Source organism: Staurois parvus, unplaced genomic scaffold, assembly GCF_062004578.1.
Source record: "Staurois parvus isolate SC_StPar_1 unplaced genomic scaffold, SC_StPar_1.0 ptg001437l, whole genome shotgun sequence".
NCBI lineage: Eukaryota > Metazoa > Chordata > Amphibia > Anura > Ranidae > Staurois > Staurois parvus.
Window position 1 is genome coordinate 628022 of NW_028319233.1, and position 131501 is coordinate 759522.

Sequence of the window (131501 nt, forward strand, 5' to 3'; positions counted from 1 at the left end):
ACTTAACAGCTACATCACTGGGCGGCTGTTGTTTCTGTGCTCACTGTACGCTCCCCAGCACAGAGACCGAGCTGTCAAAGCTGTCATGATCATTAGCCCGCTAAAGCAGCTCCTGATCATGTGACCACTGTGACAGCCAATCACAGTGGTCACATAATCAGCCAATCCACAGTGGCTAAATAGTTAACAATTCCACCTGATAGTACTCGGGTTGTTGGTTCGAATCCCAACCATGGCACCACCTGCCTGAAGTTGGCATGTTCTCCCTGTGCCTGTGTGGGTTTCCTCCAGGTACTCCGGTTTCCTCCCAAACTCCAAAGACATGCTGGTAGGTTAATTGGCTCCTTTCTAAATTGTCCCTAGCAGGGGTTGACTAACCATTTGGAAACTCGGGCACTGCCCGAGGGCCCGTGGTCAGTAGGGGGCCCCATGAGATGCCCCTGGTACCTTTTTCATAGGCTTTTTTGAGTTTGGGCAAGGACACAGGGGCCCCATGATCCCCTATTGCCCGGGGGCCACATGAGTTGTCAGTCCGCCCCTGGTCCCTAGTATGTATGTGTATGAATGTGAGTTAGGGACCTTAGATTGTACGTTCCTTGAGGGTTAGGGACTGATGTGAATGTACAATATATATGTAAAGTGCTGTATAAATTGACGGCGCTATATAAGTACCAGAAATAAATAAATAAATCCATCCCCCTGAACTATTTAAAGTAAGGGTCGCCAAACTGTGGCCTGAGGGTCAGATGTGGCCCTTTGCTAGCCTTTATCTGGCCCTTGGAGCACTATTGCTCCCAATGATATGATGCACTATTCCTCCCACTGACACCAACAATGGGGCATATTTCTTCCACTAAGACCAATGAGGATGTACTATACCTCCTACTGATACCAATGATGGGGCATCACTCTTCACCCTACCGGCCACCAACCCTGACGCCCTCTGTATTCTCACTGATGCTAGGCCCGGGACATTTTCTACCCCAGCTGGCCACAATCCGGCCCCCCTAAAGTCTGAAGGATAGTACACTGGCCCATTGTTTGTACAGTTTGGAGACCCCTGATTTAAAGGGAAGGGGTGAAAGAACTTGTAATGAGAAAACCACGGAGTCGCTGATGAAAATGCTACTTGCCTGGCTGTCTCTGGCTCCTGGCTACTCAGTGGACTGACTCAGGGCAAGAATGGAGATTGGGAAGGTCAGGATGTATTTAGAAAACTTAACCTTTTCACCTTTTTTTTTACATTTTAGGCACACATGTGTAAAAAAAAAATCATTTTAGGATTGAAGATTACTTAAAACCCCTAAACGTGATATATTAAAGCAGAGACCCTAGAGAATAAAATAGTGGTAGTTTGACATTTTTAAAGTGAGTGTGAAATTTTTTTTTTTCAACAACAAACATGTCATACTTACCTGCTCTATGCCATTACATAGAGCAGGTAAGTATGACATGTTTGTTATAAAAAAAAAAAAAGTTAAAAATCTGCCTTCACACTCACTTTAAAAATTTAAACGTTTTGCACAGAGCAGCCCCGATCCTCTCCTTCTGGGGTTCCCTGCCGGTGCTCCTGGCCCCTTCCTCCTGCCAAGTGCAAGCAGCTTGCTTTGGGGGCACCCGAGCAGGCTCGCTCCCAAGCTACTGCTCTGTGTGTCCATTCACACACAGATGCCTCGCTCTTTCTCTATTGGCTGTGATTGACAGTAGCTGGAGCCAATGGCTCCCGCTGTTGTCTCAGCCAATGAGGAGGGAGAGACCCAGGAGAGCTGAGGCTCTCATGCACATCGCTGGATCAGAGGGGGCTCAGGTAAGTATAAGGGGGATTGAGGGGGGAGCTGCACACAGGTTTTTTACATTCATGCATAGAATGCATGAAGGTGAAAAAAAACCTTGAGCCTTTACAACCACTTTAACCCCTTCACCCCAACGCCTCCCGGCCCTTTAAGGCGTTTCTGACAACGGGAGGAGGGGCTGGGTTTAGGGTCACATGACCGCCGTGATTGGCTGTCACGGCAGTCACATGAAGGGAAAGGTCACGATCACAAGGAGAGATCGGGACCTTTTCATGGCATGACGACACATGTGCTGGGAGCATGCAGGGCGCGCAATCTCAGCACGTGTAGTACATAAATAGTACGCACATATGCGGTTGCTCGGCATCAAGGCCCAGCCGCTGAGAGGCCACATATTTGCGTACGCTCGGCGTGAAGAGGTTAAGGTCACGCTATTTGAGCTCAATGGTTCATCAAGCACAAAATTTCAGAAACAAAATATACTAAAGGTAATTTTAGGGCGCACAGACACAATATAGTACTCCATTTTTTTGTAACATATAAAAGTTGAGGTTGCACTGAATAAATAAACGCCAAACATGTCAAACAAGAAAATTGCGTGCCCCCGTGACACAGCAACAAACCTCAGTACCCTCATTTTCCATAGGCAACACTTTAAAAGCCCCCTACGGGTCATTCATTTAGAGATGACTGTCAATAATGGGCCTAGAATTATTGATCCCACTCCGGCATGCACAGCAAAATGTCATTTGTGAAATTCTTGCATAGATGCCCCTGGCGTGTGTGCTTACATTTATATGTGGGGGTGGCTCAAATTTTCGGGGGAGGTGGTTTAAGTGCTTGGGTGTAACTTTAATTTTTGACGTGATTTTTTTTTTTCAATGACAGGTTCTAGTTAATGAGACATCAGGGGTCTATTAGACCCCTGATGTCTCACCTGCCCTCCAGGGAAGCTAATCGAGTGCAGATCGCGCTCCATTATCTTCTCACCCGGCCAGAGAAAGTGGCACCAGAAGCCGGAATTGGCATTTTATATGCCACTTCCAGATTCTTAGTGGGAAGGAAAGATCATTACTACCGCTTAGATTGTAAGCTCCCAGGATCAGGGCCCTCCTAACCCTCTTGTATTGAACTGTATTGTTGCTGTATTGTCTCCCTTTATATTGTAAAGCGCTGAGCAAACTGTTGGCGCTATTTAAATCCCGTACAAGCAGCACCCACTGTGCCAGTTCCAGGTCTACCTATAAGATGGGATGAGGGTGGCTGCAAAGCCATCAGATCGCTTCCATCTGACAGTCATACACTAGTAGATTCAAACATTCATACAAAAAATTCTCAAATTGTTCTATGACTGGATAAATGTCATTCAAGAGTACTTCAAAATTTTGTTTGCTTCTTAACATTTGATTTGGACTTTTCCAAACAAAAACCACCTTCACTGTTAAAAATGTGTTCGTTGGAGAGAAATTTTCCATCCTGCCCCTTCGGATTTTCTCATGGCCATGGCCATTTTGACCCCCACTAACGACTATAAAAACCAAGCGTTCTTAAAATGAAAATGTTCAAATTGCATTCTACTAGTTTATGGCCAGCTTCATTCTGCAGCATTTTTTAGGGTCATTGGCTTACGCCGGCTGTACACTAGTGTCCTCCTCCTTCAAATTTTCTTGTCACTGCAATGGAAATCAAAATGTCAGTTCTGGAACCTGAGCTGTGAGTGGGTGGTTCCTGCATATTAAAAGACGAGGTCTGGGTGCGACCAACTCATAAAGTGGATGTGATATACAGTTCCTGCATATTTAGAGGTGGGGGTATAGGTGGGACAACATATAAAGTGGGTGTTATGGTAATCCCTACATATTTAGAGGTGGAGTATAGGCTGTACCAGGGGCGGACTGACCATTTGGAAACTTGGGCACTGCCCGAGGGCCCAGCATCAGTAGGGGGCCCCATGAGATGCCCCTGGTACCTTTTTCATAGGCTTTTTTGGGCAAGATCACAGGGGCCCCATGATCCCCTATTGCCCGGGGGCCCCATGAGTTGTTAGTCTGCCCCTGTGCTGGACATCACATAAAGTGGATGTGATGGGCAGTTCCTACATATTTAGAGGTGAGGTATAGTTGGGACAACATATAAAGTGGGTGTTATAGGTAATCCCTACATATTTAGAGGTGGGGTATAGGCTGGACAACACATAGAGTGGATGTGATGGGTAGTTCCTACATATTTAGAGGTGGGGTATAGGCCAGACCGGGCAACACAAAGTCAGTGTGATAGGTAGACCCTATACATTTAGAGGTACAGTATAGGGGTGGGGACAACACAAAAAGAAGGTTTGATGGGTTGTCTCCACATATTTAGAGGTGGGGTATAGGCAGGACAACAAATAAAGTGGATGTGATGGGCAATTTCTACATATTTAGATGTGGGATATAGGTGGGACAACATATAAAGTGGATGTTATGGGTAATCCCTACATATTTAGAGGTGGGGTATAGGCTGGACAACACATAAAGTCGGTGTGATAGGTAGCCCCTACAAATTTAGAGGTGGGGTATGGGGAGAACCAACACATAAAATGGATTTGATGGGCAGTTCCTGCATATTTAGAGATGGGGTATGGCAGGATCATTACATAAAGTGGATGTGATGGATGGTCCTCACATATTTAGAGGTGAGATATAGGTGGGACAACATGTAAAGTGGGTGTTATGGGCAATTCCTACATATTTAGATGTGGGGTATAGGCGGGACAACACATAAAGTTGGTATGATAGGTTGCCCCTACAAATTTAGAGGTGCGGTAAAGGCGGGACAACACATAAAATAGGTGTCATGGGCAGTCCCCACATAGTAAGAAGTGGGGTATGGGCATTACCAACACATAAAATGGATTTGATGGGCAGTTCCTACATATTTAGAGGTGGGGCATGGCAGGACCATCACATAAAATGGAAGTGATGGGTGGTCCTCACATATTTAGAAGTGGGGTATGGCAGGACCGTTACATAAAGTGGATGAGATGGGTGGTCCTCACATATTTAGAGGCGGGGTATAGGCTGGACAACACATAAAGTGGATGTGATTGGCGGTTCCTACATATTTAAAGGTGGCGTATGGGTAGGACCAATACATGCATTGGAAATGATAGAGGCAGGACCTGGGAGGTACCAACCTTTAAAGTGGGCATAACTTAAGATATGCCAATGCTGAAAATGGGCAGGAAAAATGCGGACTGCGGATCTAATTACCAGTGACCCAGGATACAAGACCATAATATCGGTAAGTATGAGATGGCATTTGCTAAAATAAGGCTGATTGCGTATTTAATAATCATGTCATCATTTCCAAGCCCTGAATTTCCCAAAATAGAAAAAATACCGGTTGAATTTCTAGGATGGTTCTCCATTGGGAAGCAGATCTGGTGATTGTCTCATCAGATTGTGTTTCTGTTATTAATTCCTGCGGCTGTTTCCTCTTCCCATGTGTGCACATCCTCTACATACAACCCCTCACACTTGTCTTTCATTCCCCTGTACTCCTGTGTTATCTATGTCCTTCTTCCATCACTTCCTTCTTATCTGCTCAGCGTGTGTCTCCCATCCTCAGAAGAGCTGAAGACGAACACCGACAAGTCCTATCTGGGGGGAAAATGAAAAACCAATCCCAATACAACTCTTCAATAAATCAAAATTTCTAGTAAAAATACATTTAAAATAATTTTAGTTCACATAAAAACAATCAAATCTCAAAGAGGTGTTTTTAATTAAAAAATTTGCATAGTAATTCATAGTAAGTATATGTATGTTCGTTCTGTGCGAAAAGGGCAAAAAAAAACAAATGTTATTAGGCAATTTCTTGTGTTGGGCGAATGCTTTTCATTGATTTAAAAAAATGGAAAATACCACATTTGGCCACTAGATGGAACTAAGGATCATTTCCTATGATACTTGACACCATCTAGTGGCCAAATGCAGTATTCTTTCATTGAAAGCTGAAGTAGCGTGAAAAAAGGCTCTTGGCCATCTGCACAGTACAAATAAGTTGGCGCTAATGCTGTGTGCCCCACGTCTGGATCAGGGGCGGACTGACCATTTGGAAACTCGGGCACTTCCGAGGGCCCAGGGTCAGTAGGGGGCCCCATGAGATGCCCCTGGTACCTTTTTCATAGGCTTTTTTGAGTTTGGGCAAGGACACAGGGGCCCCATGATCCCCTATTGCCTGGGGGCCCCATGAGTTGTCAGTCCGCCCCTGGTCTGGATGCGTTTCTTACATATTCTACTTTTAGGCCTTGGCTGCAAAAACATTTGGTTGAGCTGCAGTTTTAGGCTCTGTTCACATCGTCAGAGCGTGCGTCATTCCGAGTTTCTACGCATTTCTGCACATTGTGCATTCTGCAGCCTACGCACTGCTCTACGCATGAGAAGCACTCAAAAAGAGTCCCTGAACCCTGAGAGAACTTGCAGCACACCAAAACGTATGGTACGCCTCAGGGGCGGACTGACAACTCATGGGGCCCCCGGGTAATAGGGGGATCATGGGGCCCCTGTGTCCTTGCCTAATCTCAAACCACACCCAAAAAAGCCTATGAAAGGTACCAGGGGCATCTCATGGGGCCCCCTTCTGACCCCGGGCCCTCGGGCAGTGCCCGACTTCCCAAATGGTCAGTCCGTCCCTGGTACGCCGTGACGTATCACACAAGTGTGGCTCCGGATGGACATTTGGAGAAATGGCTCTACAGTCATGGCCACAATCTTGTCCCCCCCGGCATTCCTGTCAGATAACGCACCACTTCGCCCAGAAAATTGTTGCAATTACAAATGTTTCGGCATTCTCATGTGTATTTCTTTGGTTTCTATTGGTATGACACAAAAAAATGGAGAAACAAAAAGCCAAACCTGACACATTCCACGCAAAACCTCAAAAATGGACTGGACAAAATTATTGACACCCTCAATGTAACATTTGGTAGCACACCCCTATGAAAACATCACTGAAGTCAATGGCTTCCTGGAACCATCAGTTTCTTCCACCTCTCTACTGGAATTTTGGATCGCTCTTCTTTCACCAACTGCTCCAGGTCCCTCAGATTAGAAGGGTTCCTTTTCCCAACTGCTGTTCTGAGATCTCTCCACAGGAGTTCTATGGGATTGAGATCTGGACTCATTTCTGGCCAGTTCAGTCCTCTCCAGTGCTTTGTCTGAAACCATTTCTGGGGGGCTTTTTGACGTGTGCTTTGGGTCATTGTCCTGCTGGAAGACGCTTAATCTCTGATGGAGACTCAATTTTCTGACACTGGGCCCTCCATTGCATCCCAGAATTCTTTGGTAGTCTTCAGATTTCATAATGCCATGTACAGTTGTGGCCAAAATTATTCAACCCCCACTGAAATTGAGTGTTTTGGCCAGTTTGACATTGCTTTTGATCATTCAGTCATCTTGCTTACATTTACATTAAAGAGGCACTTGTAGGTCAGACAAATATAACATAACAGTTATAATGAAATAACCACAAATGTCTTTTCTGTGCTCACAGCATTATCAGTTTTATTCAACCCCCAAGTGACATTCAATCTTAGTACTTAGTACAGCATCCTTTTACAGTTATAACAGCTTTTAAACGTGAAGCATAGCTTGACACAAGTGTCTTGCAGCGATCTACGGGTATCTTCGCCCATTCTTCATGGGCAAAGGCCTCCAGTTCAGTCACATTCTTAGGCTTGCGCACTGCAACTGCTTTCTTTAAGTCCCACCAGAGGTTCTCAATCGGATTTAAGTCTGGTGACTGCGATGGCCACTCCAAAATGTTCCAGCCTTTCCTCTGCAACCATGCTCTAGTGGACTTGGAGGTATGCTTGGGATCATTGTCCTGTTGAAAGGTCCAACGTCTCCCAAGCCTCAGGTGTGTGACGGACTGCATCACGTTTCCATCCAATATCTCCTGGTACTGAAGAGAATTCATGGTACCTTGCACACGCTGAAGCTTCCCTGTACCTGCAGAAGCAAAACAGCCCCAAAGCATGATTGACCCTCCACCATGCTTCACAGTAGGCAAGGTGTTCTTTTCATCATAGGCCTTGTTCTTCCTCCTCCAAACATAGCGTTGATCCATGGGCCCAAACAGTTCTAATTTTGTTTCATCAGTCCACAGAACACTATCCCACAACTTTTGTGGTTTGTCCACATGGCTTTTGGCATACTGCAGTCGACTCTTCTTATTCTTTGGAGACAGCAAGGGGGTACGCCTGGGAGTTCTGGCACGGAGGCCTTCATTACGCAGTGTGCGTCTTATTGTCTGGGCTGAAACTTCTGTACCCACATCTGACAAATCTTTTCTCAGTTCCTCAGCAGTCACACGGGGACTTCTCTCCACTCTACGCTTCAGGTAGCGCACAGCAGTCGAAGTCAGCATCTTCTTTCTGCCACGACCAGGTAGCGTTTCAACAGTGCCCTTTGCCTTGAATTTGCGAATGATGCTTCCTAAGGTGTCTCTTGGTATGTTTAACATCTTTGCAATCTTCTTATAGCCATTGCCCTTCCTGTGAAGAGAAATCACCTCTTCTCTTGTCTTCCTGGACCATTCTCTTGCCTTCACCATGTTTGTAACCACACCAGTAAATGTCTAGAAGGAGCTGAGTATCACAGTCATTTTAAAGCTGCCTAATTGGTGCTTATTATGCTTGATTGCTGCTCGGTGACATCCACAGGTGTTTTCAATACCTGATGGAAAGCACCTGTATGAACCTCTGTTCTTCAGAGTGGTAGTCTTTAAGGGGTTGAATAATTGTGGCAATGAAGAAACCACATAAGAACCATTTACTACTGTATTACATAAACAATTGATGTCATTTTAGTTGCATTTGGGTAGTTACAACGTCCTTGTAGGATTTGATTCTGAATACAATTCCAAATGTACACTATAGTCCCTAAACCCCTTTACAGCATTGGGGGTTGAATAATTTTGGACACAACTGTACATGGCCAAGACATCCAGTGCCTAAAGCAGCAAAGCAACCCCAAAATATCAGTGACCCCCCACCATGTGTGACTGTAGGGACTGGATTCTTTTCTTTAAAGGTCTCATTTCTTTTTCTGAAAACAGTAGAATGATGGGCTTTACCAAAAAAAATGGAATTTTGGCTTCCTCAGGTAAGTTTTGGCAAACTCCAATCAGGCTTTGTAATGCTTGGGTGTTAGCAGTGGGGTCCTCCTGGGTCTCCTCCCATATTTCTGTGTCAGCAGTGGGGTCCTCCTGAGTCTCCTACCATATTTCTGTGTTAGCAGTGGGGTCCTCCTGGGTCTCCTCCCATATTTCTGTGTCAGCAGTGGGCTCCTCCTGAGTCTCCTACCATATTTCTGTGTCAGCGGTGGGGTCCTCCTGGGTCTCCTCCCATATTTCTCTGTCAGCAGTGGGGTCCTCCTGGGTCTCCTACCGTATTTCTGTGTCAGCAGTGGGGTCCTCCTGGGTCTCCTACCATATTTCTGTGTCAGCGGTGGGGTCCTCCTGGGTCTCCTACCATATTTCTGTCAGCAGTGGGGTCCTCCTGGGTCTCCTACCATGTTTCTGTGTCAGCAGTGGGGTCCTCCTGGGTCTCCTCCCCATATTTTTGTGTCAGCAGTGGGGTCCTCCTGGATCTCCTACCATATTTCTGTGTGAGCAGTGGGGTCCTCCTGGGTCTCCTACCATATTTCTGTCAGCAGTGGGGTCCTCCTGGGTCTCCTACCATGTTTCTGTGTCAGCAGTGGGGTCCTCCTGGGTCTCCTCCCCATATTTTTGTGTCAGCAGTGGGGTCCTCCTGGGTCTCCTACCATGGCGTCCCTTTTCATTCAGATGGCGACGTATAGTGCAAGCGGACACAGTTGTACCCGGTGTCTGAAGATCAGCTTGAATTTGTCTGGAAGTTGATAGAGGTTCTTTAGCCACCATTCAAACAATCCTTCGTTGCAATCTTTGATCAATTTTTCTCTTTTGCCCACGTCCAGGGAGATTAGCTACAGTGCCATGGACTGTAATCATCTTGACAATGTTATGCACAGTGGACACAGGAACATTAAGATCTCTGGAGATGGACCTCTAACCTTGAGATTGTCCATGCTTTTCCACACTTTTTGTCCTCAAATCTTCAGACAATTCTTGGCTGCTCTTTCTCTTCTCCATGCTCCATGTGACACACAGAGACACGCAACGGAATGGTTGAGTCAATTTTTCACCATTTTAACTGGTTGCCAGAGTGTGACTTTTATATTGTCAGCACCTGGTCATTGATACAGGCGAGTTTAATTCCAGGAGCACCAAAAACTTGGAATGCAATTATTTCTTAATTTTGAGAAGGTGCCAATAATTTTGGCCAGTCCAATTTTGGGGGTTTTCGTGGAATGTGTCAGATTTGGCTTTTTGTTTCTCCACTTTTTTTTCATACCAATACAAACAAAAGAAAGAAACATGAGAATGCCGAAACATTTGTAATTTTCTGAAGAAGCTCTGGATGGACAGTTGGATAAATGGCTCTATATTTAGGATGTATCCGGTCTATAAACCAGAGGCTCTGGATGGACAGTTGGATAAATGGCTCTATATTTAGGAGGTATCCGGTCTATAAACCAGAGGCTCTGGATGGACGGTTGGATAAATGGCTCTATATTTGGGATGTATCCAGTCTATAAACCAGAGGCTTTGGATGGACAGTTGGCTAAATGGCTCTATATTTAGGAGGTATCCGGTCTATAAACCAGAGGCTCTGGATAGACAGTTGGATAAATGGCTCTATATTTAGGAGGTATCCGGTCTATAATCCTGAGACTCTGGATGGACAGTTGGATAAATGGCTCCATATTTAGGATGTATCCGGTCTATAAACCAGAGGCTCTGAATGGACAGTTGGATAAATGGCTCCATATTTAGGATGTATCCGGTCTATAAACCAGAAGCTCTGGATGGACAGTTGGATAAATGGCTCTATATTTAGGATGTATCCGGTCTATAAACCAGAGGCTCTGGATAGACAGTTGGATAAATGGCTCTATATTTAGGATGTATCCGGTCTATAAACCAGAGGTTCTGGATGGACAGTTGGATAAATGGCTCTATATTTAGGAGGTATCCGGTCTATAAACCAGAAGCTCTGGATGGACAGTTGGATAAATGGCTCCATATTTAGGATGTATCCGGTCTATAAACCAGAGGCTCTGGATAGACAGTTGGATAAATGGCTCTATATTTAGGATGTATCCGGTCTATAAACCAGAGGCTCTGGATAGACAGTTGGATAAATGGCTCCATATTTAGGATGTATCCGGTCTATAAACCAGAAGCTCTGGATGGACAGTTGGATAAATGGCTCTATATTTAGGATGTATCCGGTCTATAAACCAGAGGCTCTGGATAGACAGTTGGATAAATGGCTCCATATTTAGGATGTATCCGGTCTATAAACCAGAGGCTCTGAATGGACAGTTGGATAAATGGCTCTATATTTAGGATGTATCCGGTCTATAAACCAGAGGTTCTGGATGGACAGTTGGATAAATGGCTCTATATTTAGGATGTGTCCCTCAATCCCCTCATGTTTTGCATTGTATTGGTATTGTTCTGTCCCCCTTTGTAATGTACAGCGCTGTCCCCCTTTGTATATTTAGGATGTATCCGGTCTATAATTCAGCCTAGGGGTGTAAAGGAATGAGTTCCATGGCTCCGCCCACAATCCTAAAACAAGTAAAAACTCTTTATTTGTTGCCTTTGTTATGGACGTGAGATACGAAGACTCCTCCCTCTATAGGACGGCTCCTCTATGTCTTGTATGGTGTGCCTTTCCATGGACCTCCTTCGTTCTCCTGTTGCTGGATCTGTAATAAGAGGGGTCTATACCCCCCAGATCCCCCCATGAATTATAGAGCCTGCTCAGGTCCCCCCCCTCCTCTCGTTTCCTCTCCAGGTGCGCCCGCCCGCTATCGTTTTGCCGTTACGGCGTGCGTCCAGCTAGTACGATTCCAGGGACTCACATTACATGTTCCTTGGCTGGGGATCCGCACAGAGAATAATTACATAATCTGCCAAACATCTTCCCTGAAATGACTTGCAGATGAGGAGGTTTTCCTCTTCTAAACATAGCTGGGGGGGCGTTCTAGTAAATTGGGGGTACGTTGTGTGGAGGGCGTCATCACGCGACAACAACGTGGAAACATAGAGGACCTTGCAGCTTAAAGGAACACTCCATCCTTTCCTTTCGTTGTACCGGCTCCTCTACTGTATTGAAACTTGCTTACTCTGATTTCACCGCACACTGCGAGCTCCTCACCATGTGCATCAGAAGCCGCAGCAAGTCAGAGGGAGCTCCGCCTCCTGGCTGGAGGACATCCAGACCGACTGTCCTTGGCCGGCCCCTTTCGTTCATTGGGTTTCAGTTCTGTCAATCATTGAGGCTCAGAGTTACATATGGGCGTTTCCTAGGGTGGTCTGCATGCAAATACTTCCAGATTAGGACAGCCCACTTCCCCGCCCATCAAGGCATTTTGAAATTCACCTAAACTCCACCCAATGCTTGCATCAGGGCTGAGGGCTCTTGAGTACTGAGGCAGGATGCTGTGATGTTTTCAGGAAACTATGTACTGCACCCTGCCCACCAGCCATGATCTGTCTGCATTGCATAGAGAAGCACAGAAGCCCAGTGGTAACATCACTGTGTCTACAATAAGGTAAAGAAAATGGAAAGGCTTTATTAAAAAATATTTAAAAAAAAATCTCAGTCTGCTCCTCATTCACAGATCATGTGACCGAATTCCTCATCTGCCTTCCTGCTGTGATTATTAAATTTAAAGTGTTACTAAACCCACAACAGTACAATCGGTCTGTAGATGCAGGAAAGCATGCTTGTTATACTCACTGTGGAACCTAAGGGGTTAATCCTCCGCATTGTGTAAAATGGTTGTTTGATCCTGTCTTCTCTGATCCTCCCCTTCTTCCAGTGTCCCCCTCTTATCTCCTGATAAGACATATGGTGTGGAGTCACTCTGCACATGCCGTTTGCTGTGTATTGCTAGAGAGGTTTTCTCTTGGGAGAGTGCATGTGATTAGCACAGGGCCAATCAGCACTGTCCAGACAGAGGTCAGGGGTCCTGCATCCATCTAGAGCAGAATGAAAGCTCCTCCTACAAGCATTAACATGTGCTCTGCTGGACACTGATAGAAGTCACAAGACTGCTATATACTGCTGATGAGAAAAGGTATTTAGCAGTTTATATTTACTAAAGTAATTGCATTTCCATGTTCTGTGTATTGTGGGAGAGCGGATATAGTGAATGCAGGGTCCGGGGAGAGTGGATATAGTGAATGCAGGGTCCGGGGAGAGCGGATATAGTGAATGCAGGGTCCGGGGAGAGTGGATATAGTGAATGCAGGGTCCGGGGAGAGCGGATATAGTGAATGCGGGGTCCGGGGAGAGCGAATATAGTGAATGCGGGGTCCGGGGAGAGCGAATATAGTGAATGCAGGGTGCGGGGAGACCGGATATAGTGAATGCAGGGTCCGGGGAGAGCGGATATAGTGAACGCGGGGTCGGGGGAGAGCAGATATAGTGAACGCGGGGTCGGGGGAGAGCAGATATAGTGAATGTAGGGTCCGGGGAGAGCAGATATAGTGAATGCGGGGTCCGGGGAGAGCAGATATAGTGAATGCAGGGTCCATGGATAGTGAATATAGTGAATGCAGGGTCCGGGGAGAGCGGATATAGTGAATGCAGGGTCCGGGGAGAGCGGATATAGTGAATGCAGGGTCCAGGGAGACCAGATATATTGAAAGCAGGGTCCGGGGAGACCAGATATAGTGAATGCAGGGTCCGGGGAGAACGAATATAGTGAATGCGGGGTCCGGGGAGAGTGGATATAGTGAATGCGGGGTCCGGGGAGAGCGGATATAGTGAATGCGGGGTCTGGGGAGACCGGATATAGTGAAAGCGGGGTCCGGGGAGAGCGGATATAGTGAATGCGGGGTCTGGGGAGACCAGATATAGTGAATGCGGGGTCCGGGGAGAGTGGATATAGTGAATGCAGGGTCCGGGGAGACCGGATATAGTGAATGCAGGGTCCGGGGAGAGCGGATATAGTGAATGCAGGGTCTGGGGAGAGCGGATAGAGTGAATGCGGGGTCCGGGGAGAGCGGATATAGTGAATGTGGGGTCCAGAGTTTAGTAACACTTTAAGTTGAAGTTTAAAAAAAAAATCCCTGCAGTAGTCACATCACTTGCCTGTAATGAAGGCTATCTCACATTATGCAGGCAGCTGGATCCTGAGGATATCTTCATTGAAGGGATGCCCCGTCCTCTTCCTGTCTGTGAATGTACGGCACTGCAGTGGTCCACATCTTTGGATCTTCAGGCAGTACAGCAGCACAGTTGGTCTGATGGGGACACCCCCCCCCCCCCCTTTCTCCCTGCCTGAAGACCCGAAGCTGTAACCCATTTTAGCACCAAACATTTAGAGCCAGGAAGAGGACAGGGCATCCCTGCAGTGAAGATTTCTTCAGGATCCAACTGCCAGCACAACATGGGATATCCTTCAACACAGGTAAGTGATGTGACCTAAGCTATAGGATTTACTTTAGTTACATTTCCTCTTTAAAGTTACTTTTTAATGATAGGAATTCAGGAATGATGGTCACATGATCTGTGAGTGAGGAGCGGAACGAGGAGCCCCAATTTAACATGTTTTATTCTTTGTATGGAGAAGAGGAGGAGAAGAGGAGGAGAAGAGGAGGGCTCCTCGCCGGGCATAGACTCCACAGGCTGTGCGCAGTGTACAGAGCGCTAATAACAACCTACACAGGCCAAAAATAATAATGTCTGCAGGAGAGGAGATCCAGCCATCGCCCAACCCTGCCGGCATGATAAATATAACCTGAAATCTGCTCCATACAAAACACAAATCCTGAACGTATGGACTCTGCACAGTCCCACTTCTCCTGTCCTGGATGCCGGGTGTCATTCTCGGTATCTGTCCTTATTCTGTATGGATGGACTCTGCACAGTTCCACTTCTCCTGTCCTGGATGCCGGGTGTCGTTCTCGGTATCTGTCCTTATTCTGTATGGATGGACTCTGCACAGTCCCACTTCTCCTGTCCTGGATGCCGGGTGTCATTCTCGGTATCTGTTCTTATTCTGTATGGATAGACTCTGCACAGTCCCACTTCTCCTGTCCTGGATGCCGGGTGTCATTCTCGGTATCTGTCCTTGTTCTGTATGGATAGACTCTGCACAGTCCCACTTCTCCCGTCCTGGATGCCGGGTGTCATTCTCAGTATCTGTCCTTATTCTGTATGTATGGACTCTGCACAGTCCCACTTCTCCTGTCCTGGATGCCCGGGTGTAATTCTCGGTATCTGTCCTTATTCTGTGTGGATGGACTCTGCACAGTTCCACTTCTCCCGTTCTGGATGCCGGGTGTCATTCTCGGTATCTGTCCTTGTTCTGTATGGATAGACTCTGCACAGTCCCACTTCTCCCGTCCTGGATGCCGGGTGTCATTCTCAGTATCTGTCCTTATTCTGTATGTATGGACTCTGCACAGTCCCACTTCTCCCGTCCTGGATGCCGGGTGTCATTCTCAGTATCTGTCCTTATTCTGTATGGATGGACTCTGCACAGTCCCACTTCTCCCGTCCTGGATGCCGGGTGTCATTCTCGGTATCTGTCCTTATTCTGTATGGATGGACTCTGCACAGTCCCACTTCTCCCGTCCTGGATGCCGGGTGTCATTCTCGGTATCTGTCCTTATTCTGTATGGATGGACTCTGCACAGTCCCACTTCTCCCGTCCTGGATGCCGGGTGTCATTCTCGGTATCTGTTCTTATTCTGTATGGATAGACTCTGCACAGTCCCACTTCTCCTGTCCTGGATGCCGGGTGTAATTCTCGGTATCTGTCCTTATTCTGTGTGGATGGACTCTGCACAGTCCCACTTCTCCTGTCCTGGATGCCGGGTGTCATTCTCGGTATCTGTCCTTATTCTGTATGGATGGACTCTGCACAGTCCCACTTCTCCTGTCCTGGATGCCGGGTGTCATTCTCGGTATCTGTCCTTATTCTGTATGGATGGACTCTGCACAGTCCCACTTCTCCTGTCCTGGATGCCGGGTGTCATTCTCGGTATCTGTTCTTATTCTGTATGGATAGACTCTGCACAGTCCCACTTCTCCTGTCCTGGATGCCGGGTGTCATTCTCGGTATCTGTCCTTGTTCTGTATGGATAGACTCTGCACAGTCCCACTTCTCCTGTCCTGGATGCCCGGGTGTAATTCTCGGTATCTGTCCTTATTCTGTGTGGATGGACTCTGCACAGTCCCACTTCTCCTGTCCTGGATTCCGGGTGTCATTCTCGGTATCTCTTACTCCAGCTACCAGGGGGGATCTTGCACACAGGCCTGGCAGAGCCCAGAACCGGGAGCTGGATCTTCTATTATTAATAGTGTCCCCGGCACGGCTTCCACAATATTTATGCTCCCTCCCTGGAAGCTGACCCCTCCTGGACCACATCCAAGCGGAGTGTGAAGTGCGGTCCCTGGAGGCCGGATCACAGAGGCTGCCAGAGCTCAGCATTCCTCCTCTGATCTGATCATTTTACAGAGTTCCAGGGAAGGAGAGCGTTCCATGCAGCGGATTCCACCACTTCCAGGGACATTTCCTGCTATACACCTCTGTATGAGCTGCAGACAATAGCGGGTATTGTATGGCAGTGGTAGTGACCCTGTTAAATATAGAGGGGCCAACGTGTGGCCCCTAATATTTCCAAAGGACCACACAATAGAATTGCTACATGAATTACAGATAGCAGCTACAGAGAGAATTTTGCATGTCAGCATTTAAATCACAATTGTACAGAAACTCAGGGTCAGTTTCTGCTGCATTAGGGTGGGACTGACAGCCTCTGCAGAGCCCAATGATCACCTCCTGTGCGAAGCCCAACGATCGCCTCCTGTGCGGAGCCCAACGATCGCCTCCTCTGCGGAGCCCAACGATCGCCTCCTCTGCGGAGCCCAACGATCGCCTCCTGTGCGGAGCCCAATGATCGCCTCCTGTGCAAAACCCTATAACAACCTCCTGTGCAGAGCCCAACGATCACCTCCTGTGCAGAGCCCAACGATCACCTCCTCTGCGGAGCTCAACGATCACCTCCTGTGCGGAGCCCAACGATCACCTCTTGTGCGGAGCCCTACGATCACCTCCTGTGCGGAGCCCAAAGATCACCTCTTGTGCGGAGCCCAAAGATCACCTCCTGTGCGGAGCCCAACGATCACCTCCTGTGCGGAGCCCAACGATCACCTCCTGTGCGGAGCCCAACGATCACCTCCTGTGCGGAGCCCAACAATCACCTCCTGTGCGGAGCCCAACAATCACCTCCTGTGCAAAACCCTATAACAACCTCCTGTGCAGAGCCCAACGATCACCTCCTGTGCAGAGACCAACGATCACCTCCTGTGCGGAGCCCAATGATCACCTCCTGTGCGGAGCCCAATGATCACCTCCTGTGCGGAGCCCAACAATCACCTCCTGTGCAAAACCCTATAACAACCTCCTGTGCAGAGCCCAACGATCACCTCCTCTGTGGAGCCCAACGATCACCTCCTGTGCGGAGCCCAACGATCACCTCCTCTGTGGAGCCCAACGATCACCTCCTGTGCGGAGCCCAACAATCACCTTCTCTGCGGAGCCCAACGATCATCTCCTGTGCCGAGCCCAACGATCACCTCCTCTGCGGAGCCCAAAGATCACCTCTTGTGCAGAGCCCTACGATCACCTCCTTTGCGGAGCCCAACGATCACCTCCTGTGCGAAGCCCTATGATCACCTCTTGTGCGGAGCCCAACGATCACCTCCTGTGCTGAGCTTTATGATCACCTCCTGTGCGGAGCCCTATGATCACCTCTTGTGCGGAGCCCAACAATCACCTCCTGTGCAAAACCCTATAACAACCTCCTGTGCAGAGCCCAACGATCACCTCCTCTGCAAAGCCCAACAATCACCTCCTGTGTCCCTCCCTTTCTCTTTTTGTCCCCCATTCTCTCTCACTTTCCTTTTTCCCCTATATTTTCTCTCTCCAACTAACTCCCTCTCTCTCTCATTTGGCTCCTTTCCACTCTCCATATCCCTCATTTTTTCGCTCTCTTCCTCATTCTTTCTCATCTCCTTTCTCTTTTTCCTTATTCTCTCTTTGTCTTTTTTCTTTATTCATTCCCTCTCTCCTCTCCCTCTCTTTCCTCACTTTCTCTTTCCCTCTTTCTTTTCCCCTTTCTCTCTTTTCCTCATTATCACTCTCTCTTTTCCTTATTCTACCTCACTCTTTTTCCTCTTTTCCTCTCTTCTCCTCATTCTATCTCTCCCTCTCCCTTCCTCTCTCTTCCTCTTCCTTTTCTCCTCTCCCATTCTCTCTCCTCTTCTCATTCTTTCTCTTCCTCTTCCTTTTCTCCTCTCCCATTCTCTCTCCTCTTCTCATTCTTTCTCTTCCTCTCTCTTCCTCTTCCTTTTCTCCTCTCCCATTCTCTCTCCTCTTCTCATTCTTTCTCTTCCTCTCTCTTCCTCTTCCTTTTCTCCTCTCCCATTCTCTCTCCTCTTCTCATTCTTTCTCTTCCTCTTCCTTTTCTCCTCTTTTATTCTCTCTTCTTCTCATTCTATCTATTCCTCTTTCTTTTCTCCTCTTCCATTCTCACTCTCTCTTCTCATTCTATCTATTCCTCTTTCTTTTCTCCTCTTTTATTCTCTCTTCTTCTCATTCTATCTATTCCTCTTTCTTTTCTCCTCTTTTATTCTCTCTTCTTCTCATTCTATCTATTCCTCTTTCTTTTCTCCTCTTTTATTCTCTCTCTCCTTCTCTTCTCTCCTTCATTCTGTCTCTTGCTCTCTATTCCTCTTTCTTTTCTCATTTCCATTCTCCCTTTTCCTCATTCTCTCTTTTCTCTGATCAAAGTACAGGAAGGAAGTACAGTGTGAATTACAGTTTGGTTGGATCATATTTTTGAAATGCCATTTCCATCCTCTATGGAGAGAGTTGTCCCGGCTCAGATCCGGTCTCAGAGGCGGCTGGGCCGTGTTATTCTTAGTAAATCAGGAAGGTTTCCTCTTTGTTATTCTGTGCAGTCAGCGGGGTCTGGCAGTAATCAGAGTCCCCCTCCCAGTATGAAGGTGATCTGGTCATATTGGTTTAGGGACATCACCAATGTGTGGCATTTCTCCGTGGCGGCCAACGTGACCGACCATTTCTGACGGATGGATTTAATGACTGGTGCTGAATGAAGTCCAAGATTTAATCTACACAGGACCCCATAACGTGCCCCTGGAAGAGGCAGACCATCTAAAACCACAAAAACAATTTATATTGCGCATACCAGTTTTTAGAAGTGGTGCCTTCATTGTTGTTTTTTTTTATTTTTATCCTCTTTTTTTTCACCTGCTAATACCTTTCTTCCTGTCCTGGGGTGACAACGCTCATTCACTGTACTGTATCTATGGAGCAGCCATGGTTGTCACCCAAGATGGACTTCAAACATTTCTGTCTTTGGACATCTCCAATACATGGGTGGTAGTGGAGATTAGTGATTTACAGAAGTAAAAAAAAAAATTAAAGTCCTTCCCTAATTTCAGTGGCGTCCCGAGGCAGGTGCGGGGTGTGGGGCCCGCACTGGGTGACACTGACCGCGCGGGGTGACACCGGACCCGCTCCACGAAAAGGTAAGTTGTAAAGCAAGCCGACAATCCCTGCAGGATGGATCCGATCCATCCTGCGGGGATCGTCAGCTTTCTTTCCAACTTACTTTTTCGTGGAGCGGGTCCGGTATCACCCCGTATAGGTTGCATGCCGACGATCCCCGCAGGATGGATGGGATCTGCAGATTGGGAAGCATAATTGGGGACTCCGATCCATTATGCTCCCCAATCCGCAGATCCGAACCATCCTGCAAAGATCGTCAGCATGCAACCTACACGGGGTGACACTGGACCTGCTCCACGAAAAGGTAAGTCGGAAAGAAAGCCAACGATCCCCGCAGGATGGATTGGATCTGCGGATTGAGCATAATGGACCGGAGTCCGATCCATTATGCTCAATCCGCAGATACAATCCATTCTGTGGGGATCCTTGGAAGGGGTGTCACCAAGTGTTACCGCACCGGGTGACATCAACCCCGCAGGGTGGATCTGATCCATCCTGCAGGGATTGGCAGCTTTCTTTACAACTTACCTTCTCGTGGAGCGGGTCCGGTGTCACCCCGTATAGGTTGCATGCCGACGATCCCCGCAGGATGGATGGGATCTGCGGATTGGGGAGCATAATTGGGGACTCCGATCCATTATGCTCCCCAATCCGCAGATCCGAACCATCCTGCGGAGATCGTCAGCATGCAACCTATACGGGGTGACACCGGACCCGCTCCACAAAAAGGTAAGTCTGAAAGAAAGCTGACAATCCCCGCAGGATGGATCGGATCTGCGGATTGAGCATAATGGATCAGAGTCCGATCCAGTCCGATCGTCGGAGGGGGTGTCATCAGGTGTTACCGCACCGGATGACACCAACCCTAGGGACGCCTCTGCCTAATTTTAAAAGTCCCTGCCTCCCTATACATGTACATAGGAACGCCAATGCTTGTGTCAGGTGATCACACATACAAAAATGGTGATTGCGCCACACACATTGGGTATTGTCCTGCACAATGGACTGAGAGCAGCAATTCTAGAGCCGTCATTCATGAAGAACTCTTAATTAACGAGCTGTAAAGACTTTTAAAGCATCGCCTATGGGCAATCTTGGGTACCGTAATTCGCTGTGTCCCTCTTTTCCACTCTGTAAAGTTGGGAGCTACACAAGTCTGTGCCTGTATGGCTACTGTGGGGATATTGAAGTACAAAGCCCTTTGAAGGCTGAGGACCTGGGATGAGCCAAATGTACCTGGGATTGGTTTAAGGCGGGTTCAGCAGGCTCCGGAGGGGAAACCCATTGAGGTCAGTGGGAGCCAAATATTATAGTAGTTCCTCTGTAGCCAACAGTAAGCAGGCAGGTTCAAGGGCCACTGTCCCACAACACTGCCTGGTTGGTTATGGGGGTCCTAAAGGATGCACCCAGATATTGCCCCCCCCCCCTATGTGAATGAGTAACCCTACTCAAAAAAAAAAAGTGAAGTGTAAATACATTTTTTGACAAGCCTTTTTTATTTTAAAAAAGTCCCATGATGAAAATTCATCAATAATCACATTGTTCAGCGATGCAGGTCAGCAATGACATCTCCCAGTCCCTGACGCTGTAGACCAAGGAGAAGGGTCTCCCAGTCCCTGACGCTGCAAACCAAAGAGAAGGGTCTCCCAGTCCCTGACGCTGTAGACCAAAGAGAAGGGTCTCCCAGTCCCTGACGCTGTAAACCAAGGAGAAGGGTCTCCCAGGCCATGTCATTGGACAGTATGGTCATATTTACCAGTGACCTTCAAACTATTCCTGTCCCTTTGTTTACATGGGAACACTACTATACATGATGTTCGACTCCTACCAGACAAGAAAAAGTCCAGCATTTGGTCAAACCAAACCTGGAGCTCATCCCTAGTAAGTACTGACAGGACTGGTCTTGATTTCTAGTAAGTAGTGATGGGACTGGTATTCATCCCTGGGAAGTAGTGATGGGACTGGTATTCATCCCTAGTAAGGACTGACAGGGACTAGTTTTCATCCCTAATAAGTACTGATTGGTCTGCTCTTCATCCTTAGTAAGTACTGATGAGACTAGTAATCACCCCTAGTAAGTACTGATGGGACTGGTCTTCATTCCTAGTAAGTACTGATTGGTCTGCTCTTCATCCCTAGTAAGTACTGACAGAACTTGTTGTCATCCCTAGTAAGTACTGACGGGACTGGTCTTAATTCCTAGTAAGTAATGATGGGACTGGTCGTCGTCCCTAGTAAGTACTGAAAGGACTGGTCTTAATTCCTAGTAAGTAATGATGGGACTGGTCTTCATCCCCAGTAAGTACTAATGGGACTGGTCTTCTTCCCTAGTAAGTACTGATGGGACTGGTCTTCATCCCCAGTAAGTACTAATGGGACTGGTCTTCTTCTCTAGTAAGTACTGATGGAATTGGACTTCATCCCCAGTAAGTTCTGACAGGACTGGTTGTCATCCTTAGTAACTACTGACGGGACTGGTCTTCATCCCTAGTAAGTACTGATGGGACTGTTCTTCATCCCTAGTAAGTACTGATGGGACTGCTCTTCATCCCTAGTAACTACTGACGGGACTGGTCTTCATCCCTAGTAAGTACTGATGGGACTGTTCTTCATCCCTAGTAAGTACTGATGGGACTGTTCTTCATCCCTAGGAAGTACTGACGGGACTGCTCTTCATCCCTAGTAAGTACTGATGGGACAGCTCTTCATCCCTAGTAAGTACTGACGGGACTGGTCATCATCCCTAATAAATACTGATGGGACTGGTCTTCATTCCTAGTAAGTACTGATGGGACTGGTCTTCATCCCCAGTAAGTACTAATGGGACTGGTCTTCATCCCCAGTAAGTACTAATGGGACTGGTCTTCTTCCCTAGTAAGTAGTGATGGAATTGGACTTCATCCCCAGTAAGTACTGACGGGACTGTTCGTCATCCCTAGTAAGTATTGACGGGACTGGTCATCATCCCCAATAAATACTGATGGGACTGGTCTTCATTCCTAGTAAGTACTGACAAGACTGGTCTTCATCCCTAGTAAGTACTGACGGGACTGGTCTTCATCCCTAGTAAGTACTGACGGGACTGGTCTTCAACCCTAGTAAGTACTGACAAGACTGGTCTTCATCCCTAGTAAGTACTGACGGGACTGGTCTTCATCCCTAGTAAGTACTGACGGGAATGGTCTTCATCCCTAGTAAGTACTGACGGGACTGGTCTTCATCCCTAGTAAGTACTGACGGGACTGGTCTTCATCCCTAGTAAGTACTGACGGGACTGGTCTTCATCCCTAGTAAATACTGACGGGACTGGTCTTCCTCCCTAATAAATACTGACGGGACTGGTCTTCATTCCTAGTAAGTACTGATGGGACTGGTCTTCATCCCCAGTAAGTACTAATGGGACTGGTCTTCATCCCCAGTAAGTACTAATGGGACTGGTCTTCTTCCCTAGTAAGTACTGATGGAATTGGACTTCATCCCCAGTAAGTACTGATGGGACTGTTCGTCATCCCTAGTAAGTATTGACGGGACTGGTCATCATCCCTAATAAATACTGATGGGACTGGTCTTCATTCCTAGTAAGTACTGACAAGACTGGTCTTCATCCCTAGTAAGTACTGACGGGACTGGTCTTCATCCCTAGTAAGTACTGACGGGACTGGTCTTCATCCCTAGTAAGTACTGACAAGACTGGTCTTCATCCCTAGTAAGTACTGACGGGACTGGTCTTCATCCCTAGTAAGTACTGACGGGAATGGCCTTCATCCCTAGTAAGTACTGACGGGACTGGTCTTCATCCCTAGTAAGTACTGACGGGACTGGTCTTCATCCCTAGTAAATACTGACGGGACTGGTCGTCCTCCCTAATAAATACTGACGGGACTGGTCTTCATTCCTAGTAAGTAATGATGGGACTGGTCTCATTCCCTAGTAAGTACTGATGGGACTGGTCGTCATCCCTAGTAAGTACTGAGGGGACTGGTCTTCATCCCCAGTAAGTACTAATGGGACTGATCTTCTTCCCTAGTAAGTACTGACGGGACTGGTCGTCATCCCTAGTAAGTATTGATTGGTCTGCTCTTCATTCCTAGTAAGTACTGACGGGACTGGTCTTCATCCCTAGTAAGTACTGACGGGACTGGTCTTCATTCCTAGTAAGTACTGACAGGACTGGTCTTCTACTGACAGGACTGGTCTTCTACTGACAGGACTGGTCTTCTACTGATGCTGTTGGTCTAGGTACTCTGTAGGATCTAGTTGGTGATTACATGATTACAATGGGTACATTTGTGTAACTATGGCCGGCCCTTTGATGAGGTCAGGTGCAGTACCAAACATTCCTAAGTATGGGGCCCTTAAAGTGTTCACCTTCCACCGGAAGCTAGTTCAAATTCCTGACCACCTCTAGACTGCTGACTGTTCCTTGCCTCTAGGGAGGTCATTAAGGGCCCGGCCTATAAACAAACCATGAGGATAATAAGTGAAGGACGGCTGCTGACAGAGCAGACCTGGCTGGAAATACTCCATACCCAAGGATTTTTTATGGCTACCGGTATTTAAAGGGGATCTGTCATGAAGGCGAAGAGGCTGCCATTACCCAACCCATTTTAGAAGAATGGTGGATCCATGGATGTCCCCGAGTCACCGACCCAGAAGATGTGTAGACATAATGACACTCATTGACCGTCTGTTGCTCCAAGGTTCTGAAGCCAGATCCAGCAATGTGTCCGCCATTTCCCTCCAGATCGACACCCGCCCATCAAGGCACTGTGATATCCCAAGAGCCCGCCCACTGTTTGCATCAGGACTAAGGACTCTTGCTAGGAATACTAAGGCAGGGTGTTCTGATGTTTTAGGGAAGCTACAGTATCTGCCAGCACTCCTCACTCTATGAGTCTCTGAATAGGCGATCATCTCATGTGGCCCAACGGGAGCGAGACATGGGATTTGAGATCGATGTGGTGGACTGGAGCAAGGCCTGGTCTTCTGTCCGTAAATGTTCGTTTAACTCTGCCTCCTTGGAGGCGGCGAACAAAGTGTTGCTGCGGTGGTATTGGGTTCCCGCTCACATAGCTCATGCTAACCCTACCACTACTGACCGCTGTTTGTGTGGGTGTGGCCATCGTGAGGATTTTCTTCATACCTGGTGGACATGTCCATGGCTGGTAGGCTTCTGGTCCTGCGTGTTTGGTCTGCTATATTCCCTGTTCCACCTGACCAGGGGCGGACTGACCATTTGGAAACTCGGGCACTGCCCGAGGGCCCGGGGTCAGTAGGGGGCCCCAATGAGATGCCCCTGGTACCTTTTTCATAGGCTTTTTTGAGTTTGGCAAGGACACAGGGGCCCCATGATCCCCTATTGCCCGGGGACCCCATGAATTGTCAGTCCGCCCCTGCACCTGACCATCCAAAAACAGGCTACATTTGTCTGGTTGCATCGACCCCTTCTAGGCCTAGTCGCCCGTCAACAAAAATTGGCATCCTACCTGTTCATAGCAGTCGAGGACGATTGCCCAGGCATGCAAGAACCCTACAGTCCAGTGAAGGACCGTTTGACGCTTCTGATGCTTAATGAACACATGTCTAGTATTCCTAATGACTCCCACGCCACATTTTTGTAAATTTGGGAACCGTGGTGGATGTATGCCTTCCCTGCCCACATGGAAGAAAAATATATTTTAATTATATTTTAAAAATATTCTTGCCAAATATATGTCAATATATTCAATATATTTTCAAAATATACTTCAATAAATATATATTTATATAATGTACGTTGAAATGCGTTTTTATTACAAAATATATGAAAAATATTTTTCAAAATACATTTCAAATATACTGTATGTCTTTAAAAATACAAATCTACATTTTTTGGAATGCGTTTACAAATATATGTAAAAATATATGTTAAAATTACTTTTTTACATGTTAAAAAAAAATCTGAAGAATATATTAAAAAAAAATATTTAAAAATATTCTTGACATATATTTGAAATGTTGACATGTATTGAATACGGCCAAAATTGTAGTATTTCAAATCTATGTCAATATATTTGGGAAGAATAATTTTAAATATATTTTTTTTAATATATTCTTCAGATTTTTTTTTTTAACACGTAAAAAAGTAATTTTAACGTATATTTTTAAATATATTTGTAAACGCATTCCAAAAAATGTAGATTTGTATTTTTAAAGACATACAGTATATTTGAAATGTATTTTGAAAATTATTTTTCATATATTTTGTAATAAAAACGCATTTCAACATACATTATATATATATATATTTATTGAAGTATATTTTGAAAATATATTGAATACGGACAAAATTGTAGCATTTCAAATATTTGTCAATATATTTGGGAAGAATATTTTTAAAATATATTTTTCTTTCATGTGGCCTGATGGCTACGATTAAGGATTATTGCCGAAACGCGTAGGACATTTTATTGTACAACTTACTCGCTTTTGTAAAGATGAATATTCGGGAAGACGAGTAGCCGGCTCTTCAAATAATTATTTTCAGTTTGTTATGCGATGCTTTGCTAGTTTTATTTGCTGGTCTACCTCTGACAACTACGTGGTCTTCCCCGACATATTTATATATTTAGTGTTTCATGTGATTTGGATGGTCCTCCTCCTTTATTTTCTATGTATGTTTGTTCCACTTGATGGCACCAGTCATAGCCTCTGGAATGTGAGAGGAAACCAGAGTACCTGGAGGAAACCCACACAGGCACAGGGAGAACATGCAAACTCCAGGCAGGTGGTGTAGTGGTTGGAATTCGAACCAACAACCCTAGTACTGCCAGGCGGAAATGCTAACCATTTAGCCACTGTGCTGCCCTACCCTATGTGATGAAAAATAATGTTTTATTAGCAAAAAAAATACACCTACAATCAAGCACTTAAAACTGACACAAATAAAAACAATTTGTCTCGTATTTATTTGCTGTGGGCGAACAAAGGCAAAATCGAATGTTAATAGGCTATTTTCTCTCCAGGTTGAATGTTAATCATTCATATAAAATAGGGTGGTTTAGGAAAATACTGCATTATGGCCACTAGAAGGAGCTAGTAAACTGGTATTTATTTCCTAAAGAGCAACTTCATTCCCCGTTTTGTAGTGTCTCTGCCCCTTACTGGTGCCACCATTATGGCACATGCTCATATATTCCAATGCATTCAGGTCCTGGTGGAGCCCATCTGGCACATCTGGAGATTTCCCATTATATGAACGAAGATGGCAGAGTTTGGGTCACAATTGAGACTTGTGGCTGATGGCTATTACAGAAATCCCAAAGTCCCATTTCAGTTCTGCACATGTGAGAATCTGGGGGGGGGCTCAATCTTGACCCAAAGTCCCGAGGCAGTTCTGCACATGTGCAGAATTGGGGGGGGGGCCTCAATCATGACCCAAAGTCCCTTGGCAGTTCTGCACATGTGAGAATCTGGGGGGGGGGGGCTCAATCATGACCTAAAGTCCGTTGCAGTTCTGCACATGTGCGGAGTCTGGGGGGGGGGGCTCAATCATGACCCAAAGTCCCGTGGCAGTTCTGCACATGTGATAATCTGGGGGTGGGGGCTCAATCATGACCCAAAGTCCGTGGCTGTTCTGCACATGTGCAGAATCTGGGCGGGGCTCAATAGTGACCCAAAGTCCCGTGGCAGTTCTGCACATGTGCGGAGTCTGGGGGGGGGCTCAATTGTGACCCAAAGTCCCGTGGCAGTTCTGAACATGTGAGAATCTGGGGGGGGGGGGGTTCAATCATGACCCAAAGTTCTGTGGCAGTTCTGCACATGTGCAGAATCTGGGGGGGTTTAAACATGTGCAGAATGTGGTGGCGGTGGTGGTGGGGGCACAAAGGTAATTCAAGTGCAAAAAGTCCTGTTGAAAAAAAAATAAATCCAATTGTGAGAGGGGGGCGGGGGGAGGCAAGAGGCAGGGTAAAACCTAATGTCCACTTTAAGATGGTGAGCTCCCCCTAATGGCCATAGTGCGGTACTTTCCTGATTCACTCTGTTCTTTTCAATGAATACCATTTCACCTGCAGAGGAAGTACCCATGTGACATTCAATTCAGACCATGTGATCCTTGTCCCAGTGTTGCCCCCCCTGGTATTGTCCTGAATGAGGAGATAGGTGGTGAGTGATCGCTGTGCCCGCTAGCACTGGGGACATTTGATTTTGCCCGCTCGCTCTATGTGGTCACATGGTGGGGGGATCCCGGGTTGGGGGGATCCCCTCTAATGAGCGTTGAATGTACATTTCTTCAAACAATCGGCTTTCCCTTTCCTTCCAGGATGGAGTGACATCGGGGGGGCGGTACTCATAGGGAGTCATTCCCGGACTCACGGCAATCGCAGGGCGCTGACCTCACCCAATCACATCCAGAGATGGGATCTGTCCTACTCCGTCCCCAATTCACAAGAGCTGCCAGATTTAACCCCCCCCCCCGTCCTGGACACAGCGGTGCGGGAGGGCAGTGGGCTCATCAGTGCAGGACATGAATACACACTATGCGGTCAGGAAGTGTTCGTCCTCGCCCAGGGACGGAATTGTTGGGAACGTTCGACCTTTGTGATGTTTCCTCCCCGGATATCCATCGTCCGGCCTCATTCCTCATTCTTCTGCCGCTTGTTCCCAACCTGGAGCACAATCCTCCCGCTTCCTCTCTAGGTGGAGACCGCAGACCGGCCTGGACATCAGCGCAATGGAATGTGACAGCCTGTCACCCAATCACTGCGCTCCAATCGCTGCGCCCCAATCACTGCGCCCATACACTGCACCCCAATCACTGCGCCCCAATCACTGCGCCCCGATCACTGAGCCTCAATCACTGCGCTCCGATCACTGCGCCCCGATCACTGAGCCTCAATCACTGCGCTCCAATCACTGAGCCCCAATCACTGCGCCCCGATCACTGAGCCTCGATCACTGAGCCCATACACTGCGCCCATACACTGCGCCCCAATCACTCAGCCCCAATCACTGAGCCTCAATCACTGAGCCCCAATCACTGCGCCCCAATCATTGCACTCCAATCACTGTGCCCCAATCACTGCATTCCAATCACTGCACCCCAATCACTGCGCCCATACACTGCACCCCAATCACTGCGCTCCAATCACTGCGCCCATACACTGCACCCCAATCACTGCACCCCAATCACTGCGCCCCGATCACTGAGCCTCAATCACTGCGCTCCGATCACTGCGCCCCGATCACTGAGCCTCAATCACTGCGCTCCAATCACTGAGCCCCAATCACTGCGCCCCGATCACTGAGCCTCGATCACTGAGCCCATACACTGCGCCCATACACTGCGCCCCAATCACTCAGCCCCAATCACTGAGCCTCAATCACTGAGCCCCAATCACTGCGCCCCAATCATTGCACTCCAATCACTGTGCCCCAATCACTGCATTCCAATCACTGCACCCCAATCACTGCGCCCATACACTGCACCCCAATCACTGCGCTCCAATCACTGCGCCCCGATCACTGAGCCTCAATCACTGCGCTCCAATCACTGAGCCCCAATCACTGCGCCCCGATCACTGAGCCTCGATCACTGAGCCCATACACTGCGCCCATACACTGCGCCCCAATCACTGAGCCTCAATCACTGCGCTCCGATCACTGCGCCCCGATCACTGAGCCTCAATCACTGCGCTCCAATCACTGCGCCCCAATCACTGAGCCTCGATCACTGAGCCCATACACTGCGCCCATACACTGCGCCCCAATCACTGAGCCTCAATCACTGCGCTCCGATCACTGCGCCCCGATCACTGAGCCTCGATCACTGAGCCCAATCACTGCACCCCAATCACTGCGCCCCGATCACTGAGCCTCGATCACTGAGCCCATACACTGCGCCCATACACTGCGCCCCAATCACTCAGCCCCAATCACTAAGCCTCAATCACTCAGCCCCAATCACTGAGCCTCAATCACTGCGCTCCGATCACTGCGCCCCGATCACTGAGCCTCAATCACTGCGCTCCAATCACTGAGCCCCAATCACTGCACCCCGATCACTGAGCCTCGATCACTGAGCCCATACACTGCGCTCATACACTGCGCCCCAATCACTCAGCCCCAATCACTAAGCCTCAATCACTCAGCCCCAATCACTGAGCCTCAATCACTGAGCCCCAATCACTGCGCCCCAATCATTGCACTCCAATCACTGTGCCCCAATCACTGCACCCCAATCACTGCACCCATACACTGCACCCCAATCACTGCGCTCCAATCACTGCGCTAATACATTGTGATCAGTACTGCCTGGACCTGAAGAAGGGGACATTCCCCGAACACTTGTCCTCAAAATTGTATGTTAGTGCAAATAAAAAAAGTATCCCGGACAGGACTCAATTGTTTCTGTCACAAGTGCACTAATACAGCTACAATCACCTCAAGCAATTACATACAATACCATTAATAAAACATAAATGAATAAATGTATTATTATTATTATCACCAGACTGACCACCCCCCCCCCCCCCCGACCAGGCGCAGAGCGGTGGGGGTCACTTTATTCCCCACCCAGTAGGAGAGCCCAGCCCTCCTTTAACCCTCGCCTACCGGGCACTCATACCCCCTTCCTGTCCAGGCCAATTTTCTGCTTTCAGTGCTGTCACACTTTGAATGACAATTGCGCGGTCGTGCAACACTGTACCCATATGACATTTCACACACATAGAGCTTTCTTTTGGTGGTATTTACTCTCCGCTGGGTGTTTTATTTTTTGTGCTTTAAAGAAAAAAAGAGCAAAAAAATTGAAAAAACAAAAGTTTCTTTGTTTCTATTATACAATTTTGCAAACGGGTAATTTTTCTCCTTCACTGATGTGCGTTGATGAGGCTGCACTGATAGACGGCACTGATGGGCACTGATGAGGTGGCATGGATAGGCAGCACTGATGGGCACTGATGAGGTGGCACTGATGAGGTGGCACAGATGGGCAGCACTGATGAGCACTGATAGGCGGCACTGATTATTATTATTATACAGGATTTATATGGCGCCAACAATTTGTTCAGCTTTACAATATAACGGGAAACAATACAGCAACTATACAGTTCAATACAAGAGGGATAGGAGGGCCCTGATCCTGGGAGCTTACAATACTGATGGGCACAGATGAGGTGGCACAGATAGGCAGCACTAATGGGCACTGACAGGTGGCACTGATAGGTGGCACTGATGATGCTACCAGGGGCGGACTGACCATTTGGAAACTTGGGCACTGGTCAGTAGGGGGCCCCATGAGATGCCCCAGTACCTTTTTCATAGGCTTTTTTGAGTTTGGGCAAGGACACAGGGGCCCCATGATCCCCTATTGCCCGGGGGCCCCAAGAGTTGTCAGTCCACCCCTGGATTCTGCACTGATATGCAGCAATGATGGGCACTGATAGGCAGCACTGATGGGCACTGATGAGGTGGCATGGATTGGCAGAACTGATGGGCACTGATGAGGTGGGGCGGATAGGCAGCACTGATAGGCAACACTGATGGGCGGCACTGATGAGGTGGCACAGATAGGCAGCACTGATGGGCACTGACAGGCGGCACTGATATGCAGTAATGATGGACACTGACTGGTGGCATTGCTGGGCACTGATAAGCATACTTTCGTGGCACTGCTTGGCACAGGTGGGCGGCACTGGTGGGTGGTGCTGCTGGGCACTGATAGGCGGCACTGATGGGCACTGATGAGGTGGCACTGATAGGCGACACTGATGAGGTGGAACAGATAGGCAGCACTGATGGGCACTGATAGGTGGCACTGATGGGCACTGATGAGGTGGCATGGATAGGCAGCACTGATGGGCACTGATGAGGTGGTGCAGATAGGCAGTACTGATGGGCACTTATAGGCGACACTGATGGGCAGCACAGATGGGCACTGATGAGGTGGCACAGATAGGCAGCACTGCTGAGCACTGAGAGGCGGCACTGATAGGTGGCACTGATGAGGCTGCACTGATATGCAGCAATGATGGGCACTGACAGGCGGCACTGATAGGTGGCACTGATGCTGCTGCACTGATATGCAGCAATGATGAGCACTGACTGGTGGCACTGCTGGGCAGCACTGATGGGGAGCACTGCTGGGCACTGATAAGCATACTTTGGTGGCACTGCTTGGCACAGGTGGGTGGCGCTGCTGGGCAATGATGATCAGTGCCGATCTGTTCTCTGCCAATTGTCGGTTATCGGCAGTACTTTGCTCACTGTGACAGTGTGAGGAAAGTGCAGCCGATAACCGACAACTGCATTTCCCGGTGGTCAGTGTGTCATTGGATATGGCTGATCACGTGGTAAAAGGCCGCTGTGATTGGCCTTTTACCACATCACGTGATCAGCTTTGTCCACAGGACACAGCGATCACAGAGATCGCTGGGTGCACGCCGCTGGGGGCGTGTGGGAGGGCGCGTTCTATGAGGACATCAGAGGACACCCTCCCAGGACTGGACAACCGTACTGTATCTGTCATTCAATTATAGCGCGGTTGCCAAGTGGTTAAAGTTGAACTCCGGGCATGAAAAGTTTAACTATATCCCTCAATAGGGCAGCACAGTGGCTCAGTGGTTAGCACTTCCGCCTGGCAGTACTCGGGTCGCTGGTTTGAATACCAACCACGGCACCACCTGCCTGGAGTTTGCATGGTCTCCCTGTGCCTGTGTGGCTTTCCTCCGGGTACTCCGGTTTCCTTCCACACTCCAAAGACATGCTGGTAGGTGAATTGGCTCCTGTCTAAATTGTCCCTAGTATGTGTATGTATGAATGTGAGTTAGGGACCTTAGATTGTAAGCTCCTCGGGGGCGGGGACTGATGTGAATGTACAATATAAATGTAAAGCGCTATAGAAGAACCTGAAATAAATAAAAATAAAAAATATCCATAAAGGATAGAAATCCACTTTGTGTGCGCTACATCCCTCTGCAAAGCTAAATATTACCCTATCCACTTGCCCACCGCCCCATAGCAGATGTAGTGCTCCAGGGCTGCTTCATGGGCAAAAATATACCGGACTCTGGGTAGTGCGCACACACACGCACGCGCTGCTGTTGGCTCTTGAGGATGTCAATCACCAGGTTCCAGACGGCGATTTTCAGACGGGACTCAGTGATCACCGTGCAAAGCTGACAGGGGAGAGACCTGCGTGTGAACAACACTGGTCTCTCTCCTGTCGCAAGGACATGCCGCTTTGTATCTCTCCGCACTGTAGAAAGATAGAAAGAAGCAGGTCTGCTTAGTAAACCAGCACACAATAAAGTCACTCCCTGTACACAGTTAACCCTTTGATCGCCCCACGTTAACCCCTTCCTGCCCAGTGCCATTAGTACAGTGTCAGTGCTTTTTATTAGCACTGATCACTGTATTGGTGTCACTGGGGATGTCAGTGACACCAAGTCAGTTCCCCCCCCCCCCCGAGTGTCAGAAGGCCCGCTGCAGTCCCGCTATAAGTCGATGATCGCCGCCATTACTAGTATAAAAAAAATTACAAATTACAGTATCTACACCGCCATTTGTAAACGCTATAACTTTCACGTAAACCAATTAATTTACACGTATTGGGATTTTTTTTTTTTAGCAAAGACACGGAGCAGAATACATTTTTACCAAAATTTATGACAAAATTAGATTTTTTTTAAGTTTTTTAATTGGACATGTTTAATAGCAGAAAATAAAAAAAATATATATATTTTAAATTTTTTTTTGTTTATAGCGCAAAAAATAAAAAACTCAGAAGCGATCAAATGCCACAGAAAGAAAGCTCTACTTGTGGGGAAAAATTACATCAATGTCATTTGGGTGCAGCGGCGCATTATTATTATTATTATTATTATTATTATTATACAGTATTTATAAAGCGCCAATAGTTCGCTCAGCGCTGTACATTACAGAGGGGGACAGAACATGTGACAGAACAATACAATGCAAAACATGAGGGGATCGAGGGCCCTGCTCCTTGGAGCTTACAATCTAGGAGGGAGGGGGTGGTGGCACAGGAGGAGATAGGTGTGGGGGATGGGGTGGTAGGAAGAGTGGAGGAGGTCGGTCAAGTTAGCAGGGGGTGGGGTAGGCTTCCCTGAAGAGATGGGTTTTCAGGGTGTGCCTAAAGGAGAGGAGAGTAGGTGATCATCTGATGGGTTGGGGCAGGGAGTTCCAGAGGATGGGTGACACCCTGGAGAAGTCCTGGAGGCGGGCATGGGAGGAGGAGACCAGGGAACTAGAGAGAAGGAGGTCTTGTGAGGAGCGGAGTGTGCGTGTTGGGTGGTACTTGGATATTAGGTCGGTGATGTAGTTCGGGGCAGTATGGTGGACGGCTTTGTACGTCAGTGTTAGGATTTTGAATTTGATCCGTTGCGCAATAGCCATCTACTAGTTTCTCCTGCTCTGGTCCCCCAGCTCTGCTGATCCTTTGCCACTCAGTCCTAACTCTCCGGTCCCCACTCACCTTCTGCCATAGCGGTACTATGTTGCACATCATGTGTGCTGTCTGCTAGTTACTCTGCTCCAGTTCAGAACCCGCCCACCTCTCTGCTGCTCCATGCTGCACACCAGATATAATGTCTGCATCAGACACTTCCAGAATATATACACATTAATTGGAAGTGACTGCTGATGACATCTTTACGTTTTGCTTGCTGCTTTCCCAGTCCATCCTGGGATATCTCATACATCCTATAAAGCAGCTAAAGCTGAGTAAAAGCCTCTCAAAAGCTGCAGGTGCTATTAGCGAGTGTTGTCAGACTTCTACGAAGGCGTTGGAGATGCTAATGCAGGCCATAGATGGGTCGAAAATCGACCGATTTTCGGATCGTTAGTGGGCTATTTGTTCGGCCGTTTTTCGGGATTTTGGCCGTTTTTTTTTTTTGGTAAAGTTGGAAAAAAATCGGCCGATTTTGCCGATCGGCCGATTTTAGCGGCATTAATGGGCTAATCGGCCGATTTTTTACCGATAAAAAATCTGCGCATGAGCAGTGACCTGCAAGAGGAAGACAAAAAGAAGAAAAAGAAGAAGAGGAAGAGGATGAAGAAGAGGATGAAGAAGAAGAAGAGGAAGAAGAAGAGGATGAAGAAGAAGAGGATGAGGAAGAAGAAGAAGATGAGGATGAAGAAGAAGAGGATGAGGAAGAAGAAGAAGAGGATGAGGAAGAAGAAGAAGAAGAGGATGAGGATGAGGAGGAGGAGGAAGAAGAGGATGAGGATGAGGAGGAAGAAGAAGAGGATGAGGATGAGGATGAAGAAGAAGAAGAAGAAGAAGAAGAGGATGATGATGATGAAGAAGAGGATGAATAATAAGAAGAAGAGGATGAGGATGATGATGATGAAGAAGAGGATGAAGAAGAAGAAGAGGATGAGGATGAAGAAGAAGAAGAAGAAGAAGAAGAGGATGAGGACGAAGAAGAAGAAGATGATGAGGATGAAGAAGAAGAAGAAGAAGAAGAAGAAGAAGAAGAAGAAGAAGAGGATGAATAATAATAAGAAGAAGAGGATGAGGATGAAGAAGAAGAGGATGAGGATGAAGAAGAAGAAGAAGAAGAGGATGAGGAAGAAGAAGAAGAAGAAGAAGAAGAAGAAGAAGAAGAGGATGAGGAAGAAGAAGAAGAAGAGGATGAGGAAGAAGAAGAAGAAGAGGATGAGGATGAAGAAGAAGAGGATGAGGATGATGATGAAGAAGATGAGGATGAGGATGAAGAAGAAGAGGATGAAGAAGAAGAAGAAGAAGAGGATGAAGAAGGAGAAGAAGAAGAAGAGGATGAAGAAGAGGAATAGGATGAAGAAGAAGAAGAAGAAGAAGAAGAGGATGAGGATGATGAAGAAGAAGAGGATGAGGATGAAGAAGAAGAAGAGGATGAGGATGAAGAAGAAGAAGAAGAGGATGAGGAAGAAGAAGAAGAAGAAGAAGAAGAAGAAGAAGAAGAAGAAGAAGAAGAGGATGAAGAAGAAGAAGAAGAGGATGAAGAAGAAGAAGAAGAGGATGAGGATGAGGATGAAGAAGAAGAAGAGGATGAAAAAGAAGAAGAAGAAGAAGAAGAAGATGAGGAAGAAGAAGAAGAAGAAGAAGAAGAGGATTAGGATGAAGAAGAAGAAGAGGATGAGGATGATGATGAAGAAGAAGATGAGGATGAGGATGAAGAAGAAGAGGATGAAGAAGAAGAGGATGAGGATGAAGAAGAAGAAGAAGAAGAAGAAGAAGAGGATGAGGATGAAAAAGAAGAAGAAGTAGGATGAAAATAAGAGGAATTCCAGTCCAGCAAAAAGTGTCTCTGCAGAGAGCTCCGCTATTTCTTTGACAGTTCTCTGACAGTTCCTTGACATTTACAGCGTTGCAACATTGTATCTATTTGTTTCCGAATAAAAACATCTGTATCCTAAATGGAAACAAATAGATACAATGTTGCAACTGCTATAAATGTCAAGGAACTGTCAGAAATAGCGGAGCTCTCTGCAGGGACACTTTTTGCCGGCTGTAGACGGGATGAAAATCGGCCGATTTTTTTTACCATTGGTGGTAACGTCGGCCCCTTGAACGACCGATTGTTCGTTTTTTTAAAAGAAAAATCGGCCGATTTTCGACCCATCTATGGCCTGCATAAGACACTAAGAAAGCAACATGGGGTATAATTTTTGAAGTTAAGAAAGCAAAATGCAACATGTGAACAGGACTATTTATTTAGTGACGGGTGCTTTGATTGGCATTCAGAGTTCTTTAAAAAAGCATGTCAAATAGTTGCTTAAACACAACCAAATCCTACTGGGGTTTCCAGTTTATTGTTCACATTATTGGCCGATATATTATTATGTAACTGCACATTCCATGACGTTGATTGTTTTACTACAACTCATCATATTGGTGAGTTATATTTCCTGTATTTCTATATATTTTTTCTACCGATTTTCAATAAAAAAATTGAAATATAAAAAAACACGTCAAATGTCACATTTTGAAGCAAGTGTAAACTAGCCCTAAAACATAAAGGAACTGTTAAAAAAAAACAGAATATGGATGGAAAGCCAACACATTGAGCTCACTCTAAAGAAGTACTTATTGCTTGGACACAGTGACTGCACTCAGAGCCAAGTGTCTGCCGTAGCAATTGTCAGTTAAAGTAATGCAGCGCCGTATTGCAAAAAAACAGCCCGGTCGTGAAGGGGGGTAAATCTTCTGGAGGGCAATGGGTTAAATATATAGAGTGGTGACATCATCAGTGTGTTGTACAGTATATAGCCTATGCAGACTGCAGAGTGGTGGGAGGGGCCCAGCAGGCTCCACCCACTACAGAAAACTACAGGAAGGGGTGTGTGTCAGTGATAGGCTGCAGTATATCCGCCAACCTGAAGGTGGCGCTGTGACATTTCTTACAGGTGGAGACAAGACCAGTCACCCTGCACAAGGAGAGAGAAGAACTGTGGGAGGGTCCCAATAGGCTCCACCCACTACAGAAAACTACATATCCGCCAACCTGAAGGTGGCACTGTGACATTTCATACAGGAGGAGACAAGACCAGTCACCTTGCACAAGGAGAGAGAAGAGCTGTGGGTGGGTCCCAATAGGCTTCACCCACTATAGAAAACTACAGGGTCCCAATAGGCTCCACCCACTACAGAAAACTACAGGGTCCCAATAGGCTCCACCCACTACAGAAAACTACAGGGTCCCAATAGGCTCCACCCACTAGAGAAAACTACAGGGGCGGGGGGCGTGTATGCAAGTAATAGGCTGCAGTATATCCGCCAACCTGAAGGTGGCACTGTGACATTTCATACAGGAGGAGACAAGACCAGTCACCTTGCACAAGGAGAGAGAAGAGCTGTGGGTGGGTCCCAATAGGCTTCACCCACTATAGAAAACTACAGGGTCCCAATAGGCTCCACCCACTACAGAAAACTACAGGGTCCCAATAGGCTCCACCCACTACAGAAAACTACAGGGTCCCAATAGGCTCCACCCACTACAGAAAACTACAGGGTCCCAATAGGCTCCACCCACTAGAGAAAACTACAGGGGCGGGGGGCGTGTATGCAAGTAATAGGCTGCAGTATATCCGCCAACCTGAAGGTGGCACTGTGACATTTCATACAGGAGGAGACAAGACCAGTCACCTTGCACAAGGAGAGAGAAGAGCTGTGGGTGGGTCCCAATAGGCTTCACCCACTATAGAAAACTACAGGGTCCCAATAGGCTCCACCCACTACAGAAAACTTCAGGGTCCCAATAAGCTCCACCCACTACAGAAAATTACAGGGTCCCAATAGGCTCCACCCACTAGAGAAAACTACAGGGGCGGGGGGCGTGTATGCAAGTAATAGGCTGCAGTATATCCGCCAACCTGAAGGTGGCACTGTGACATTTCTTACAGGCGGAGACATAAGCAGTCACCCTGCACAAGGAGAGAGAAGAGCTGTGGGAGGGTCCCAATAGGCTCCACCCACTACAGAAAACTACAGGGGCGAGGGGCGTGTAGGCAAGTGATGGGCTGCAGTATATCCACTGACCTGAAGGTGGCACTGTGACATTTTCTACAGGCGGAGACAAGACCAGTCACCCTGCACAAGGAGAGAGAAGAGCTGTGGGAGGGGCCCAACAGGCTCCACCCACTACAGGCTGCCTGCAGAAAACTACAGAATGGGCGGCGACAGGACCAGTCACCCTGCACAAGTAGAGAGAGCAGCAGTGAGCGGTCTTTATCACAGGAAGTCTCACACTAGATGACGGCACAGATCTGGAAGAAATACACACAGCTCACCGAGATTCCAGGAAGAATACACGACGAAGAGATTCAGACAATATTAACTTGTCCCGGAGTTCATCTTTAACTTCCTATCCCCAAGACAGAACAGGAAGTGAGGTCTTTCCAAAGTCAGGAGAAATCCCTTCAGTAGTCACCTGTACAGGTGTCCCTATTGGACGATTTCCCCTCTATTCCTCTTCTGGGGACAATTTCTAGGTATTTACAAAAAAAAAAGAAAAGCATTTTGCCCAGTGAAACTGCATGTACATTCGTTTTGTCTGAATAAAAAACTGGTAAAAAAGAATGTTATTGGCCTATTTCTTCGAATGTTTTACATTGACTGAATTAAAAGAGAAAATACCGCATTTGTCCATTAGATGGTGCTATGTATCATCATTTCCTATGATGATTAGTGCCATCTAATGGTCGAATCTGGTATTTTCAGTTTTAAATCAATGAAAAACATTCATCCAGCACATGAAATACAACCTAATAACTATGTGTATATATATCTCGGGGTAAATACAACACGTCTTGGCTACGGCAGGAATTCGGAATATTCGGGAGAGGAGGCGCAATGTGGTTATGTGAAGATCTCAGCTGTGATTTTCCTGCTGTGGGTGTCAGGGGGTCGGCGGGTGTCAGGGGGTCACCCTGTGCAGCTAATTACATTCACATTATATTAACTGTCAGCAAAGCCCCAGCAGACTCCTACAAGGCGAGGTCACCCCCCCCATGACCACAAAATTGGTGCGATTTACTAACACATGGGGGCCGGGTTGTTATTCCAAAGATAATTACAAGAACAAAGTAATCCAGAGATCAGCAAAAACAGATCGAATGTCAGAGCCCAGAATTAGGAGCGCTAAAAAACAAAGTCCGCTGATTACATCATGGCCCCCCCCCCTCTCTCCCCCATAATAAATTGCTGCATGCACATCCCCCCCCCCTTGCGTTACCCATTGAACCCTTTTGCTGCTGCAGCTGTCTTTTCCTTTTTTGCACATCAGTTAAAAATGCACATTTTAGGCTTGAAGATTGCTTGAACCCCCCCATAAAAATCAGAGACCCCGCAGAATAACACGGTGGTAGCTGCCATGTTTTTTTATGTAACAAAATATTGATCAAATTTATATTTTTTGGTAAAAAATACACTCAAATGAACTTTAATGCAGACATAAAATAATACCGGATTGTTAAAAAATAAAAGATTGGATCGTGTCGACTAGATAGACACCAAACATGCTGAGCCTTACAAATGCTCACACCCGTGAAACGGCAGCAAACTTCGGCACCAAAAAATGTCCGTAGGGGGCGCTCTAAAGGCCTTTACAAGTCATCAGTTTACAGTAAGGCCCCTTTCACACGGCTGTTCCGGATGTCTGTATTCCATCTGTTTACGAATGAAACCCGGATCCCCATGTATCTCTACGGATTAGCGGATGTAAACGGATGGTCCTCTGTTTACATCCGTTAATGTCCGCATCCGTTAACAATTTTTTTTTTTTGAATGGAAGAAAACCCTATTTTTCTTCCATTAAACAAAAACTGGAACGGAGAACAAATGTATGGAAATGGACGAAAAACGTATGGAAATGGACGAAAAATGGATGGAAACGGACAAAAATGGATGTAATCGGACAAGAAATGTATAGAAATGGACAAAAATGGATGTAAATTTACAAAAAAAGGATGTAAACAGATGAAAAACAGATGTAAATGAACGAACTATGGATAAAAATGGACAAAACAGATGGAAACGTTCGATGGATCCGCGGTTGTAGGCGTTTGATCAATCCGCGGTTGTAGGCATTCGATGGATACGCGTTTGTAGGCGTTCGATGGATCTGCGGTTGTAGGCGTTCGATGGATCTGCGGTTGTAGGCGTTCGATGGATCCGAGGTTGTAGGCGTTCGATGGATCCGCGGTTGTAGGCGTTCGATGGATCTGCGGTTGTAGGCGTTCGATGGATCCGCGGTTGTAGGTGTTCCATGGATCTGAGGTTGTAGGCGTTCGATGGATCCGCGGTTGTAGGCGTTCGATGGATCTGCGGTTGTAGGCGTTCGATGGATCTGCGGTTGTAGGCGTTCGATGGATCTGCGGTTGTAGGCGTTCGATGGATCCGAGGTTGTAGGCGTTCGATGGATCCGCGGTTGTAGGCGTTCGATGGATCTGTGGTTGTAGGCGTTCGATGGATCTGCGGTTGTAGGCGTTCGATGGATCTGCGGTTGTAGGCGTTCGATGGATCTGCGGTTGTAGGCGTTCGATGGATCTGTGGTTGTAGGTGTTCCATGGATCTGCGGTTGTAGGCGTTCAATGGATCTGAGGTTGTAGGTGTTCGATGGATCCGCGGTTGTAGGTGTTCCATGGATCTGAGGTTGTAGGCGTTCGATGGATCCGCGGTTGTAGGCGTTCGATGGATCTGCGGTTGTAGGCGTTCGATGGATCTGCGGTTGTAGGCGTTTGATGGATCTGTGGTTGTAGGTGTTCCATGGATCTGCGGTTGTAGGCGTTCAATGGATCTGCGGTTGTAGGTGTTCGATGGATCCGCGGTTGTAGGTGTTCCATGGATCTGAGGTTGTAGGCGTTCGATGGATCCGCGGTTGTAGGTGTTCGATGGATCCGCGTTTGTAGGCGTTCGATGGATCTGCGGTTGTAGGCGTTCGATGGATCTGCGGTTGTAGGCGTTCGATGGATCTGAGGTTGTAGGCGTTCGATGGATCCGCGGTTGTAGGCGTTCGATGGATCTGCGGTTGTAGGCGTTCGATGGATCTGCGGTTGTAGGTGTTCCATGGATCTGCGGTTGTAGGCGTTCAATGGATCTGAGGTTGTAGGTGTTCGATGGATCCGCGGTTGTAGGGGTTCCATGGATCTGAGGTTGTAGGCGTTCGATGGATCCGCGGTTGTAGGTGTTCGATGGATCTGCGGTTGTAGTCGTTCGATAGATCTGCGGTTGTAGGCGTTCGATGGATCCGCGGTTGTAGGCGTTCGATGGATCCGCGGTTGTAGGCGTTCGATGGATCAGCGGTTGTAGGTGTTCGATGGATCTGCGGTTGTAGGCGTTCGATGGATCCGCGGTTGTAGGCGTTCGATGGATCCGCGGTTGTAGGTGTTCCATGGATCTGAGGTTATACAACCTGAATTCCAGACATTTCATGAATCCTTTTTTATTTATGATACAGAAGAGTCCGGACATCTCCTCTGGGAGGAACACGGAGGAACACGCGTGTTATCAGGTCGGTATGTCAGGAATCTCCACTATGAATCCTTCTGCTGCATCCCTCTTGGTATTTTATTGCCGTCTTTTAACCCCGAATTATTATTTAAAGTTAAACGATCGATCGCGCTTTTGGGTTTATTTGTTGCTTGTATCTTTATTTGAACCGCTTCCCGTCCTCCCCATAACAGATATACTGCTACAGAGCGGCACGGGCGCTAGATCACGTATATAGACCCGCGCCGCCATTCGCGGCCTTGGCTGTCAATCACCGGGTCCCGGCCTGTGATTACTCGCCAGCACCCAGTGATCGCCGACCGGGGAGTATGTAAACAATACAGATCTCTCCCCTGTCAGATCCTGAACACTGCTTTGTATGGCTCTGCATAGCAGTGTGCGCACAGTGAAACACAGAGCACACAGTAAACCCTTTGATCGCCCCAGATGTTAACTCCTTCCTGCCCAGTGCCTTTAGTACAGTGTCAGTGCTTTTTATTAGGACTGATCACTGTATAGATGTCACTGGGGATGTCAGTGACACCGAGTCAGTTCCCACTGCATGCTCACAGTAAAAGACTCCCAGCACACAGTTAACCCTTTGATCTCCCCAGACGTTAACCCCTTTCTGCCCAGTGCCATTAGTACAGTGTCAGTGTTTTTTATTAGCACCGATCAGTGTATTGGTGTCACTGGGGATGTCAGTGACACCAAGTCAGTTCCCCCCACAGTGTCAGAATGTCTCGCTATAAGTTGCTGATCGCCGCCATTAATAGTAAAAAAAAAAAAAAAAAATCCCAGTATCTTTCCCGCCATTTGTAGACTCTGTAACTTTCACGTAAACCAATTAATTTACATGTATTGGGATTTTTTTAGCAAAGACACGGAGCAGAGTACATGTTGGCCTGAAATTTATGACGAAATTTGATTTTTTCCTTTTTTTTTTTACTGGACTTGTTTAATAGCAAAAAAGTCCAAAATATTGTTTTTTTTCTCAAAATTGTCAGTCTTTTTTGTTTATAGCACAAAAAATAAAAACCGCACAGGCGATCAAATACCACCGAAAGAAAGCTCCATTTGTGGGAAAAAAAGGGCGCACATTTCATTCTGGTGCAGCGTTGCATGACCGCGCAATTGTCTGTTAAAGTAATGCAGCGCCGTATCGCTAAAAATGGCCTGGTCAGGAAGGGGGGGGGGGGGGGGGAATCCTCTGGGGGGTGAGGGGATTTTAAAGTACATGTTAAAATATATGTAGGCCAATATATTGTAAATACATGTTGCATGCAGGGGCGGACTGACCATTCGAGCACTCGGGCACCTGTGCAAGGTCCCGATCATGTGATCACTGATTGGCCAATCAGTGATCACATGCAGAGTAGTAAGCAAGATGTCACTTCTGACATCATTGCTTACTATGTGTGAAATCTGTGAATGATCACAGAGGTCACATGGTACAGGGCTAATTCACAACCTTGTACCATGTGACCAGGGGCAGACTGACCATTTGAGCACTTGGGCACTGCCCGAGGGCCTGGGGTCAGTAGGGGGCCCCATGAAATGCCCCTGGTACTTTTTTCATAGGCTTTTTTGAGTGTGGGCAAGGACACAGGGGCCCCATGATCCCCTATTGCCCGGGGGCCCCATAAGTTGTCAGTCCGCCCCTGGTTGCATGTATAATTTTTTTTATATATATATATTGAAAATATATTTCTCTTCCATATGGGTATATATATATACAGTTGTGCTCAAGAGTTTCCCTCCCCTGGCAGAAATGGTGAAATGATGGCATTGATATTGAAAATATGACTGATCTGCCCCAAAATGCTCTTTTATTGAAGGATGATGATCATATGAAGACATTTATTATCACAGAGTTGTTTGGCTCCTTTTTAAATCATAATGATCACAGAAATCACCCAAATGGCCATGATCAAGTCTCCGTCCCTGGATCAGAAGTCTCCGCCCCCGGATCAGAAGTCTCCGCCCCCTGGATCAGAAGTCTCCGCCCCCTGGAATGTTCGGCCTTGGTACAGACACACAAGGTGACACACACGGGTTACAATGCCAATTAGAGGTTCATGTCCCACATCTGTGGCTTTTTAAATTGCAATTAGTGTCAGTATATAAATAGTCAATGAGTTTGTTAGCTCTTACCTGGAAGCACTGACTAGGCTAGATACTGAGCCATGGGGAGCAGAAAAGAACTGTCAAAAGTCCTGCGTAACAAGGTAATGGAACTTTATAAAGATGGAAAAGGACATAAAAAGATGTCCAAAGCCTTGAATATGCCAATCAATACTGTTACATCACCTATTAAGAAGTGGAAAGTTCAGGGGTCTCTTGATACCAAGCCAAGGTCAGGTAGACCAAGAAAGATTGCAGCCATAACTGACAGAAGAATTGTCCGGGATTCAAAGAAAACCCCCCACAGGTGACCTCAAACGAAATCCAGGCTGCCCTGGAAAAAGATGGTGTGGTTGTCTTTAAGGAGTACAATACGGTGATACTTGAACAAAAATGATCTGTTTGGTGGAGGTGCCAGAAAGAAGTTTTTACTGCACCAATGCCACAAAAAAGCCCGGTTACAAAATGCCTGACAACACCTTGACATGCCTAACCGGGCCTTCTTGTGTCATTGATAAGGAGCCAAACAATGATGTGATAATAAATTATTATTATTATACAGGATTTATATAGCGCCAACAGTTTGCTCAGCGCTGTACATTATAATGGGGGACAGTACATGAGACAATACAGTAACAATACAATACACGAGGGGTTCGAGGGCCCTGCTCCTTGGAGCTTACAATCTAGGAGGGAGGGGATAGAGGTACAGGAGGAAGTGGCTGTGGGGGATGGAGTGGTAGGAGGAGTGGAGGAGATCGGCTGTTAGGAGAGGGTGGGGTAGGCTTCCCTGAAGAGATGGGTTTTCAGGGTGCTCCTGAAGGTGAGGAGGGTAGGTGACAGTCTGATGGATTGGGGTAGTGAGTTCCAGAGGATGGGGGAAGTCCTGGAGAAGTCCTGCAGTCGGGCGTGGGAGGAGGAGACCAGGGAGCTAGAGAGTAGGAGGTCTTGTGAGGAGCGAAGAGTACTGGTTGGGTGGTATTTGGGTATCAGGTCGGTGAGGTAGTTTGGGGCAGTATTATGAATGGCTTTGTATGTCAGTGTTAGTAGTTTGAATTTTATGTGTTGGGCAATCAGGAGCCACTGGAGGGAATGACAGAGGGGGGTGGAGCCAGTGGAGGGAATGACAGAGGGGGGTGGAGCCAGTGGAGGGAATGACAGAGGGGGGTGGCAGAAGCGGAGCGGTTGGTGAGGTGGATGAGTCTGGCCGCTGAGTTCAGGATAGACTGAAGCGGGGATAGTTTGTGATGAGGTAGGCCGGTGAGGAGGGAGTTGCAGTAGTCCAGTCGTGAGATAATAAGGGAGTGAACGAGTTGTTTAGTAGTATCTGGGGTTAGAAATGAACATATTTTGGAGATGTTGCGGAGGTGGAGTCTGCATGAGTTTGCCAACGATTGGACATGGGGTTGGAAGGACAGGTTGGAGTCTAGAGTGACACCTAGGACTTTGGCTTGTGGGGTGGGACTGATGGTGGCGTTGTTGGTCGTGATGGAGAGGAGGGGGGGCGCGGGCTGGGGGGAAAATCAGGAGCTCGGTTTTGGAAAGGTTCAATCTGAGGAAGTGGAGTGACATCCAGTCTGATATGTTGTTCAGCAGGTGGGTGATTCGGGCGGAGACTGAAGGGGTGAGGTGGGGGGTGGAGAGGTAAATTCGTGTGTCATCAGCGTAGAGGTGATAGTTGAAGCCGTGGGATTGTATGAGTTTGCTGAGGGAGGAGGTGTAGATGGAGAAGAGAAAGGGTCCGAGGACAGAGCCTTGAGGGACCCCAACAGAGAGGGGGAGGGAGGGGGAGGTGGTAGTGATATAGGTAACGCTGAAGGAGTGCTGGGATAGATAGGAGGAGAACCAGGAGAGGGCAGAGTCTCTGATGCCGAGGGAGTGTAGTTTAGTAAGGAGGAGGGGGTGGTCGACTGTGTCGAAGGCCACGGAGAGGTCGAGGAGTAGGAGGACTGAATAGTGGCCATTAGCTTTGGTGGTTAGCAGGTCGTTAGTGATTTTGAGGAGGGCGGTTTCGGTGGAGTGTAGGGGACGGAAGCCGGACTGTAGGGGATCGAGGAGGTTATTGTCAGTGAGGTGGGAGCTTAGGGGATTGTAGACTAAGTGCTCAAGGAGTTTGGATGTGAATGGCAGCAGGGAGATGGGTCTGAGGTTGTTCAGGTCGGTGGGATTCAGGGACAGTTTTTTGAGTATGGGGGTGATGTGTGCGTGCTTTAGAGGGGAGGAGAATGCGCCAGTAGAGAGGGAGAGATTGAAGATGTGGGTGAGGGAGCGTAGGATGGAGGAGGAGGAGGGTGCCCGGAGGAGTTGTGTAGGTCGCACAATTTCAAAGTCGAATGTCATTCCAACTTGAGGTGCAACTTGCAAGACACAGATATCTACGCAAGTCGCACCTGAAGTCGTGAATGCGCTACTTTCAAAATCGGTGCAACTCTGACCAAGTTGGAATCGCACCGATATGACCGTTTTAAATGTGGAAAATAGGGTGCGACTTCCAATGAAGTCGCACAATTTCAAAGTTGGATGTCATTCTGACTTGAGGTGGGACTTGCAAAATTGTGAGCTTACAAGACATGGATGTCTACCCAAGTCACACCTCTGACCAAGTCGGAATCGCACCGATATGACCGCTTTAATTGCAGAAAATAGAGTGCAACATGCCAAGCGATTTGAAACACGCATGGCAAATCGCATGGATAGTCACACCCGGTATGACCGGGCTCTTACACCCCGGTCACACCAATCCAACTTTGAAATCGTGCGACTTCCAGTGAAGTCGCACGATTTCAAAGTCGGATGTCATTCTGACTTGAGGTGAGACTTGCAAGACATCTGCAGCTTACAAGACATCTACCCAAGTCGCACCCGAAGCAGTGCATGCGCTACTTTAGAAATCGGTGCGGCTCCGACTAAGTTGGAGTCGCACTGATATGACCTCTCTAATTACGGACAGTACGTTGCGACTTGCCATGCAATTTGCAAACTCACATGGCATGGCAAATCGCCTGGCAAGTCGCACGCGGTGAGACCAGGCACTTCATGTAATTGATGTTTTGTGACCTTCTTATACCTTTTTGGTTGATTTATGTTTTTTTCATTAGTTCTGGACACCCGCCCTCTAGTGGTGGAAAAATAATAGCATTCCCTGATAATTGATACTGCACTGACATCTAGTGGTGGCTTTGCAGTGCGACATTATGTAGTCCACATTTTTGTATTTCCACTTTTTTTATTATTTTTTTTTCTTTTTTCTTATTTTTCTTATTATAATTTTTTTTTCTTTATTATTATTATTATTATACAGGATTTATATAGTGCCAACAGTTTGCGCAGCACTTTACAAAATGAAGGTAGACATGACAGTTACAATACAATTGGGTACAGGAGGACATAGAGGGCCCTGATCCTGGGAGCTTACAATCTAGGAGGAAGGGTTGAGTGATACAAAAGGTAATAGCTGTGGGGGGGGGGGGATGAGCTGATGGAGGAAATAATTGGCAGTTTACTAGTTAGAAGCAGGATAGGCTTCTTTAAAGAGAAAGGTTTTCAGGGATCGTCTAAAGGTGGATAGGTTAGGAGACAGCAGACAGATTGGGGTAGGGAGTTCCATAGGATGGGAGAAGCTCGAGAGAAGTCCTGGAGGTGAGCATGGGAGGAGGTGACACGGGAACTAGAGAGCAGAAGGTCTTGGGAGGATTGAAGAGAGCAGTTTGGTTGATATTTTGAGACCAGGTTGGTGATGTAGCCGGGGCAGAGTTGTGGATGGCTTTGTAAGTTAGTATTTTGAATTATATTCATTGGGTGAGTAGCGGCCAGTGGAGGGATTGGCAGAGAGGGATGGAGGACACTGAATGGAGGCCAGTGGAGGGATTGGCAGAGAGGGATGGAGGACACTGAGTGGAGGCCAGTGGAGGGATTGGCAGAGAGGGATGGAGGACACTGAGTGGAGGGATTGGCAGAGAGGGATGGAGGAAACTGAGTGGAGGCCAGTGGAGGGATTGGCAGAGAGGGGTGGAGGACACTGAATGGAGGCCAGTGGAGGGATTGGCAGAGAGGGATGGAGGACACTGAGTGGAGGCCAGTGGAGGGATTGGCAGAGAGGGATGGAGGACACTGAGTGGAGGGATTGGCAGAGAGGGATGGAGGACACTGAATGGAGGCCAGTGGAGGGATTGGCCGAGAGGGATGGAGGACACTTAGTGGAGACCAGTGGGCGAATTGGCAGAGAGGGATGGAGGACACTGAATGGAGACCAGTGGAGGGATTGGCAGAGAGGGGTGGAGGACACTGAGTGGAGACCAGTGGAGGGATTGGCCGAGAGGGATGGAGGACACTGAGTGGAGGCCAGTGGAGGGATTGGCCGAGAGGGATGGAGGACACTGAATAGAGGCCAGTGGAGGGATTGGCAGAGAGGGGTGGAGGACACTGAATAGAGGCCAGTGGAGGGATTGGCAGAGAGGGGTGGAGGACACTGAATGGAGGCCAGTGGAGGGATTGAGGACACTGAATGAAGGCCAGTGGAGGGATTGGCAGAGAGCGATGGAGGACACTGAGTGGGGGGCCAGGGGTGGGATTGGCAGAGAGGGGTGGAGGACACTGAATGGAGGCCAGTGGAGGGATTGGCAGAGAGGGGTGGAGGACACTGAATGGAGACCAGTGGAGGGATTGGCAGAGAGGGGTGGAGGACACTGAGTGGAGACCAGTGGAGGGATTGGCAGAGAGGGATGGAGGACACTGAGTGGAGGCCAGTGGAGGGATTGGCAGAGAGGGATGGAGGACACTGAGTGGAGGCCAGTGGAGGGATTGGCATAGAGGGATGGAGGACACTGAATGGAGGCCAGTGGAGGGATTGGCAGAGAGGGGTGGAGGACACTGAATGAAGGCCAGTGGAGGGACATCTTCGGCTCTTTCCGTTGATCTGTGATCCGCTGTGTCTGAGGGACACAGCGCACCGCCGATCACCGCGCTGCACGCTCTCGGAGCCACGCATGTGCGTTAGAGTGGGAGGAAGTCATATGATGTCCTCCCAGAACGAGAGAACCGCCTTGCGCCCGTCATTGCCTTATATGGCGGGCAGGCGGGAGGTGGTTAAGGAATGTGATTTAATTGATTCTATTCTGTTCCTTTATTTTCTGTTCTATTTTGCTCCGTTTTATTCTATTATTTTCTATTCCATTCTATTCTAATTGATTCTAAATCAATTGATAATTGAAGATGGATAAACTGATGTAAATGGAATCAGTTGTTTCTTAGCAAAACTGTGACTGAATGGATGGCGCCCGTGTGAAAGGGGATATTGTTTCCTGGTTCATAGATAGACACCCCCCCAGCCTGCTTGTATCATCTCCCAGGAAGGAAGGACAAATGATATATACCCGGGGCGGACTGACCATTTAGGCATTTGGACACTGCCGAGGGCCCGAGGTCAGTAGAGGGCCCCATGAGATGCCCCTGGTACCTTTCATTGTCTTTTTTGAGTGTGGGCGAGGGCACAGGGGCCCCATGATTTCCTGTTGCCCAGGGGCCCCATGAGTTGTCAGTCCGCTCCTGTATATACCCCAGGTGGGGTTCAAGTGTGGCCAGTGCTCAACCCCTTGCAACCATCTACAGACCTTTCACTGCCACCCATTTATCCTCTGAACCACGAAATCTAATGCGGCAGATACCGTCCATCCACCACTGACAGGGGCTGGTCATCACACTATAAAAACGTGTTTCTGCCATTTTTTTTGGTGTTCTCCCACTGGAGTTCAGGAAGCCAAAAATGCCCCATTTTGTTTAAAAAAATAGCCCGTGTACCTTTTCAAGCGTCAGCCTTTGAGCCACAGGTGCCTGAACACTCAGATGGGCACAGGGACAATGGAAAAGCATTGATGAGCGTTTTGGAGCTTCGAGCTCATGGGGGGGTCAATACATTAAAAAAAGTGTAAGAATAAAACGATTTTGCAGTTATAAAGACATAGTAAATAAATAAACCCGTGATTGCGATTGTATCTTCCACTACATGATTATTGTTTGTAGATCTCTTCTGGCATGGGTCACATGACAAGTGCCAAGGCGACTGTAGGCCTGATATTCAGGTGAAGCCAGCCAATCAGCAGCTTCGCCTGGATACTTCCCTGCCAGGGGCGGACTGACCATTCAAGCACTCGGGCACTGCCCGAGGGCCCAGGTTCAGTAGGGGGCCCCATGGAGATGCTCCTGGTACCTTTTATTGGCTTTTACATAGGCTTTTTTGGGTGTGGTCAAGGACACAGGGGCCCCATGATCCCCTATTGCCCAGGGGCCCCATGAGTCCGCCCCTGTTCCCTGCCCTTCTGACTTCAGAAGAAACCACAAGCACCATGTCTTGACATTGCTCATGCAACCCCTTTTATGAGGAGGAAAAGGAATCTTCAACATTTCATTCTGTAACATATAAAAAAAAAGAAAAAAGAAACAATGTGCATTTATTTTACAAATACAACATTCAGAGTAATATTCACATTTTACAATATCTTTGGTCCTCTACTACAGTATAAAAACAAATAAATTTCACCATTTGGATGAAAAGCATTCATTCAGCCTTTTTACTTTTTCTAATGCTATAAGATACGGGCGAGGATGTGATTAGGGATCATGGGGCCCCTTAGCAACATTTTAACATAAATTCCTGAGTCTCGGTTCACACCTATGCAGTTAGCGCTTGACCCATTTCTGCATTGCGTTTTGTATTTTTGTATGTGCGTTTTTTGCCGCATTTTTGATGCGTTTTGCGTTTTTTTTTTCTTGTTGTTAGGCGGATTTAAAATGCAAAAAAATGCACTACGTGCTTTTCTCCAGCATTTCCAATGAAATCCATAGAACCAAAAGCGCAACTTTTTGTGTTAAAAAAAAAGTCCCTGACCCTTTCCAAAAAATACACCGGATGAAAACACGGAAACCCATAAAACCAAAAGCGCAACTTTTTGTGTGGTTAAATAAAGTCCCTGACCCTTTCCAAAAAACACACCGGGTGAAAACGCAGAGATGTGAATGTGACCAGGGGTGGACTGACCATTTGGAAACTCGGGCACTGCCTGAGGGCCCGGGGTCAGTAGGGGGCCCCATGAGATGCCCCTGGTACGTTTTTCATAGGCTCTTTTGAGTTTGGGCAAGGACACAGGGGCCCCATGATCCCCTATTGCCTGGGGGCCCCATGAGTTGTCAGTCCGCCCCTGAATGTGTCTCATAGGAAATCACGTTAAATGGCCTGTGGTCGGGGGTGTAATTACCACAAGGCAAACAAGGCATTTGTCTAGGGTGGCATTTTTCAGGGGGGCAGCACTGGCCTCAGGAAGAAGAGATGGAAGAAGGGACACAGGTGGCAAGGGGACCAGGTGGGAATCGAGAGAGACTGGGAACTGCTTGGTGGTGTATATGTAGAGCCCGACTCTCATTCCCAGGAATGTCCAGAGCTGTGAAAGTGAGTGTCTTCTCTTTCTTGCCAGGAGGTTGGGCGTCTGGTGTATGGGGGGCGATGGTAATGGAAGGCTGGAAGTGGTAGTGGAAGGGGGGGGGGCAGGAGTGTTGTTGGTCAATGTCAGTCTCTCTGAATGAGTAAGAGGGGGTGGTGTTGGTCAGTGTCAAACTCTCTCCGTGGGGGAGGGGGTGGCCGACGATTTTTGTGTTGCCTAGGGCAGCACCAAACCTAAATACACCACTGGCCTACTAATAATAATAATAATAGTTTATATAATTATGAATATTCTTGCACACAATTACTCTATAAGGCCTCTTCCACACAGGCGTTCCGTATGTCCATTTTTTATCTGTCTGTTTATGGATGAAAAACGGACACCCATGTATTTCTATGGACTAGCGAATGTAAACGGATGGTCATCTGTTTACATCCGTTAATATCCACATCTGATAACATCCGTTTTTTTAATGGAAAAAAGCCCTATTTTTATTCCGTAAAAAAAGAAAAAAGTAACAGAAAAAACGGACGTAAATGGATGAAAAAGATGTAAATGGATGAAAAAGAGATGTAAATGGATGAAAAACAGATGTAAATGGTTGAAAACAGATGAAAACGGATGTAAACGGATGAAAACCAGATGTAAATGGATGAAAAAACAGATGTAAACGGATGTAAATGGATGAAAAATGGATGTAAACACATGTAAATGGATAAAAAAACAGATGTAAACGGATGTAAATGGATGAAAAACAGATGTAAATAGATGAAAACAGACAAAATTGGATGTAAATGGATGAAAACAAATGAAAAATGGATGTAAACTGATGAAAAACAGATGTAAATGGATGTAAGTGGATGAAAAACAGATGTAAATTGATGAAAAAAAGATGTAAACAGATGTAAATGGATGAAAAATGGATGTAAGTGGATGAAAAACAGATGTAAACAGATGTAAATGGATGAAAAACATATGTAACCGTATGTAAATCACATATAAATGGATGAAACATGTATTAAATGTTTTTATCTGTTTACATCCATTTTTTATCCATTTACATCTGTTTTTCATCCACTTACATCCACTTACATCCATTTTCGTCTGTTTTCATCTGTTTACATCCATTTTTCATCCAGACAAAAATGGATGTAAATGGATGAAATCAGATGTAAGTGGATGAAAACAGATGAAAAACATGTAAACGGATGTAATATTGTTACACTATAATAATGGAACACTATATTAAATAACTGCCTCCCACCCGCCATATAGTACAATGACGGGCGCAAGGTGGTTCTCTTGTTCTGGGAGGACGTCATATGACATCCTCCCATTCTCACTGTGCATGCGTGGCTCGGGGAGCGTGCAGCACGGTGATCGGCGGTGCGCTATGTCCCTCGGACACAGCGGATCACTGATCACGGAAAGAGCCGAAGATGTCGGCTCGGTCATGTGATCAGCTGTGTCCAATCACAGCTGATCACATGTGACTAGAGAAATGCCAGTTATTGGCATTTCTCTCCTCTCGAGCTGTCACGCTGACAGAGGGGACATGTACACTGATCAGTGTGCCCTGATGATCAGTGTAGCCCCAGCAGTGCCACCTGTCAGTGCTCATCAGTGCCTCGTGCCAGTGCACATCAAAGCCACATATCAGTGCCCGTCTGAGCTGCATTTCAGTGTCATACATCAGTGCCACCTATCAGTGCCAGTCAGTGTTGCTTATCAGTGCCAGTCAGTGTTGCCTATCAGTGCACAACAGTGCCGCTTATCAGTGCCTGTCAGTGCTGCCTATCAATGCCGCCTATCATTGCTGCCTTTCAGTGCCCATCAGTGATGCCTGTCAATGCCCATCAGTGCCACCTACCAGTGCCACCTATCAGTGCCCATCAGTGCAGCCTCATTAGCGCACATCAGTGAAGGAGAAAAATCACTTATTTACAAAATTTTATAACAAAAACTAAGAAAAAACTTTTTTTGTTTCAAAATTTTCAGTGGTTTTTGGTTTGTTTAAGAAAAAATAAAAATCCCCGAGGTGATTAAATACCACCAAAATAAAGCTCTATCTGTCACAAATAAATGATAAAAATTTCATATGTGCACAGTGTTGCATGACCGCGCAATTGTCATTCAAAGTGTGACAGCGCTGAAAGCTGGAAATTGGCCTGGGCAGGAAGGGGGTATAAGTGCCCAGTAGGCAGGAAGGGGGTAGAAGTGCCCTGTAGGCAGGAAGGGGGTAGAAGTGCCCTGTAGGCAGGAAGGGGGTAGAAGTGCCCTGTAGGCAGGAAGGGGGTAGAAGTGTCCTGTAGGCAGGAAGGGGGTAGAAGTGCCCTGTAGGCAGGAAGGGGGTAGAAGTGCCCGGTAGGCAGGAAGGGGGTAGAAGTGCCCTGTAGGCAGGAAGGGGGTAGAAGTGCCCTGTAGGCAGGAAGGGGGTAGAAGTGTCCTGTAGGCAGGAAGGGGGTAGAAGTGTCCTGTAGGCAGGAAGGGGGTAGAAGTGCCCTGTAGGCAGGAAGGGGGTAGAAGTGTCCTGTAGGCAGGAAGGGGGTAGAAGTGCCCTGTAGGCAGGAAGGGGGTAGAAGTGTCCTGTAGGCAGGAAGGGGGTAGAAGTGCCCTGTAGGCAGGAAGGGGGTAGAAGTGTCCTGTAGGCAGGAAGGGGGTAGAAGTGTCCTGTAGGCAGGAAGGGGGTAGAAGTGCCCTGTAGGCAGGAAGGGGGTAGAAGTGTCCTGTAGGCAGGAAGGGGGTAGAAGTGCCCTGTAGGCAGGAAGGGGGTAGAAGTGTCCTGTAGGCAGGAAGGGGGTAGAAGTGCCCTGTAGGCAGGAAGGGGGTAGAAGTGTCCTGTAGGCAGGAAGGGGGTAGAAGTGCCCTGTAGGCGAGGGGTTACTGTAATACTATAATAATGGATCACTGTAATAATGCTCAATGTCAGTAAAAATACATGAAAGTTACTTTTAAGATAGATCAGCGCATGCTTCTTCCTGCACATAGCGGGATACGTCAGCGGGGACCATCCTAGGACTAACTTCAGTCCTTCTATACATTGCATCTGCCTAGCCTGCTATGGCTATTATTCCCCCGCTGAGCAATGGGGGAGGGGACAAAATTAAATATGAAACACGTCAACAATGTAAATAAAGTTAAACACATGAAATGGAATATATTAAATGCAACAATGTAACAAGAATAAATACAGCATCATTCATCTGACTTCAGCTAATGCGACAGTTTGTAGCTTCCCTCCGACAAAACACAAAAGAGGGATTGGAATGATAGCAAGACGACAGACAGATAACAAAACAATAAAATCTGCCGTCCTCATCGAATGTCTCCAACTAAAAGAATAACGGATATAATAAAGTGCATAGAAGAACGAAGACGTCGGAGATCTTCCCCGGGACCCAGGTAATGCGGGAGCTTTGCGTGATTTCATAGCAGACCATCAGTATCCAGTGCAGGCTTCTTCAGGGTCGCAGTTCATCTCCTCCGGTCTAAGAAACAAAGTACATAACATTACATAAACAAACGAAATATTTAATTAGGTAATCAATAATAAAATGGAAATAATCAACACATGAAAGGAAAGTGAGAGTGAGCGGTATCAGGCCTGGTTCACACCAGTGTCGGCGTGGGCGTGGAAGCTCATGCATTTGAATGGGCTGCTGTGCCCATGTTTCACGGAAGAAAAAGGTACATGTGCCTTTTCAAAAAGAACCATGCGGTCTCCCTGCGGTCTCCCTGCGGTTCCCGTGCTGCGGGCCGAGATGCGTGGGGGTGCCATTTAGAATGAATGGCAGCCCCTGACGAGTCTCACAAGAGCAGCACGATTTGGCTGCGGGTGCGGGAACATGTGATTCCTGCACCCGCAGCTTGGGGGCAAATGTGAACTCAGCCTTAATCCTTGGACCCAACTACAACATTGATTGATGCGGCTGTAAACCTTTTTTGGAAATGCCTGTGACTTCAGTGGTTTTTCATTTTTCACATTTGTACTCTGTAACCATTAGCCGCCCGGCCTGTAGCCGTTTGGCAGCCGCAAAAATGCTTCAGCTTTCCGGGGTATACGCCATTTGGCGTCCTCCCGCACATGAGCAGTACGAGCAGTTGCAGAGCCGCGCAGCGGCGCGATCTGTCACCGGCCGTGTACCTCGGACACGGCCGGTGACAGATCTGAGTACCGTCCCCCGTTGTCGGTACCATGTGACCTGCTGTGACCAATCACAGCAGGTCACATGACAGTTGTATACAATGGTTGGCTTCATTCATGCCATCCATTGTATACTAGTGTCTAGCTGTGAATGGTCACAGCAGGTCACATGCACATGTCATGTGATTAGCTGTGGCCAAATCACAGCTAAGCACAAAAAAAAAAAAAAACCCTGAATGAATCGATGTCATTCAGGTAAATGCTTGCTTATAGCAAAGTAATTCTTTGCTATAAGCAAATTGTGTAAAAAAAAAATACTTATCACTTCTCCAAAGTAGTACAATGTTACTATGGTAACATTGTACTAGTTTGGTCATAGTAAAATATGAAAAAAAATCTTAAAAAAAATAGAAAAAATGTAATAAAAAATTAAAAATAATAAAAATATAAAAAAAAAAAAATATATATTTTTTTCATACTGTCACCAGTCAGTGTTCCTGATTACCACCATGCCAGTTATATGATGACGCTGTACTGCACTGGTGACAATATGTAAAAAAAAAATAGTGAAAATAATTTTTTTAATTTTTTCATTTTCCGAAAAATTCTGACAAAAAAAATACAACTTCAAAAAACTCGCCATGCCTCTTATGAAGTACATCGGACTGTCTACTCTGCAAGAAGGGGTCATTTGGGGGATATCTGTACTGTTCTGACATTTGGGGGATATCTGTACTGTCCTGACATTTGGGGGATATCTGTACTGTCCTGCCATTTGGGGGATATCTGTACCGTCCTGACATTTGGGGGATATATGTACCGTCCTGACATTTGGGGGATATCTGTACTGTCCTGCCTTTTGGGGGATATCTGTACTGTCCTGACATTTGGGGGATATCTGTACTGTTCTGACATTTGGGGGATATCTGTACCGTCCTTACATTTGGGGGATATCTGTACTGTTCTGACATTTGGGGGATATCTGTACTGTTCTGACATTTGGGGGATATCTGTCCTGTCCTGACATTTGGGGGATATCTGTCCTGTCCTGATATTTGGGGGATATCTGTACCGTCCTGACATTTGGGGGATATCTGTACTGTTCTGACATTTGGGGGATATCTGTACTGTCCTGACATTTGGGGGGATATCTGTACTGTACTGTTCTGACATTTGGGGGATATCTGTACTGTTCTGACATTTGGAGGATATCTGTACTGTTCTGACATTTGGGGGGGATATCTGTACTGTTCTGACATTTGGGGGATATCTGTACTGTCCTGACATTTGGAGGATATCTGTACTGTCCTGACATTTGGGGGGGATATCTGTACTGTTCTGACATTTGGGGGATATCTGTACTGTCCTGACATTTAAGGGATATCTGTACTGTCCTGACATTTGGGGGATATCTGTACTGTCCTGACATTTGGGGGATATCTGTACCGTCCTGACATTTGGGGGATATATGTACCGTCCTGCCTTTTGGGGGATATCTGTACTGTCCTGACATTTGGGGGATATCTGTACTGTTCTGACATTTGGGGGATATCTGTACCGTCCTTACATTTGGGGGATATCTGTACTGTTCTGACATTTGGGGGATATCTGTACTGTTCTGACATTTGGGGGATATCTGTCCTGTCCTGACATTTGGGGGATATCTGTCCTGTCCTGATATTTGGGGGATATCTGTACCGTCCTGACATTTGGGGGCTATCTGTACTGTTCTGACATTTGGGGGATATCTGTACTGTCCTGACATTTGGGGGGATATCTGTACTGTACTGTTCTGACATTTGGGGGATATCTGTACTGTTCTGACATTTGGGGGGGATATCTGTACTGTTCTGACATTTGGGGGGGATATCTGTACTGTTCTGACATTTGGGGGATATCTGTACTGTCCTGACATTTGGAGGATATCTGTACTGTTCTGACATTTGGGGGATATCTGTACTGTCCTGACATTTAAGGGATATCTGTACTGTCCTGACATTTGGGGGATATCTGTACTGTGCTGACATTTGGGGGATATCTGTACTGTCCTGACATTTGGGGGATATCTGTACTGTTCTGACATTTGGGGGATATCTGTACTGTCCTGACATTTGGGGATATCTGTACTGTCCTGACATTTGGGGGATATCTGTACTGTCCTGACATTTGGGGATATCTGTACTGTCCTGACATTTGGGGGATATCTGTACTGTCCTGACATTTGGAGGATATCTGTACTGTTCTGACATTTGGGGATATCTGTACTGTTCTGACATTTGGGGATATCTGTACTGTTCTGACATTCTTGGACCTCAAGAAATTAGATTGGCCGTCAGTACTTCAGGATTGATCAATATTCAGATCTATACCATAGTTTGTGAACTCTATAACTTTCCTACAAACTAAATAATACATCCTAATTTGGGTTATTTTCACCAAAGACATGTAGCAGAATACATCTCGGCCTAAATTTATGAAGAACAATTATTTATTTGCAAACTTTTATAACAGAAACAAAGAAAAACGTGTTTTTTTTTCAAAATTTTTGGTCTTTTTTTGTTAATTTAGCAAAAAATAAAAACCCCAGCAGTGATTAAATACCACCAAAAGAAAGTTCTAGTTGTGTGAAGAAAATGATAAAATTTTAGTTTGGGTACAATGTTGTATGACCGCGCAATTGTCATTCAAAGTGTGAGAGCGCTGAAACCTGAAAACTGGCCTGGGCAGGAAGGGGTAAAATTGCCCGGTATTGAATTGGTTAACAATTTCAAACACTCACGTTTCATTCACTTGTCATACTTCTTTTTTTTTTTTTCTTCCAAAAATATTTTATTAAAACAAAAAGGGCATAGCAAGGCAAATACAACTACGGATCGCAGTCCGAGTATAGACACAGTAAACGGCGTCCGTATCGCAGACGGGTCAGACATGTAGACTACAGTGCAATCAGAGCACAACAATGCAATAGGACAGGTGCATATTACATATCTGCAGATATGAAGAGTATACTAGACGAGGTAATGTAAATAATAGTGGAAACTGACCCATGTAATAATGAACTCTTATGATGAAGGGGTACAAAGTGTCGGGTAAGGGTAGCCTTGAAGGTATTGTGTGTTCTGTGTTGTGTATCCGGATTAAGAGAATGTGTGTTTCACAGAAGTATTTGCGTCTGTAAGAAGGTAACTGCTATATTCTGTTGGGGCAATGTGAATGATGAGAGTAGTTACCGAAAGAAGAATAAAGATAAGTCCGAAAGAATGGTTAAAAGTTAAAGAAAGGAGTGTGGAGTGGTGTAATTGGAGGGGGGGGGGGGGGGAAAGAAAAAAAAAGTATTAATATAAATTTGGGGGGAAAGGGGAAGAGGCAAGGGGTGAATAGATGAGTGCCGGTAAATGGATCACATCCTTATGTAGGAGCCGAGCCGGTAAAGTCTTCATTTAGCTTAGCATATAATATGCATATGGTCAGTCAATGGGGCAAAATGTGAGTCAAAGACTCCGACGACCATTATGCTGCAAATTTTCAACCCATCCAACTGTAAATCAAAAACCTCCATAATGAACCGGGCATTCTCTAAGACATCATTATGTATAACTGTCAGGGCTTCCGGTATCACCAGAGGTGTGTGGACTGACACAGGGAAATGCAGACTCCAGGAGTGATGTATAAGAATATAATTTATTAGGAGCTACACAAGTATACAATGCACAGCACAAACAAAACCAAACCTCCAACTAATGTCGGTATGTGCAGGAACACAGACAGGCGTAGTCAGGCTGGAGAGGTAGAGTGGTCAGGCAGGCCGGGTCAGGAACAATTGGGCAGACAAGGTACAAACGGAGCAGGCAGGAGAAAGGTCAGGAGTAGCCGAGGTCAGTGCAAGCAGAGTTCAAGCAGAGTCAGGATCAAAGCAGAGTCAGGATCAGGCAGGGAGCAGACAGGATGCAGGTACAGGGGCTCATGGAAAACATACACCAAGGCACTGACTGCAGGTCTGGCCATTCCTTAAATACATCTCCTGCAATCAGCCTCAGGTGATGGCTGATTGCAGGAGTGAACTTCTGGTTGCTGAGAGCACCCGCTGGCCAGCCCTGGTACTGCAGCCCACACGGCAGATTAATGGTGAGTCCATTCCTGACAATAACCTTTCAATCAGGGGGTCTAGGTTGGTCATGTAGTACTGTGTGGTAGGTAGTGGTGGTTTTGAAGTGATTCCAACAGCCCCATGTTTTCCTAAATCTCTCGGGGCCTTCCTGCGCCACAGAAATCAGTTCCTCCATTTCCTCAACTTTGTTGATCCTCGTAAACCATTCTCAAATAGTAGGGACATGTGTGGAGCGCCAATGAACTGGGATACACTGTTTTGCTGCGTTTACCATATACAAGGCCAGTGATTTATGGTACGTCTTAAAAGGGAGTGAGGAGTGATGGAGCAAGGATTGTGCGGGAGAGAGGTCTAGGGTGAACGTAGTCACTTGTGAGATTATGGTTTGAACTTTTCTCCAGAAGGGTTTTAGCAAAGGGCAGTCCCACCATACATGCAAGAGTGTACCTATCACCTGGTGGCATCTCCAGCACGAATCTGAGACATTAGGGTGGAATTTGTGAAGCAGGGAAGGTACTCTCTACCATCTAGAGTATAGTTTGAAGTTGTTTTCCTGTGTGGAAACGCAGATGGAACCTTTGTGTATGTGTTCATAAATGTGATCCCAGTCGTTCTGGTGATAGTTGGAGTTGCAGGTCGGAGCTCCAGGCCCTGCAAGCTTTCCAGGATGGAAGATCAGTCGTGTTTTCGAGGCATGTGTATAGCTGGGATACAACATGTCTCTGGGAAGAATCTGTAAAGCATAGTTTTTCAAATGAGGTAAGTGGTCTAGTATAGTCTTTTAGATGTGAGGAGCTATGTATAAAGTGGTGGAGTTGTCTGTACATCCACGGCGTCAGGGTCAGGGATGGCCATTTGTTTAGAATGAGGTCTTTGGATAAGAGTGTCTTATCTTTAAAAAGATGATGTAACCTCAAATTGTCTGTGCAGCTATACCCAGCTAGGAAGGCGCTCGACATACCTGGTGGGAAGTCTGGGTTCATTTTAATCGGAGTGAGTGGGCCAGGGGTGGAAGAGAAACCGTTTTTCTGATTCATCTGATAATAACACGATAGAGTTGGGCCTATGAGAAGATGGTCCCTGAACTCAGGTGGGATGTGGGTGTTTTTCAGCCAAGGAGCGGTTGCTAGCGGGATCTCCGAAAAGGCAGCTTCTAAGTTAACCCAAGCCTTACGGTTACAATTTGTCGACCAGTCAACTATTCTTGCCAGGTGGCAAGCTTTGTAGTAGTGGGTGATGTCAGGTAGTCCAATACCTCCGCTCTCCTTAGGCATAGTGAGTTGGTCGAAGCCAATTCTGGGGCTGTCAGAGCCTTGGATCAAACCTGGTCCTTCTGCAGTGGGAAGCAATGTCTCTTCTCACTGAGCTATCTGGAATGCTGGACAGCTCCCTTGACAATTCTTGGATAATCCTGCCTTGTGCCTTGATTTCTCTTGAACCTTGAACTCCTTGCTCCTCCCATGAACTTCCTTATAAAAGCCATGTCCATGCACTTTCTCCTTGCCAGATTATTGTGCCTTACCAGCCAATATCCCGCTTACTGTTCCTGCTGCTGTCTTCATCTACGTTACCGACCTTTGGCTTGCTACTGACTACGATTCTGCCTCATCCTATCTACTACCATTGGTGACCGACCCTTGGCTTGTGACTGACTCCGCTTCTGTTTGATCCCTGAACTGTTTGATCCGCTTTTGGTTTCCAGCCTACTCATTCCCTGGTGGGGTGATCCTGAGATCTGCGACCTGGCATTCACGTGCAGCCAAATCCATCTCCACCATTAGGAGCTCTGGGGAAGACTGGTGGATGCTTAGATCCCGCACCCCAGGTGAGCCTGCGTCATTCCCAGGGTGGGCCGCTGGTGTACCAATCCTGCTGGTTTCAGGTAAGCCTTACAACTGCTGTAGCAACTGGTCTCTGAACCTGACCTTATATTGTGACAGGGGGCGTTTGGTACCCTATAGAAATGAGGTACACAGTGTTTTGTAAGACTTAAAAAAGGAATTGGGTAATTTGATTGGGATCGTTTGCAGTAGGTATAGTAGTCTAGGCAGTACGTTCATCTTAAGGATAACAGCTCTGCCAAACCAAGAGAAGAACGGTTTGTCCCATGTGTGTAGATCTTTGGTGACATTACGTAGGAGGGGTAAGACGTTTTTAATATAAAGCTCTGTAAGGTGGGTCGGCAATTGAATTCCTAAATAAGTGATGGCTTCGGATTGCCATACAAAGGGAAAATTCGTTGTTGCTTGTTTGATCGCATTCAGGTTCAGGGAAACATTTAGGGCCTGGGATTTAGTAAAGTTTATTTTAAAGTTGACCAAGTACTGAAATAATTTGAAAACGTGTAGTAGATTAGGCAGCGTAATATGTGGCTTTGTCAGGAAAAGCAAGATGTCGTCAGCAAAGGCTGCTACCTTATGAACTTTGTCATTGATCAAAATCCCTTTAATACTGTCATTCTGTTTAATGCAGTTCAAAAAAGGTTCAAATGTGAGAATGAATAGTAGGGGGGACAATGGACAACCCTGTCTGGTCCCATTGCTGATCGAGAAAGCATCTGAAAGGAGGCCGTTGACTCTCACTCTGGCCATTGGCATTGTGTACAAAGACATAATAAAGGTCAAGAGTCGTGGAGGAAGCCCCAGACCCATCAGGACAGCCTCCATGTAGTCCCATGCCAGTCTATCAAAGGCCTTCTCCGCATCTAAGGATAAGAAGAAGCCAGATTTCTTTTTTTGTGTCAACCAATGATGTATGTTTATGGCCTTGATTGTATTGTCTCTGGCCTCTCTACCAGGTACGAACCCCACTTGGTCAGTGGAAATAATAGGGTCTATAATGCGTAATATTTTCATGAAGATCTTTAGATCAACATTCAGTAAGGAGATCGGGCGATAGTTCGCTGCGGATGTCAGCTGTTTGTTTTCTTTCGATATAAGCGTGATATGGGCTTCAGAGAGATGGCACATGGACTGCCCTGGGGTATCTAGTGAATTAAAGGCTTTTAGAAATGGACGTGCTAGAACATCAAGGAAGGATTTGTAATATGTGGTTACAAACCATCGGGGCTCGGGCTCTTGCCTGGTTTCAATTGTGTAATGGCCTGTTGTAGTTCCGTCAATGTTAAAGCTCCATCCAATTCTTTAGCTTGTGATTGGGGTATGGGTTTAGGGAGGTATTGGGTGAGAAAAGTCTGGATAATGGTCTGACGTGGTCTCGCGTCCCCTGTCGGTTTTGATGGTCGAGGCAGGTTGTAAAGAGTAGTATAGTACCTCTCAAATTCTGCAGCGATTCTGCAAAAGTTCTGAGCAAGTGGCCCTGTTTGGAATTCAGTTGATGGATGGTAAGCGCCGCTTTTTTGGATTGCAAGGCTCTGGCTAAAAACTTACCACTCTTATTTCTGTGCTCATAAATACGTTTTTGAGAAGGTAAAATTGTGTTTGGTTTTCTTTTCCACCATATCTCTGAATTGTTTACGTGTCTGTTCAAGTTCGGTCGTGGTGTGTATGGCCGCGGAGCGTTTATGTGAGGCTTCACGTTTGCGTATATTTTGAAGTAATGATGTAAAGGATGCCTGTGCTAGACGCTTTCAAGAGGCAGTGATGGAGAGCAGAATCCCACGTATCACACATTTGTGTGCTTCCCATTGTATTAGAGGAGTCGTTTCCGAAGATGAATTTTCCTTAAAATAGTTCAAGATTCACGACTTTGGCGAATAACGGAAGAATCAGTAAGGAGAAAGGGATCCAGTCTCCATGTGAATGGGGCATTGGGAAGATGTAAGGTCATCATAATCGGGTGATGGTCAGATAGGATCATTGGTTCAATAGAGGATGATTTCAAGGTGTGTAGGTCTCTTTTTGTGATAGAAAAAGATAATCAATTCTGGAGTGGCGTTTATGAGGTGCCGAGAAAAAAGTGTAGTCTTTGTCAGAGGGGTGAAGGGTACGCCATGTACCATGGAGAAGAAGATCGTTCAGTTCTATTTTAATTTGTTTAAGTGCTCTGAAAGGTTTTGATGAGAAACCTGTTAAAGTGTCTTCTAATGGGTTCAGCGCCACATTAAAATCGCCCCCAAGAATCCAGATGCCTGATTGGAAAGTAGCCAGTGTTTTGGATATTTTACAGGAGAAACTCACTTGCGCTGTATTGGGGCTGTAAATGTTTACTAAAGTACTGTATTTTTTGCTCCATAAGACGCACCTGACCATAAGACGCACCTAGGTTTTAGAGGCAGAAAACAGGAAAAAAAATATTCTAAACCAATGGACTGCAGACATAGTACAGATGACCAGAGACTGCAGACATAGTACAGATGACCAGAGACTGCGGACATAGTACAGGAGATGACCAGAGACTGCAGACATAGTACAGGAGATGACCAGAGACTGCAGACATAGTACAGGAGATGACCAGAGACTGCAGACATAGTACAGGAGATGACCAGAGACTGCAGACATAGTACAGGGGATGACCAGAGACTGCGGACACAGTACAGGAGATGACCAGAGACTGCGGACATAGTACAGGAGATGACCAGAGACTGTGGACAGTACAGGAGATGACCAGAGACTGCGGACATGGTACAGGAGATGACCAGAGACTGCGGACACGGTACAGGAGATGACCAGAGACTGCGGACACGGTACAGGAGATGACCAGAGACTGCGGACATAGTACAGGAGATGACCAGAGACTGCAGACACACCACAGGAGATGACCAGAGACTGCGGACACGGTACAGAAGATGACCAGAGACTGCGGACACAGTACAGGAGATGACCAGAGACTGTGGACACGGTACAGAAGATGACCAGAGACTGCAGACACACCACAGGAGATGACCAGAGACTGCGGACACGGTACAGAAGATGACCAGAGACTGCAGACACACCACAGGAGATGACCAGAGACTGCGGACGCGGTACAGGAGATGACCAGAGACTGCGGACACAGTACAGGGGATGACCAGAGACTGCGGACACAGTACAGGAGATGACCAGAGACTGCGCACATAGTACAGGAGATGACTGCTGACCTTTGGGGAGGGGGGGGAGTGGGTATCTGAATTTGACAGGTACCCGCTCTTACTTCCTCAGAGTTGTTCTTTGGTTAGTGTCTGCTCTGCAGCGGGACCTTACCTGTACCTCTATGCAGCACCGCTCTGTCTTCCCGGCTTCTGTAGTGTGGGCGCTCGGCTTGACAGCCGGGTGCCCAGTGCGCATGAGCGAGAAGCGCTGCGCTTTGTGATTGGTCCGGCGGCTTCTGGGATCTGTCATGTGTCCCAGGTGCCACCTTACCATTCACAAAGCACACCGCTTCTTGCGCATGCGCACTGGGCACCCGGCTGTCAAGCCGAGCGCCCACACTACAGAAGCCGGGAAGACAGCACGCCGCTGGATAGAGGAACAGGTAAGGTCCCGCTGCAGAGCTGAGCGGCCGGCCCTGTATTCTGACATGATGGCGGTGGAAATACCAGACCGGCCGCTCCATATTCGCTCCATAAGACGCACTGACATTTTCCCCCCTTTTTTGGGGGGAAAAAAGTGCATCTTATGGAGCGAAAAATACGGTAAGTGGTTTGTTGTAAAGGGTACCTTTAAGGAAGAGGAACCATCCTTCCGGGTCCTCGAGAGATTCAGTGATTGTGAGCGGGAGTGTTTTGGAGATTAGAATAGACACCCCTTTTGCTTTTACCTCCGTGTTGACGGAATGAAAGGTTTTTGGGAAGTTAGCAGTGGCAAATTTTGGAATTTGATCAGCAGGAAAATGAGTTTCTTGGACGAAGATCACATCTGCTCAGAGGCTTTTCATGTAAGTCAGAAGTTGGGAGTGTTTCTCAAGTATATTTAAGCCTCGTGCATTCAGAGATGCTACCGAGAGCGTATAGAAATGTGTCTAGTGGCCATTGTATGATTCGTGGGAGAAAATAGTGCTTGGAGTCTATTACTACCGCAAGAGGGAAGGAAGGGGAGCAAAAAGGGAAAAAAAAAGGGGGGGGGTAGTGTGGGGGGGTACTTAGAAAAAGAGGTAGGAAAAATAGAGAAGAAAAGTCAGGAAATCAGAAGGTAATGAGGACGAGATGTGTTAGGTGTGTATTGTTATTAGCGCATACAAATGTGTTTCCTAAAACTTCTCTCACAAAGTAAATTCCGGGGGCAGAGTAGACCAGCTACGCTGTCCTGTGTTTAAAATCTGGTAGGTGAGAGATTTAATATATTGTGCATGAACGTTTAATGTAATTCGGCGGTGTATCGGCCCCAGAGGTGGTTGCTGTGATGTGAGATTGTGAAAGAGTACCAAGAAGGTCGCATCTCGCAAGCGAGAAGTGTGTATAACATGGGACCCAATGTAAGGTTGTCATGACACACGGAATTAGGTGGGTGTCATCCAATTTTATATGGAGAGATGTTTTATTCAGTTTTAGGGGGGTATAGGTAAGAGCAGGTGTGTGTAGGGTTGTGGTATCTGTAGTAGTGTGGATCTTCAGACGCGTAACTAGGAATGCTCATGACTAGGGGTGTTTATGGAGAAATGTGGAGGTATTATGTCCCTAAGGAAGGGTTCCTTATACAGTTGTGTTCAAAATAATAGCAATCAGACATCACTAACCGGATCAATCACTGTTTTTGGTAGAAATGATATTCCTACATGGCAAATAATTTCCTAGCAGGTGTAGTAGAGTAATAGAAATCCAACAGACCCAACAGTCATGACATGCATGCTGCTGATTCTGTGTCATTGAATCACTCATTGAAAGGGGCGTGTTCAAAATAATAGCCGTGTGGAGTTCTATTAGTGAGGTCATTCATTCTTTGAAAAACAGGTGGCAATTATTGCCCTTATTTAAGGAAGGAAGGCAGCAAATGTTGGACATGCTGGTTACAGTGCATTTCTCTCTGAAATTCTGAGGAAAATGGGTCGTTCCAGACATTGTTCAGAGGAACAGCGTACCTTGATTAAAAAGTTGATTGGAGGGGAAAACATATAAAGAAGTGCAGAAAATGATCGGCTGCTCAGCTAAAATGATTGCAAATGCTTTAAAATGGCAACCAAAACCTGAAAGACGTGGAAGAAAGCGAAAAACTACCATTGGAATGGATAGAAGAATAGCCAAAATGGCGCGGACTCAGCCAACAATCAGCTCCAGGAAGATGAAAGAAGGTGTGACGTTCCCTGTGAGGACTGTTACAATTAGAAGACGTCTATGTGAAGCCAAGCTATCTGCAAGAAGTCCCCGCAAAGTCCCACTGTTGGGAAAAAGACGTGTGCTGAAGAGGTTACAATCTGCCAAAGAGCACATTGACTGGCCTAAAGAGAAATGGCGCAACATTTTGTGGACTGATGAAAGTAAGATTGTTCTTTTTGGGTCTAGTGGGCGGAGACAGTTTGTCAGACGACCCCCAAACACTGAATTCAAGCCACAGTACACTGTGAAGACAGTGAAGCATGGTGGTGCAAGCATCATGATATGGGGATGTTTCTCATACTACGGTGTTGGGCCTATTTATCGCATACCAGGGATCATGGATCAGTTTGAATACATCAGAATACTTGAAGAGGTCATGCTGCCTTATGCTGAAGAGGAAATGCCCTTGAAATGGGTGTTCCAACAAGACCACGACCCCAAACACACCAGTAAATGTACAACATCTTGGTTGCAGACCAACAAGATGGACGTTATGGAGTGGCCAGCCCAATCCCCGGATCTTCATCCAATAGAAAACTTGTGGGGTGACATCAAAAATGCCGTTTCTGAGGCAAAACCAAGAAATAGAGAAGAACTGTGGAATGTGGTCCGATCATCCTGGGCTGGAATACCTGATCACAGGGGCCAGAAGTTGGGTGACTCCATGCAACACAGATGTACAGCAGTTCTCAGAAACAGTGCGACTACAACCAAATATTCATGAAGTCATTCAAAGGAAAGCAAAATCTTCAAACATTTCTCAGTTTATATAGTGAATGTTTGAGTTTGTAAAGAAGACTACAAACACTGCGATTATTTTGAACCGTCTAATATTCACTTTTCTTCAATTTTTTTTTTTTAGAGGAACAACACAAATTTGATGTATTTTTCTTCATGTTTTGATTTGGAATAGAATGTGTCGTGTTCCCAATGCATTTGTGTGGATGGAAATAAAAGCTATTAGAAGGATTTTCAGCTTTATTCACTTTTTCCAACACACTGCTGTTATTTTGAACACAGCTGTATGTCTAGTTGTGCATACTGTTGTCTTGAAAAGGCATTAATGTGGTGCAATACAGCCGGCCGTGAAATAATTATACATATAAGCAGTACATAATAGCAGTTAGGATCATTCTGCAGTTGTTCATGAATCATACAGTGCAATCTAGTAAGACAGTACAAAAAGTTTTTCCATATACTGTGTCAGTTCAGTCCGATGATCTTAACTTTATATGAAACCTAGTCCTGAAACTTTAATAACATAACTCAAAAATATTCAGGAATGTAAACCGAACCAACCATCCGGACATGCCAGAATCCGAAAATAAGGCATGTATAGGCCCTAACCAGGGTACTCTATGCTATACAACGGGCCACAACCACTTAGGAGGGAGGACCAAGGCACGTAAGAGAACAATCCAGTGCTAGAAGGCCTCGTGTAATTGCGGCCCGTCGAGAACATAGTCTAAATACATTTATCATACGCTGGTGTAACCCTAAAGCAAACTAGAAGTATGGAAAACAGGTAGAAAATGCCTATGTCGGAGACATAACTGGATACCTTATCCAAGGGCATCTAATGGGCTTGCATTTGAAGGCTATTTGGAACCTGGATGTCTGAGGTAATCCCACACTGTAGATTGGGGGAAATGGTAAAGCAGCCAAGATATGAAGAAGGTTGTATATAGGATGCCAAGTATGGAGAGCGGGAGAGTGGGAACTATGTGTGCAATGCGTAAAATAACCACGCATTCATATAAAGCCCAGGACACGAGGAGAAGCGTAAGGAGGAGCATGACAATTTGGAAGGGGTCCCTATGGGCTCGTATATACAGTTGCAAGAAAAAGTATGTGAACCCCTTGGGATTACGTGGAGTTTTGCATGAATTGGGCATAAAATGTGCTCTGATTGTCATCTAAGTCACAGCAATAGAAGAACACAGTCTGCTGAACATAATACTACACAAACATTAGATATTGCCATGGTTTAATTGCACATAACATGTAAACATTCACAGTGCAGGGAGGAAAAAGTATGTGAGGCCCTAGCTTAATGACTTCTCCCAGAGCTAATTGGAGCCAAGAGTGAGCCAACCTTGACTCCAATCAGTGTGATGATATTGGATGTGTTGCTGACAGCTGTCCTGCCCTTAAAAAACACACACCTGTTTTGGGTTTACTGGTTTCAAGAAGCACTGTCTGATGTGAACCATGCCTCGCAGAAAAGAGCTCTCAGAAGACCTACGATCAAAAATTGTTGACTTGCATGAAGCTGGAAAGGGTTACAAAAGTATCTCCAAAAGCCTTGATGTTCATGTGTCCATGGTAAGACACACTGTCTACAAATGGAGAAAGTTTAGCACTGTTGCTACTCTCCCTAGGCGTGGTCGTCCTGTAAAAATGACTGCAAGAGCACAGCGCAGAATGCTGCATGAGGGAAAGAAGAATCCCAGAGTGTCAGCTAAAGACCTACAGAAATCTCTGGCACACGCTAACATTTTTGTTGACACATCTACAATAAGGAAAACATTAAACAAGAATGGAGTACATGGGAGGACACCACGGAGGAAGCCATTGCTGTCCAAAAAGAAGATTGCAGCACGTTTGAAGTTTGCAAAAGAGCACCTGGATGTTCCACAGCACTACTGGCAGAATATACTGTGGACAGATGAAACCAAGATTGAGTTGTTTGGGAAGAACACACAACACTATGTGTGGAGAAAAAAAAGGCACAGCACACCAACATCAAAACCTCATACCCACTGTGAAACATGGCGGAGGGAGCATCATGGTTTGGGGCTGCTTTGCTGCCTCAGGGCCTGGACGGATTGTTGTCATTGATGGGAAAATGAATTCCAGAGTTCATCAAGACATTTTGCAGGAAAACATACGATCATCTGTCCGCCAACTGAAGCTCCGCAGAGGATGGGTGATGCAACAGGACAATGACCCAAAGCATACAAGTCATTCAACAAAACAATGGCTGCAACAGCACAGAATACGCCTTCTGGAGTGGCCCAGTCAGAGTCCTGACCTCAACCCGATTGAAATGCTGTGGCATGACCTTAAGAGAGCGATTCACACCAGACATCCCAAGAACATTGCTACACTGAAACAGTTTTGTGAAGAGGAGTGGTCCAAAATGACTCCAGATCGTTGTGCAGGTCTGATCTGCAACTACAGGAAACGTTTGGTTGAGGTTATTGCTGCCAAAGGAGGGTCAACCAGTTATTAAGTCCAAAGGTTCACATACTTTGTCCTCCCTGCACTGAGAATGTTTACATGTTATGTGCAATTAAACCATGGCAACATCTAATGTTTGTGTAGTATTATGTTCAGCAGACTGTGTTCTTATATTGTTGTGACTTAGATGACGTTCAGAGCACATTTTATGCCCAATTCATGCAAAACTCCAACGTAATCCCAAGGGGTTCACATACTTTTTTCTTGCAACTGTAGGTCAGAATCTCAGGTATAAACATTCTGGATTGGATATATATCAGGCTTGGCTACACAGTAACAGCGTCACATAACCGCAATGTAAATATTAAAGGAAGATGAAATGGCTATTTGTGGGGTAACCCAGGGGCCATAAAATATGATTCAAACTGGCAATGCAAAATGACCTTAATACACCGTAGTAGTGTGAGCGCCGGGGTTCAGTCGCATAAAAGATTCCTTGATTAGAGGCATCAGTTTCCAAGTGCGTTGATATTCCATGATTCAAGTGTGTGGCAATGCTAATGAGTTGACTGTATCACTGGATCTCAAACAAATATGCTTCCTGGTCTCAATCAAGGCGATCGACATATTACAGTAGGCCAGTATTGGCTCAACACCAGGGGCGGACTGACCATTTAGAAACTCGGGCACTGCCCGAGGGCCCGGGGTCAGTAGGGGGCCCCATGAGATGCCCCTGGTACCTTTTTCATAGGCTTTTTTGAGTTTGGGCAAGGACACAGGGGCCCCATGATCCCCTATTGCCCGGGGGCCCCATGAGTTGTCAGTCCGCCCCTGCTCAACACACATACTACAAGGCCAGCATGATTGTAAATTGCGGCTCTGGGAGGCTCAATACCATGCAGTCAACCAAGCAGAGGCTAATATTATTGCATTGGCTACAGTCAGCTAAATAAAAAGGGGGGCTAGTTGTGGAGTAACTCAAGGGCCATGAAATATGGTTCAAACTGGCAATTCAATAATAAGCCATAGTAGTGTGAGAACCAGGTCGCAGTCACATAAACGTTTTCTGATTTGATGCATCAATTTCCAAGTGCGTTGATATCCAGTGACTCAGGTGTGCGTCAAAGCTAATGAGTAGACTATATCACTGGATCGCAAACCACTATATTCCCTGGTCTCCGTCAAGACGATCGTTATAATGCATTAGGCTAATAGACTCAACCAACATAATACAAGGCCAGCAGAATTGTGAATTGCGGTTCTGTGAGGCCCAGTACCATGCAGCCAACAGAGTAGTGGTCAATATTATTGCATTAGCTACAGTCAAAATCTATGTAAATACAAAACAAACGGATAATGCACATAAGAGCTAGGACTATCTAATGTGATACACATACCCAACGTCATATTTTTAGGGTGGACAAGAGGATTTCCAGTAGCGGTGGAATGGGACCTGAGTTTAAAAGGGAATCATGCTCCAGTAGGTCAAGGAGGTAAAAAGCTTCAGCATGTGGTAAAGATGATGTAAAGATGTAGGGGGATGGGGAAATAGGGAAATGTCATTCATGACGTGCCTTACGATGGGCTGGTGAGGCTGGTAGACTGTCCCCGGTGGTGAGCCTCCGCTGTAGAGGGGGGGGTGAGGTGTGGTGTGATGATCTGCATCGTCTTTCTCCTCCAGGATGTTCTGAGGCTTGGGCCTCCATTAGGTCTTCATCCATCTGCGATGGGTGTTGGCAGTCACCGGACCTGTTGGGTATATCCACTAGTGGGATATCCAGGACTTCGTAAAAGGGTGCAACCTCTTCCAGGAACCTCAGGAGAGCTGATCGCCCCATGTGTGTTGATGAGAGCCCAAATGGGAATCTCCAATGGTGAGCGATACCCCTGGAGCATAGTAGATCCAGTAAAGTCCTTTCTACATTGCAGGGTGAGATGGGAGAGATCTTGAAAAAAATTTAATGTCTGCCCCATTGTATAGCACACGGTTACGTTCTCGTGCTCTGCGTAGTATTTCTTCCTTGAGTCGGAAGTCGATTAAGCAGCAAATTACATCTCTTGGGGGGGTCAGTGTCTCTGCCTCTGGCACGAAGAGCCCTATGAAGGCGTTCAACAGATCATTGAAAATGGTTAAGAGTGAGTTGGCCGGGTTTGACTGTTTCAGGGACACCACGTACCCTTACGTTATGTCGTCTTCCCCTGTTGTCCAGGTCTTCGATGTGACGATCAAGCTCTCTTAGGTGCATAGTGTGCGTATCTACCAGCTTGCGTAAATCATGAATGGCGCGGTCTTATCCTCCACTGATTAAAGTTGTTGAGCCATTGCCTGCATATCAATATGTAACTCAGCTATTGCTGCAAAAAGGGGCTCTTTAACAATTTGAATACCGGGCAATTTTCCCCCTTCCTGCCCAGGCTAGTTTTCAGGTTTCAGCGCTCTCACACTTTGAATGATAATTGCGCGGTCATACAACATTGTACCCAAACTAAAATTTTATCATTTTCTTCACACAACTAGAGCTTTCTTTTGGTGGCATTTAATCACTGCTGGGGTTTTTATTTTTTGCTAACTTATCAAAAAAAGACCGAAAATTTTGAAAAAAACCCCACATTTTTCTTTGTTTCTGTTATAAAAGTTTGCAAATAAATAATTGTTCTTCATAAATTTAGGCCGAGATGTATTCTGCTACATGTCTTTGGTGAAAATAACCCAAATTAGGATGTATTATTTAGTCTGCAGGAAAGTTATAGAGTTCACAAACTATGGTATAGATCTGAATATTGATCAATCCTGAAGTACTGACGGCCAATCTAATTTCTTGAGGTCCAAGAATGTCAGAACAGTACAGATATCCCCCCAAATGTCAGGACAGTACAGATATCCCCCCAAATGTCAGGACGGTACAGATATCCCCCAAATGTCAGGACAGTACAGATATCCCCCAAATGTCAGGATGGTACAGATATCCCCCAAATGTCAGAACAGTACAGATATCCCCCAAATGTCTGGACAGGACAGATATCCCCCAAATGTCAGAACAGTACAGATATCCCCCAAATGTCAGGACAGTACAGATATCCCCCAAATGTCAGAACAGTACAGATATCCCCCAAATGTCAGGACAGTACAGATATCCCCCAAATGTCAGGACGGTACAGATATCCCCCAAATGACCCCTTTTTGCAGAGTAGACAGTCCGACATACTTCATAAGAGGCATGGCGAGTTTTTTGAAGTTGTATTTTTTTTGTCATAATTTTTCGGAAAATGAAAAAATGCAAAAAATTATTTTCACTATTTTTTTTTTTTTTACATATGGTCACCAGTGCAGTACAGCGTCATCATATAACTGGCATGGCGGTGATCAGGGACACTGACTGGTGACAGTATGAAAAAAAAAATATATATATATATATTTTTTTTATTATTTTTTATTACATTTTTTTTTCTTTTTTTTAAGATTTTTTTTTTTTCATATTTCACTATGGCCAAAGTAGTACAATGTTACCATAGTAACATTGTACTACTTTGGGGAAGTGATCAGTATTTTTTTTTTCTACACAATTTGCTTATAGCAAAGAATTACTTTGCTATAAACAAGCATTTACCTGAATGACATCGATTCATTCAGGGATTTTTTTTTTTTTTGTGCTCAGCTGTGATTTGGCCACAGCTAATCACATGACATGTGCATGTGATTAGCTGTGACCATTCACAGCTAGACACTAGTATATAATGGATGGCATGAATGAAGCCATCCATTGTATACAACTGTCATGTGACCTGCTGTGATTGGCCTCCAATGATTATAAACTTGCCAGTAAGACCTCCAGGTAGATTGAGAAACAGATGTAGGCCACAGACCACGTGGGAAGGCAGACCAATACAGGGGCTGGAGGAGCGCCGGTTCCCAATTTCTGTAGGGAGGGGTGCAAGGAGCACCTTTGTATCTCCCAGGTGGTAGCTTGCTGTGGAGGATAGGCACTGTGGGGTTGCACTGCAGCTGCCTATTATGTGATGTGGGACCTGCAAGGCCTTTATCACAAGCCGTGATCGTCTGGGTCCGTGGGGGGGCCCAATGGACCGGGAAGTGTAGCCCGATGGTCTGGGTGGGGGGATTCACTGCTCCACTGTCACCCCCTCCCACCGCAAACCGCACTCACCCGCCTGCTAAGAGGAAGCACTGGGTGCGCTTATACGTGAGTGCGGCGTCCCACAAGGCCACGCAAGGACGCGATGTGTCATCGCCGCGGAGGGGGACCAGAACCACCTGGCACCCCTCTACTATGTTCCTGAAGGGACGGCGGGACCTCAGGCTGGCTCCCTGTGTCTTGTAGCTGGCGGATTTCAGATGTCGGCGGCGGAGCTCTGTGTCAAGCGTCCGCTTCGGTGGCCGTCTTGGAGACGCCCCCTTCACTTACACTTTCATTTATTTTTATTTTATGTTTTTTTTCTCTCCTTTTTTTTTTCCTTTTTTATATGGATTTGCGCATAAAGGTTTATTATATCCCTTTTCTTTCTTTTTTTACTTTTTTTTTTTTTATAGATTGTTTCATTGTTTTTCCAGTTTATTTTTAGTTCATTTAATTAGATGCACCATTTTTTTTGTATATTTTTTATTTTTTCTTGTTTTTTTTCCCCCTTCCTTTTTTTTTTCATTATTCATTTTCATTATTCAATTTTCTTTCTTCCTATATAGATTGTTTCATTGTGTTTCCAGTTTATTTTTAGTTCATTTATATAGATACACCATTTTTTTTTTGTATATTTTTTATTATTTCTTGTCCCCCCCCCCCTCCTTTTTTTTTTTTCTTGATTAACAATGGAAAATAACTCCTTTGACCATTAGATGACACTAAGTATCATGGGATCCAATTTCATTAAACATTTTCCATTGGGTCACTAGGTGGACCTTTGTTTTTTTTCAGCCAGACTAACTATGTAACCATAAGAATTTCCTATAAAACCTGGCTCCATCTAGTGACCAGATGTGGTATTTTCTTGTTCAACCACTTCATGTCCAGACACTTTCACCCCCTTCCTGTCCAGGCCAATTTTCAGCTTTCAACGCTATCGCACTTTGAATGACAATTGCGCGGTCATGCAACACTTTTTAGTATTTTTTTGAGACAGATAAAACTTTATTTTGAAGGTATTTATTTACCACTGGGATTTTTTTTTTTTTGCTATATAAATGAAAGTCCAAAATTTTTGAAAAAAGTGTTTTTCTTATAAAATTTTGCAAATAAATAAACGTTCTTCATAAATCTTAGCCAAAATATATTCAGTTATCTTTTCAGTTAAAAAAAAAGAAATAAGCCAAATTAGTTTATAACCAAAATTTATAATTTTTTAAAACTTTTTTTTTTTACATTTTTAATTTTTTTTTTAAATAATAATTTGTTTTTTTGTTTTTTTTTTTTACATACTGTCACCCTAGCAGTACAGTCACCATGGTGACACTGTACTACTTGTGGGGGGTGATGAAGATTTTTTTTCCTTTTTATAACACTGATTGCTTTTACACCCATAAAGGCTGTAAAAGCAATCATTTCTCCTTCTCTCTGGCTGCATTCTTGAGAAATACTGTGATTGGTCACAGCTTGTCACATGGTACAAGGCTGTTGTGAATAGCCCTGTACCTCGTGACCTCTGTGATCTTTCACCGATTCACACGTAGTAAGCAATGATGTCAGAAGTGACATCTTGCTTACTACTCTGCATGTGATCACTGATTGGCCAGTGATCACATGATCAGGACCTCCCACAGAGGTCCCGTACAGTGATCGGTATTCTGGATCGTGGTGCACGGACAGCCTAAAAATGCAATGCCATTTATGAACGGCAACTCGCTCCTGCACTGCCCCTGTCCGGCCGTTTATATACATGGGCCAGACGGGAAGTGGTTAAATCAATGGAAGACATTCGATCAGCACTGGAAATAGACTCATAACATTCCCTTTTTTCCCAGTTCACACAGAACAAATGTGCGCACTTTCACTAGGCAAACATTTTATAAATTCACCCCGTGGTGTTTTTTTTTTCCCTTGGTAGCCAGCTACAAGATCTACCGTTTAACAATCCAAGTACGAAACATCAGGAAAGTAGCGCCTTATGTGAAGATTTGCCAAAACTTTATTGCTCTCTGATGCGGAAGACATTTTTTAGCTTGGATAGGCTCCGTTCTTGGACTGCAGAACACCTTCCCTTTATGTTGTCAAGCTGAGAAAAGGGGGGAGGTGTTTTTTAGTGCAGCAGACGAGAACTGGGCAGGGGTGACAACCCTACTTGGGATTTCAGTGCAGCAGAGGCAGCGTTGTCAGCTGTTTACAGGAAATTGGGGGACTCTCTGGATTTGTGGCAGAATTAACAGGTATTTATTGCACTTGCAGGATTTTAGAAGGGTTGAAATATGGGGAAATGTGCATGTTGGAGAGATTTATTGATATTTGTATTATATTATATTATAGACATACAGTACTTCAGGACAGTCCTAGCTTAGCACTGTAGGCAGCAAAAGAGGGAACGCCGTAGGAAATGGGCGGAGCTTAACCCCTTCACGCCGGCGCCTCCCGGCTATTTAAGGGTTCCAGATTCTGGGAGGCGGGGCGGGGTTTAGGGACATGTGACACGCCGTCACGGCGGTCACATGATCGGGAAAGATCTCGATCGAAAGAGGAGATCGGGACCTTTCCGTGAGTACAGGACATGTGTGCTTGGAGCACGCAGGGCGCGCGCTCTCAGCACATATGTCCTTTTTTTTAATAGAACACAAATGTGCGGCCGCTCGGCGTCTAGGCCCAGATGACGGGAGGCTGCACGTTCGTGTGCGGCCGGCGTGAAGAGGTTAATCAATGCTGATTTGTGCCATGGCAGTGTGGTCTCCAAGTACAACCCTCACAATAGGTCACCTTTTGTAAAGTACCCAAGGCTTCCTCTAGTGCGAGGGTGTCAAACTGGCGGCGCCCCGGCTGTTGCCAAACTACAAGTCCCATCATGCCTCTGCCTTTGGGAGTCATGCTTGTAACTGTCAATGTTGCAATGCCTCATGGGACTTGTAGTTTGAATTAAATTTATTATTATATTATTTTTTATGATTATTTATTATAATTTATGATTTTGTGTTTCAAATGTTATCCTACCCGGGATGTTTTCTAGACTCTTGTTTGGACAGATTTCAGTGAGTTCTTCCTAAGAGATACAGGCCTACAATAAAAAAAACATATTTCCAATTCAGGTACCGCTTTGAGCACATAAATACTGACATAATCAGACTGCTAGGGAGGCTACGCCCGAAAAGCTAGGAATCCATCATATCTTGTGAGTGTGGATATAAGATGGGAAACAGCTCTCATTGTTTGAATACTGTGTGAAGTAAATTAGAGAACGTCCTGACTGACATTATGCAGTTTGGCCACAAGTTGTCACTGTTTCTAACACAGCCTCAGACTGCATAGCTATTTCTATATTTAATAAGGGGTGGGGTTTTCTCAAGGAGAGTGAACAGGAAGAAAAAAAGAGAAGCCATACTGGAGAGAGAGAGAAGAAGGCTGAGTGATCGGAGAATCCGTTGCCATGCAGCTGTGAAGACTGCCCTCCATAATCAGAAATCCCATTGAGTGAAGCTGATGGTGTTCAAGACGCTAATCCTGTTCAAAGAGGGGAAGATTTGCTGCCAGGAAGCTGATGAGGACAGAGGAGCAAAGCAACATACATTGCTGATAATATTGCATGCTCAGTGGAGAGACATTGTTCTGTTCAGAGTCACCAGCGGATGCAAAGCAGACCCGGGTCGGTAAGATCGTTGTGCCCGCCAGTAGGTAAATTACAACACCTTCTACCTTCATCCATCAGGAGGCGCCGTGCTGTGCAGCACAAGGGTCTCAGCCTTTGAGCTGGGTGTATGTAAATTTATTGTATGTTCCCAGCATTTGTGGTTGTGTTTATTTGCCACATCTAAGTAAAATTCTGTTGTGCCAAAAGCTGGTGTTGGGGTTGCTTTCCTCGTTCGTGACTTCACTGTATCCTGGGGAGCCCACCCCGGTACACGGCTTACATGGAAGACACAAGGGAGGGTCCACTGAGCACTTCATGGTGTTACCATCCTTTGGTATTTGAGGAACAGGATATAGAATACATATTTTTGGACTTACCTTTCTTTGGCACAGATTTCTTTTATTGGAGCACTTCATCCTGGATTTTTGAGGATTGTGGACTTCATTTAAATTAATTATAATTTTTTTTTTGTTCTGTTACTGAATATTTTATACAGCATACCGTGCCCTGCCTAGGGTGTCCAGATATCGCCCTGATGTCAGCCCGTTGTGTCCCCAATGCTCAGGCACGTCGGGCACATTTTATCATTCGATATGGACATGCCCGGCTGTACAGGTTTTTCGGTCACAAAGTATACAATTTTTACATGTTTGGATGGGCTCCTCTCTCCAACTAGACCCCAAACTGTGTTTGCTTGGCCTCCTTCCCAACCAGGACCAGGGGTGGACTGACCATTTGGAAACTCGGGCACTGCCCGAGGGCCCGGGGTCAGTAGGGGGCCCCATAAGATGCCCCTGGTACCTTTTTCATAGGCTTTTTTGAGTTTGGACAAGGACACAGGGGCCCCATGATCCCCCTATTGCCCGGGGGCCCCATGAGTTGTCAGTCCGCCCCTGACCAGGACACCATATTTCTACACGAGACCCTTTAGTTCTAGAAAACTGAAAGTACCCAAGGCCTGGTAATAACTCAGAAGTAGAGGCATCTACTGTGGTGCCATCAGAGACGGTGATGTGATAACGGAGTACTTACATAGAAGGAATATCACGATTTTCAACAAAAAGGAAATCAGAAGAGAGACAACCAGGATGCAAGCCTTTTGAGTGGAACTTGCCGTGTCTGGAGAACAGATAACAATGATTATTGACTATGAGATCACGATGATGACCTTTAAGCATTTTTATTTTTAATGATCAACCAATCACATCAGTGTGCCAGAGGAGCTTACACTCTAATGTCCCCCACAGTCACACACTAATATTATTGTACAATTACATAACTCTGACACACAATGGTGTATTTAGGTTTCGTGTTGCCCTAGGCAACACAAAAATTGGCTCCACCCCCCCCACGGAGAGACCCTGACACCGACCAACACCCCCCCTCCCCCACAAAAAGAGCCTGACACCGACCAACACCCCCCTCCCCCACGGAGGGACCCTGACACCGACCAACACCCCCCCTCCCCCATGGAGAGACCTTGACATCAACCAACACCACCCTCCCCTACAAAGAGAGCCTGACATTGACCAACAAGATCCCAGCCCCCCCCCCACCTGAGATTGCCTTCCACTACCACCACCCCCCATACACTTTTTTTTTTTTAGCCCATTCAAGACCATAGATCCATCCCAGTACCCAGAAAGGGAATCTCCTGTATATCCAGGAAGCTACACCCACCAAACCCTTTAAGGAACCTCTGGCTGATTTAGATCATGGTAAAGCCCTGGAATTATCTGGAGTGCCACTTACCCTTCAGAGGGAGGATTACCTACCACCTGTTCTACCCTGATCTCCTTGAGAGGACATCTGGATCTATATCTATATGCGCATTTATGTTGCGCATCTGGTGAGTGAGCAATTTTACTATATCCATTTGCACAAGCACCGGAATACCATTGAAGCAGGCACCTTCAGAGCACTATTGTCACTTTTGGAACATTTCTATATATATTTAATAATCATTTATCTATGAACTTCATCTACTTCATTGTTGAGGCACCTTAAAAGAATATATTTTTTAGCGCTGCACTGTGATTCATTACCGCCCATACACTGGCAATGCCCCCCCAGATGCTGAGGGAGAGAAGACACTCACCTTCACAGCTCTGGACATCCCCGGGAATAAGAGTCAGGCTCTGCATACACCATCAAGCAGCCGCAGTCTCTCTCAGATCCCACCTGTTCCCCATGCTGTGCGTGTCTCCCTTCTTCCATCCCTTCCTTTGGGGGGCGGTGCTGCCCCCATGAAAAATGCTGCTGCCCCCTAAACGATGCAGCTGCCCCCCTGCAAAATGCCGCCCTAGGCAAATGCCTTGTGGAAAATACGCCCCTGCTGACACATACCACAGAGCTGTATAGAGAACACTGAACCAGTCACATTAGTCTCTGTACCAGAGGAGGTTACAATCTTATTTTCTTACCAACCTTAGGGGATGCCCAAGGGAACTTTAAACTTGAGAACACCTATGTACAAAATTGTGGATAGCAACAGTCTCTTCTTGAAGAGTTTTAAAAACTCCTCGGTGTACCTCCTCAAACTTCAGATGAATCCTCTTCTTCACCCAACTGCCTGAGGGAATCCCTGAGCAAGGGGGCCCAAGAGCTGCCAATGGAACAGTCCAAGATGAGAAGCTAGTTGGGTATTATACTTGACCACCCTCTCCCCTTATCTGGTCCAGGGGGGTGTAAGACTCACACTGTCCTCTCCTGTTAGCTTGATGGATTGGTGGCTGCTTTCAGGCCTTACTGGCTTGTTCCCTGCTGCACAGGATGTCCTCCCTTGGAGACATTGAGGCAGTGGAGATCCTCCTCTCCAGCATCCAGCCTGTAGGTAGGCTCCCCTCCCTGGGGGCCTCCTCCCAGGCTCACTCACAGGCTGACTCATCTCAGGCTGCTACTCAGCCTCTATTTAAAAACTAACTAGCTAAACCTGGAGGGCGTTACATCTGCAATCACACTGTAGAACTAGTTTGGGAAGAAGCAAATCAAACTAATTTTTAGTTCAGCGCCTATATTTTAGTTTAGGTTAGCACTTTGACCATTGACTAAGAGGGCCATTGCTATCTGTGTCCTGCAAGGAAGATCTTCTCTCGCTTACTCTCCAGGTTAGGGGGGTTAAACAAAACAGAAAGAGAAAAAAAATCTTTAGGGGTACATAGACAGAATTTCAAATAGGACATCCATTCCAGCCCTTCCCCCACTCTGTCCAAAGCTTAAAGAGTTTAGTCTACGTCAGACTAAAATTGCATTTCACCTATTGAATGAAACTGCTTCTGCAGCCCTTGTGGAAGGTTACACTTAGACGAGGAGAACTTAATACTTACACTGAAGGGAATACAAGAAATATATAACTGCAGGAAATGCCAGGGACTGTATCACCTCCAGAAAATAACAGAACGACTGATTCATCTGTATAGCAATCATGTTTCTTTCATTACCTGGAAAACAAGATGTATACTAAGTCATGAGAGAGAGAGATGAGAGAAAGAAAGACAAGAGGATGGAGAGAAAGGGGCAGAGGATGAGAAGAGAGGAGGAAGAGAAAGACAGAGAAAGAAATGTGAATGGGAAAAGAACGAAGAACTTCGGACAGGCCCGTGGAGTCAGACAGGGCTGTAGTCCAACTCTCTTCAATGTACATCAATGAACTGGCGGCAGCTCTAGAATTCTCCTCAGCACCTGGACTAACTTTACACAACACAGAGGTGAAGTTCCTGCTGAATGCGGATGACCTCCTACTACTGTCACCAACTGGGGAGAAGCCTACAAGACAGCTTGGAGGTGCTGGGGAAATATGGTGCAACATGGGCACTACCCATCAACCCAAAGAAAAGAAAAAGTCACAGTGTTCTGAAGGAAGAACACAAATCAAATAAAGAGTTTATCCTTTACATTAACAACTGCAGTTTTGATTAATCCAGCAGCTACACATGCCTTGGCCTACAAATGAATCAATAAGGGGGTTTCAAGCCAGCTAAAGAGGCTCTAAAAGACAGGTCATGCAGAGCCTTACATGCCATCAGGAGACAACTGTACCACCCAGGGGTGGACTGACCATTTGAGCACTGCCCGAGGACCTGGGGTCAGTAGGGGGCCCCATGAGATGCCCTTGGTACCTTTTCATAGGCTTTTTTGGGTGTGATTTGAGTGTGGGCGAAGACACAGGGGCCCCATGATCCCCTATTGCCCAGGGCCCCATGAGTTATCAGTCCACCCCTGGTACCACCTAAAATCACTGGTAAGAGTCTGGCTTAAAATCTTTGACAGTGCCAGTCATTACCCTAATCTTTCTTTTTGCAGTGAAGTTTGGGGGCCCTGTTACCTATCAAGAGCCATCCAAATGGGACTCCAGCCCAACAGAAATATTTAATCTGGAATTCTGCAAGCACCTACTCCAAGTCCATCAGAGCACCTCCAACAGAGCTTGCTGATCTAAGCTGGGCAGATTTCCCTTACGGCTCAGAGTACAGAAGAGAAAAGATCATACTGGGACCACCTACGAAACAGTAGTCCCAACTCATACCACCATAATGCCTTACTGACCAATAAGGACCACTCCAAACCATGTGTCCAGCACTTTGCGTTTCCAAAACTCCCAACAATGCGGCTGATGAAATTTCATATGAAAGGTATAATAAAAACCTCAGAGAACAGAGAAGTAAAATAAAACCAAGAACGAACTGCTGCATCACTACAAAGACTACAGCCTGGCCCCCTACCTGGAGATACTTCAAGATCCCAAAGTCTGTATAGAGTGCCCACAACCTGGAGACTGAATTTGGATGGCACAGACAGACTACAAGACCAAGAAAAGTAGACCGTGCCAGTAATGTGACCAAGGTGTCCTGGAGGATCGGGAGCACTTCCTGCTACAGTGCCCCATAGACTCATCAGACACTCTTCCAGAGAATCTAGTCTCTCATTCTGGACTTTACTTCAACAGAAGAGAAGAAAAAAACTCCAAGGAGAAGAGGAGCTAGCCTTACAGTATGTCAGAGCATGTCATAGACTTAAGAGGGACTTGAAAAACTCAGGACTTATAAACCCTTTACATGGACTTACCCCCCATCCCCTTTATATTAGCCTTTTATTGCTCCCCAAAATTGCCCTAGGAGTTATTCCTTCCCTACTCCTCTTCCCATCCAACCCATGCAGATTCCTCAATTGCTTCAGCAATGCTAAAATTCCTGCCAATAAAGCTTATTTGAATTTAAAAGAGAGAAAGAGAGAGATTGGTAACTCACTTTTATAATATATCCAGACAAGAGCAAGGAACCAATGAATCACTGTAAATAAGGTAGCAGTCATGAATATGCAGTCTGTTCCATGTATACCTTCTGGAGAAAGAAAGAAATTATAATTACCTTGTGCTTATACGACGCATTATGGATCCTCATTTACTTACATTTTATTTCATACCATTCACATCAGTCTCTGCACCAGAGGAGCTTACACTCTAATGTCCCCTCCCCCACAGTCACATCAGTCTCTGCACCAGAGGAGCTTACACTCTGCACCAGAGAGGTTGTGCTGCAGTTGTTCTCCCTCTCCAGACACTAGGGGGCCAGGCCTGCTCGCCTGGCCCCAGAAACATGGCCTCTTCTGGGCTAGGCTCAGACCATGCTCCCCCTGAGGGACCCAGCTTGCCTTCCCATACTTCAGCTACACCTGAAGACCTTGGCTGTGGCCCTAAAAGAGGGGAATCCCTCCCTGTCTTCAGAGAGCGGGTTGCTGACTATCTGGTGAGAATCGCAAAGGGGAGGAAAAGTTGATGAGTCTGAAAGCTGACTATAAGAAGAAGAAAGTACTCCATGATAAGTCATGGAGCAGCAAGAGGCAGAGTATGAAGCCGGAGATGAAGGGTTTGGAGGTCGCCATTAAGAAGCAGCAGAATCTGGTAAAGACGCTGAAGGAGAAGAGCGGAGCTTTTAGAGAAAAGTTCCGGAATGAGGAAAGGTTCCGGAAGATGAAGGGAGACTCCGGTAAGGATCCAGCATCGGCGGTGGCAGTACGGGTGGAGAGCGAGGAGGGGGTCCTGGATGCTGCCCTTGGTGTCCCATCCACCTCAGGATCTGCTTCCCTGGAGGAAATGTCAGCCTCTGCTTCCCTCCCTCCACAGCAAGCTGGAGGAACAGCACAGGAGGTAGAGGAACATGGCGGAGGGCTGCTAAAGTACATTGAGCAATTGGAGTCTTCCCTAATTGGAAGAACCTTCCGCTTTTCTGGGGACTCTGAGGATGACGGTGAGGACTCTGTTCCTGGTCCTGTAAAGGAAAAAATGACAGAAAAGCCACGCTTTATTAAAAGTGCCAGTTTGGACTCCAACATGGACAGCCATGTGCACTGCAGAGTTTTGGAGGGAAATCCTCCTGTGTGCGCACAGAACTCTGCTGGGAAGATGGCTGCTGTGCCTGCAGGACTGCACTCTGCTGGGACTGTGGACTCTGATACCAGGAACCCTGTGACTGTGGACTCTGCTGGGGGGAAGGTAAAGGGGGGATCTGAGACTATTGCTGGACAATCCCTGCAGATGGCTGCAAATGCAGCAGAAAATGGTGGGAGGGAAAATGTCAGCAGCACTCTGAAAGGTGTTGCTGAAACCCAGGGGAGAGTGACCAGGAGTGGAAGGCTTTTGCCTAAGAGGAGTATGTTGGGGGAGGGGGAGACAGGAGCATCTGGTGTGAGTGGGTCTGCTGGGAGCAGTAGTGCCACGAGTGAAAGGAAACATGTGGATGATAAGAGTGCTTGCAATGCTGGAAAGGGGAATGCCTGTGTGTTGGTGGATGGAGTGACTGCTGCTGCTGCCTCTGATGGTGGTTTGCAGAGCGGGGGCTCTGAGGTTCCTGCAACCATTGGGCAGGGTGCAGCTTTAAGGTCCACTACAACTAATGCTGCAAATAAGACCAATGCTGGGGCTCTGGCTGGGAGGAGGGGGGTCACATCATGTTGTCAGCTCTGGGGGGAGGTCTGCTGCAGGTCTGCCATCTGCACCCCTATCCTTCAGGAGGAGGAATTTGGTGCAGCTCAGATGGGAAGGTGGGGGTGCTCCCCCGGTCAGGAAGTTGGTGGTGGACAGGATTTTGGAGATGGGGTTTAGGGCGGATGACATCTTTGCCTTGATCAGCCCTGTAGGATCCTATGAATATGATCTGTCCTTTGTGCGCCCCGAGTCTCTGGATATATTCTGGGAGAAGTATGAACACATGTATAAGGGTCTGCCGGAGTGGAAGGGACTTGTCCCAAAGGTTGTCTCACGCTAACCTCTAGTGAAGACGGTCACCATTCTAGTACGGAATGAGTCAATTCCTTCTGCTGACTTGGCTGTCTGGCTGAGGAGATTTGGGGAGCTACTGACCCCCCTGAAGAAGATTGTGGATGAGAGAGGGATATGGACTGGTGGGTGGTCGGTGTGGATGAGAGAGGGATATGGACTGGTGGGTGGTTGGTGCAGATGAGGCTGTATGTGTGTGGGAATGTGGTCCAGCATCTGCCCTCCTCAGCCTTCATTGGGAAGGATAGGATTGTGGTATTCTACCCTGGACAGCCCAAGCTCTGCAATAAGTGCGGTTCTCGGGGTCACTTTGCCTCCTCATGTCCAGAGATGAAGTGCTCTCTATGTCAGGATCTGGGGCATCTGGTTCTCGGGGTCACTTGGCCTCCTCATGTCCAGAGATGAAGTGCTCTCTATGTCAGGATCTGGGGCATCTGGCTAAGGATTGTAACATCATCAGGTGCAATCTGTGTGATAAGGTTGGCCATTCGTACAACCGGTGCCCTGAGGCCATGCACAACCAGTCAGCTTTGGTGGAAGAGTTTTTTCGTCTGGACATGGAGGAGGCAGAGGAGAGGGAGGCTGTGCCAGGGGTCCCCAGTGTCTCTGTCCCTGTGGTCCCAGTGTCTGATGGTCCCTCTAATGTGTCATCTCCTTGTGTTGTGCCCCCTGAGTCAGTGTCCATGGCTGTTGTGTCTGATCCTCCTGTGTCAGTTTTCCCAGAGGTAGTGGGGGCTGTGGAGGGAGCTGGACCAATGTGTATGGTTGCACCGACCCCCCCCCCCCCTCCCCGGCGTCTGAGGGTCAGAGGGCGTGAGGCGCTGGGGGGTGGAGTGAATGATGGTGGGGGTGTTGTGGTGAAGGTTGGGGGGACTGCTGTGGTGAGTGGAGAGAGTGGGGTGGATGATGTTGTTGGTGATGGTGGAAGGGAAGGGGAGGGGGCTTTGCGGTCCGGTTTATCAAATGATGATATGGAGTGGTTGGAGGCAAAAAGGAAGTCTGGGAAGAAGAAGCGGAAGAAGGATGTGCCTGTACCTGACCCTGGGAGGGTGGAGGTGTCAAACACTTTTGATGTGTTATCTGAGGTGGAGGATGAGGGATCTTCAGGTGATGAGTCTGTGGTTTCCATGGAGGAGGAATCACAGAGGACTATGAAGCGTGTAGGGTCTCCAAGTAGGGAGGGGGGTAAGCAGGCTAAGAAACGGGTACCTCGATCATCCTGATGGCGGTTCCCACTCCTTTGAAGGTGGAGACCATTAATGTCGCCAGCATAAAATCAGTAAGCGCTCGTAACATGGCCTTATTTTTGCTCAGCAGGTTTGATGCTGACATTTTCTTTTTGCAAGAGACCAGGTTGTCCAGTTTGGGGGATGTTCATATGGCGAAGAAGGAGTGGAGGCGCGGCCCCTCCTTCTGGTCTCTTGCGGCCGAGCCTTACACTGGAGTTGCGGTACTTTTTTCTGGAATGGTAACCTGTCGGCGGATAATTGAGGTAGAAATGGGGAGATGCATGGTCTTAGACATCTCCATGGGGGGGCAGGACCTGCGCCTGATTAACAACTATGGGCCCCAGACAAAATGTGACAGGAAATGCCTCTTCATGAAGATCAAGCCTTTCCTTTTCACAGCCCAGCAAGTTGTCTTCGGTGGTGACTTTAACACCGTCACTAGGACTAAGGACAGGAGAGGGACCGGAGTCAGGCTGGACTGTGACGGGTTTTTTTTAAACAAAATAGCTAGAGAGGCAGGTCTGGTTGATGTGCACATTCATTGCTGCCCAGACGACACGGGATTCACTTTTCAGCGAGGTTCTAGTCAGAGTAGAATAGATAGGTTTTTTTTAAAGGGGAATTCCGCCTTCTCGGCACCAGTGTGTCAGGCGGTGGAGTTTTCCGATCACTGTATTCTGTCTGTGACTCTGAGTGGCCCCGATACACCACCTAAGGGGAGGGGTACCTGGAAGCTGAATTCGGCACTCCTGGACGATGAGAAGGTGAGTCAATCCTTTGAGGATTTTTTTCAGGCACAGGTATCCATCATGGACGTTTGCAGCAGTAAGTCCGAGTGGTGGGAGCTTACAAAACGAAGGATTGTTGGGTTTTTCAAGGCCATAGGAAAAAATAAACAGCTTGATAAGTATGTCACCTACCAGCGTGTGCGGAGGAAGCTCGATCGGCTTGTCTCGAATAATGGAGATCCAGAAGCGATCTCTGAGGTTAAACTCTTGCTCAGGCAGTGTCAATATGACAGGCATGCCTCTTTGGTTCTGGAGAGGGATTATGGGAAATATCACTCGCCTGACCCTTACCAGAATTGCAAACAAGGTAAAGCAGTTAAGTCAGTTGTAGGCCTGGTTGACAGTACGGGTTCCCTGACAAAGTCCAAGTCAGGGATCCTGGAAACCTCCAGGTCATATTATGCTGACCTCCTGGGTAGGAGGGACCTCGATCGGGCGAGCATGTTGGGTTTTCTGGACTCTACTCCAGGACTGGGAAATGGAAGTTCTCCTGTGAGTTTGTCAGAGGACATCACGGCAGATGAGGTGGTGAAAGCTATTGATTAGCTTGCCATGAAGAAGTCGCCTGGGCCAGACGGATTGACAGCCGAGTTTTATAAGCACTTCAAGGTGACTCTGGCCCCATATTTGGTGGAGGTTTTTAATGGCTGTCTGAGAGAGGGTTCACTCTCTCCCTCCATGCGACAATCTGCAGTGATTCTTCTGTCAAAGGGTAAGGATTCCTCGAGAATTGGCGGCCCATTAGCCTTCTCAATGTTGAAAGGAAGATATTGGCAAAAATTATTTTCTGGCGTTTATCGTCTGTTGCGGGCAATTTACTTTCTCGCCATCAGCACTGTTCGGTTCAGGGAAGAAGCACTTTTTCAGCGGTGTTAGCTGTCCGGGAGGCCCTGGAGCGGTGCAGGGCTGCAGGCTGGGGAAAGTTCCTGCTGGCATTGGATCAGGCCAAAGCTTTTGATCGAGTCAATCATGAGTACCTATGGCTGCTTCTTGGCAAGTATGGCCTGGAGGGGGGCTTTATCGATTGGCTAAAGACCTTATACAGAGGGGCTGAAAACTTCGTGCTTGTGAATGGTTGGATTGGACGGCCCTTTGAGGTTGGCTCAGGTGTGCGTCAGGGGTGTCCTTTGAGTCCTCTGCTATATGCGTTTGTAATCGATCCCTTCATTCGGAGGTTAGAGAGTGGACCGTTGTGTGGAGTTCCTTTGGACATTCCTGGGGGGCCCCCTCTGAGGGTCGTGGCCTATGCTGATGACGTGTATGTTTTCATCTCCGGGACGCAGGAGGCAGAGGAGGTGGTCTCGGTGATGGAACAGTATGCTGAGGCATCTGGCTCAAAGATCAATCAGGATAAGAGTGAGGTTTTCTGGATGGGAGAGGAAGGCGAAGGCTTTACCCTTCCGGACGCCTTCCCAGAGCCCCAGCAGGAAATTAAAGTATTAGGCATCAGATTTGGTCCCGGTGAATACGGCCTTGCAAATTGGGTAAGCAGGCTACAAGATGCCGATGCCAAGGTGGCCAGCTGGAAGGATTGGAAACTCTCTTACAGGGAAAGGATTGACCTGATTAAAACTTACCTGATCCCGGTATTTCTGTATGTCCGCTTTGTCTGTGTTTTGCCAGTGTCTCTCTATGTGAGGATCTACAGTTGTTTCTTCCAGCTGTTATGGGGGCACAAACTGAACCTCATTAAGAGGTCTGTAACCTACCTTCCCAGGCGGATGGGTGGCCTAGGTATGGTCAACCCGGTGGTTTTCTTTTCTCTGATGTTTTTGAAACATAATTTTGGTAGCATGCTGGCAGAGGAACCGCCTGGGTGGGTTGGTATTTTTCAGTCCTGGTTTAGGCCTTTTCTATGGAGCTGGGAGAATGGTGGGCCAGTCAAAAGCCTGAGGGTCCAACATGGTAAGCTCCCGGCTTATGTTGCCCCATGTCTGAAAATGCTTCGGCAATGGCGAGTGACGGCGGAGGAAATTAAGTCTCTTCCTAGGAAGGCCCTTGAGAGGAGGGTTGTTGAATCTGCCTTTAGCGAGCCATTGGCCTTGAGGGATTGCCCAGGCCCGGTTATGAGGGAGGGTCTGCGTTTGATGAATCTGGAGAGAATCCCTTTAAAGTTCCAGGATTGGGCCTGGCTCTCATTGCATGGCAGACTATGCGAAGGGCAACCTGAAGCATCGCTCTGCAGAGAACCGTGGTTGTCCAAGAGTGGAGTGCGGTGGGGTGGAGGAGACGATGGACCATTTCTTACTTCAGTGCCCCTTCAATATAGATGTCTACAAGCGGGTGGGTGGGGCTCTGGGGATCCCTTTCCTTTCCCACTTGAGTTACGCGGAGTGGTCTTACGGAGCCTTTCAGACTCACCGGGACTTTGATTTTGAGACACTTTTTCTAGTTAGCTTAGTAGTCCGTTACTACACGTGGAATGCACGGTGTCAGGTTTCCATTCGCAAAAAAGTCCTTACTGTCGAGGTGATGATAAACAACATTCTGGGTGAGGTTGGGAAGATTCGGGGTCTTGAGAAGGACAGGTGGCGGCCGGGAGCCTGGACAAAGGCGTGGAGGAATGTCAGGTCCCCGTAGCTGCTGTCTGTCAGTCGCTGGGGGCGTGGCTTCTCTTTCTGTCCTTTCACGTCCCCTAGATTTTTGTAAGAGCAGATTTTTGGAAAAAGGCTGCATGCATGGGATCAATCTTTCATCGTTCCTTAACCTGAGGGGGGGTTTAGGTGACAGTTGGCTTTGCTGAGATATATTATAAAGATGATAATAATAGTAAAATATGATTGGTTCTGTTTGTTTTTCCCGGCAAAAAAAAAAAAGCAGTTTCCTGTTTTCTATGCTGAAGTAAGCGATTTTTGTTTAATTATATATATTTATTTTATTTATTCTGTATATAATGTAAATATGTTTTTATTATGTTGCTTGTTTGTAAATTTTTTAATAAACAAAAATTTACACTCTAATGTCCCCTCCCCCACAGTCACACACTATTATTATTATACATTTCTATAGCTCTGACATATACCGCAGTGCTGTACAGAGAACATTGAATGACTCAAGTCCGGCTCAGTCCCTGAGCTTCTTACACTCTAATTCAATTACCAGTCATGTAGATATTTAGGAGCACACTGTAGGGATAGTTTAGGAAGAAAAAAATGACACTCTAATGCACAGGTGTCAAACACAAGACCCGGGGGCCGAATCCAGCCATCCAGGCCATTTCATGTGTCCCTTGCACCTCTCCTGAAGGTACCCCTTGTCTTCGCCCCCACCTTGTCTCAGCATTCGGCAGCAGAGAGAAGAATAGAACTCCTCTGCCAAATCCTGCACCTCTCAGTGCAGCTGCAGCACCCCCTCATCTCTGCTTCCCCTGGTCTCAGCATTCAGCAGACTCTGGTAACTGACTCCACTCCTCCTCTGGTCCTCCTCCAGACCCTGCACTTTCTGCTTTCCAGCTCTGCCCCCAAAGGGGGTGCATGGTGATGTCAGGGAGTGTAACGGAACCGGACCCCGCCTGCACTTGGGTATTTCCGTTATAATACGGTTTCCTCGTCTGGACACCATCCAGGGACACCACCGCTGACCATACAAGACTAGTCCAGTCTTGAAATAAATCAGGAAATAGATTAATTTATTTTAACACAGATACAAAATATATACATTCAAGAGAACAATTCCCCCCTCCCTGCATAATGACACAGGGCGGGGCAAACCACATCTGGTGTGGGATTCTTGACGTCTGATGCAATGGGGGGTGGGGTGCTCAGGACATCTAGTCTTACAGATACAACCAGCCCTTTGAGGGCAACCATAATACTGATATGGCCCGCAAGGAAATGGAGTTTGACACCCCTGCTCTAATGTAATCACCCCACCCACAGAAGATAATAACTTGGCGGGAAGGGTGGGGGGAAGGGGGGCAATGTTCTTACTCACGTTTAGTGCGTGTGATGGGAATGGGGGGGCCCATGGAACACAGAGGTGTCTCAGCTCCCCATATCCCTATTATGTGTAAGTCACCCTGTGCCTGTTAGGGGTACAGGGTGGAATGTCCTGATATTGTATAGGTGGGGTGTGGGGGGTTGTTCATTGTTTAATGCCATGTGGTTGTCCCATTCTTCTATTGTGTGTCTTGCTTGAGAGCAAACTATTATGGGATGTATGTGTTTGTGTATTGGCTTGGTGGGGTGTGTTCCCAGCAGCCCTCCTGATGGGAGTGTCTGCTGTGTGTCTCTTGTTACTAAATGTATTGCCCCGCCCTGTGTATACATCTTGTATCTGTGTTAAAATAAAGCAGTCCATTTCCTGTTTTAATACAAGTCTGGTGCTGTCTCGTCTTGTGTGGTCAGCGGTGGTGTCCGTGGATCTGTGTTCAGACACTAAAATACCCTAGTGCAGTCGGGGTCCGGTTCCATTACAGTGCACTTGAGCTATTGAGCTTTGTGAATAATGCCTTTTTTTTCCAGTAAAGAATATATAGAATAGACTGATAAACATATGGAAATTAGCCCGGAGTCCATTACATGTTCCCTTTCATTCTAGGTAACCTCTGTCAGAAATGCTTCACCTACCCAAGTTTTGTGTCTTATAACCTTGTGAAATTCATTGGAAAATGACTTCCCACCCACACACCCCCAACCAAAATCTTCCTCTTGCCTTTGATCGTAAACATAAATGGTGAAAATTAACCATTTGACGCCCGGCCTATGGCCAAATGGCGTCCACAAAAATGTATTACCTTTCCGGAAGGCCGCCATATGGCGTCCTCCCGCACATGCGCAGTTTGTGCGCTTGCAGAGCCATGCAGCGGCGCGATCTGTCACCGGCCGTGTACCTCAGACACGGCTGATGACAGATCTGAGTATCGGCCCCCGTTGCCGGTACCATGTGACCTTGTGTGACCAATCACAGCAGGTCACATGACAGTTGTATACAATGGATGGCTTCATTCATGCCATCCATTGTATACTAGTGCCTAGCTGTGAATGGTCACAGCTAGAGATGAGCGAATCGAAGTATCCGAAGTGGAATTCGAGTCGAATATCGGAAAAATTTCGATTCGTGCCGAATCCGAAAAACAGCCTAATTCGGACGCGCGAATCGAAATTTTTCCGAAAATGGCGGCTGACATGTGCGGCGACGGAGCGGGGATGTCGGGGAAGGCGCGCAGACAAGGCGCGCTGCCCCATAATGCATTCCTCAACGACATGTGATCGCATCAGCCAATCAGCAGCCAGCCAGCCAGCACTGTGTAATGGTCGAGGTATATATAGCGGCCATTTTGGAAATCTTCATTTGCCTGCAGTCATTGAACAGAGGCAGACCGCTCTGTACTAGGGACAGGGACAGAGTTAGGGCCACAGAAACGAGAATTGGGGACAGAGAGAAGTTACTTAGGGACAGAGAACCATTACTCAGGGACACAGACTTGTTAATGAGGGCCACAGAATCGTTATTTAGGGACAAAGAAACGCTAGTTAGGGCCACAGAATTCATACTCAGGGACAGACAGAATTTTCACTCAGTGCCAGAGAATTGTTACTTAGGGCCACAGAAACGTTATTAGGGCCACAGAATTTTTACTCAGGGACAGACAGAATTGTTACTGAGTGCCAGAGAATTGTTACTCAGGGACAGACAGAATTGTTACTGAGTGCCAGAGAATTCTTACTCAGGGCCACAGAATTCATTCTCAGGGACAGACAGAATTGTTACTCAGGGACAGACAGAATTGTTACTGAGTGCCAGAGAATTGTTACTCAGGGACAGACAGAATTGTTACTGAGTGCCAGAGAATTGTTACTCAGGGACAGACAGAATTGTTACTGAGTGCCAGAGAATTGTTACTCAGGGACAGACAGAATTGTTACTGAGTGCCAGAGAATTGTTACTCAGGGACAGACAGAATTGTTACTGAGTGCCAGAGAATTGTTACTCGCACAGACACAAAATTGTTACTTGCACAGACACAGAATTGTTACTCGCACAGACACAGAATTGTTACTCAGGGCCACAGAATTCATACTCAGGGACAGACAGAATTGTTACTGAGTGCCAGAGAATTGTTACTCAGGGACAGACAGAATTGTTACTGAGTGCCAGAGAATTGTTACTCAGGGACAGACAGAATTTTTACTGAGTGCCAGAGAATTGTTACTCGCACAGACACAAAATTGTTACTTGCACAGACACAGAATTGTTACTCGCACAGACACAGAATTGTTACTCAGGGCCACAGAATTCATACTCAGGGACAGACAGAATTGTTACTGAGTGCCAGAGAATTGTTACTCAGGGACAGACAGAATTGTTACTGAGTGCCAGAGAATTGTTACTCAGGGACAGACAGAATTGTTACTGAGTGCCAGAGAATTGTTACTCAGGGACAGACAGAATTGTTACTGAGTGCCAGAGAATTGTTACTCAGGGACAGACAGAATTGTTACTGAGTGCCAGAGAATTGTTACTCAGGGACAGACAGAATTGTTACTGAGTGCCAGAGAATTGTTACTCGCACAGACACAAAATTGTTACTTGCACAGACACAGAATTGTTACTCGCACAGACACAGAATTGTTACTCAGGGCCACAGAATTCATACTCAGGGACAGACAGAATTGTTACTGAGTGCCAGAGAATTGTTACTCAGGGACAGACAGAATTGTTACTGAGTGCCAGAGAATTGTTACTCAGGGACAGACAGAATTGTTACTTGCACAGACACAGAATTGTTACTCGCACAGACACAGAATTGTTACTCAGGGCCACAGAATTCATACTCAGGGACAGACAGAATTGTTACTGAGTGCCAGAGAATTGTTACTCAGGGACAGACAGAATTGTTACTGAGTGCCAGAGAATTGTTACTCAGGGACAGACAGAATTGTTACTGAGTGCCAGAGAATTGTTACTCGCACAGACACAAAATTGTTACTTGCACAGACACAGAATTGTTACTCGCACAGACACAGAATTGTTACTCAGGGCCACAGAATTCATACTCAGGGACAGACAGAATTGTTACTGAGTGCCAGAGAATTGTTACTTAGGGACAGACAGAATTGTTACTGAGTGCCAGAGAATTGTTACTCAGGGACAGACAGAATTGTTACTGAGTGCCAGAGAATTGTTACTCGCACAGACACAAAATTGTTACTTGCACAGACACAGAATTGTTACTCGCACAGACACAGAATTGTTACTCAGGGCCACAGAATTCATACTCAGGGACAGACAGAATTGTTACTGAGTGCCAGAGAATTGTTACTCAGGGACAGACAGAATTGTTACTGAGTGCCAGAGAATTGTTACTCAGGGACAGACAGAATTGTTACTGAGTGCCAGAGAATTGTTACTCAGGGACAGACAGAATTGTTACTGAGTGCCAGAGAATTGTTACTCAGGGACAGACAGAATTGTTACTGAGTGCCAGAGAATTGTTACTCGCACAGACACAAAATTGTTACTTGCACAGACACAGAATTGTTACTCGCACAGACACAGAATTGTTACTCAGGGCCACAGAATTCATACTCAGGGACAGACAGAATTGTTACTGAGTGCCAGAGAATTGTTACTCAGGGACAGACAGAATTGTTACTGAGTGCCAGAGAATTGTTACTCAGGGACAGACAGAATTGTTACTGAGTGCCAGAGAATTGTTACTCGCACAGACACAAAATTGTTACTTGCACAGACACAGAATTGTTACTCGCACAGACACAGAATTGTTACTGAGTGCCAGAGAATTGTTACTCAGGGACAGACAGAATTGTTACTGAGTGCCAGAGAATTGTTACTCAGGGACAGACAGAATTGTTACTGAGTGCCAGAGAATTGTTACTCAGGGACAGACAGAATTGTTACTGAGTGCCAGAGAATTGTTACTCGCACAGACACAAAATTGTTACTTGCACAGACACAGAATTGTTACTCGCACAGACACAGAATTGTTACTCAGGGCCACAGAATTCATACTCAGGGACAGACAGAATTGTTACTGAGTGCCAGAGAATTGTTACTTAGGGACAGACAGAATTGTTACTGAGTGCCAGAGAATTGTTACTCAGGGACAGACAGAATTGTTACTGAGTGCCAGAGAATTGTTACTCGCACAGACACAAAATTGTTACTTGCACAGACACAGAATTGTTACTCGCACAGACACAGAATTGTTACTCAGGGCCACAGAATTCATACTCAGGGACAGACAGAATTGTTACTGAGTGCCAGAGAATTGTTACTCAGGGACAGACAGAATTGTTACTGAGTGCCAGAGAATTGTTACTCAGGGACAGACAGAATTGTTACTGAGTGCCAGAGAATTGTTACTCAGGGACAGACAGAATTGTTACTGAGTGCCAGAGAATTGTTACTCGCACAGACACAAAATTGTTACTTGCACAGACACAGAATTGTTACTCGCACAGACACAGAATTGTTACTCAGGGCCACAGAATTCATACTCAGGGACAGACAGAATTGTTACTGAGTGCCAGAGAATTGTTACTCAGGGACAGACAGAATTGTTACTGAGTGCCAGAGAATTGTTACTCAGGGACAGACAGAATTGTTACTGAGTGCCAGAGAATTGTTACTCGCACAGACACAAAATTGTTACTTGCACAGACACAGAATTGTTACTCGCACAGACACAGAATTGTTACTCAGGGCCACAGAATTCATACTCAGGGACAGACAGAATTGTTACTGAGTGCCAGAGAATTGTTACTCAGGGACAGACAGAATTGTTACTGAGTGCCAGAGAATTGTTACTCAGGGACAGACAGAATTGTTACTGAGTGCCAGAGAATTGTTACTCGCACAGACACAAAATTGTTACTTGCACAGACACAGAATTGTTACTTGCACAGACACAGAATTGTTACTCGCACAGACACAGAATTGTTACTCGCACAGACACAGAATTGTTACTCAGGGCCACAGAATTCATACTCAGGGACAGACAGAATTGTTACTGAGTGCCAGAGAATTGTTACTCAGGGACACCTAATCGTTGAATTAAATAGTATGTCAGACAACATGCAGAGGAGTGGCAGAGGAGGCAATGTTTTAGGAGCGAGCAGACGTGGCAGCAGAGGAAGGGGTCGAGGCAGCAGTATTCGCAGCCAGAGGCCAGTGCTCCCGGTGTCATCCAGCGGTCGTGTCTCCACCGACAACCCTGCCGTCATTGATTGGTTGGCTCGGTCGTCTTCCTCTTCCCAGGTCACCTCTGACACCTACAGCCAACGGTCGGTGGGTACGTCAGACACAACCGTTAGTTGGCATGGCCCGGGAGCAAGCCCACTGAAATCACGTGTCCTCTACCTGCCCCTGTCCTTTGCTGTTCCCTCACCAAGCGAAGTATCGCATGCTGTGGGCTCAGCCCCACTGTACAGTGAGGAAGAGCTAACAGAGGGCGGTCAGGAACGGGGGGAGACATCGGCCTTTTCAGCAGCCAAGCGAACAAGTACTGGCGAGGAGAGTGGCTCGGTAGCCGGTCTAGAGACAGGTCTGTCTCCTGACCCAGACGCAGCCGAGGGGGCTAGTAGTGAGGCGGAGACCCTACTTGATGATGAGGAGGTTGATCGCACTTGGCAGCCTCGTCGTCATCAGGCAATTTCTTCCGCATCATCAGGAGAAGAGGGTGGCAGCTTGGCAGCGAGCAAAACAGTCGGCGGGTTGCCCAGGAGACAGCAGCAGGGTCGCATCAGTGTCAGTGGAGCCAAACGTCCACGGAGTAGAGCACCAGCTCCACTGCAGCCTACCACCACGGCCAGTAGTGGTGCCGGTGCGCACGGAGGAAGTAGCAGTCAGCCAGTGAAGAGTAGCGGGGGCAAAGTTTCCTACTCGGTGGTGTGGCAATTTTTCCTCAAGCCGCCCGAGGAAGTAAATGTAGCCGTATGTCGACTATGTGGCCAGAAATGCAAGCGTGGCCAGGGGGCCCATGTTGGGACTACAGCGTTGCGTCAGCATATGCAGCGTCACCATTCGGTGGCCTGGGAAAACCGTGATAAACATACGGCGGTTCTGCCTGCCCCAGCCCCCGCTCCATCACCCGCTCCGTTACTTGCTCCGTCACCCGACGTCGTCAATCGCCCTCTATCAGCCAGTCAAGGCTCCAACACCTCTGCTGAGGGGAGTTGTCGCTCATTGGCATCTTCCGCTCGTTCAGATGCTCCTTCTCCTGCTACTCCTCTTCTCGGATTCCGTCAACAGTCTTTCTTGGAATCCGTATCCAAGAGACAACAGTTTGCGAGCACGCACCCGACGGTGCAAAAGCTGAACGTCCTCCTGTCCAAGTTGCTGGTGCTGCAGTCCCTCCCTTTCCAACTGGTGGACTCAGCACCTTTCCGAGAAATGATGGCTTGTGCCGCGCCGCGGTGGAGAGTGCCAAGCCGTCATTTCTTTGCCCAAAAGGCAGTGCCAGCCCTGCATTCACATGTAGAAGAGATGGTGGGCCAGTCTTTGAGCATGTCGGTCTCTGCCAAAGTGCACGGCAGCGCCGACGTGTGGAGCTGTAACTACGGTCAGGGACAGTACATGTCATTTACGGCCCACTGGGTGAACGTGGTGCCGGCACAGCCGCACCAGCAACTTGGACAGGTCACGACGCTTTTGCCTCCACGTTTGCACGTCCTTGGTCCAGCAAGCATGTCCGCCTCTACCACCTCTTTTTCCGCCGTGTCCTCAGCCGCCACCCCCGTGCCAAGTCCCATTACCCGACCGGCATATCACATGTGCAGGGCGCAACGGTGTCACGCTGTGCTGCACCTGGTATGCCTTGGCGAACGTAGTCACACAGGGGAGGAACTGCTGAGTGTAATGAACAGAGAAATCGACAGATGGCTGTCTCCGCGCAAACTAAAAATCGGAACCATGTTGACTGACAACGGAAAGAACATGGTGTCTGCTCTGCGTCAAGGAAGGTTGTGCCATGCGCCATGCATGGCTCACGTGTTCAATCTGGTTGTCAAGCGGTTCCTAAAATCCACCATCCCACTGCAAGACATCCTTAAAATGTCACGTAAACTGTGCATGCATTTCAGCCATTCCTACACCGCAAAGAACACCCTCATTGAGCTGCAGCGGCAGAACGGAATTCCACAGCATCGCCTGATCTGCGACGTTGCAACAAGGTGGAATTCAACCCTACACATGTTAGACCGCCTTTACGAGCAGCGAAAGGCCATCACCGATTTCCTGATGTGACAAGCGGATAAAGGTACTCCCCTGTGTAACTTCGATGTCAGCCATTGGCATCTGATGCGTGACACCTGCCGCTTGCTCAGGCCCTTTGAGGAGGCCACGCTATTCGTGAGTCGGCAGGACTATGGGATGAACGACGTCATTCCTCTGTTGCACGTCCTGGAACAAATGCTGTTACTAATGGCTGGTCAGGGTGCGGTAGACGTGGCGCACAGATCTCAACGCCACATGACCCCTGTGGGGGCAGGACAGGAAGAAGAGGAGGAGGTAGAGGAGGACATTTGTGCTCAGGAATTATTGAGTGAAATGGGTGGTTTTTCCACTCAGCGGACAGGAGTGGAGGAGCAGGAGCATCTGGTAGAGGAGGAGGAGGAGGAGACAGAGGACCCAGACGCACCGTGGCAGTATGCTGTGGAGATGGAGGCAGGGAGTCCCTCGCATTCCTTGGCACAAATGGCCCATAGCATGCTCGGTTGCTTGCGTAGCGACAGCCGAATAATAACCATCAGACAGAGGGATGACTTTTGGCTGTCCACCTTGTTGGACCCTCGCTACCGGTCCAAAATGGTGGCCTTTTTCACACCTGCTGAGAGGGAGGCCAAAATTACGTACTATAAAAACCACCTATGTAGTCAGTTGGTCTCTGCCTTTGTGCGCCAACGTCCATCCTCAGACACTGTGGGCCCTGTGCGCTCGCGTTCCGCTGGCATGGCAGCAGGGGAGGGGTGGGGTGGTAGGAGCAGTGGCAGCTCCACCAGCAGTGGCTGCCTCAGTCTGCAGTCGATGATGAGTAGCTTTCTTCACCAGCGCAGTGAGGAAACTACTAACCAGCCGCAGCAGCAGCAGCAGCATCAGGTGGACCTGGAGCAGGAGCTCAAACAACAGGCTTGGGCCTACTTGGACAGCACCCTGCCAACCGAGGTAGACAATCCCCTTGACTACTGGGCAACGAAACTTGACCTTTGGCCCCAACTAGCTGAATTTGCCCTTGAAAGGCTGTCATGCCCGGCCAGTAGCGTGGCATCGGAGCGCGTGTTTAGTGCGGCAGGAGGTATTGTAACTCCGCGGAGGACACGACTGTCCACCCAAAGTGTGGAGAGACTCACGTTTGTGAAAATGAATCAGGCGTGGATTAGTCTGGATTTCAAACCACCAGTTCCTGACACAACTGACTAAATCCGCCATGAATCATGCCTCAAACATGTGCCACTTTCAGGTCTCCTCACACTGCTGGTGTGTTTAATTTTTTGACATAGGGTGCTGGCAGATTACGGGCCTCCTATAGCTGCTGCCAGGCCCCTAATCTGCCATAGGCCCCTATATACCGCCTCCTCATGCTGCTGCTAGGTCCAGAGTCTCTCATGGGTCCCTGTACGGCCTCCCATTGCTGCTGTCTCCATCGCCACACTCTGCTGCCATGTGCCACTTTCAGGTCTCTTCACACTGCTGGTGTGTTTAATTTTTTGACATAGGGTGCAGGCAGATTACGGGCCTCACATAGCTGCTGCCAGGCCCCTAATCTGCCATGGGCCCCTATATACCGCCTCCTCATGCTGCTGCCAAGTCTAGAGTCTCTCATGGGTCCCTGTACGGCCTCCCATTGCTGCTGTCTCCATCGCCACACTCTGCCATGTGCCACTTTCAGGTCTCTTCACACTGCTGGTGTGTTTAATTTTTTGACATAGGGTGCAGGCAGATTACGGGCCTCACATAGCTGCTGCCAGGCCCCTAATCTGCCATGGGCCCCTATATACCGCCTCCTCATGCTGCTGCCAAGTCCAGAGTCTCTCATGGGTCCCTGTACGGCCTCCCATTGCTGCTGTCTCCATCGCCACACTCTGCTGCCATGTGCCACTTTCAGGTCTCTTCACACTGCTGGTGTGTTAAATTTTTTGACATAGGGTGCAGGCAGATTACGGGCCTCACATAGCTGCTGCCAGGCCCCTAATCTGCCATGGGCCCCTATATACCGCCTCCTCATGCTGCTGCCAAGTCCAGAGTCTCTCATGGGTCCCTGTACGGCCTCCCATTGCTGCTGTCTCCATCGCCACACTCTGCTGCCATGTGCCACTTTCAGGTCTCTTCACACTGCTGGTGTGTTTAATTTTTTGACATAGGGTGCAGGCAGATTACGGGCCTCACATAGCTGCTGCCAGGCCCCTAATCTGCCATGGGCCCCTATATACCGCCTCCTCATGCTGCTGCCAAGTCTAGAGTCTCTCATGGGTCCCTGTACGGCCTCCCATTGCTGCTGTCTCCATCGCCACACTCTGCCATGTGCCACTTTCAGGTCTCTTCACACTGCTGGTGTGTTTAATTTTTTGACATAGGGTGCAGGCAGATTACGGGCCTCACATAGCTGCTGCCAGGCCCCTAATCTGCCATGGGCCCCTATATACCGCCTCCTCATGCTGCTGCCAAGTCCAGAGTCTCTCATGGGTCCCTGTACGGCCTCCCATTGCTGCTGTCTCCATCGCCACACTCTGCTGCCATGTGCCACTTTCAGGTCTCTTCACACTGCTGCTGTGTTAAATTTTTTGACATAGGGTGCAGGCAGATTACGGGCCTCACATAGCTGCTGCCAGGCCCCTAATCTGCCATGGGCCCCTATATACCGCCTCCTCATGCTGCTGCCAAGTCCAGAGTCTCTCATGGGTCCCTGTACGGCCTCCCATTGCTGCTGTCTCCATCGCCACACTCTGCTGCCATGTGCCACTTTCAGGTCTCTTCACACTGCTGGTGTGTTAAATTTTTTGACATAGGGTGCAGGCAGATTACGGGCCTCACATAGCTGCTGCCAGGCCCCTAATCTGCCATGGGCCCCTATATACCGCCTCCTCATGCTGCTGCCAAGTCTAGAGTCTCTCATGGGTCCCTGTACGGCCTCCCATTGCTGCTGTCTCCATCGCCACACTCTGCTGCCATGTGCCACTTTCAGGTCTCTTCACACTGCTGGTGTGTTTAATTTTTTGACATAGGGTGCAGGCAGATTACGGGCCTCACATAGCTGCTGCCAGGCCCCTAATCTGCCATGGGCCCCTATATACCGCCTCCTCATGCTGCTGCCAAGTCTAGAGTCTCTCATGGGTCCCTGTACGGCCTCCCATTGCTGCTGTCTCCATCGCCACACTCTGCTGCCATGTGCCACTTTCAGGTCTCTTCACACTGCTGGTGTGTTAAATTTTTTGACATAGGGTGCAGGCAGATTACGGGCCTCACATAGCTGCTGCCAGGCCCCTAATCTGCCATGGGCCCCTATATACCGCCTCCTCATGCTGCTGCCAAGTCTAGAGTCTGTCATGGGTCCCTGTACGGCCTCCCATTGCTGCTGTCTCCATCGCCACACTCTGCCATGTGCCACTTTCAGGTCTCTTCACACTGCTGGTGTGTTTAATTTTTTGACATAGGGTGCAGGCAGATTACGGGCCTCACATAGCTGCTGCCAGGCCCCTAATCTGCCATGGGCCCCTATATACCGCCTCCTCATGCTGCTGCCAAGTCTAGAGTCTGTCATGGGTCCCTGTACGGCCTCCCATTGCTGCTGTCTCCATCGCCACACTCTGCTGCCATGTGCCACTTTCAGGTCTCTTCACACTGCTGGTGTGTTTAATTTTTTGACATAGGGTGCAGGCAGATTACGGGCCTCACATAGCTGCTGCCAGGCCCCTAATCTGCCATGGGCCCCTATATACCGCCTCCTCATGCTGCTGCCAAGTCCAGAGTCTCTCATGGGTCCCTGTACGGCCTCCCATTGCTGCTGTCTCCATCGCCACACTCTGCTGCCATGTGCCACTTTCAGGTCTCTTCACACTGCTGGTGTGTTAAATTTTTTGACATAGGGTGCAGGCAGATTACGGGCCTCACATAGCTGCTGCCAGGCCCCTAATCTGCCATGGGCCCCTATATACCGCCTCCTCATGCTGCTGCCAAGTCCAGAGTCTCTCATGGGTCCCTGTACGGCCTCCCATTGCTGCTGTCTCCATCGCCACACTCTGCTGCCATGTGCCACTTTCAGGTCTCTTCACACTGCTGGTGTGTTAAATTTTTTGACATAGGGTGCAGGCAGATTACGGGCCTCACATAGCTGCTGCCAGGCCCCTAATCTGCCATGGGCCCCTATATACCGCCTCCTCATGCTGCTGCCAAGTCTAGAGTCTCTCATGGGTCCCTGTACGGCCTCCCATTGCTGCTGTCTCCATCGCCACACTCTGCTGCCATGTGCCACTTTCAGGTCTCTTCACACTGCTGGTGTGTTAAATTTTTTGACATAGGGTGCAGGCAGATTACGGGCCTCACATAGCTGCTGCCAGGCCCCTAATCTGCCATGGGCCCCTATATACCGCCTCCTCATGCTGCTGCCAAGTCCAGAGTCTCTCATGGGTCCCTGTACGGCCTCCCATTGCTGCTGTCTCCATCGCCACACTCTGCTGCCATGTGCCACTTTCAGGTCTCTTCACACTGCTGGTGTGTTAAATTTTTTGACATAGGGTGCAGGCAGATTACGGGCCTCACATAGCTGCTGCCAGGCCCCTAATCTGCCATGGGCCCCTATATACCGCCTCCTCATGCTGCTGCCAAGTCTAGAGTCTGTCATGGGTCCCTGTACGGCCTCCCATTGCTGCTGTCTCCATCGCCACACTCTGCCATGTGCCACTTTCAGGTCTCTTCACACTGCTGGTGTGTTTAATTTTTTGACATAGGGTGCAGGCAGATTACGGGCCTCACATAGCTGCTGCCAGGCCCCTAATCTGCCATGGGCCCCTATATACCGCCTCCTCATGCTGCTGCCAAGTCTAGAGTCTGTCATGGGTCCCTGTACGGCCTCCCATTGCTGCTGTCTCCATCGCCACACTCTGCTGCCATGTGCCACTTTCAGGTCTCTTCACACTGCTGGTGTGTTTAATTTTTTGACATAGGGTGCAGGCAGATTACGGGCCTCACATAGCTGCTGCCAGGCCCCTAATCTGCCATGGGCCCCTATATACCGCCTCCTCATGCTGCTGCCAAGTCCAGAGTCTCTCATGGGTCCCTGTACGGCCTCCCATTGCTGCTGTCTCCATCGCCACACTCTGCTGCCATGTGCCACTTTCAGGTCTCTTCACACTGCTGGTGTGTTAAATTTTTTGACATAGGGTGCAGGCAGATTACGGGCCTCACATAGCTGCTGCCAGGCCCCTAATCTGCCATGGGCCCCTATATACCGCCTCCTCATGCTGCTGCCAAGTCCAGAGTCTCTCATGGGTCCCTGTACGGCCTCCCATTGCTGCTGTCTCCATCGCCACACTCTGCTGCCATGTGCCACTTTCAGGTCTCTTCACACTGCTGGTGTGTTAAATTTTTTGACATAGGGTGCAGGCAGATTACGGGCCTCACATAGCTGCTGCCAGGCCCCTAATCTGCCATGGGCCCCTATATACCGCCTCCTCATGCTGCTGCCAAGTCTAGAGTCTCTCATGGGTCCCTGTACGGCCTCCCATTGCTGCTGTCTCCATCGCCACACTCTGCTGCCATGTGCCACTTTCAGGTCTCTTCACACTGCTGGTGTGTTAAATTTTTTGACATAGGGTGCAGGCAGATTACGGGCCTCACATAGCTGCTGCCAGGCCCCTAATCTGCCATGGGCCCCTATATACCGCCTCCTCATGCTGCTGCCAAGTCTAGAGTCTGTCATGGGTCCCTGTACGGCCTCCCATTGCTGCTGTCTCCATCGCCACACTCTGCCATGTGCCACTTTCAGGTCTCTTCACACTGCTGGTGTGTTAAATTTTTTGACATAGGGTGCAGGCAGATTACGGGCCTCACATAGCTGCTGCCAGGCCCCTAATCTGCCATGGGCCCCTATATACCGCCTCCTCATGCTGCTGCCAAGTCTAGAGTCTCTCATGGGTCCCTGTACGGCCTCCCATTGCTGCTGTCTCCATCGCCACACTCTGCTGCCATGTGCCACTTTCAGGTCTCTTCACACTGCTGGTGTGTTTAATTTTTTGACATAGGGTGCTGGCAGATTACGGGCCTCCCATTGCTGCTGCCAGACATGTAATCTGCCATGGGCCCCCGTACCGACTCCTCATGCTGTGACGTTGCAACAAGGTGTAATTCAACCCTACATATGTTAGACCGCCTTTACGAACAGCTAAAGGCCATCACAGATTTCCTGATGTTAAAAGCGGATAAAGGTACTCCCTGCGTAACTTAGATGTCAGCCATTGTCAGCTCATGTGTGACACCTGCGCTTGCTCAGGCCCTTTGAGGAGGCCACGCTATTCGTGAGTCGGCAGGACTATGGGATGAATGAGGTCAAATCGGCCATGGGCCCCCGTACCGCCTGTTCACGCTGATGCTGGTCCCACAGTGTGACCTGGGTCCCTGTACGGCCTCCCATTGCTTCCACTCTGCCATGTGCCACTTTGAAATCTCCTCACACTCCTGCGGTTGTCCATTTTGTCATAGGTTGCTGGCAGATTACAGGCCTTCCATAGGTGCCACCAAGCCCCATATCGGCCATGGGCCCCCGTACCGCCTGGTCACGCTGCTGCTGGGCCCACAGTGTGACCTGGGTCCCTGTACCGCCTCCCATTGCTCCCACTCTGCCATGTGCCACTTTCAGGTCTCCTCACGCTCCTGCTGGTTTCCATTTTGTCATAGGTTGCTGTATGGCCTCCCATTGCTGCTGCCTCCACCGCCACACTGTGGCTCCAAACACTGGTTTTGGCCCCGTGACTGGCCAAAGGAGTGAAGTGTGCAGTGATTCTAAGATCGACGGCACTCATCTGCATGTCATACTGACAGACAGTATTATTTCTCTTCCCCAGCAGACTCCAAGGGCATTTAAATTAAAGGTACAGTGTTCTGCACTAATATTAAGTCTCTCTGAAGCCTAGAAACACCCTTTTTTAAGTTAAATTCACAGCGAATTTATTCGACTCGAATCGAATATTGTCCACGAATTCGCCGAATCAGTCGAATCGAATTTTTCATTTCTTCGCTCATCTCTAGTCACAGCTAATCACATGCATATGTCATGTGATTAGCTGTGGCCAAATCACAGCTAAGCACAAAAAAAAAAAAAAACCCTTAATGAATCGATTTCTTTCAGGTAAATGCTTGCTTATAGCAAAGTAATTCTTTGTTATAAGCAAATTGTGTAAAAAAAAAAAACAAAAAAAACAAAAAACTGATCACTTCCCCAAAGTAGTACAATGTTACTATGGTAACATTGTACTACTTTGGACATAGTGAAAGATGAAAATAAAATCTTAAAAAAAAGAAAAAAAATGTAATAAAAAATTTAAAATAAAAAAAATATATATATATATATTTTTTTTTCACACTGTCACCAGTCAGTGTCCCTGATCACCGCCATGCCAGTTATATGATGACGCTGTACTGCACTGGTGACAGTATGTAAAAAAAAATAGTGAAAATAATTTTTTTTTTCCCGAAAAATTATGACAAAAAAAATACAACTTCAAAAAACTCGCCATTCCTCTTATGAAGTACGTCGGACTGTCTACTTTGCAAAAAGGGGTAATTTGGGGGATTTCTGTACTGTTCTGACATTTGGGGGATATCTGTACTGTTCTGACATTTTGGGGATATCTGTACTGTCCTGACATTTGGGGGATATCTGTACTGTTCTGACATTTGGGGGATATCTGTACTGTTCTGACATTTGGGGGATATCTGTACTGTCCTGACATTTGGGGGGATATCTGTACTGTTCTGACATTTGGGGGATATCTGTACTGTCCTGACATTTGGGGGATATCTGTACTGTCCTGACATTTGGGGGGATATCTGTACTGTCCTGACATTTGGGGGATATCTGTACTGTCCTGACATTTGGGGGGATATCTGTACTGTTCTGACATTGGGGGGATATCTGTACTGTTCTGACATTTGGGGGATATCTGTACTGTCCTGACATTTGGGGGATATCTGTACTGTTCTTACATTTGGGGGATATCTGTCCTGTTCTGACATTTGGGGGATATCTGTACTGTCCTGACATTTGGGGGATATCTGTCCTGTTCTGACATTTGGGGGATATCTGTCCTGTTCTGACATTTGGGGGATATCTGTACTGTTCTGACATTTGGGGGATATCTGTACCGTCCTGACATTTGGGGGATATCTGTACTGTTCTGACATTCTTGGACCTCAAGAAATTAGATTGGCTGTCAGTACTTCAGGATTGATCAATATTCAGATCTATACCATAGTTTGTGAACTCTATAACTTTCCTACAAACTAAATAATACATCCTAATCTGGGTTATTTTCACCAAAGACATGTAGCAGAATACATCTCGGCCTAAATTTATGAAGAACAATTATTTATTTGCAAACTTTTATAACAGAAACAAAGAAAGGCGTGTTTTTTTTTTCAAAATTTTCGTGCTTTTTTGTTAATTTAGCAAAAAATAAAATCCCCAGCGGTGATTAAATACCACGAAAAGAAAGCTCTAGTTGTGTGAAGAAAATGATAAAATTTTAGTTTGGGTACAATGTTGTATGACCGCGCAATTGTCATTCAAAGTGTGAGAGCGCTGAAACCTGAAAAATGGCCTGGACAGGAAGGGGGTACAATTGCCCGGTATTGAAATGGTTAATAGCTGCCCTGGTTTCAACGAATCCAGAAGACGTTGTGCATCCTCATGAATGGTACTTCTGTCTACTTACCACAACAGGCCAGTGAGATGAGGCTGATGGCCTGGCAGAGCAGGGAGACACATTTAATGGACATACAAGCAGAATTCATCCACCTCCTGTAGTCTTTACCTAAAAAGGTAAAAAACATGTTATCTAAAAATATGGACACGGGACACTTCTGAGCGATGGAAACTGACTGCTGGAAAACGTAGATTAAAAAACGTCTGTTTAGCCGCGTTTATGCACATTTTTTAAAGATAAGCACAGGAGAACCTCCCAAATGCCCAGAATACACTGAAAAGTGGTAAATTATGAACTATTTCAGACTGTTTCAGAGAAATACAGAGAGTAGAAGCAGAGACAGCAGTATGTGTTGAGATTAGCTGAGGTGTGAGTTGCTCATTAACATTTCTTTTGTTTCCAAGGGTGGGAAAGGTGTCTGGTGGAGGGAGTCATTAAGGTCAGGGGGGTTCTTCATGAGGAATCTGAGGTGTGAATGGTCATTAACATATCTTTTGTTTCCAAGGGTGGGAGAGGTCAGAGGTGTGAATGGTCATTAACATATCTTTTGTTTCCAAGGGTGGGAGAGGTCAGAGGTGTGAATGGTCATTAACATATCTTTTGTTTCCAAGGGTGGGAGAGGTCTGAGGTGTGAATGGTCATTAACATTTCTTTTGTTTCCAAGGGTGGGAAAGGTGCCTGGTGGAGGGAGTCATTAAGGTCAGGGGGGTTCTTCATGAGGAATCTGAGGTGTGAATGGTCATTAACATATCTTTTGTTTCCAAGGGTGGGGGAGGTCTGAGGTGTGAATGGTCATTAACATATCTTTTGTTTCCAAGGGTGGGAGAGGTCTGAGGTGTGAATTGGTCATTAACATATCTTTTGTTTCCAAGGGCGGGAGAGGTCAGAGGTGTGAATTGGTCATTAACATATCTTGTGTTTCCAAGGGTGGGAGAGGTCTGAGGTGTGAATGGGGATTACAATGTGTGACAAGCTTGGTAGGAACATCCTGTGTTCAGTGTTTTGTCCATCTGAGTACCTTGAAAACGCTTCCCATGCATTTTTCATGATGAAAAAAGGCTCTGGACAGCATTGGGAACCGGAAGAGTTAAAAAAAATTTCAAACGCTTATAAACGCGATTTGCTGTGTTTAGCCGCATTTACAAGTGTTTTGCATTTGAAACTCTGATAAAATCGACTGATGAATGCAAGTTTTCTACGTTCAAAGAAACAACTGTAAACTCAACTTCCTGTGAACGACTTGAAACGACGATGTGTACACGAACACATAGGAAAACATTAGGGAGAGTTCAGGGGCTGCTGAAAAAAACGCTGAACAGCTCCTAAACGCGAGTTTATCAGCTGCAGTGTACATGAGCCCCAATTCTAGCGTGACATATTATACAAAATACCGTGACTATAAAACGATTAATCTTCATGCACACGGGATGTTTTTACAGCGGCTGTTTTTGGCTTTTGGAGTTTTTTTCTACAGCCAGTAGCCCCCTAGCATGTTATCCTATGTGTCCATACACACACAGACTGGAATCAACGTTTTCTAGCTAGGATGTTTTTCTGGCTGGGATGTTTTTCTGGCTGTTAATAAAACCCAGGACTAGTGGGCTTCTAGAGGAGTTTTTTTAGCTGTACAAATGCGGCAAAATGCTGCAAACCGCCATTTTTGGACTTATTTGACCCCCAAAAATTATGGGTGGTAAAAAAAAAGTTAAAAAACGCTAAAAACGAAAAAGTGGGAAAACGCAGCTAAACAGTGGTAAATGCTAATGCAAAAATGCTAAAAAAAAGCTGAAAAACGCACGTTTTTAATGTCTTTACACAGCTAATATTACCAACGTTATCAAAACATCCCGTGTGATTGAGGATGTTTTTACAGCGGCTGTTTTTGGCGTGTTTTTTTCTACAGCCAGTAACCCCCCAGCATGTTATCCTAGGTGTCCATACACACAGAGACTGGAATCAACGTTTTTTGGCTGGAAAAAAAAACAGAACTAGTGGGCTGCTAGAGGAGTTTGTTAGCTGTAAAACGCTGCAAACTGGCGTTTTTGGACTTTTTTTGACCAAAAAAAAAATTAAAAAGAAAGCTAAAAAAACCCCGCAAACACGGTAAAACGCCATCCATGCACGCACAGACTGTGATCAATTTTTGGCTGGGAACAAAACCAGAACTAGTGGGTTTCTATTATTTTTTTTAGGTGTAAAACACAGCAAACTGGCGTTGTTTGGACTTTTTGACCAAAAATGACAGTTTTTGGGGGAAAAAAAACGCAAATACGCCATCCATGCATATAGACTGTAATCAACTTTTTTGCCAGGGACATTTTTTTGCTGGAAAAAAACCCAGGACTAGTGTGTTTCTTGGAGGAGTTTTTTAGCTGTAAAAATGCTCTAACCCTGAAAAACACAGTAAAACGCCGCAAACTGGCATTTGTGGATTTTTTTTTACCAAAAAAAAACAGCTAAACGCAAACTCAGAACTAGTGGGTTTCTAGAAGAGTTTTTTAGCTGTAAAATGCCTCAAACTGGCGTTTTTGGACTTTTTTTGACCAAAAAAAATAATTACAAAAAGCTAAAAAAAAACGCAGACATGGTAAAACGCCATCCATGCACGCACAGACTGTAATCAACATTTTTTGGCTGGGAAAAAAACCAGAACTAGTGGGTTTCTAGAGGAGTTTTTTAGCTGTAAAACCGCAAACCGGTATTTTTGGACTTTTTTTGACCTAAAAAAAGCAAATGCAGTAAAAAGCCATCCATGCACACAGACTGTAATCCATGTTTTTTTTTGGCAGGGATGTTTTTTGGCTGGAAAAAAACCCAGGACTAGTGAGTTTCTAGAGGAGTTTAGCTGTAAAAATGCTCTAACGCTGAAAAACACAGTAAAACGCCACAAACCGGAGTTTTTGCATTTTTTTGACCAAAAAAAAACACTAAACGCAAATGTGGTAACTCGCCATTCATGCACACATAGACTGTAATCAACCCTTTTTTTTGCTGAAAAAAACCCTGAACTAGTGGATTTCTAGATGAGCTTTTAGATGTAAAAACGCTCTAACGCTGAAAAACATAAAAATGTGTCAATCTGGCGTTTTTGGACTTTTTTTGGGTAAAACCCCCTAAACAAAGTGTGTTTTTTAACGTGACTTTACACAGCTAACACTACTAGCATTATTAAAATACCCCGTGTGCGTGGAGCCTTATGCAGGCCATAGACGGGTTGAAAATCGGCCGATTTTTGCACCGTTAGTCAGCCGTTTTTCGGGGTTTTGGCACATTTTTTTTAATCGGTGAAGTTGGAAAAAAATTGGCCGATTTTCCTGGCAATGATGGGCAAATCGGCCGATCTTTTTACCAATAAAAAATCTGCACATGAGTTGTGACCTGCAAGAAGAAAGAAGAAGAACAAGAAGACGAATTCCATTCCGCTATTATATTTGACATGAAAAAGTCTTGCGGTTACAACATTGTATCCATTTGTATCCAAATAAAAACATCTTTCTCCGAAATGGATACAAATAGATACATTGTTGCAACCGCAAGACTTTTTCATGTCAAATATAATAGTGGAGCTCTCTGCAGGGACAGAAGTAATTAAATGCCGGCCGTAGACGGGACGAAAATCGGGCCATTTTTTTTACCGTTGGTGGTAACAGCGGCCGATCGAACGACCAATTTTTTTTTTAACCGCTTGCCGCCCTGCCACTGTGTATATACGTGTGCAGGGCGGCAGTGGAGCGCAAAAGCACGTTTTAAAACGTGCTCCACGCTCCCGACACATTCGCGGGTAGGGGGCGCGCACGCTCCTGCCGACCCGCGGGTGATACGATTCGATCCAGGAGGGATTAATCATTAGATTTCAGCCAGTGATTTCTGGCTGAAATCACGTGATCGGTCCCTGTCCTATCCTGTCCTGTGTTGACAGTTACACAGGGCAGGATATGATGTCATTCTTCTCTGCCTGGACACATTCCGTTCCAGACAGAGAAGAAGACATCCAAACAGTGAGTAAAACACTACACACTGACAGAACACTCTAGGTCACATTTAACCCCCTGATCGCCCCCCCCCCCCAGTTGACCCCTTCACTGCCCTGTCACCAGTGCCACTGATCAGTGAAGTAATTTTTACTGATCAGTGTCGCTGGCGACTTCCGATAGAGTTAGCTCCCCTCCCAGATAGCGCCAGTTTGCCCGCTAATACACCAGTAGTCCCATTTAACCCCATGATCGCCCCCCCCCCCCAGTTAACCCCTTCACTGCCCTGTCACCAGTGTCACTGATCAGTGAACCAATTTTGTATCAGTGTCACTGGCGACTTCCGATAGTGTTAGCGCCCCTCCCAGATAGCGCCAGTTTGCCCGCTAGTGCACCAGAAATCCCATTTAACCCCTTGATCGCCCCCCTCCCCCCCCCAGTTAACCCCTTCACTGCCCTGTCACCAGTGTCATTGATTACAGTGAACAGATTTTTACTGATCACTGTATTAGTGTCACTGGCGACTTCCGATAGTGTTAGTGCCCCTCCTAGATAGCGCCAGTTTGCCCGCTAATGCACAGGATTTTTTTGTTACCAAAAACATGTAGCAGAATACATTTTGGCTTAAATTTATGACTAACTTTGAGTTTACGATATATTTTTTATAGCTGAAAGTAGAAAATATTGTTTTTTTTTTCAAAATTTTCGTAATTTTTTTGATTATAGCGCAAAAAATAAAAAGCGCACAGGTGATCAAATACCACCAAAAGAAAGCTCTATTTGTGTGAAAAAAAGGACGTAAATTTCGTTTGGGTGCAACATTGCACGACCGCGCAATTATCATTTGAATTAGTGCAGCGCCAAACAGCAAAAAAAGGCGTGGTCATTAAGGGGGGTAAATCCTCAGGAGCTCAAGTGGTTAACGGCCGGATTTTGACCCGTCTATGGCCTGCATAAGTCCTCACCCACACGGGACATTTTGATAACGCTGGTAACGTTAGCTGTGTAAAGTCACGTTAAAAAATTTGAATATTTCATCTTTTTTTAGCGCCTATGCATTAACGGCATTTTGCTGCAATTAGTGGTGTTTTACCACGTTTGCAGTTTTTAGTGTTCTTTTTACAACAAAAAAATAATCCAAACACGCCAGTTTGTGGCATTTTTAGTATTAGAACATTTTTATAGGTAAAAAACCCCTCTAGAAACATGCTAGTTCAGGGTTTTTTTTCCAGTCAAAAAAACGTTGATTACAGTCTTTGTGTGCATGGACGGCGTTTTACTGTGTTTGCGGTTTTTAGCATTTTTTTGGTCTAAAAGACGTCCAAATCGCCGGTTTGCGGCATTTTACTGCGTTTAGAGCATTTGTACAGCTAAAAAAACTCCACCATTCACCATTAGTGCTGGCTTTTTATTCCAGCCAAAAAACTTTGATTACAGTCTATGTGTGCATGGACGGTGTTTTACAGCGGTTGCGTTTTTTTTTTCTTTTACTGTTTTTTGGGTTATTTAGGTTTTTTTTGGTAAAAAAAACATCCAAAAATGCCGGTTTGCGGCGTTTTACTATTTTTTTCAGCGTTAGAGCATTTTTACAGCTAAAAACTGCTCTAGAAATCCACTAGTCCTGGGTTTTTTTTCCAGCCAAAAAACTTTGATTAGTCTATGAGTGCATGGATGGCGGTTTACCGTATTTGTGGGTTTTTTTTTTTACCAAAATAATTTTTTCTTGGTAAAAAAAAAAACATCCAAAAATGCCGCTTTGTGGCATTTTACTGCGTTTTTCAGTGTAAGAGCATTTTTACAGCTAAAAAATTCTAGAAACCCACTAGTTCTGGGTTTTTACTCCAGCCAAAAAAATGTCGATTATAGTCTACGTGTGCATGGACGGTGTTTTCTCGCTTTTTGGGTAATTCAGAGTATTTTTTGTAAAAAAAAAAAGGCCAAAAATGCCAGTTTGCTGTGTTTTACTGCGTTTTTCAGCATTAGAGCGTTTTTACAGCTAAAAAACTCCTCTAGAAGCCCACTAGTCCTGTTTTTTTTCAGCCAAAAAACATTGATTACACTGTATGTTTGCATGGATGGTGTTTTACTGCTTTTTGGGTAATTCAGCGTTTTTTTTGGTTAAACAAAATGTCCAAAAATGTAGGTTTGTGGCGTTTTTCTGCGTTTGAGCGTTTTTACAGCTAAAAAACTCCTCTAGAAACCCACCAGTCCTGGGGTTTTTTTCCAGCCAAAACACATCCCAGCCAGTCAATGCGTGCATGGATGGCATTTTACTGCGTTTTTTTTTTTTGGGGGGTAAAAAAAGTCCAAATATGCAGGTTTGCGGCGTTTTACTGCGTTTTTCAGCATTAGAGCATTTTTACAGCTAAAAAACTCCTCTAGAAGCCCACTAGTTCTGGGTTTTTATTCCAGCCAAAAAAAAGTTGATTACAGTCTACGTGTGCATGGACGGTGTTTTACCGCTTTCTGGGTTTTTCTTAGCTTTTTTTGGTAAAAAAAAAATCCAAAAACACCGGTCTGCGCCACGCCATTTTTCTGCGTTTTTCAGCATTAGAGCCTTTTTACAGCTATAAAACTCCTCTAGCAGCCCACTAGTTCTCGGATTTTTTTTCAAGCTAAAAAAACGTTGATTTCAGTCTGTGTGTGTATGGACAACTAGGATAACATGCTGGGGGGTTTACTGGATGTAGATAAAAATGTCAAAAGCCAAAAACAGCCGCTGTAAAAATGTCCCGTGTGCGTGAGGACATAGCCTTTTAGCCCTCATGCACACGGGATGTTTTTATAAAGCTGGTAATATTAGCTGTGTAAAGTCACCTTAAAAAATGAGTTTTTCAGCTTTTTTTTTAGTGTTTTTGCATTAGTGTTTGGTGGCATTTAGCTGTATTTTCCCACATTTTCATTTATAGCGTTTAACATTATTTTTACCCCCCAAAATTTTTTGGGGGGAGGTTCAAAAAAGTACAAAAACGGCAGTTTGCCGTGTTTTTACAGCTAAAAAAACTCTTCTAGAAGCCCACTAGTTCTGTTTTTTTTTTTCCAGCAAAAAAACATTGATTCCAGTCTGTGTGCATGGACACATAGGATAACTTGCTGGGGGGTTACTGGCTGTAGAAAAAAACATCAAAAGCCAAAAACAGCCGCTGTAAAAATGTCCCGTGTGCGTGAGGACTTAAAGTGACCCTTCACTTGCAGCTGTATCTATAAGGATCTGGTATGGATTTTGGGGGGGAACCCCACACCATTTTTTTTTTTTTTTTTAATTTTGGTGTGGGGCTTCCCTTTAAAATCCATACCAGATCCAAAGGGCTTGGTATGGATGGGAAGAGGGACCCCACCAAGGGACTGACCATTTGGAAACTTGGGCACTGCTTGAGGGCCCAGGGTCAGTAGGGGGCCCCATGAGATGCCCCTGGTACCTTTTTCATAGGTTTTTTTGAGTTTGGGCAAGGACACGGGGGCCCCATGATCCCCTATTGCCCGGGCAATGCCCGAGTTTCCAAATGGTCATTCCGCCCCTGATTGGCATCATAGGTAGACCTCAACTATGAGAGACAAAATGAGAAAACAAATCCAGACAAACACATTGGCTGATCTGGAAAGAAATTATTTGCAAATTATGGTGGAAAATAAGTATTTGGTGAATATGAAAAGTTCATGTCAATACTTTGTTATGTATCCTTTGTTGGCAATGACAGAGGTCAGACGTTTCCTGTAAGTCTTCACAAGGTTGGCACACACTGTTGCTGGTATGTTGGCCCATCCTCCATGCAGATCTCCTCTAGAGCAGTGATGTTTTGGGGCTGTCGCTGGGCAACACGGACTTTCAACTCCCTCCAAAGGTTTTCTATGGGGTTGAGATCTGGAGACTGGCTAGGCCACTCCAGGACCTTGAAATGCTTCTTATGGAGCCACTCCTTCGTTGCCTGGGTGGTATGTTTGGGGTCATTGTCATGTTGGAAGACCCAGCCATGTTTCATCTTCAATGCCCTTGCTGATGGAAGGAGGTTTGCACTCAAAATCTCACGATACATGGCCCCATTCATTCTGTGCTGTACATGGATCAGTCATCCTGGTCCCTTTGCAGAGAAACAGCCCCAAAGCATGATGTTGCCACCCCCATGCTTCACAGTAGGTATGGTGTTCTTTGGATGCAACTCAGCATTCTCTCTCCTCCAAACACGACGAGTTGTGTTTCTACCAAACAGTTCTATTTTGGTTTCATCTGATCATATGCCGTTCTCCCAATCCTCTTCTGGATCATCCAAATGCTCTCTAGCAAACTTCAGACGGGCCCCGGACATGTACTGGCTTAAGCAGGGGGACACGTCTGGCACTGCAGGATCTGAGTCCCTGGCGGCGTAGTGTGTTACTGATGGTAGCCTTTGTTACGTTGGTCCCAGCTCTCTGCAGGTCATTCACTAGGTCCCCCCGTGTGGCCTGGGATTTTTGCTCACCGTTCTTGTGATCATTTTGACCCCACGGGGTGAGATCTTGCGTGGAGCCCCAGATCGAGGGAGATTATCAGTGGTCTTGTATGTCTTCCATTTTCTAATTATTGCTCCCACAGTTGATTTGTTCACACCAAGCTGCTTGCCTATTGCAGATTCAGTCTTCCCAGCCTGGTGCAGGTCTACAATTTTGTTTCTGGTGTCCTTCGACAGCTCTTTGGTCTTCACCATAGTGGAGTTTGGAGTGTGACTGTTTGAGGTTGTGGACAGGTGTCTTTTATACTGATAACAAGTTCAAACAGGTGCCATTGATACAGGTAATGAGTGCAGGACAGAGGAGCCTCTTAAAGAAGAAGGTACAGATCTGTGAGAGCCAGAAATCTTGCTTGTTTGTAGGTGTCCAAATACTTATTTTCCACCATAATTTGTAAATAAATTCTTTCCAGATCAGCCAATGTGATTGTCTGGATTTGTTTTCTCATTTTGTCTCTCATAGTTGAGGTCTACCTATGATGCCAATTACAGGCCTCTCTCATCTTTGTAAGTGGGAGAACTTGCACAATTGGTGGCGGACTAAATACTTTTTTGCCCCCCCTGTAATTACGTGAATCAGTATACCCATGGATATAGTAGGACTTTTGGAACAACTGTGAAACATGGCATAAAAAAAAAGATATGGGGGAAGGGTAAGAAAAGCTCTAGGAGTCAATTGTTCACAAATTAAATTTTAGGATTTAAGCTTAGTGCACACGATCAGAAAATTGTACGGAAAATACAGCTTTCAAAGCGGTAGTACAATAATCTGATCATTCGTACACAGTTTCCAAAATGACTCGAAGGGACAAGCACAAAAATGTTTGCAAGATCGTACAATTTTCATTTAATTAGTACAGTTTTTATCTAAAAATATAAGACATTACATCACTTCCAATTTTTTATCATACAAGAATTTTCATAACTTTGTTAAAATATTCATTTTCAATATGGAGACCAGCATGCAAAAACAAAAAAACAAACAAAAAAAAAGGACAATTCATCTGATATTCTCATTGTGTGTACAGAGCTTAAGGGGGAGGGAGGGTTTTTGATTTTCAAAATGAAGCACGAAAAAAGTTGAAATGCAAAAGTAGTCCTAAAAAAAAAAAAGAAGTATAATGTTCCTCTTACCCAGAAAAGAGATGATAGCCCCCTCATGTATGCAAGAGACAATCTTACCACCATTCATCAATCTGTCAGCTGAAATACAGGAAAGCAGGTTACAGGTTAGTACAATACCTAAAACTATAATGATGTTGAGTCAATTTAATTTTGTTTTAATTGACATAATTATTATTTATTCAAGTTTTAAAGTACTGTTTTATATGACAAAGGATTCCCAGAGTACTTGTGGCTTAGCTAAAGAGACAGAAGCTGTTTTCTTTCAGGCATTCTGTCTCTGATTAAAATCTCCGATGGATCTACATAGAGGGAGGAGTAGAGAAGTGAAGGAGTCTCTATTCTGACTTAATCACGTATAGATTTTATCTTGGATTATTAAGATCTGACAAATGCAGTTTTTTCTCTAGGAGGAGGTAAGGAGCGACTGGAAGAAATGTGAAATGGAGAGAAGGGTGCCACCTGCTGACAGAGAGAAGAATACAAAGCGTTCATAAACGATATTTCATATTCTTGGGCTGTTCACTTGGGGGAGCAGCTTATTAAGGCTGGGTTCACATGTGTGGCAGCTATGATCACCCTCGGAAAAGGTGGATGGCTTTTTTTTTTTAAAGGGAGTAGAGTGCTTCCAGGTATTTAGGAGGCAATATTGCCACCTCCTGAATGCCTGCTTACAAGACCGGCCCAGCAGTCTTGTAAATGGACTGTTCCTGACATCAGTATGCTCAATTCTGGAGGATCGGTGGGTCAGGTAAGTATGCCCACTGCATAGTATACAAAAAAATAAATTAAAAAAATGACGAGTTCTGCTTTAACCTCCCTGGCGGTCTGATTATTTCAGATTTTTGGTGCTGAAAGCGGTACATTTTTTTGCATGGAAATATGTAGTTTTTTTTTATTGTAGGCTGTAATTCTTAGGAATAACTCACTGAAATCTGTCTGAACAAGAGTCTAGTAAACATCCCGGGGAGGATAAAACTTGAAACACGAAATCATAAATTATAATTTAATAAATAATCATAAAAATATAATAATAATATAATAATAAATGTAATTCAATAATATAATCAAACCAAAAACACTGAAATGTGAAATAGAGCGCCAAGTTCGCACATCGCTGAGCAAAGTCACAGAATCGTTTTCAGTGTCTGATGAGGAATTTCCCCCACGAATCATTATCACTCAATTCTGCAAGTGGTTCTGATTTACTATCGCTGTTCTCTAGCCGGTCTAAAACCGCTTTTGACCTAAAGGGACGCTTTTTGGACGCCATGGACGTTTCTCAGTTTCCAGGCAGAAAGAACAGTAAAAATGCAGGCAGGGCGCCGGACAAAGCACTCGGGACAAAATGTATGTGAAATGGGTTGAAACAGCAATGTTTTACTATGTAATAATCATTTTTAAAAAAATGAATTTTTTTAAAAAATTTCAAATTTGCTGCCGGTTCCGGCGCCCGTACGTCCCGACGTCACAGGGACCAGAACACGGAAGCCGGATGCCGGCATCGGCCGGAGGAGATGGCCGGGGACTCTGCAGGGGACACATCGCGGGAGCGAAGGACAAGGTAAGCGCTGCAGGGACTCCCTATGCAATGCTGCATGGTAAGCCCGAGTGTAGCTCGGGGTTACCGCTTTTGGTACTGAAACTTTACCCCGAGCTACACTCGGGAATACCACCAGGGAGGTTAATCAACCTTAATTAACCCCTTCTTCCCCTTAGCCTTTATTTTTCTGATGCATTTTTTTATCTATTTTTTTCCATTTATATTTATTTTTTGTCATTTTCATTTGTTTTTATATAATAATATGGACCCCTGCACCACTCACAGAAGAAAAAAAACACAGGTAGCTACCATTCCTAATGGAAATCCCATTAATTAAAAATAATCTATGCATAAACAGAACAGCGCTGCACACTAATATATCCAGTAGCTAATCCATAACTCAAAAGATAAAATATATTAAAAACGTCCCCCTAGATTTAAAATGTGATGTACATAAAAAAAACTGATGTACATAGAACAAACCCTACTTATGCCCACTTATGGGTGAGTATGCCCACTGCATGGTATAAAAAAATAAAAAAAATGACCAGAGCTCTGCTTTAATCAACCTTAATTAACCCCTTCAGCTTATATTTTCTGATGCATTTTTTAAATCTATTTTTTCCATTTAATTTCTTTTTTGTCATTTTCATTTGTTTTTATACAATATGGACCCCTGCACCACTCACAGAAAAAAAAAACACAGGTTGCTGCCATTCTTAATGGAAATCCCATTAATTAAAAATAATCTGTGCATGCAGAACAGCGCTGCACACTAATATATCCAGTACCTAATCCATAACTCAAAAGACAAAATATATATTAAAAATGTCTGCCTATATTTAAAAAGTGATGTACATACTGTAAAATAAAATGATGTACATAGAACAAACCCTACTTATTCCCACTTATGAGTGAGTATGCCCACTGCATGGTATAAAAAAATTAATAAATTAAATTAATTAAAAAAAAAAAGACCAGAATTCTGCTTTAATCAACCTTAATTAACTCCTTCTTCCCCTTAACTCATATTTTTCTGATGCATTTTTTTTAATCTATTTTTTTCCATTTATATTTATTTTTTTGTCATTTTTATTTGTTTTTATATGGACTCCTACATAGAAAAACCGAAACCCCCCCCCAACAAAACTAAACAGGTAGCTGCCGTTCCTAATAGAAATCCCATTAATTAAAAATAATCTGTGCGTATAGAACAGCGCTGCACACTAATATCTACAGTACCTAATCCATAACTCAAAAGATAAAGTATATATTAAAAACATCCCCCTATATTAAAAATGTGGAAAAAACTGATGTACGTATAACAAACCCTACGTATGCCTCTGACTCACATACAATATAATATGTGACTAATTTTCCTTCTCATCACATATAAAATGTATAAAACAATATTATTAATGATCAAAGGGATTAGTACAATCAGATAAATGAATGAATCGCTTCCACTCCCAGAGGATGTCAAGTGACGGAACGCGTTGGGCAGAGCCAGGAGGTGACGTCACTGCGCACGGCGGTGTTGTCTCACGGTGGTCGTTCTTATACGGCTGGAGATAACCGTACTTACCATACAAGAGTTGAAGTGATTAAAGCGTGATTGACCAAACTCACCCAAGATGATGAATCCAAGGCAGATAATCGGATCCAGTGAGAAGCCAAGAGCGAGGAGCCCCGAGGTACATTCATTAGAGATGTATTCCTCAGAAGTGACTGTAACAGCTAGGTGAAAGAAAGTCACATGCTTTAATCATCGCAACGACTTTTTATTTTCAGGGCAAATTGGAATTTCATTTGGTGGTGAATGGTAACGGATTTTTTTTGAGCCTTGGTACACGTATGTGCGGGGCCAGTTTGCAGTGCGATTTCAAGCCCCTTCCGGTATGACTTCGTTCAGCGGTTCAGGAGCGAATTGGTAAAGTGTGTCACAATGGAAATCGTACCTGAACCGGGCTGAAAATTGTTCTGGACTCTTTTTGAAATCACACTGGTGAACTGGCTCCATAGAAAAACCTTGGTTCACATGTCATGAGAATTGGACGTGGTTCAAAACATACACTATACCTGCCAAAAGTATTGGTCGGCCGGCCTTTCCACGCACATGAACTTTAATGGCATCTCAGTCTTGGTCCAAAGGGTTCAATATTGCGTTGGCCCCGCCCTTTGCAGCTATAACAGCTTCAACTCTTCTGGGAAGACCATCCACAAGGTTTAGGAGGGTGTCTATGGGAAGGTTGGACCATTCTTCCAGAAGCACATTTGTCAGGTCAGGCACTGATGTCGGGGGAGGAGGCCTGGCTCGCAGTTTCGCTCTAATTCATCCCAAAGGTGTTCTATGGGGTTGAGGTCAGGACTCTGTGCAGGCCGGTCAAGTTCCTCCACCCCAAACTAGCTTCTCCATGTCTTTATGGACCTTGCTTTGTGCACTGGTGGACAGTCATGTTGGAACAGGAAGGGGCCATCCTCAAACTCTTCCCACAAAGTTGGGAGCATGAAATTGACCAAAATGTCTGGTATGCTGACACCTTAAGAGTTCCCTTCACTGGAACTAGGGGGCCAAGCCCAACTTCTGAAAAACAACCCCACACCACAATCCCCCCTCCACCAAACGTTACACTTGGCACAATGCAGTCAGGCAAGTACTGTTCTCCTGGCAACAGCCAAACCCAGACACATCCATCGGATTGCCAGACAGAGAAGCATGATTGGTCACTCCAGAGAACACATCTCCACTGCTCTAGACTCCAGTGGTGGCGTGCTTTACACCACAGCATCCAACGCTTTGCATTGCATTTGGTGATGTAAGGCTTGGATGCAGCTGCTCGGCCATGGAAACCCATTCCATGAAGCTCTCTACGCACTGTTGTTGGGCTCATCTGAAGGCCACACCAAGTTTGGAGGTCTTTAGCTATTGACTCTGCAGACAGTTGGCGACTTCTGTGCACTGTGCGCTTCAGCATGCGCTGACCCCGCTCTGTCATGTGACGTGGCCTACCACTTGGTGGCTGAGTTGCTGTTGTTCCCAGTTACTTCCACTTTGTTATAATCCCACTATCAGTTGAGCGTGGAATATTCAGTAGCCAGGAAATGTCATGGATGGACTTATTGCACAGGTGACCACCTATCACGGGACCACGCTTGGAGTCACTGAGCTCCTGAGAGCGACCCATTCTTTCACCAATGTTTGTAGAAGCCGTCTGCATGCCTAGGGGCTTGATTGTATACACCTGTGTCCATGGAGGGGATTGGAACACCTGAATCACATGATTGGGAGGGGATTGGAACACCTGAATCACATGATTGGGAGGGGATTGGAACACCTGAATCACATGATTGGGAGGGCGGGGACAATACTTTTGGCAATATAGTGTATATATACATTTTTTAAATGATTATTTATTTTTTTACATTTATTTTATTTTTAGGTATTTAAAATATATATCCTGAGATTACATATACAATGTGCCCTCATTTCAGCTCCAAATCCTAAAATTGTTTATGTACAGTAAAACTTACCAGGGATGAGGACTTTGAAATCCTCCGAAACTGTCCGCTTAAAGTTAGTGAATGTGAAATTATGAGCGTCCTCCTTTGAGAAACTCTTAATTATGAATGTGCAGGTCTTACGGTCATACTGCAGGCGCTCCTTATATTTCCTAAAACCCTGTAGTACATGATCATGGTAGTTGCCGATATGAGTTTCTCCGGTATGAACATCAATAATCGGTTCCTCGCATAATTGCACCAGTGGAAGGTGAAGATCGGACCCGTAGCGGCCATACACAGTCCTCGATGAATCTGCATCACCTGGAGAACAAATTAAAAGGCAATTACAGAAGACATCATTGTATGTCAGACAGAAGCCAACTATATGTAGACTAAAGTAGATGTAAACCTGAACTAGAGGGTGTATCATATCTTGAAGCGCTGTGTATCACAGAATTCTTAATCTGAACTCCAGATAGATATAAAAGACACAAAGTAATGCAGCTGTGTAATCATTAATACATCATTAAGTGCAAAATATCAGCCTCTTACTCAGCAATAAAGAGGTAAAGTGTTCCTGAACCCACAACAGTACAATCAGTCTGTAGATGCAGGAAAGCATGCTTGTTATATCACTGTGGAACCTAAGGGGTTAATACTCTGCATTGTGTAAAAAGGCCGTTTGATCCTGTCTTCTCTGATCCTCCCCTTCTTCCAGTGTCCCTCTATTATCCCCTGATAGGACATATTGTGCGGAGTCACTCTGCACATGCTCAGTTTGCGTATTGCTAGAAAGGTTTCCTTTCCTGGCTACTAAATATTCCACGCTCAACTGTTTGTGGGATTATAACAAAGTGGAAGCAACTGGGAACAACAGCAACTCAGCCACCAAGTGGTAGGCCACGTCACATGACAGAGCGGGGTCAGAGCATGCTGAAGCGCACAGTGCGCAGAAGTCACCAACTGTCTGCAGAGTCAATAGCTAAAGACCTCCAAACTTGGTGTGGCCTTCAGATGAGCCCAACAACAGTGTGTAGAGAGGTTCATGGAATGGGTTTCCATGGCCGAGCAGCTGCATCCAAGCCTTACATCACCAAGTGCAATGCAAAGCGTCAGATGCCGTGGTGTAAAGCACATGGCCACTGGAGTCTAGAGCAGTGGAGGCGTGTTCTCTGGAGTGACCAATCACACTTCTCTGTCTGGCAATCCGATGGACGTGTCTGGGTTTGGCAGATGCCAGGAGAACGGTACTTGCCTGACTGCATTGTGCCAAGTGTAAAGTTTGGTGGAGGGGGGATTATGGTGTGGGATTGTTTTTCAGAGGTTGGGCTTGGCCCCCTAGTTCCAGTGAAGGGAACTCTTAAGGTGTCAGCATACCAGACATTTTGGACAATTTCATGCTCCCAACTTTGTAGGAAGAGTTTGGGGATGGCCCCTTCCTGTTCCAACATGACTGCACACCAGTGCACAAAGCAAGGTCCATAAAGACATGGAGGAGCCAGTTTGTGGTGGAGGAACTTGACTGGCCTGCACAGAGTCCTGACCTCAACCCCATAGAACACCTTTGGGATGAATTAGAGCGGAGACTGCGAGCCAGGCCTCCTCCCCCGACATCAGTGCCTGACCTGACAAATGTGCTTCTGGTCAGGGGAGACCGGATATAGTGAATGCAGGGTCCAGGGAGACTAAATATAGTGAATGCGGGGTACGGTGAGAGCGGATATAGTGAATGCAGGGTCCGGGGAGACCGGATATAGTGAATACGGGGTCCGGGGAGACCTGATATAGTGAATGCGGGGTCCGGGGAGAGCGGATATAGTGAATGCAGGGTCAGGGGTGACCAGATATAGTGAATGCAGGGTCCAGGGAGACTAAATATAGTGAATGCAGGGTCCAGGGAGAGCGGATATAGTGAATGCAGGGTCCGGGGAGACCGGATATAGTGAATACGGGGTCCGGGGAGACCTGATATAGTGAATGCGGGGTCCGGGGAGAGCGGATATAGTGAATGCAGGGTCAGGGGTGACCAGATATAGTGAATGCAGGGTCCAGGGAGACTAAATATAGTGAATGCAGGGTCCAGGGAGAGCGGATATAGTGAATGCAGGGTCCGGGGAGAGCGGATATAGTGAATGCGGGATCCAGGGAGAGCGGATATAGGGAATGCGGGGTCCAGGGAGAGCAGATATAGTGAATGCGGGGTCCAGGGAGAGCGGATATAGTGAATGCAGGGTGTGGGGAGACCAGATATAGTGAATGCAGGGTCCAGGGAGAGCGGATATAGTGAATGCAGGGTTCGGCGAGACCGGATATAGTGAATGCAGGGTCCGGGGAGAGCGGATATAGTGAATGCGGGATCCAGGGAGAGCGGATATAGTGAATGCGGGGTCCAGGGAGAGCGGATATAGGGAATGCGGGGTCCAGGGAGAGCGGATATAGGGAATGCGGGGTCCAGGGAGAGCGGATATAGTGAATGCAGGGTGTGGGGAGACCAGATATAGTGAATGCAGGGTCCAGGGAGAGCGGATATAGTGAATGCAGGGTTCGGGGAGACCGGATATAGTGAATGCAGGGTCCGGGGAGACCGGATATAGTGAATGAGGGGTCCGGGGAGAGCGGATATAGTGAATGCAGGGTCCGGGGAGAGCGGATATAGTGAATGCGGGGTCCGGGGAGAGCAGATATAGTGAATGCGGGGTCCGGGGAGAGCAGATATAGTGAATGCAGGGTCCGGGGAGACCAGATATAGTGAATGTAGGGTCCGGGCAGAGCGGATATAGTGAATGCAGGGTCCGGGGAGAGCGGATATAGTGAATGCAGGGTCCAGGGAGAGCGGATATAGTGAATGCGGGGTCCAGGGAGAGCGGATATAGTGAATGCGGGGTCCAGGGAGAGCGGATATAGTGAATGCAGGGTGTGGGGAGAGCGGATATAGTGAATGCAGGGTCCGGGGAGACCGGATATAGTGAATGTGGGGTCCGGGGAGAGCGGATATAGTGAATGCAGGGTCCGGGGAGAGCGGATATAGTGAATGCGGGGTCCGGGGAGAGCGGATATAGTGAATGCAGGGTCCGGGGAGAGCGGATATAGTGAATGCAGGGTCCAGGGAGAGCGGATATAGTGAATGCGGGGTCCGGGGAGACCGAATATAGTGAATGCAGGGTGTGGGGAGACCGGATATAGTGAATGCAGGGTCTGGGGAGACCGGATATAGTGAATGCAGGGTCCGGGGAGAGCGGATATAGTGAATGCAGGGTCCGGGGAGACCGGATATAGTGAATGCAGGGTCCGGGGAGAGCGGATATAGTGAATGCGGGGTCCGGGGAGACCAGATATAGTGAATGCAGGGTTCTGGGTTAAATTAACACTTTAAGTGTTGTGGCAGTGCGGTACCCTGCCAGGGTCTAAATGAGGATTATAACCCAGGATTCTAATCCAGGCAGGTTGAGGGGCTCCAGGGGGTTTGCCTAATGTAGAGGAAACTGGCTTTTCAGTTTCCTCATTGTTTCCTAAAGTCCATGTTGGGACCTGGAGCCTGGAGATTTCTAAGAGAGCCGGATAGGATGAAATCTCCAGTCCTGGGTTCAGGGTTTGTGAACAGCCAGCACACTGATTACACAGGTGTGTAGGCCTTTTTGGAGATTCCCAACCATGGTTCTGGCCTCCACCCTGGCAGACAGGAGGTCCTTAACCTCTTTGTCCGCCCTATAGCAGAAATAATGCTACAGGGCGGCACGGGTGCGCAAAATCACATATATATACACATGGTTTTGCATTTCCGGGTAGGGGTGTGCGCCCTATCTGTGACGCCATTTGCGGCTGTCAATCACTAGGCCCCGGCCGGTAATTACTTGCTGGTGCCTGGTGATTTCTGACGATCACTGATGGAGAGGAGGACTGTTTTGTTTACTAACAGTCCTCCTCCCTGTCAGCTTGGGCACAGCACAGCCATCCACAGCAGTGTTATTACAGTGAAGAACACCCCACCCCCAAGTAAAACACTCCCAGCACACAGTTAACCCTTTGATCACCCCATCTGTCAGTTTTGCTGGACAGCTTGGCCTGACCACAGCCATCTCGATCAGTGTGCTTACATTGAAGCACACCCCTCCCCCCAGTAAAACTCTCCCAGCACACAGTTAACCCTTTCATTGCCTTCAAATGTTAACCCCTTCCTACCCAGTGTCATTAGTACAGTGTCAGTGCTTTTTTTTGTAGCACTGATCACTGTATTGGTGTCACTGGGGATGTCAGTGACACCAAGTCAATTCCCCCCCAGTGTCAGAATGTCCGCCGCAGTCCCGCTATAAGTTGCTGATCGCCGCTATAAGTAGTAAAAATTAACAAAAAATAAATTCCAGTATATATACCGTCATTTGTAAACGTTATAACTTTCACGTAAACCAATTAATTTATTTTTTAGCAAAGACACAGGCCGAAATTAATGACAATTTTTTTTTTTTTTTTTTTTTTTTTACTGGACATGTTTAATAGCAAAGTCAAAAATATTGTTTTTTTTCTCAAAATGGTTGGTCTTTTTTTGTTTATAGCGCAAAAAATAAAAGCCACACAGGTGATCAAATACCACCAAAAAAAGCTCTATTTGTGGGGGAAGAAAAAAGTAAATTTAATTTCATGACTGCGCAATTGTCAAAGTAACACAGCGCCGTAACGCTGGGGGTAAATCCTCTGGAGGGCAAGTGGTTAATAGCTGGTCTCCCTTCACCAGTGTTGCCAGGAGCAGCAGCAGTCACCATTTCCCACTGTGGCAAACTCTGTTCCAACATGTATGGGGCTGGTCCTGGCGATAACAAAGCCTCCAGCCACAGGGCTCTATCTCTCTCATATCCAGGGGCGGACTGACCATTTGGAAACTCGGGCACTTCCCAAGGGCCCGGGGTCAGTAGGGGGTCCCATGAGATGTCCCTGGTACCTTTTTCATAGGCTTTTTTGAGTTTGGGCAAGGACACAGGGGCCCCATGATCCCCAATTGCCCGGGGACCCCATGAGTTGTCAGTCCGCCCCTGCTCACATCTCTCTCATTTCAGCAATCCTTGCTTCTATTTTGAGTTTTGACCGCCCCATCTTCACTGTCACCAAGTGGTTAAAGAGACAGTGTTCCATTTATTTGTTGCTGGACTGAGCACAACACTTTTGCTCAGTCCAGCAACAAATAAATGGAACACTGTCTCTTTAACCACTTCCTGTCCGGACACTTTCCCCCCCTTCCAGTCCGGACACTTCCCCCCCTTCCTGTCCGGACACTTTCCCCCCTTCCAGTCCGGACACTTTCCCCCCCTTCCAGTCCGGACACTTTCCCCCCCTTCCTGTCCGGACACTTTCCCCCCTTCCAGTCCGGACACTTTCCCCCCCTTCCAGTCCGGACACTTTCCCCCCCTTCCAGTCCAGACACTTTCCCCCCCTTCCAGTCCGGACACTTTCCCCCCCTTCCAGTCCAGACACTTTCCCCCCCTTCCAGTCCGGACACTTTCCCCCCCTTCCAGTCCGGACACTTCCCCTCCTTCCAGTCCGGACACTTTCCCCCCTTCCAGTCCGGACACTTTCCCCCCTTCCAGTCCGGACACTTTCCCCCCCTTCCAGTCCGGACACTTTCCCCCCCTTCCAGTCCGGACACTTTCCCCCCTTCCAGTCCGGACACTTTCCCCCCTTCCAGTCCGGACACTTTCCCCCCCTTCCAGTCCGGACACTTCCCCCCCTTCCAGTCCGGACACTTTCCCCCCTTCCATTCCGGACACTTTCCCCCCTTCCAGTTCGGACACTTTCCCCCCTTCCAGTCCGGACACTTTCACCCCCTTCCAGTCCGGACACTTTTACCCCCTTCCTTTCCGGACACTTTTACCCCCTTCCAGTCCGGACACTTTTACCCCCTTCCAGTCCGGACACTTTCCCCCCCTTCCAGTCCGGACACTTTCCCCCCTTCCAGTCCAGACAATTTCCCCCCCTTCCAGTCCGGACACTTTCCCCCCCTTCCAGTCCGGACACTTTCCCCCCCTTCCAGTCCGGACACTTTCCCCCCTTCCTGTCCGGACACTTTCCCCCCCTTCCAGTCCGGACACTTCCCCCCCTTCCTGTCCGGACACTTTCCCCCCTTCCAGTCCGGACACTTTCCCCCCCTTCCAGTCTGGACACTTTCCCCCCCTTCCTGTCCGGACACTTTCCCCCCTTCCAGTCCGGACACTTTCCCCCCCTTCCAGTCCGGACACTTTCCCCCCCTTCCAGTCCGGACACTTTCCCCCCCTTCCAGTCCGGACACTTTCCCCCCCTTCCAGTCCAGACACTTTCCCCCCCTTCCAGTCCGGACACTTTCCCCCCCTTCCAGTCCGGACACTTCCCCTCCTTCCAGTCCGGACACTTTCCCCCCTTCCAGTCCGGACACTTTCCCCCCTTCCAGTCCGGACACTTTCCCCCCCTTCCAGTCCGGACACTTTCCCCCCCTTCCAGTCGGACACTTTCCCCCCTTCCAGTCCGGACACTTTCCCCCCTTCCAGTCCGGACACTTTCCCCCCCTTCCAGTCCGGACACTTCCCCCCCTTCCAGTCCGGACACTTTCCCCCCTTCCATTCCGGACACTTTCCCCCCTTCCAGTTCGGACACTTTCCCCCCCTTCCAGTCCGGACACTTTCACCCCCTTCCAGTCCGGACACTTTTACCCCCTTCCTTTCCGGACACTTTTACCCCCTTCCAGTCCGGACACTTTTACCCCCTTCCAGTCCGGACACTTTCCCCCCCTTCCAGTCCGGACACTTTCCCCCCTTCCAGTCCGGACAATTTCCTCCCCTTCCAGTCCGGACACTTTCCCCCCCTTCCAGTCCGGACACTTTCCCCCCCTTCCAGTCCGGACACTTTCCCCCCTTCCAGTCCGGACACTTTCCCCCCCTTCCAGTCCGGACACTTTCCCCCCCTTCCAGTCTGGACACTTTTACCCCCTTCCTTTCCGGACACTTTTACCCCCTTCCAGTCCGGACACTTTCCCCCCCTTCCTGTCCAGGCCAATTTTCAGCTTTCAGCGCTATCACACTTTGTATGACAATTGCGCGGTCATGCAACACTGTACCCATATGAATGTTTTAGCATTTTTTTTAGATAGTTAATACTTTATTTTGGTGGTATTTACTCACCACTGGCATTTTTATTTTTTTGCTATATAAATGAAAACGTTCAAACATTTAAAAAAAAAAAGAGTTTTTCTTATAAAATTTTGCAAATAATCATCTTTCTTCATAAATCTTGGCCAAAATGTATTCAGCTATCTGATTGGTAAAAAAAAATAACCTAAATTAGTTTCTAACCAAAAATTATAATTTTTTTCTTTTTAAATTTTTTATGTTTTTATTTTATTTATATTATTATTTGTTTTTTTTTTTTACATACTGTCACCCTAGCAGCACAGTGTCACCATAGTGACACTGTGCTACTTGTGGGGGATGATTTTTTTTTTTTTTACACTCATTGCTTTTACACCCATGAAGGTTGTAAAAGCAATCATTTCTCCTTCTCTCTGGCTGCATTCCTGCAGTCATTGAGAAATACTGTGTGAGCTGTGATTGGTCACAGCTTGTCACATGGTACAAGGCTGTTGTGAATAGCCCTGTACCATGTGATCTCTGTGATCATTCACAGATTTCACAAGTAGTAAGCAATGATGTCACAAGTGACAGCTTACTACTATTCATGTGACCACTGATTCGCCAATCAGTGATCACATGATCGGTACCTCACACAGAGGTCCCATACAGCGATCGGTGTTCTGCTGTGTCCAGAGGACAAAGCAGGCATAGATCACGGTGCCGCGCGCTCTCAGGGAGCGCGCACAGGCAGGGAACGCGAGGCCATTTATGTACATGGGCCGGATGGGAAGTGGTTAAAGCAGGTTACTTTGTTCTTGCAGGTTCTCCTCACCCGCACACACAAATTGTGCTGTCTCATGCACAGCCATCCAGAGCAGTGTGCTCGTGCTGACAGGGAGGAGGACTGTTAGTAAACAAAACAGTTCTCCCCGTCGGATATCCTCGGAAATTACTGGGCACTGGCGAGTAATTACCAGCTGGGGCCCAGTGATTGACAGCCACAAATGGTGGTGCAGGTAGGGTGCTCTCGCACCCCCTTCCTGTAAATGCAAAATCACATATATATATATATATATATACACATACATATACACATATACAGTTGCAAGAAAAAGTATGTGAACCCCTTGGGATTACGTGGAGTTTTGCATGAATTGGGCATAAAATGTGCTCTGAACGTCATCTAAGTCACAACAATAGAAGAACACAGTCTGCTGAACATAATACTACACAAACATTAGATGTTGCCATGGTTTAATTGCACATAACATGTAAACATTCACAGTGCAGGGAGGAAAAAGTATGTGAGGCCCTAGCTTAATGACTTCTCCCAGAGCTAATTGGAGCCAGGAGTGAGCCAACCTTGACTCCAATCAGTGTGATGATATTGGATGTGTTGCTGACAGCTGTCCTGCCTTTAAAAAACACACACCTGTTTTGGCTTTACTGGTTTCAAGAAGCACTGTCTGATGTGAACCATGCCTCACAGAAAAGAGCTCTCAGAAGACCTACGATCAAGAATTGTTGACTTGCATGAAGCTGGAAAGGGTTACAAAAGTATCTCCAAAAGCCTTGATGTTCATGTGTCCACGCTAAGACAGATTGTCTACAAATGGAGAGAGTTTAGCACTGTTGCTACTCTCCCTAGGCGTGGTCGTCCTGTAAAAATGACTGCAAGAGCACAGCTCAGAATGCTGCATGAGGTAAAGAAGAATCCCAGAGTGTCAGCTAAAGACCTACAGAAATCTCTGGCACATGCTAACATTTTTGTTGACACATCTACAATAAGGAAAACATTAAACAAGAATGGAGTACATGGGAGGACACCACGGAGGAAGCCATTGCTGTCCAAAAAGAATATTGCAGCACGTTTGAAGTTTGCAAAAGAGCGCCTGGATGTTCCACAGCACTACTGGCAAAATATACTGTGGACAGATGAAACCAAGATTGAGTTGTTTGGGAAGAACACACAACACTATGTGTGGAGAAAAAAAGGCACAGCACACCAACATCAAAACCTCATCCCCACTGTAAAACATGGCGGAGGGAGCATTATGGTTTGGGGCTGCTTTGCTGCCTCAGGGCCTGGACGGATTGTTGTCATTGATGGGAAAATGAATTCCAGAGTTTATCAAGACTTTTGCAGGAAAACGTACGACCATCTGTCCGCCAACTGAAGCTCTGCAGAGGATGGGTGATGCAACAGGACAATGACCCAAAGCATACAAGTAATTCAACAAAACAATGGCTGCAACGGCACAGAATATGCCTTCTGGAGTGGCCCAGTCAGAGTCCTGACCTCAACCCGATTGAAATGCTGTGGCATGACCTTAAGAGAGAAATTCAAACCAGACATCCCAAGACTATTGCTACACTGAAACAGTTTTGTGAAGAGGAGTGGTCCAAAATTACTCCAGATCGTTGTGCGGGTCTGATCTGCAACTACAGGAAACGTTTGGTTGAGGTTATTGCTGCCAAAGGAGGGTCAACCAGTTATTAAGTCCAAAGGTTCACATACTTTTTCCTCCCTGCACTGTGAATGTTTACATGTTATGTGCAATTAAACCATGGCAACATCTAATGTTTGTGTAGTATTATGTTCAGCAGACTGTGTTCTTCTATTGTTGTGACTCAGATGACGTTCAGAGCACATTTTATGCCCAACTCATGCAAAACTCCACATAATCCCAAGGGGTTCACATACTTTTTCTTGCAACTGTATATATATATACATACACACACGTGATTTTGTGCACCGCTGGTGCCCTGTACCAGTATTTCTGCTATAGGGCAGCGGTAAAGCGGTTAATCTGTGCATCTGTGTTTGGCAAGCCAGCTCTGAGTACAAGGAATGAGCGACAGGCTGACGGGGCCTAAAAGGTGCATTTTAGCATGCGTGAAAAAAAACTTCTCTCTGGTGGAGTGAGCCCAACAATATTCCCCCCTTCCACCCGAGAGAGCCTTCCACTAACAACCCCCCCCCCCCCCCGGCGACTCTGGCCTTCCTCAGGAACAACAGTTGGGCTCTGCATACATACACCATCAAGCAGCCCACAGCCTCTCTCAGATCTCACCTGGTCCCCATGCAGCATATGTCCCTTCTTCAGGGGGGCATTGCTGCCCCCCTAAAAAATGCTGCCCTAGGCAAATGCCTTGTTTGCCTTGTGGTAAATACGCCCCTGTTCACACGGCTTTGACTTCCGGCATTGCTC

General features: G+C 46.6%; 1 protein-coding gene across 3 annotated transcripts; it reads right to left on the reverse strand.

Moving 5' to 3' along the window:
- Positions 1-54145: 54145 nt before the first annotated feature.
- LOC149435972 (uncharacterized) lies at positions 54146-121657 on the reverse strand. 3 transcript variants are annotated; one of them, XM_089662209.1, is made up of 9 exons: positions 121232-121657; positions 119330-119437; positions 116170-116238; positions 106590-106688; positions 82660-82752; positions 80740-80853; positions 78446-78532; positions 76780-76843; positions 54146-54501 (listed from the first exon to the last, which is right to left on the reverse strand). In XM_089662209.1, exons 1-8 carry the CDS (start codon positions 121629-121631, stop codon positions 76815-76817), a joined length of 999 nt encoding a protein of 332 aa, XP_089518335.1. In that variant the 5' UTR covers positions 121632-121657; the 3' UTR covers positions 54146-54501; positions 76780-76814. The 3 variants fall into 3 exon arrangements, with proteins under 3 accessions (XP_089518335.1, XP_089518337.1, XP_089518336.1); XM_089662211.1 differs by lacking the exon at positions 82660-82752; XM_089662210.1 differs by lacking the exon at positions 76780-76843.
- Positions 121658-131501: the final 9844 nt, after the last annotated feature.

Bases quoted from the DNA above. Each gene is read 5' to 3' on its own strand.
- LOC149435972 (XM_089662209.1), bottom strand. From the start codon at position 121,631: ATGATACACCCTCTAGTTCAGGTTTACATCTACTTTAGTCTACATATA. The intron at 116,239-119,329 runs GTGAGTTTGGTC...CCTGTATTTCAG, and splicing joins CCTTGGATTCATCATCTTGG to CTGACAGATTGATGAATGGT. The intron at 76,844-78,445 runs GTAAGTACTCCG...TTTTTATTGTAG, and splicing joins AATCGTGATATTCCTTCTAT to GCCTGTATCTCTTAGGAAGA.